The sequence below is a fragment of the Parambassis ranga genome, chromosome 12 (assembly GCF_900634625.1).
Source record: "Parambassis ranga chromosome 12, fParRan2.1, whole genome shotgun sequence".
NCBI classification, from domain to species: Eukaryota; Metazoa; Chordata; class Actinopteri; family Ambassidae; genus Parambassis; species Parambassis ranga.
The window spans coordinates 10,817,835-10,960,895 of NC_041032.1; the positions used below are offsets into that span (position 1 = coordinate 10,817,835).

Below are 143,061 nucleotides of genomic sequence, written 5' to 3' on the forward strand. Positions count from 1 at the left end.
TGTTCTTATGTGGATGTTCTTATGTTCTTATGGTGCATTTTGGACGCTTTAAAAATGTATAAAAAAAAGACTTTCTTTGGGGCTATAGGGTTGAAATAAGAAAGCATCATCTACAGCTCCTCACTGATTTTATTTTCAAACAGCATTTGCAGTATCATGCACATCCCTGAGAAAATAATTTGCTACGTTTTAAACAAGGCAGGTTAAAGATCTCTCTCTTTTTGACTTGTTTATCCTGAAACATTTCATGAGGCCAATGTTCTCGTTTTCAGGAGGGCCACAGTTACACCTACAGGCTTTCTAGCAGAAACCAAAGTGTGTTCTGTCAGCCACTAAGAAGCTTCCCAGCCTTATTACAGCTTACATTTCTCCTGCTGGTGACCTTTAATTTAAAAGTACTCTAAGGGCTGCCCAGTGTTTTATACATTGGATGGGGTGCTGGGCTTTCTAACTTTTGCTGTATTTTCACTCAGTGTTTTGTTACCTTATTAAACCATAATAACAAGAATGTGTCCTCTTCAGTCCTTCCATTATGTAGTAAAACTGTTGGCTCATACAGCTAGAAAACTACTACTTAATACTGCATATCTTGTAATATGATTAGGCTCTAAAGTAATCTTTCTGTGACCTTAAATGGGTTTCAGTAATATTGAAAATCATAATTGTATGTGTTATTTTTTATAGAAAGCTACAGAGGTAAACTGGATAAATCATCTTAAGTACCAAATGTGATGTTTGAGATACAGTCTCCATCCATGGCTTGGTCTTTGTCCTGGATATCCGTTGTCAAATGTCTTACTTTCCATAAATAGACAAATGGATGTGTACATCTGTAGGCGCAGGATGGATGAAAGTAGAAACACTGTGCAAGACAAGTAACACAGAGACAAGCATTTAGGGAATTGCTTTTGAGATTCTAAAAATCAGAGAGAAATGACACAAATTGTGTCACTAGCAGAGGTTAAAGCCACTGGTTTCTGAATCAATCTAATTGAGGGAAAGCATCTTTTGCTTTGGAGCCCTGGAGCACTCTGAAACTGGCTGCAGTGCCAGCATTAAGAAGAGTGCTTCCTGTAGTCTTTTCTCAAACCAATCCACTTCATCCACTACCAAATCCCTAAGCTATGCAATGAACTGGATTCATAGGGGCTTCATAATGAAAGGTCACAATATTCTCAGAGTGGGGGGGGAGGCAAGGCTCAGTTGTGTCAAATTATGTTGTGGCCTGTGGCAGACCAAACAAAATTACATGGAAGATTGGACTCAGCTGAGGCCTTGGCTGTTGGTTGCCCCATCCTTTAAAAATCACGATAAATCTAAGTCAAAAGTTAAAGTGTATTCAGGAAATGAAAGAGAACAAAAAGAAATACATCTAACTGCAAAACATCATTAAGAACAATTATCCATGCAGTGGTGAATGCCATATCTTATCAGACACTCTGTGTTAAAGCACTATCTTTGTGCAAAATACATGCGGAGTACCTGAGCAAAGCAGCTATCATAAGATAAAAAAAAAAGAAATCTAAAAATCTTAAGTCTCTTTGAAGCAGCGTGGGCGATATCTGCAGTCAATTGCATTAACATCCTGTGGAAGGCCCGTACTGATTCCCAAGATTGATGTCAAAGTAAAAGATATCATCCTCAAAGGGCAACCTTCAAAGGGCAATCCTTAGATGTAATTGCTCACCCTCCTCAGAGTTGGACTGAGAAAGACCATTTGCAAGGTTGTTTTATCTGGTTTTGTATCAGTCTGAGATCGTAGAAACCTATTTCACTGTGTGTCTGGATTTTTAATCATTTGAGGTTAAATTATAGATAACATATGGCACAGGCTCATCCATGTTGAATTATACTTCTTACTCAGAGGTACAACAAATGTTGTTAGAAGTTGGTTTTCTTGTACGAGCGTCGGAGGTAAAATCAGCACAAGAAGCATATTTTAAAAATCAATCTCTGCACACTTTTCCCCTCTCCCACTCGCACATGTGCTGCTGCATTTTCCTGTATATTGCAAAAGGGAAAGGTAGATTAAAGCACATGGACATGCATGATTTAAACTAGTATGTGCGCTTCTGTGTAATAGGAGTTTTATAAAATAAAAAGAAATGTTGTAAATATTTCAATTTAAATACTCAATGGAACCAAAAAAAAAGCCCAGAGGAAATTATGATTTTTACAGTCCACTCAGACCTTGCCAAATGAATTCTGCTAACAGATCCAAACAAATCTCTGCATTTCGCAATGTGCCAGAGGTTTAAAAGCAGGTATCTGTGGCAACTGCAGAGAAAAGCAACCATAGCAACGGAGATGGAGTGGGCTTAAGTAAGTAAGAGTATAGTGGAGTAAAGACAACAGTTCAACACTAAGAACAAACGCAATGTAACACCACATATACTCTGGAATTTCTCAGTGGACGCAAACATATTTTCACAGTTTCAACACTGTAATCCATGATAACTGTTGTGACCTCCTAAAAATGCCCCTAAAAGAAAAGGTGTAACATACTGAGAGACCAGTTGGGGCAGCAAAATGAAAACAACAATTAACACACCTTAGTTAAAACTGTCTGAAACGCGGGAAGCCACTCAAACCAACCCACAAAGTGTCAGAGGACCATGCGCCTTTACCCTTTAACCATAACTGAATGCTAAAGAAGCTGCATAAAGCTGACAACACAGACTCCTGATACTTTGGCCAGAAGCTTGAGACAGATTGAACCAAAGCCTTTACTTACTGGATTCCAGTGATTTCAAACTTTTACCAGTTACTTCCAAGTTGTTATCACTCGCACATGAGCAAAAGGTTCAGTGCAGGTGGACAGAATATTCACCTGCTCTATTTTAGAACTGAAATTCAGGAAGCACAGCCTTCTTCATCTCCTGTCAGGTGACATTCATTAGCAGTTTTAAAGTCGTCACAAAAGCACAAAAAAAATACCTGCAGCCATAACATTTCACAACAACAAAAAGACAGAAAAGAAAGAAGCCCGATTGGCTCTGATATGAATAACACATAATGGCTTCATGACTACAATGTGCAGGACTCCTTCCACCGGAGGTGCAAAATGATATTTGGAACAGGCAGCATTCTTCCATCCTTTCTCTTTTCCTTCCTCTGCCTGGTGTCTCCCAGGAGAAAATACTACCCACTGAATGTGTTACATTTTCTGTGAAAGAGTGACTCTCTCTTGTAAGCCGAGTAATATGATTAGAACGCTCTCTGTGCACAAATATGGATATTTTTCTGGTGAAATTTAGAAAAGCAAAGAAAGAGTGTCTCCAGTAATTTATTCTTATTAACGCCACACATGCATCTTATAAAATGGAAAAACTGTACCTCATTCACTGACTCACACTTTTTTTTGCCTCCACTACAAAGTCAGTGTGTGCTTTGACAAGCTGTCAAGTTCCTAAAGCTGTTGGACCTTGCTATTGTTGCCATTATATTTAATTAAATAACTTAACATTAGACAGTAAGTACATATGCAAAGCGACAAGAGAAATAGGCCATGTTACGTGGAGTGAATTGCACAGAATCTGTGGTTTCAGAAGGATTTTCCTTTGACGCAAGCCATGACGCGTGTAGGTAAACCAGTGTTACGCTAGTTTCACCCATTCATTCATCATAACATTCAAATAACAAAATGTTTGAATATACAACAAAACATGAATCCCCTGCATTTTATTAAACTTTACAATCTTAAGAGGTGTTGACTTTCTTCATTTCCCTTCTGATAGCTGAGCAATATGCAGATTGCTTTGGACATGATATGTGCAGCATTATTCTTTTTAATTAGGGGGCTGATGTTTATAAGCCCCAAACAGTAACTCTAAATAATAGTGGATTCATGTCCAGTTAATCAAAATCCAGTTGGCAGATAATGGCTGCCAGGGGCTCCACCAGGTTTGCGAAAAATTTAATTAGCAAAGCCATGAATCTCTACTCTACAGTGCTTGCTCAAGGGTGAAAAAGGGCTGTACGCAACATTGAGTTTGTAGTTGATTGGTTTAAAAAGTTAAAAGGCCTTTTTTCAGAGGGACGGTGGGGGAGATGTAATGTCTTTATTTTTAAGTGCAACACCAGATGCAGAAAGGTATCCACTATGTGTAACTGTCATGAGTGCACTAGAGCTTAAGTTTGGTTTTCTGTCACCACTGGCTAATTAGCTTAGCTGCTGGACTCAGAGGCAGAACTATGATAGCTACAGCAGGTTAAAAATATGTTTTACAGGGTTGTGAGAAAGAGGTCAGCAAGAGCAGATGCTGGAAGGCTCTGTGGCTGCTTGTATACAATGTATAGTCAGACAAAAATGAGTAGATGATCACCTGGTTGTGGAGTACAGAGAACACAATGACACAGCACAGAAGATTTTAACGAATATCAATACTAACATACAGTGCTGGTGATTGACAGATAAAGACTTAGCAGAGAGACACATCAGATGGAAAGCTGAGCGATCATTAAAGTTACTAGAGTTCATCCTGAGGACAACATTAATAAAACATTTGTTAAATGCAAAAACCCAAAATGTATCAGAACGTATGGTTGTGTAAAATTCCTGCTGAGGAATATCCCCCATTACAGTTTATGTGACTTTGTATAGCTGTTAAAATAACATCTCTTAAAATATTTTAAAGGAGGGGTCACATGGAATAATGATCATAATAATTAGAAACCTTTCAGTGCTATGTACACTATCCGTCTTTTAACTTCCTTCTTCTTTGACGTTCATTAGATTAAAGCTGTGATTCTGAGAGTTTCGGACTTGACTGTGCTTGAACTTAAATGAGTTTTGGACTGGATCTATGCTTGCTCTCGGCTGCCATCCAGACAAACAAATGGAACTATGGTCCAACCAAAGCCTAATGCACCACAGAGAGGACATTAGAAACACATATCCTGTTTTATTAATGTGGTCAATACAGTCCATTAGGCCAGAGATTTAAAAGCCACAGAGCTCTTCCACCTCCATTAATATTTTCCTCTGACCCACAATAATCTTTTTTTTTTTCCTTCTGACGAGAGCATAGTTGCTTTCCTTATTCCCCATTCAGCAGTAGCATAAATTGTTATGTTGACTATTGCTGAACTTTGTATATAGCATGTGTACCTTTAATGTATTGGTCATGAAGGGTGAGCACAGTTGCTGAGATTAGTGCTGTGTGTTTTATAGCCATCTATTTGTGGTTTTCTCTTTGATTTCCTCAATAAACAAATGTCATGTATTATGCATACCTTTTTTGATAAATGATTTACTGTATTCCCATTCCTCAAAAACATTGTGTATCCTGGAAAAGAGAAGCTAGTTTTTAACAATTTCCTCAGCAAACACCGAGTCAAAAGCCTTCACAAAATTCATTACTATGATAACATGACAAGACAAGTGCTGTAACCCTAATGCAATCCCGTTTCCTAAGACAGGATAAGGAAAAAAAAACCCCAAAACATTAATTCCACCTGTCCGATGCTATAAGGTAGATGTGTACATAGTTTGCAACAATGTTGAGGAAGGTAGGTCAAAGCAACATCCACATGAATGCAGGACCCATGTTTTCCAAGCAGAACATTGCCCAGAGCATCAACCTGCCACTAGCAGTTCGCCTTCATCCCATAGTGCATCTGCATGCCTTGTCGTCCCCCAAGTCCACATCACAGACTCATACTCTTCTATGTGTCCAGCTATGATGCTCACATGACAGAGGCAGTCTGACCGCTCCTGACCATGCCACCACAGACTCTCCAAGCAGTGAGACACTGCGTCTGCGGACAGCGTTCCATCACTGAGGGTTTGTGGTACAGTCGCTCTTCTGTGCAATCGGATCACACAGACTAGCCTTCACTCCCCACGTGCATCAGTGAGCCCATGGGAGCCCATAACCCTGTTTCCAGGTTCACTGGTTGTCCTTCCTTGGACCACTTTTTGCAACCACTGCACATATTACCAACCACACCTGTGAATGTGCACTTGCCGTCTACTCTATATCATTCACTTGGGCGCCAGTAGTTTTAACATTAAGGCTTGTTTAATCATACTAACTGCATCAACTTTTCCTCTATCCTAAGTAACAAAAGCAAAATCTGCTTTAATACATCTTTAACCTGCTTTTATTAAAAAAGCAGTTTTACCATTTTTCCCCTCCATCTGCTATGGCTTCTGACACTGCACCCAGTATTTTCTAGCACCATTAGAGCATATCTGTGCCTGTACAGCCAAGGTTGTCAAGTCATTTCCCTCTGTAGTCCCATACATACCTCGTGTCAAACTGTTCCCTATGACAGTAATGGTTCTTTAAAAGCGTGGCAGAGGTGTATTCCCTTTTGCTGTCTGACAAAGCTGAGCAGCAATGGCCAGAACCTAGCTTGTCCCACACCTGCCCTCCACATCGTCCCCTCTCACAAGAGTGCTATTTCAGGTGTGTGGATATAGAGTCTATCCTGATTCACAGAGACATTATGCCACACAAAACGATTCATGGGTGCAGTGTCATGCCCTCATTCCAGGGATCTGTAGGAAGCAGTTGAGAATGTTCCCTTTTTTCTTTTCTTTTGTATTGTATCCTGATTCCCAGGGCAGGAGGACAAGGCAGATAGCATGAAGTGATAAGACACAAAACCCTTTATTCATCAGCAGGTTTGAAACAGGGAAATTAATTCAGTTCTATTATCTGACTCTTTTTGGAGCCAGAGGGCTGAAATTATGGGCTGAAATTTGAATGTGTTCTTCAGAGATTTTCCAAAATAGTGTTTTAAATCAGGTGATGTATATCATTCAATCCCCAGATAAAGAGCGACTTCAGTTAAAATGTACTCAACTTGAGGAGTTCGTAACTGTGACAAAAATTGATTTATTTGATGTATAACCTGCCATGATTTGGTTGATAAAAGTGGCACATGAAAAAAAGACAGTAAACAAATGACAACCTCTACAAAATGTCGACAATACGAATTGCAAATCTTACACTGTTATTCTACCAAAATGTTCCCCATGCTTTCCTCTGCACAGATTCTGAGACGAGTAAGGTTTGACCCCTAACAGCTTCCCACAAGGTTAGCATGCCCTCCCTACCATGTTCATCCAGTAGCCCCATACATCAGCAGTGACACTGGAAAATTAATGTCACTGAGATCTGGAGCTCAGCGATGCCACTGATGGCAACTTGTTCAGTGGCCAGACACGCTGGAGATCAGCTAAGTTCATGCTCAACATAGAAATATGAGTTATATTACAGGAAAGTAAATATAAAGCTTCCTTCTCTGTCTACTGCTGTCATAAATGCCATAAATTTCCCCCTAAGCTGCTTTAACATTAGATAAGACATATTTTCCACTATGTTCTACAGCATCACATATATTTTCACTGTCACTGCAAAAGCTCTGGGATCTTTACTACATTAAAAAATAACTTTGCAAAGAAGATACATGAATAATAATGGTGGTCATATATTAAGAATGAGCCCAGTATTTTGCATATGAAAAACATTCTGCATGAGGTTAGAATAACTGAAGCAATAAGATGAGCAAATCTCAGAGGCCCCCTATTTTAATTATGGTATCATTAATAACACATTACAGATCAGGCTGAGGGAGAAACAATTTATCATGTTAGTTGAAGGGTCGCAAACATGATGAAGCGATTAAAAGCTAATGTTTTGTTAATGATCATTGCAATACTAGAAATCAACTGAATCCAACAGCTCCCTGGTACCTCGAACCAGCTTGTCCACTAAAAGAAAAAAAGAAGACTCATACGCCATGAGTCCATCTGCCTTGATTTTAAATTCTTGAATGTTTTAAAAGCATTACAGTTGGTGTCATAATTACTGTGGCAAATACTGATGCAGTGGCTCTGTGCCATGAACTGCTAAAGGTGCAGAATAAGAAGGAAGCTGCAGCCAAGGTGCACAGTGTTAATTAGGCTGCAAGCACACCGTTGTACACATCGTCTTTGCATTCCTCTACACCTGTACACAAACAATTAAACTATTTTACCATACGTGAGCTGACTTTAAAAAACTACAGGCAGTCAAGAAGGGAACAACAGGTACATTCACCTCTGGAGCGCTTTCTTTAAGGAGTTCCAAAGGGCATCATTTAAAGGTGCTCATCTCTGTCTAACTATTTTGTTAAATTAGTAATAAATCATATTAATAACACGATGCAGTAATTGGTTGGTCTGAAAACAGTGTGCAACAACAGGATCAGAAGGATAAGGTCTGTGGACAGGATGCAGTCAGGGATCATTTCCAAATTATTAGGAGGGCATGTACACAGTCAGAGTATCAGAGTGTCACAGAGTCAGTGTTACAAAAAAAATTAAGGTCACTTTTAATTATGTTCCCAGATTTCTTCAAAAGCACAGAGCCAGTGGTTTCGATCTTCAGTGAAGAAAATGCACCTGGCTCAGACATGGTGAGGTCATGACATGTTATCTGTGTGCACTGTGCTGCTCTGCAGTAGCTTTATAGTCCTGTTTATCTGTTTAAATTACCCTGTAGCTTTTATATCTAACTTAATGTTGGACAGGAACCCAATCAATAAGATTCTATAACTGCTAAACAATTACAATATGTTGTCTTTCAATGGAGTGACTACTTTCTTTAAATAAACAGCCAATATGTGCTACAAGTTACAAACATGAGAAATACAGAGACAGAGAGGAGGAGTAGGCAACTTTCCAGCCTGCAGTAACCTTGATGACACCCTTCATTACTATGTGCGGGCTGACATCCTGACAGAGGCATGCGGCACCAGATGGAGGGGAGGGACGCCAGCACCATTCCCACCCTCTGCCCGTCCTTTCTAGATTGGCATCTAGAAGGAAGCTGCGGTAGGAAAGAAAAGGAATGGGTAGCAGTTTGCGTTGCACAGCTTGACTGACACCGCACTGGCTCAGCTCTGCAAAGCTGCCCTTGTCCTTGTGCTTGGACAGCAGGTGGTGTAAACTCTGGCCCGACCTTGCCACATCAAAAACCTTAACCTACTACTCTGCATGGGGTAGGAAGACCCTGACTCCAACCCCTGTATAGTGCCTGAGCATCCCCCACAGAGACGTCAAGGCTTGAATGCTTCATTACAAATTTTAAATATCACAGTGGGGTAAAAAATGTCTCACGCAGGCAATTTTACTTATTGATAATTGTCAGAAAGAAAGGAATTATTAACATAAGATGTGTTGACAACCAGTCTGCGTGCTACTTTAGTATGCGTTCGGTGATAATACACAGAAAACTGTCCAACAGTCCCATTGCTATAGGAAATACAGTCATGGTGGACTGATCAAAGGTGGCATTGCCAGCAAGTCCCCTTTAAGGACATTGGCAGTTAGCACAGGGCAGCCTAGCCTCTTTGTCTTCCTGGCAGTCCTTTGATGAGAGCCCCCTGGGTGATTCACTCTTACTTACAGAAGTGCACACGGCTGTTAAGAATTGGATCAAAACAGATTGAGAGGGGGTTGAATGCACATAGAGGAGGAGTAGAGCAAGGGATTAAAAAACAGGAGATAGATGGGGAGGATAGCGAGACAGTGTGTGAAAACTAAGAGATGGAGCGCAGGGCAGTCAGAGGGTGACTCACAAAGGGGGGATGAAAATTTTACAATATCCAGTGCTACTCAACAGTTTATTGTTGTGACAGTGAAAGACAAAAGGTCACTATATTTAATGGCCTTCCTGTCCCAATGTGGGCAACACGGGCCGTGCAATCAACTCATCAATTTGAAGAGAGAATCAGTCACGCTCATCTCTGCATGGTTACAAATCTGATGTAAATTTAGATGAATCCCTGCCCTACTTAACTCATCTGTCCTGACAGTTTTCCATGCACTTCGCCAGTCTCCATTACTGTGAGTAGGATGAATCCAAAAGGTTTGCCTTTGTGTCCTTCAAATGGCAATCCATGTAAATGAAGACATGTGAACAAAGTAGGCAGGACGCCTGTTAATGGTGGGGAAAATCTGACCATTTAACCACATGTATTACAGACGTGATGAAAATATGGAAATAATGGAATCATAAAAACACAGCAATTAGCATCCGGACCTATTTCTTTACCACTTTTCAATCTTGCCTCTTTCTTACATTATCCTGAAGCTTCCAAGTCATCTCACAAAGCCAAAATAGTGTTGAGGGTCTATAACCCCTTAATAGAAAAGAATGTGGACAATTCTGGCCAAACCACCACATTTCCAAGGGCTATTAGAGAGTAGTAGTTCAGTGAGCAGATGGAACTTGGCAAAATTATGACTAGATTATAATGATTTTTCCCTACATGTAGGTAAGTAGGCAGAAGTAGGTAACCAGGTATGATATCCATTAAGGAGACGTCTTTAAATATGGGACACTCAAACACAAATATTCTGCACTGCAAGCTTTGCTTAGGGTAAGGGCATTGTATACAGTTTTTTTGTGGGTGGTAAAAGATTGAGCCGTGTGTCATTAAAGATAATGGTGTTTACAAGTAACTGCTGAAATTCATATGCACACTGTGTAGGTTTCATATTTCATTATATTAGTTATTTAAACGAATGCAGCAGTATAGACATTTGTTCATGGATGTAAGTGACCCAGTCACATGAGAACACAGATGAAGGAGAGCTACAGAACATACAGTAAAATCATTATAGAAATCTATATGCATCCATGCAAGAGAAAACACACTGCAACCGTTACATACACACATACAAACAAAGCTAGTCTCTGTGTTTTGTTGTGTTTGTCAGCAGTGTAATATTTCATGCTATCATTGATTGGCAGCAGCTTTGGTTTCTGGCTGTTAGTGCAGCGGCAAGAGACACATATTAGACCTGCTAAATTTTGGTGGCAGATGGCAAAACTGTGTGCTCTCCCATGGGGCGTCAGCCAGCTGGCCTCTCTTTGCCACTGTGACTAGGGTGAGCAGTAAAGTTGGTACTTTATGTTCCTATACTGAAATGAATAAAGGCAAACATTTCTGCTGCTTCCTACTGAGCAAGTAAAATGTATTTCAGTGTGTCATGAATTTATTTTGCCAGATAGGGAGTGAGTCATTTATTGTATAGTTCAATATGTAGCAGAGCTCAGTAATATTTGGTCTAAAAAAATGAAACATTCATAAAATGGCAGCCTATAGCTCACTCGTTTATAAAACATTGATATATGCACCCTAGCAGGCCTCACACTTCTATGATGTCAGTTTCCAAATGAAACCAAGACCTCATAAATAATTCAAACAACCTAAAGACATAACACCAAAACAAATGTGCATGGCAGAGGTTGCGAAGCGAAAGGCTCATTAACTATGGTGTACAGTCAGAAGGTAACAGAATAATCCCATATTCCTTCATCCGCACAGCTTTAATAGCTGCAAAAGTCTGGAAGAGCTGATGAAAATATTGCAAAGCAGTCAAAGTTTGTTTACTGAAATGTGAGTACACTCTTGACAGAATATGACTGCATAATAATAATAATAACAACAATAATATAATAAGGAGCATCAGAGCAACAGCTTGTGTGTACAGTACCAATATATGACCAGTGCTGCAGTGTGAACTAGAAGTGTTTACTTCTATGGCCAAATCCAAATTCACACTTCAGACTTATGCATATTGCACCATTCATCAGCGGCTGCTGCCAACAAATCCTTTAATTACAATAAAGGAAGGAAAATCTATTTGAAGTGCAGACTAGATTAAATAATCATTGTGGAAAAAGTTGCTTGATAAAAAATTAAAATTCCAGAAGGGCTGAGGAGGAATGGGGACCTGTTAGCATTGCAAAAGTCCAGGCAGTGTCAGGCCTTAACACCCTGCTTAACATCTGCACTTTAATTAAGGTTTGCAGCTCATTTTCTCACAGTACTGTCACTATATATTCACATCTCAAAAAAAAGACTCCCGCTGTGCTAGGTTTATATTAACAGTTGATGAAAACATAATATCAACATTTTCTGAACAAAAATTCTTCTGTACATATTCCTAACATAGACAACAGCAAAAATTGCTATGTCAACCTGATACATTTCATGCTGTGGTATCAGAATAATTACTTGTCCTACAAATCATAATTTGTTTTGCCTAAGAGTCCTCTCAATGGCATGCAGAATAAGGCCAAAGGTAATCCCATTGATTAGTGTCACATGAACCCAGCACCTTTCTACAATGAGGTGAGCATGCCGTCCCATTAAATTAATTAATTACGTTTTGCCGTTTGGGAACCATTTAAATTTGTAAAAATGTGCCTGGGCCAGGCAAGGTTAATTGGGCATTTAGCTCTCAGAGCTCCCCTCAACACCCAGGAGGAGCTTGTCCCTAAAACAGAAGCAGGTCCTTAATGAATGTAGCACAGTGACCCTTCCAATAGACAACACATGGTTTCATGTCTTTGACCTCAAACATCCTGATAACGACAAATGCATATGAATCCGTCTTCATAATGTTACTCTACTACAATCCCTGGAAAGAAGGAGGAAATGAAGGCTAGAAAGGTGTTTATGGCTTGTGTTTTGAAACGGTGATCATGGTGAGTGTGTAAGTGTGTGTGTGTCTCCCCCCTGACAGAGACAGATGGAGTGGGAGCCACTAGATTTACCAGAGGAAGCAGTTTATAGAATATTGTCAGGGGAGAGTAGGCAGTTTCAGAAATACAGCTTTCAAGTAACAGCCATCAATCTCACCACTGCCTGTCTAGATCAAGCAGGCTGGAGAGCTAGTTTGTTAGTGTTTCACAAAGATGAGTGCGTTATGCTACGCTACTCTGAGGCCTCACAGACAAAACAGCCAGCAGCAGCTTCATGCAGAGATCTACGTGGTAAAGGTGAAGCTGTCGGTCATTGGTATGTAAATACATTGCCCCATTCTGTCAATCACATTCTGAAACTAGGACAGTAAAACTGGAGGTCCTGTGTTAATGAACAGCCTTTTAGGGCTATTTGCAGGCACAAATACATTTGGGAATAGCAACATGTTAAACAAATCTGACTAACCATTTATGACCCTTTTTTGATCTGAACACCCTTCTAACATAAAAATCATAAAATAATAAAAAGCTATAATAATGAAAAGTTATTTTCTTTGAAAGCTGTAGCACAGCCTTACTTTTATTTTGCCAAGAGGGGGCTGTAAATTTGATTTTGTGTCTGTGCTTTCACTCTGTATAGAGTAAATACACACTGATATTTGACATGACTTTAAACTGGACTGATACATAATCTATGGTAAAAACCTGTGGGCCGGTATAAAGGTCCAAACCAAAGTAAAAGCATCATAAATGAATAAAGTATAAACTATTCGACATTTAGAAAGACATCATTAAGTGTTACACAACATTCTGACAAACGGATCTATCAATCAAAGGCTCAATTATCACTAAATCAGTTCTCCTACACTTACATTAACACCTACACAATCAAAAACATCAAGTTTATCATTTGCAGATCAAGTGTGAAACTTCATGTATAGTCTTCATTATCAAAGCACAGGTGTTAAAAAAGATTGACGGCATGGAAAACAAGAACTGTAAATGATAATGTTGTGTTCAGTCAGCTCAGAATCGTTCAAAATAAGCAGAATAGAGGCAGACTGCATCTTACACTATGCGGTTTTGCTTTGTAAAAAAACAATTTTCATAATTTTCTTGTGTGATTAATTGTTTGTAGCTGCGAGTCTTTGTAATATAGAACAAAAACTGCCTTTGATTCATGTTGTTGTCGTTCCATTTTGGGGTTTTGAAAGGTGGCTTTGATTCATTATCTTTAGTTCCTTTGGAAATGTGTGATTTCCTGCAGCACCTGAGGGCCACCATAAATAACACAAGTTGAACTAAAAACATCATAATACAGAAGAACCGAGCGGGTTTCACAATGCATGAAACTGCATTAAGATGTTTTAAGCTGTTCTCTTCAAGCTGTGAGCCATGTGACAGCGATTCTGCAGCTAAGATACTTTGCAGTTACTTTTTGTTATGGCCTGTCACAATTTTCAGTCTATAGAATGCCCTTAACATCAGCACTCACAAATTTCTGTCATCCACAGCTGTTAACAAGATTCCAGAATAACAACAGCCTTGAGGTGTTTATGGTGTAGTGTCTTCAATTATCAGGAGAGCTACCTGCCAGGTTGTGTCTAATTCCTTGCAAGGCGAGAGTGTACACTAACAAGTGTGTTTATTCCTGTCAGCTGTTTTTCCTGCCCAAAGGAAAGCAGAAACTTACGTACACCTGTTCCTTCTTATTAGGCTTTATTTACTTGACGTTTATTTAACATGGGATGGATTGTCATCTATTATATAAGGTACATATTTCCATCCTAATTTATTTTTTTGTTTATTATTAGACTGGTTTATACAGACTGAAGAGCCTGGGTGTGTGAACTTTAAGAAACACATTTTCATTTCTTTCATATCAAAGCAATCACTTCCTGTGAAGCAGCGTACAAAAACACAAAAATGGAAGCAAAAATTGGATTGTGTGCTTCCCACCTAAAATTTCTGTTGCATTATAATTTTCTTTCAAAACCTTGCGACTTACATTGTTGCCACCTTGTTCTCACTAAATGAGTCACCACAGCATTGATTCTCTGCCAGACTCCTGTTGGATGCAGTGTATTTGATGGAAGGCATCTGTCTCCTCTAGGCAACCTGCTCTTGTGCTACACACTGCCAGGTGTTAAGTATGAAGCTTCCGACAGTGCACCACAAAAACAGGTACAATTTGGAGTGATGATGTAATACAGTGAAGCAGCCTTTGGTCAAAAAAATTGCATTATAATTGCACTTGTTTTCACATGTTGTTAGAGCTTTTTACACTGAATTTGTTTCCTACAATGGCAGTCACTGACAGTCATGACCAACAACGCCCAGCAAGCAATATACAAATCAAACCTGAGTACTGTACACACTTTTAAACACTATGAAAGTAGCTTCTATAACCTGATTAATACAAATAAAGATTCAGTAGTGTATTGTCAGGTAATAGGCAACAGCTCCAGGCTAAATGATATAAATGCGAATGGCTAACTCTTTTGAAATCAACCACGCTTGATTCAGACCATTCTAAGGGGGAGAAGATCGGCTACAAGCCTCTCCACCTACAACAGTTCCAACACCGTGCAGCTAAACCAACACACAGCACAAACAAGTAGCCGCGCATGCGCTACAAAGACGCACAAGCAACAATGCTAATTCATGCTACAAACACAACTACGTCAACTTAAAGCCGAGCCTGAGAAATACAACGCTCCACAAGCCGCTGCCAAAACTCAGCGGACCAGCAGCAGGTCACGTCACTTCGTACAGCCATAAATATAAAATCTCTCTTACCTTTGCTGTCTTGAATAACGTATTCCAGACGCAAACGACGTAATCCACCGTCCGTTTGACCACTGTGTATCATTTAGGCGTCATCCAGGAGTTTTGCGCCACTTCCTGATTAGAAGGGCCCAATTTGCACCTGGACACGCTGCGTGGTTTGTGATTGGAGGAAGCTTTGAAGGATGTCCGTCCTTTAATTGGCTCCGAAGCATCTCCTTACTGTACTCGTAGCATAAATATTAATTGAGTTAATGTAATGTGATAAATAATATCATCATGAATACGTTTTCTAATAAAATTAGTTATAAATGTGTACAGTTCACTTTAGGAAACAGGTTGAGACAATGAAAAGTTTTCATCCTTCCTGTCTGTAGGCAGCATAGAATGTAAAGTAGCAGGCTGCAGTTCTGTTAATGCTGTTCAGGTCAATGTTTGAATTCCCTGGGGTTGCGCGTGTAAATTTTCAATGTAACATTTAGTTACTGCAATGCTTTAGTTAGGTAGGTTGTTAGCTTAGCAGCATGAACTAATGGCTTGTGAGCAGGCCTTTCACTTGGAAAATGCAGCAATACAGGTGCAAGTGCATAACATGAATTTTACACTGTCTGTAAATTAGTGCACATATTGTGAATATATAGTAGAGCGATCACTGAGGACATTTTAAAAAATTATGTCAACAAGAAAGTAATGATTATCTGTATGAGGAAGGATGAATTCTGATGTTTGGCAGGGGAGCCATCTTATGCTCTCATTCAATAGTCAAGCAATTATCCTGGGTTAATTTATTGAGACTGCGATGCTGCTCAATAGAAAGCTTTAGGCACAAGTACAAGAACGGATGAGTGCTGTGTCAAACTAGCTAGAGTGTTGGTACAGCAGTTTAAAATAGAATCCATGTCAAAGGTAAAAGACTTATTAGAAATGGTTATACTGAATGCACTGAAACCCTGAGTAAGGAATTACCTTCTGTGACACTGAAACACAATGTGAACTATGCACAACCTCTCATGGATATTTTCTGTGTTTTCACTATGATTTCAAATTATTTGTTTTTGCTTATTAAATGTAATATATCAAGGCTCATGTTTTCCCACTGTGTCTTTTCTCTAAAAAAGTTTCTCCCAAGTTGTGAGGATTCATGTTTCTCTCTCTCTATATATGTGTGTGTGTGTGATCAATTATGGGCAACTGAAAACTGACTTATTTTATCTCTGACATCATGGGAATATCCTGTTTCATATCACCAAAGAATGCATCACACTGTAAGGAAGGTTTAACCAATGTGTCTTCAGGGGATGTGACTTAACACGGCTGACAACATGAATAGCTCATTCAGTATGTTGGAGATTCAACTTTGAATAGACTTCCAGATTAAATGTTTTGTGGAATGTAGTAATAATGTATACAATGCAGTATATGATGCAAGACAGGCTCAGGCATATATATTTGATTATATATATTTTTTTTAATTCACACAATACTTTACCACCACGAGTGACACAAGTTTGCCTTCAGTGCAAATAATTTGTCAGACATGCATCTGGTCTGTACTTCTGGGTTCCCACACTTCACAGAGTCTCTTCTTGCTGCCACTTTCTTCAACCTAGAATGATGTAAACAGTTCAGAAATTATAATTACAAAACTCCCTCGCACACCAAGCATTCTGCTGGTGCAAGAGCTGCACATTATGAACACAGTCTTCATGGAATTTACCCAGGGCACACGTATGTTTTTCTGTGCTTGTTTGGTAATGTGGTGGCATCACACACTCCTGTCTATGCAGGAGTAGGATTAGAGGTGCAGTCAAGGCTGTGTTTATGCAAATTTATTGTGGAAATTTGGGGGCCCATTTTGGTGATATGGAAATGGTTTGCATGTGAACCTACTCAGACCTCTTTTTTGTAAAAGTAGCACATTGGTGTGGAAAATATCTGGTAACACAGCAGCCTATGCTGCTCTAGTAGTTTGTGTTGGTCCTGCAGGGTGCCTCTGTAAAAGTGTTAGCTGTTTTTTTGGGGAATAATTACAAGTTATAATAATAATAATACTGAAAAGCTGGTACACATTTATACTTATGTTTTCAGAATGGTATTTCATAATGTTTGATATTCCACATATTCTGATGGTCTATTACAATCCTCAGATTGTGCAATATTGCTGGACAACATCAACATTACTCTGAGTTCAGGGGAGAAAATTCAGCACTTAAGGCACAGCGAGGAGGAGCTGCACGTACCAAACTGAAAACAGATGGAGACCAGGGCACCTATGAGGAGAGATGTACCTGCAGAGTTTTCTTACCACCATCTTCTAACATCCATCCATCATCTGAAACCGCTTTGTCCTGCAGTGCAGGGTCACAGAGGGCTGGAGCCTATCCCAGCTATCTACAGGTGAGAGGCGGGGTACACCCTGGACAGGTCACCAGCCCCTCTTCTAACATAATTGAACTATCTGAGCAGCAGTTCTTAGTGAGGTGTGGGAAGCTGTGTTTACTACCTAGTCTAAGACTTCTTCATATGTCCTTGCTAGGGATGTAGTAGATGTGACCATGTCAGTTCTTCAGAACTCAAGTAGATCACTTTCCCCCTGATGATTCAAAGGGGTTGATTTGATGGGCTTCAAGCCTGCCCCAACTCCATCTGCATATAATGATTCTCTCTCACTAATATTGTAGTCAGCTTCAGGCCTGTCTACAATTTGCACCAGGAAATGGCAGGTTTAACTCCAATTCTGATGGTCAGGGAAATTGCAAAGGTTTATTGGTCATGCCCACCAGCAGTGTATGACTGTACTGTGAACACTTCAGGAAAATAGAGCCTATTTACGCCTGTTATAGAAGGCCAATGCCGTTTCAATGCAAGAGTGGAACAAGGGGTACCAGTCCTCATCATGAATCGTCCTCATAATGGCAGCAGAGTCCTTGGAATACATTCTGTTCTCCTCAATTTTGCAGCTTGTCTCTCATCCAATTCAGAGCCTGTGCTACTGAAATAACCAGTGTGTTGTATGCCAAAATGTCCAACATATTGCGGAGGACAAATTCCTGGACATCAAGAATGAGTCAGCTGTTAATCTGTGCATCTTATTGTGGGATGTAAATAAGAGATGTGGTAGGTGCCCTGTATAGAGAATAATGACACAGTGTCTAATCAATTAAGCAGTCTATGACCTTTTCACCAATAACAGAAGGTATCAGCTGCCCTTTCAGCTTTTATCACCTCCTACAAGACTACAACCCACACAAGGAGCAACCCCAGTGGATTCTACATTCTCTTTACATTTGACACTTGGAGTGGGAGTCTACCAATAATAACAATTAAAAAAAAGTCATGAACCTTGCTGGGCCATAACATGAGCAAGACATAGGACACACGCGTTCTGCTGCATGACCCCATGTAAGGGGAAAACATTGTGTAACACAGTGTGTGCGAAAAAAGCAGAGATTACTAACCAAACTAATTTTCAACAGAAATAAAACCAATGACAAAAGGTGACACTTTACAGACAGCAGCCACCAGCTGTCATTCCCTCCATTCTGCACAGTGACTGATTTTATCCTCCTCAGCCTCACACAAACATGGACACTACTACCATCTCTGGTTAGGGAGGAGTAAACAAAACTTAATAAAGTTAAAGTTTGGAAAAATTAATAATATTTTTTTTTTTACAGGAATGTGGATGCATGTATGCATTTTTAGTTTATTCCCCGATGCTCCAATCTGTCGCTGCCAAAAACATTAAACCCAGATCCCAATAATCCAACCAACTCTAAACCAAATAGATCTTAAAATGTTATTGTGTTAGGGTTAACACCTGGGTGCGACTGACTGAGAGGGAGAACTACAAAGACTTTTGTGATATACTGCTCAGATTTACAGCCATTTAGTTAGCTCAGGTAGAGTCTTTTGATTAACAGAGGACAAAGGCAAAACAGACGTCATGTCTGGGTTGCTTATGTATCTTAAATTAAAATCTCAACAGTGTATGGTATGTGTATGTACCAGCCTAGAAAATGTAGCTATTCAAACAGCTTCTTCACTTATATTACATTTAAATCAAATCATCTTAAAAGCTTTCGCTCAGTCTCTTTGTGTTAAACCTATCCTTTTAGTTTGAAGCCACTGACTGAGATGACTGAATACCTCCTTCACAAAAAAGAATAAATAGAATGAACTCTGGAGAGCTAAACAATGATTCATGCCCATAAAGGAAAATGTTTTTCCCTTTTGTTAATTCCTTTGCTTCCACACACACATGCACACATGTACACACACACATTCAGCTACCAAACCTTTGAGTGTCCAGGTGGCACGTCTCTGCAGAAACCTGGGATCAGTTCCTGGCTTTGGCTCACTTGGCTTGACCGGCCATTCCAACCAACCAACACAGCTGGCAGTTTTGACTGGTAAAAAGCCAGTGAGGGATATTGTCCAGAATATTGCATTACTAGCTCAGGGTTGAAATCAAAACATTTTTTTTCCTGTAAAAGTCCATGAATGTTGGTTAAATGGCGTGCAGAGGTTAAAGCGGCCATACACGTCCAATGCTCTCTCAAGCACGTTGTTATCACTATTACTGAAGAAAACAGTGTATAATTAGTAATCATAGACCGATTTCGAACCTTTTGTTCATCAGCAAAGTATTGGAAAAGTTGTATAGAAGCAATTATCTTTCATTCAGCAGTTTTTGTGGTGTGCAAAAAGGATCAAAAGTTATTATAGCAATGAATCAACCCTTCTCACCCTAATCAATGACTTTAAACAAGTTGATGGACAATATTGATGGATGGGTGTCCAAGAGCAGACAAATAATAATGTGATGGAAATACTAGTAGCAAGAGGCAGACATGCAATTACATTAAAAATCACTTCTTTTAGACTAGAGTTTTCCAAGACAAGAATCCAAAAAGTTAGGATTCAGATTTAAATCTGAAAAATGACCACTCTCTCTAGCAGATTGGACATCCATAATGCTCCTGTTGTCGGATTATCTGAAAAGATAATCTCAAGGTTGTGGCTCATACTAAATGAAGGAGTCAAAATCCTCGGTCTAACATGCAAACACAATCACATTACACTCAAAGCTCCTTATTGGGTTTCAATACAGCAAAGAATCCATTTGCAGATACAAAGAAAACTTACTGGCTTTACCAATCATACCTTAGTATATGTGGCTGTAAAACTGTTTTTAGCTAACATAATTTTTGTTTAATTAAATCAATTCATAGGACTTTGCTGTCAGTTTTGTACAAAAACACTGCCATTATCATCCCTGAAACCCTCTTCTTCTCCATTTTGAGTTTTGTTTTCCAATACACTATATGTCAAGTTGATATAACAAAATAAAAATAGGCTGTCAGTTGAGACCAGCTATATTCTTTCACTATCTATAAATCCTCTGGAGACAATTCATATCACCTCTGCAGCTGTCGGGCGGTTGCTTACATATCTGTGACACATTATCATGAGCTCATATATGAATGCATACAAGTTAGAAATCAACTGTTCTGCTCCGATGCACTGCTTTTTAGCCACTGAAGTGCTGCACAAACACAACAACAGGAAATGATTAAGTGGATGAGTAGACAGACAGACCAGTTGGGTCGGCATGATAAGGAAACAAATGCAGAATCATGGTGGTGATGAATGCCGCTGAATTACCGGGTATGAATCCATAAGCACAAACATTCCTTCCTTCTTTCATTTCATTCAGGACACAAAAATGTATATAAAAACCCAACAAGGAATATATTGTCCGGGGGAGGAAATCTCTCTTATCAGCTAACTTCAGAGACAGGATATAATGCTCATGGCGAGAGGCTTTTATAGAACTGCCAGGATAGTAAAATTAGGTGGCTCTTTGGATTTGGTAAATACTGCTTTGTTGTGGGCTGAATGCTTACAAAGGAAAATTGTACAAACAAGCCTTGCTCTTGTTATTAAATATAGCATTTTAATGAGAAATAGATTATTATATGAAACATTCATTTAAAATAAGCTGATATAATGATCCCATCAGAATATAGCAAAAGAAAGTACATAGGCAAGGTATTAGGTGTAAAAATCTTCAGACATATCCATGGATACATGTACAGTAAGCAACACTGTGGTAGCATAATGCCATACGAGTAAATGTGCTTGTTTTATGGACCTTGCAAGTGTCTCAAAGCAAAAATTGTAATATAAAGTTTTGACATTATAAAAACAGTCATAAATGGTCATGAATCTAATTAGATACATAAGACATGGGTGCCCTGTATTTTTGTGCTAATGTACTCAAATGAAGGGCTGTGTTTTTTTTTTTGAAGTAGTCTTTGTATTCCCTTTCAATACTGTTATATTTTATAATAATATTGTTACTGTAGCAGAGCGTTGTTAATATTTACAGACAATATTGTACAACAGGGGACCAAAAATAAAAAAATCCACCATTACTTGGAGTCATCTTGTTGTCTATTTCTGGTGGTCAGTTTCCCCACATGCACAAGCCTCCTTGAAGGTGTCATTAATAATAATAATAATTTTAAAAAGAATATATTTGATCAACATTGACGGTCTTAAATTATGAAGCTAATTTAGTGTCACTCTTTTATGTAACATCTAAGTTTTTTCCAGCTTTTAACATGTTAAAGGGATAGATAACAGGCACTTAATAATAATAATAATAATAATAATAATAATAATAATAATAATAATAACAATAATTTGGTAACAATTCATTTGGATGGTCCAATATTGAACAATCAAATCAATATGCAAGTGTCAATTTTGTATTTACTGCATCTAATTTTTACTGTACTATACCAGGATCAGGTTAAGCTTATGTTTGTCAGACTCAGCCCTGACTTTATTGGCTCCATCATCCACTGTGTTTTTTGATCGTGTTGGTCTGTAGAGTGCATTCACACTGAAGCATGACAACATGCTGAGCACAAGAAGTACCCAAATGATGTAATAGCCAACAAGTGTGAAACAATTAATACTTCTCACCCTCAATGGCTGCCATCTGGACAATGTAGCAGAGGGTGATGGGCCACGCAACAGTTCTGAAACATGGCAGCCAAGGAAGATGTGACTATAAAGTGGCTGAAATCATAAACAGTGCACCATACGAATGTTAAGTTACACATGTCTGCATGTGTTTAAACTAAACTACTCTCTGGTAGAGCAATCTACATGCTTTTTTTGGGTTAGTGTAGCTGGTGTCAAGATTGATTTTAGTATAGTAACTATCTAAACTAGAGATTTAACTAACATCTTTTAATTGACAACAATTATAGTATTGTGAAACTTTGACGACACAGAGCAGAGCCTGACAAACTGAGCCTCTAGTTTGTAATGCTGGATGTAGAATTTAAAGCTGTTTTAGTACCAGTTTCATTCTGTTTAGTTCCAGTTTGTTGTTCCCACACACATTTAAGTCATAATGGTTGTTTCTAGATATTACACACAAACAAGTCATCAACACAATGTAAAAGAATAACAATTATATCAAATTAAACTGAAACACCAACACAACTTATATATATCTACATCAAACGGACTAAAACCCCTTTCAGACATCCCATCCTTCCCATCAATCTGAAGGCATCCTTTACCTTTTTTAGCAAAATGCTGCAAACAGCGATCACACTAACGGACTCAGAAACATTTATGTATCACTTTCAACATGGTACAAGTCTACACAGCATGCAGTCATATCGACAAGATTACAACAGAGAAAGAATTTCAGGCATCTGCAGACTCCCATGTGCCTGTGCAGTCTTTCAGCCAGACTTTCATGAAATAGAGACATTCCACATCCAGGAGCAGAGGGAGTATGACAGGGTTCACTGAGAGGCAGGAAGGGGCGATGCAAATGACTGCGTGAGGAGATAGAGGAGGCTCAGGAAAAAACGGCAAATATCAGCTGCATACTGTAGCTCTGTTGTCATTGTTTAAAGATGTCGGAATAAAATCAAAATTTTTAAAATGTCTAAATGACAAACTGCACTTTAACAGATTGACGAAGCCAAGAATGTTACATATGTCATGTCTGAAAGGGGCATAACAGACCAAGAAAATATGTAAATAAATTGAAATAAAAAAAAAAAAATAACACAGTTACAACCATGAAAATGTGTGGGTGTTAGATCTTGTTATAAAAGCTTGCAATTGAGCTTTAATGTTTTACACTAGGAGGAAGCTTAATCCAGAGCTTGAGTGACAGCAGCAAACATGATGTCTTCTAATTGTTAAGATTTGGGCTCTAAAAACTGGCCAGTAAAACTAGAGTGTGTGTGTGTGTGTACAATGACTGGACCTACAAAAAGTCATCAGTAATAGAAATGTTTCAGCATTGGATTACCCAAAAAAAAGTGTGACCATCAATACATATAGGTAGTGTTTTGTATTTCAGTCTGATGATTGAGTGTTTAACAGCGTCGCAGCTCTTGTTGATACTTCCAGCAACATGCAAAAAATTTCATATCGCAAAGAAAAAACAGACAATTTTACACGTGGTCGTAAAAAGCTTACAGATTAAACACTGCCAAAAAGTTATTTTAAGCTTTAATATAACCATTTCTTTTTTTCTTTTTTCTTTTTTTTTGTTTTCCTGTGGCACAACATAGAAATTCAATGGCTTTACAACACGATCTTATTCAACATAGTTAAGCCTTCTCTCGCAATTTTCCTTTTTTGCTGTGCTCTTATCTGAAATCATCTGAGAGAATAAATCAAAAACATACAAATGGAACATTTTTCTTTTCCAGTGTTATGAAGTAGGTAAAACGTAGATGAACTTTATGCCTTACTTTATGTCTACCTCAGGGAAAGTGTATGGCTTTAAGTTGTCTTGCAAATGTGCCTGAAAGATGGATGTTTACATTTTGCTCTTGGTGCCGAAAAGCTCCACAAATCAGCAGTCACAACATGTACATTTTGCAAAGCTGTACAAAATAGCATTGATTGTTAAATCTTCAGACCACAATATTGCACTCACGCACCAGGAGGTACTGCCTTGTAAAAAAAAAAAAAAAAAATAATAAAACAAACTCACACGCACACACACACCCACACACAGCTTGAATTTCAAACACGGGAAGAAGCGCTCCAAATGCAAGATTCAGCAAAGACTGGAGTCAATCTCAAATGACACATTCAATTAACGAACAGCAATAAGCACTGAGCTGAAAAAAAGGTACACACATTCACACACACATTCATCCACATATATATGTATATATAAACAGCTGGCTTTTGTTATTTGACATGACTATCCATTACTGCCCTGCTGTGTGCCTTATGTGTCAGAACAATGACAGAGTGCCTCAAAGAGCAATGCAGATTCACTGTGGGTCTGAAATGTAATAAAGAGTCTATAAGTAATGTGTTGTCTACTTATTCACTAGGGCTATTTAATCCTTACAATGTATAAACATTTTTTTTATATTAAACTGTCCATTATGTCTGAAATAATTTGCACATTAGCTGGAATAAAATGGTATCTGGTCTGCCCTTGTGTTATATTGTTGTTCCTTTAAAAATGTTTTTTTTTTTTCCTCAATAAAGAATGGCAGTTTCAGATATAACCTTTGATCCCTCAGAGTAAAATCAAGGCCTCTTTTTCACCAGTACATAGATTTAATATATTTTTTTCTCTCTGTGTCTTTTTAAGTTCTTTTGGGGAGTTACAGACATGCTGGGACAAATATGATACAGTCCTTAAAGTGGTTCCATTAATCTTCTTTATCTGCCAGAAAAGCTTTTCGTCACTGCCTGGTCCTTTTTCTCTTTAAGAATTATGCTTACAAAGTTAATATTACATCAAAAGGCAGAAAAGGTCAAAAAATGAAAAAGAAAAAAACTAAAAAGATTAATATCCCCCCATAGTTCATTTGTTGGGTATTTCTGTTTAGTTTACTGTCCTTTATGTTAATGTTTCGTTCAACAGAGTTTAGCAGTCAGGTGATCTGATTGTTTTAGTATCTCTGTGCTGTACATGTCCAAGGCATGATTCACACGAATCATCTCACTGTTGTTGAGCTTGAGCCTATGCTTCAGCATACAAGAGAACAGGTCCAGCTGGGGTTTGCCAGGTGCAGATGGAGGCGCTAGGCGATTAATCCGATCCCTAATGTCCAGCAACAGGAGCATTACGGATGAGGATGAGTAGAACTGAGTTCCTTGTGTGTATGACTGGTTTACCTGCTGCACGGCACTACGAAGCAGGTCGGCATTGAAGCGCAGGCTGTACCCGAACACTTGGATGTCTGAGATTTTTATGTAGATCTGGCGCTTGTTGGGGTCTGCGAGATCCACTGGGCCTGTGTCATTACGAAGGCCAGTTGGGATTTTGGCACGGCTGCGCAGGTAAATGTGCACCGTCTCAAAGAAGGTCTTCCACCGGTTGCCCAGTAGGAGAGTCCAGTTGAAGCACTGTGAGTTCTGCAGTCGTACTTTTTCCCAACGTGGGTAGCCATGTTCACCAAAGGGCATGCTCCAGCCTTCCGAGTGACTGCCACTGAATGGGTTGACATAAACAAAGAACATGGGGTCAATGCTGCTGTTTCGCATCTGGCAGATCTTCATGGATAAACCGATAATCATATGGAGGTAGTCCATCCGGTTTTTGTTACTTTTCAGAGTCAGGGACATGCGCTTACGCCATCGCGGGTCAAAGAATGTCTCCAGTCGAATCTCGTTACTAATGAAAGTAGTATGAATATACAATCGTGAATCCATTTTCTGCAACAGGTACTTGAGTTCCAGGTCCTGAAAGTCCAGATCAGTTTCAAAGCTGATGAACTGCTCACTACGTTCTGAGTCCACATTCTGCGGCTCACAGCGACCACGGTACAACTTGTAGCCCTTGTTGCAGGAGCCACATTGTGAAATGTTGGCCAAGCTGCACATGGCACAGCTGTTGTTGCCACCAATGACACATGGGATGGGCCGCTGGCACAGTGTGGCACCTGTATGGCACACGCATGTCCTTTGGCTCTCCAGGAAGGTACCCCAAAACCCATTCTCATTGCAGTACAAGAAGGACTGAACCCTGTTGAGCCACTGCATCACAGATCTACAAAGACAGAAGATAGAAAAGTGGAACATTAGTAGCGATCATTTAGCCACAGATTGGAAAGTATAAAACAAATTGACTGCTTTTTAAAAAAATTAAATTTAACCATGAATAAATATAAAACATGCAGTGAGGGAATATTATAATTCAATCTTTTCGAAGGGGAGGAGTTCTGGTATTTCCCTCAGGTAGAAAGCATTACTTGCTATTCATATCTTGTCTTATCTTTTCCCCTTAGGCATCTTTCCCTTGTCATCTTGACAGTAGTGGAACTTCTTTTCTAAGGGATAGGTGTTGAATTCTGAATCCTGATTTTTCAGAGGCGAAGGCTGGTCAAGGTTAGTTTGACATGTAAATGAACTTAAGCATTAAGTATGATGGATGGCTGTGTATAGCAGGCTTGAAATCCCCCAAGCTATATCGAAATGAGACCAGAAAAGATCACCTTAAGAGGACAATGGAAAGTCGCTCTTTGATTCTACTATGTTTGCATTTAAATTGAGAACAGAATAAAGTGAATACAAGAATACATCATTCGCCCATTGCCTAGTTAGATTTACATTGTGCAACAAAATCAAGCAGACTCTAACCCCCACCTCTCAACACATTCAACTACAGTATGATCACAGACAAAATGTCAAAAATAATTCTATAATACTTCTCTCTGAAGTGTTTTGTTTGAAGTAATTTGAATGTAATTGTAGTAGCTTGAGGAACATGTATCCACATGTATCCATGTTAAAAAGTATATAATGAATACAACAATAGCTCATCAGCATATAGTAAGACTTTTTCTTTCTGCATGTAGGAAAACAAAGATCACAAATGGTTCAGAGGAAAAGACTGATTGGTGCCATTGTAATATATTGAAGTAGGCATGAAATAATATCAATGAAAGAATACATGCAGAAGCAAGGTAGAAAACAAGCGTCAACTTTTATGTTTCCAGCCTTTCCTCACTATGAAAATGACAGCGTGGGTCAAAATTTAACATGTGGTATTTCAGTAGACATGTGCCTTCCTGCAAGCATGAATAAAGGCCAAGAAATTGAAAATCAGCTTGTTGCAGATGGGAGAAGTTTGCAGAATTCTGAATAGAGGCATAATTAGCAAGCATCCTTTGAGTGTCAGCTTGTTTTTGTGTTTGATTGTCTTTTATGTGAAAGGTATTACACAGCTCCGGTAGCCAGATCATACATCATACAGGTAGCTACCTCCGATGTTGCTATGAGGGGAGAAAGAAGGGAGTCCAAACGTATCAGGGAAAACAACATAACCAACAAACAGAGCATGTGAGCATGTGAGGTGGGGAGCAATGTTCTTATAAGTACATAAAAAATGGGAGGAATGTTTTATTGTGAACATAAGACATGTTTAGAAATGATGACTATATTTATTATGATTATTGGATGTGGAGGCTACCTCCATATTGGTAAGTATGCTTGACATTGAACATGAATAATTAAAGACAGTACATAGACTGGATGCAAATGACTTGGCCAGGAGTGATGCTACTTCATATCTGTCACTATTAATCATTTATGCTAAAGATAAACTGTGGTGTTCGTTCTACTTGAAGCAAGCTGCCATACTCATTACAGGAAATGCAAACGCAAACCCATTTAAGTTTCCACGATAAGTGTTCACAACAGGAATTTACGATGATTGTAATGAACAGATGCCCTTTAGTAAAGTAACCCTTGAGCAATTATAAGGTGGTTGCAAGCAGTTTTAATTAAGAACAGCCAACAATACATTTGGGGCCTGTTTTTCATTATAAATATGAAAATGTTTATTGGTTGACCTTGTTTAATATGCAATGGTAAAATAGAAACATGATTTAAAACTAAAATCTTTTTTTTTATTAGTTTGATGACTTTACATTATAATCACTGTACTCAGTAATAAGTAGCTTTCCTTTGTCCTATGTTGCGTCTTCAATGTAATTACAGTAAAAGCCGTTCAGAACCAACCTAATATGGATGTCTTGTTCAGGTTGAAGAATTATGAGAATTAAGGAATGGAATGAAACTCTTTGGACTGCATTGTCACCATTATAACACTGATATGAATATATTGCACATCTTCACATATTCGCTATTGAATCTGCACTGTATTACTGTACTTTACAAAGCTTTTATTTTATCCTTTCTCTTCACATCGCAAAAAGGCGCCTGCAGGCACAGCTTTCTAAGAAAGCAGCAAGATCTAATATCTCCTTTGTATTGTATGAAGGTATTTCCAGTCCAGATACTGATATTACAGATTTCTTGTTAGAGTTAATAAATCTGTGGAGGTGACTTTTTTTTTACCACCATCAGCTGTTTTATCTTGGTTACACTGAGCTATTGTGTGTTGTCTGACTTTTGTATTCACCTTTTTCTTCCCTCATCCACACATTACACTACCACCCCCCAAAGGGACCACTGTGTTCCAACTTGTTGATCTGACACAGAGTTTGGAAGACACAAGTTTTTTTAGTGGGATAATCTGCAACCACTTGGGCTTCCATATGTACATAGCTTGAAGAAATTCTTCCAGCAGAGGAGCTCGGATGGTCTTAAAGGGACTGGAGAAGTCAATGAACATGATTCTCACAGCGTCTCTCCAAGAAGCAGGTGGGTGACGATGTCACAGTCCCCATTGTAGGCTTGATGTATGAACTGGAGAGGATCCAAATGGCTTCTCACAATGGATCTGTCTGGCTGTCATTTAGAACACTGGAGTGCTGATTCTTCACCACTGGGCCAGGCAAGATGGGGTTTTTCACATCTTCATCAGCAGTCTCTCTGGCAGGTTGAAGATGTGCTGGAAGGCCTCCCTGAGGTGGTTGGCACACACCTTGAAAACACTTGGGCTGATGCTCAGCTTTGCCTCGATTCCCCCATCCACTCATCAGCTGTTATAAGCTTCCCAAAGAAGAGTACCCCCTATCTCTGTTGGTGATGGGCTACTAGAATCAGGGACATGGGCAGAGGCAGACATGTCTTAATGGTTTTACAGTGCAGGTTGTAAGTATTGGGAAAACTTACAGTTTTTAGTAGATAGTAAAGTAAAAGTGGCTTTTAACACAGTACTTCTTATAATATGGTTAAATGTTGTGCTAAAAGTTTTCAGTAGAAATAAACAGACGAGTTTGAAACTCTGGAAATATTTTTTTTCTGTAAAACAACAACTCATATGCACAGATGTGATAAAAACAAATAAGTCCTCCATCTGATGCAAAGCTGTCTCACACAAGCAAACAAATAAACATGGTGCTCTTATTTCCAGCGCCATCAGGCACTCTTGATGCATCCTCCATGGAAGAGGAAGCGCATACTGCAGGTCTTTGATAACACTTCAGAACAAGCTTTTGCCAAGTCTCGCACACAAATGTGGGTGTGCTCCTTTTCTGTCAGAGACAGTTGACAACGGCTCATTTTCAGACCACTTAAATGAATATTTTACGGATTCTGTTTCCATTTATATGGTGACATCCCATACACGGAACAGTTTCATCGGTGTTTCAAGTGGCAGCTGGAAAGTTTGCATATTTTGCATAGTGTTTTCTGATATTTGTCAGAGTGGATGGGGGAAATTCCTGGCATTTCATGCCGTGCTGACACCATGGCACATCCACAGCAAGGCTCTTAAGCTTCAACTGCAGTAGGTGGTGACAGATGTGTGCAATGACCTATCAAGAAAACTCCCACAGCTACATTTTCTTTTTCAGACTGCAAAGTGAAATACAAGAGTGAGCTAGAGTGTTTTGGGCATGTGCAAACCTCAGCACTAAGTTGACTTGATAGACAGAAACAACAGCACCATAAGTTAAAATATATAATGGATGCCATCCTTACTGTGCATGCTTCAGGGAGCAACAATGAAAATAAAACCCATACATCATCCCAGGGAGATATCTCCTTGAAAGCTATCACTCCTCCCTGGGATACATTTTTCACATTTCCAGCTCTTGGGAAACCAAATATCCAAATATAACTTTGGTTTACATTGTGGAGTAAATGCACATCGAACGTCCGACACAACATGGAAGTCATATTTCTACAAACCTCTCCCTAGGCATCTGGTGGTTGGGATTGTGGTGACAACGGATGCTGAGGCCAAAGAGCTTGCGGGCAGTGCGCTGGATCTTGAGCCGTTGGATCTCCAGGGAACTCTGAAGGAGCCTGTAGCGGGCCTGCAGGTCCCAGTCGCTGCCCCACAAAAGATGTACACTGCTGATGGGGAGGAAGTGAGTGGAGGGCAGCCTCTTCAAAAACGACTTGAACTCATCTTAAGGACAGAGAGGGGGGAGAGGGGGAGACAGAGTTGGGACATACATAAAAACATTATGGGACTTTCTTTGTATTGCTATGGAGCATTTTCATATGAGCTACAGAAGATACAACCAGAGGAGACCTTCAAGAAACTGTGCTGCTGAGGCCAAACAGTGATGAAGTGCTGTCTAAATGTTGACTAAACTTTTTTGTGAGCACTGACAATTAAGATTCTCATTGTAGGAAATACCCTCTTACTCTCTGCTCCCAGAGACCCTCTCCTCTTACAAAGTAGTAATGATTGTCCTCATGTCTCTCTTGCTGTAGCTGCAATAGTAGCGCACATTTTTCTAGCAACAATGGGCCTGAAGCTGCTAATAAAACCTCGGCTGCAAACACACAATGACAGGAAATCTCCTATTTGGTGCACTAATTAAGAAAATATTGAGCCAAATGACTCAGTGTAGCCCATTCAAAAAAATGTTCAAGCACATCATTATAAATAATGGAAAAGCTGTATAGAGAGTCTGAAGAATACAAGCATAATGTCTTTATACTGCCATAGTTCAGGTGACACAAAGCTATAAACTTTAAACATAACAGCCACCTGCGCTCAAAATCATGTGCTGTGGCGGAGTGCACAAAATAAATATTCCAAGGAACAATACAAAGCACTCAACACTTGAAAGAACATATTCAAGAGATGCACCTGTGCAGCATGGTAGTACCCTCCTCCAGCCCTCCCAGAGACAGTTTAACAGCATTAACCACAGAGTTGAGAGCTCTTTTCCAGCCACAGCCGTGAAATGTCAGAATTTCCTCCACCCTCCTCCCAGGCATGTCAGAGAGCTCCCTTCCCCTTTTTCTTCAAAGAAGCCAGACTTTTTCTCCTCCCCTGTTTTGAACTTGCCATATTCCTCCACCCAGCTTTCAGAGATGTCACATACCTCCCTCACCCTTTTCCTAAAAAAAAAAAAACTGTGTTCTGCATCCAATGTTCAGAATTATCTGATTTGCTCTAAAACACCACCATTATCAAGTCACTTCCCAATGCCAGGTCAAAAGAAGTCCTTTTATTTGAGCTTCAAAACCATGCAGTATCCCTTCCTTGATATAGCTTCCAAAGAGTCCACCATGTCCCTTGAGTGGCTCTTATCTCCAGTCACCCAGCACACCTTATCTAGAGATTACAGCTCTTACACTGTAACCACACTTTACCCTGTATGCCATTACATCTCACTTTGTTGTCCCCTACCAATATTTCACCCTACCTAATTCCTAACTTACCAAGATAACCTCACCATTGACATTTCTGAGTGTGGTTAAACAAAACAAGTTACAATGAACAAGCTACACCACCTGTCCAACGTTCAATATCTACAGAATCAAAAGAAAAAAACTAACCAAACTAAGAGTAAACATCCCAGATGCCCACTTTAAAGCACACTAGGAGAGCATACAGTGCATGTGAAACATGTCATTCAGAAAAGCTTTAGCCCACCCTGGAATTATTAAGATTATTGAAATTGCTGGTGTTTATGGTATGCTGGAAAAAAAACAGCACCAATTTATGATTAATCAAATCATCTTTCTTCTTTACACTTTAAAGCAAAGTGCTACACATGCTATAAGAAAAAAATGTGTCTTTACAGGTTATATCTGATGTTTTATTCTTTGATATAATATACTTTGACAGTGGTGGATGTTTGCCCAGTATGAACTCGCTGTTTTTCCCAAGCTACAAAAAGTGGTCCATCCCCTTTCAGTGCTTTATCTAAATTTTGCACTCCTTGCAATATCTGGTGAATTACATCGCATTAAAGTCTGTTCTATAACTTTTGCATTCCCTAAGATCCAATCCAATATGATAGAGTAGACGGTCTCTGCTGGTTGTGGCTAAAGCACTGGTGGGTGTATCCTCAGCTGCTCTGCAGCAATCATTGCATCTAGATAGATAACTAGATTAGCTAGTTTGCCCGAGAGTGCTCTCACCAACTGCTGCCAAGGCTGACTGAGACAGTGTGTAGCTGTGATCACTGCTAAAGCCATAATATGACCTGTCACAGTGATGGTTGCTATGGCTGTGTGTTATGATTAGAGTGGGGATACCAGCTACTTTTGTACAAGCCATGACTTTGATCCAAGTCACTGTAAGTCTGTGATGCATTGTTAACATAAAGCAGTAGTAGTCTCTCTCTGCAGTGTTACTGTACATTTCTGAGTCACGATAACCGCATCAACAGCTTCAGCCGGCCCAACAGAGAAGCTACAGCTGTGCACACAGCCAGAGACATCACACTGCAGTAGCTCTGCCTTTTGTAAGGAATACTGAGCAATAAATGCATCATGTAAAGTGTCACTCATCATTTCTAGTTTGTGTGTGGAATATGTCCATTAACTGGCAATTTTACACATTTAACACATTTAACACCTTTATATGGACCAAAGGGAATGCAAAAAAATGTGAGGGGATGCAAACTATTTAAGAAAAATGGAATGGATTTACACTGCATGGCATTAACTTTGTGTCTTCTTTCTGCCTTGCTTGTTCTATCCATCCTCTCTCTCTTCCTGTAATTTTTTAATGCTTGTCTTTTCTATCTTTACTCTCACCAAACCAGATGAAGGAGCCACCCACCAGGAGTGTGACTGTCTGAGGGTTCCTCTGCACTGCAGTGTCATCATGGGCTGCTCAAGAGGGAATTGTTGGTTTTCTCTGTATTAAATTGTCTTGAGCAAACCTTGTTAAGTGAGATGACTTACGATGGCCACTACATTAATGAAACTGAATAAAGTGTGACATGACATTGCGATACAGAAATCCTTCTACAGCACATTTGATTCGATTTTGGTATTTTTGTATGTTGTCCAGTTGTTCTGTAGAAAAGTTTAGAGTTTTGTTTTCAGACTTTTTTTTTATTTGGCCACTTTAAGCACCTTTTTAAAGCTGTACTGCACTCAGTGACCTTCACGCCTAACATTAACTTTCTACATAAATATATTTATCTGTAGCTGGCAGGTTTTATTGGGACACTTTTATATGATATCAATAATGGATAAGACACAGTGCCTTGCCATGCAACAACGAAGCTCTAGCTGTTCTTTTCCCTCCACTGTTTTTATAAATGATATAGAGTCCTCTTTGTGTGTGCATTTGCATTCACTGAAGAATGAAGAATATGATTTTTCATGATAATCAATACATTGACTTAACTGTTTTGTTAAGGTTGTGGCCATTATTCAATATTAGGAACAACTTTTCATACCATCTGAGAAGTGCATTCTAAAGAGGGAGATATGATTGTTTCCTGCTTCCTTTTAACACTTTGACTAGATAAGGTCAGCGTCTAATGCACTTTAAACGTTTATATTTTTGCATGTACAAAAGCAATACTTTTTGTATTGTGTGTATTGAACAAGCCATATACTCTCCTCCCATTCATGTCAGAACTCCTTCCTCATTTTTTAAGGATTAATGCTGCAAAAACATTGTTTGTGAGTTTTATGAAAATATACAAGCTGCTGGACTTCAAATTTTTACCATTTTACCTTTAAATGTAAAATGAAACTTACCAGAGTTTTCAAAGTCTTTATAAGAGGATGCCCATGTCTCAGACATCCCCAATAGGGTGTTCTCCATTATCTGGATGTCCGTGATGGGACAGTTGCATTGGGGATACTCCTCGGCACATTGACAGATGCACTGGTTGTTATGGCACACATACTCCCCTTCTCCGTTGCACATTATGTAGCTCAGAGCTGACTGGACAAACTTTTCCTGTAGGTAATCTGGGAAAATGACCTGAAGACCTGAAACACAGAGACACGGTGCATACATTTATGATGGTTTGTATTAAAATAGCATTTTATAACATGAAAACATGTCTCCTCTGCCATTTTCTTAGTTAGCGTAGTGATGGATTCCACATTAACCAGGAGATTTTACATAAAAATGTGTTTACAACTGCTGTTTTCCTGACTGGAATTTAGAGTTTAGAACTAAGCTGTCAAAGCATGGTACACATGCATCTTCTCATAGATAAAGTAAATGCATATGGTGGGGGTGGGAGTGAAGGGGACACTGCAAAATGCGAAAAAGAAGCAATGACATGGCTGACTGCTCTACCAAGATTACTTTGTGTGTAAGCACTCATTTATTTTTCTAAAGCTGCCTGTCTGCTGACTTCACTTGTGATGTCACTCTGTATAACAGAGCATGACGGCTCTGTGTGGATTTATTTGTATGAATTTTACAGTGTGTACTGATTATGTGAGGTGTGTATACCCAGCAGAATTACAGGATTCTGCTAATCATCCAGTAATGGCAAAAAGCTGAATCTGTAATCTAGAACCCAATTTAGAGCTGTAGCTAAAAGTACCTCCTCACTCTTCACTATCACTGACAAGGTATTTATAATTTTTAGACTCCGAGCCAATCCATATCTCACCCCGGGATCTCACAGAATTGAAGCTTGGACAGCTAACAGTAGAGGCTTTCTCTTCAGTCCAGGCCTGGGGAAAATAAATCCCTAGCTCTACAAGCCACTGGATTGGAAAAAGAACTAAATAGATTTTTCCTTCTTGTATGAAACTGCATCATGGTGAGGCCATATTTTCTTAATAGGTTTTACTTGAGCACAAACAGTGTTTCAGCAGGAAAATATGCAACCAGGAACCAGAACAACATGTTAGTGAATGATGGATGATTGCATTATGTTTTTCCTCTCACAAATTATTTTCACCTTTGGGTAAAAACTGTAATCAATTTATGCAAAGTCAACATAATGTAGCAAAAATTAAAGGGAAAGTAAGCATATAATTTTATACTGTTCACATGAATCATTTTCAGGGTGTTGTCACAGAGTCAAACGGTATCTCTTATTATGCACATGCACGCAGCAATTAATGATCCTTATTTCCATCCACAAATACGCTGAACTCATAACTTTGGGTAATTTAGAAGCAGATGAAGGCCTTAGTGATTTGGATCTGAAAACATAATTCAGCTTCTATCACCATGGCGACTGCTCTCAGGAAAATAAAAACACATACTGTGCAATTTACGCCCCGATGTTGTAGTTTTATTATAAAGGCTAATAGGTAAGGTTATGTGAGATGTGGAAAATTTTAATGGAAACATGTCTCTCCAGATCAAATAGACAAAATCATAGCCTGTTAACACGCAACTCTTCTTTTTTTTTTTAATAACAGTAAGCTCCTCCACACCCCATCAGAACTACTGCCCATCAGCGATGAAGGGAACAGAAGGGAGAAGGGATGGAGGGAGTAAAGGGGATGGATAGATCATGTCTGACCACAAAAGAGCTGGGTTGCACAGGGCTTTTTCTCCATCAGGCCTGTCTGGATCCAATATTCATTTAGCTTGATGTATTCCTGGGCTTGAAACTTTAATGTGATTTGTGGGAAAATCCAGATGGCAAGTTCACGGATCAACGCTGCTCACTGACAGTGCTGGTGCCAGCGGCCGGGTGCACAATAACACCAAGTGCCTCAGCCCTCCCTCTTTCCTTCTTCTCTCTCATACCCCCCCCCAACCCACACATCAACACGTACACATATTTTCGTTTTACTGATATCAGCGCGCTAGTGCTGTAAGATTGCAGAAGGAACCATTTGGGATGCTGACATTCAGCTCAGCACTATCAGACCTGCAATCTCTTGTTTTCCACTCTCTTCTTCTCTCTGTTCCTTTCACATGCTTTCTCTCTCTCCCTCTCTCTCTACCTCTTACTCTGTACACATCTCTACTGTCTTACTTCATTACACTCACTCCCACTCCAGCCACACACATACCCATGCCCCTTGACTCTTTCCCCGTCATCCTTTGGCTCTCGTTCACTCCATCAATCACTCTACTCATTCCTGTTTCTTCACCTCTTCCCCGTCTCCTCTACATTCTCCCGCTGAGCATGCACTCAAGTATTGGAAATTTGATGTCTTGTCCTCCCACTCCAGTGTAGAAATGATGTCATGCAATAAAAGTAAATCCATCAACATTTGTTAGTGCAGTGGGGAATGAGTATGAGAATTGAAGCCCAAGGGCCAAAAATGAAATGAGAGACTAATCAGAGTGAAAACATTTATCTTGGTGACTAGGCCAACCTTGCTGCGTTAGTTGGCTAACACATGAAAACATTGGAAATGATAGGGCTATAAAGGAAGTGCTTAAATGGCTCAGAGGCAGGTATTTGTTGAGAAAAACACCAGATATTGGAATTGGGAGTTATACTTACTATCATTAAAGAGGACATGATGAAATGAAAGGTACATATTGGAATTCCTGTGCAGCTATTTGATAACCCCCGACTTCATGCTCTGTCAGTGCACATAATTCCCTGCAACCCCTATGCCTGGCTTGCTCTAAATAAATAGCACCTCAAAATGGCAGTTAATCTCATTGCATATATCAGAGGCTGATATATATTTCATTCACGTACTTTGGTGGATATAGGCCCACACACATTCCATGAATGCTAAAAATGGAGACTTTGCAACTGTGACTTTCGCTTTTTCATTACATCTCTCCTTTTTCTAGAGTGGTCTACTTTTACGTGGTGATAGATAGGGAGTGTAGGCCACAACTGAGGCTTGTAACTTCTTTGGCAAGCAGTTGACTGCCTATTGGAATGCCACGCTCCGCCTCATAAGTTACAGTTTCATTAAAGATTAATTGACCATTGTGTGGCCGCAATTTCACAAAATAATCATTACTTAATCCACTGGTGCAATAAAGTGCATTATTTCAATGGGGGCATTAAATTACCATTGGAGGTTATCGTTGCAGCCATGATGCAAAACCAAAGACCTCTGAACTAGAAGATTGTCTCCTTCTCCTGAGCCTAGGCCTCTCTGCTGATCCTATATACTTAATACAGAAGGAGCATTGAGTTTTAAGATTTGCTGCGTTTGCCAATTTCACACGAAGGCTCCCTGTCTGCAGCGATGAAGTAAAGGTGCAGCTAAAGTAGCTATTTATCCACTTTTCATTCCTTTGCATAAAGCGCTTTAGGTCTGTGACAATGAATGTGTGTTGGGCCTGACAGAAGATAACACATTCCAGTGGAGCTATTCTCAACTCTCAGAATATGTTAGCATTTTTTAAAGTTCTGAATGAGGTGTACTTAGCATTCAAATGGATAATGTGTTGGTGTGTCTGTGCTGAGTAGATTATCGTAGATTATCATAAGTGTTCTGAGCACAGCACAGAAGGCGGCAGCTTGTGTTGTCAAACATGATTCTGGAGTTGAAATTTTGTATCACGATGTTATTTACGCATTTGTGTGAGGGAACTATTGTTTTGGACAATTTAGTCAACATTTTCATTTCAAATACACTTTTATATTGAAAGTACAAAACAAAGAATGTTTGATTTTTTTTGTGCTCAATTGAGTTTTCTTTTCTTATCAGGGCTGTATGGTACATGCATTTGTAAGACAAAAACAAGACAGAAAATCCAATTTTATATAGAGTATATATAGAGAGAACATAGAGTATAAGTCCCTGCATGTGCATAATATGTTATATACACCCTAGCTTATCTGTATGGAACAAAAAGACTTCTGTACCACAAATGCTTCATGGCTTTTGAAAAACTGCATGTTCATATTTTTGACACATAAAAACAAGCAAGGATGCAGGTGTAGCAATCACTGTAAAAGCATAAATTACATATAAAAATGGTCTTGGCATTCAGGGTTTGCAATGACTGCCTCCTGGAAAAAAAGAGAATTGCAGAAATTGCATGTTGAAGGAATTGCTGGATTGAGGAGGGCAGCCAGGCAAGAACACCGGAGAGGTAGATGAGCTCTCCATGGTGCTGAATTATTGTGCTGCACACAAGACATGGACACACATGTTGAGTCAGAGTAAAAGAAACTTAGTGATTCTGTCCTTTCTCTTTGTGGATTATCACAGTAGGAGACAAATCTGCTTTGTATTTTTTTCTTTATATTATAATAATAATGTCCTGAAATCGTTAGCCCATACAGTCCATGTACAATGTAGCAATTTTGTTGTATTTGCAAATTACTTTCACACTGAAAATTGGTTGTTTTATAAAATATGGGTTAGGCGTGTAATTAGAGATGTGGTTGCTGTTGGCTGCCTGTGCACTTCAGTTGCTCTGTTCAAGCTGTTCCGTCATGTGCTGCCATGTGTCCCTGCACAGCAGTAGCAATAGGCCTCGTCTGGTGAGATATTGTACTTGTGTGCACGCACTCACACATGCACACATGCGCTCATGTACGCGCCTACATGCACAGCCCTCTCTGGCTCTTGCAGAAATCACATGTTTTACAAGAACCCTAGAGAGGGGGGAGGAGAGACATATGACAAGCTCTGACATTTCCATTTCAGCTATAAAGGATACAACTGCCCTCAAAGTGTCACGATGTGCTGTGTACACATCTGAGATCAAAAGCCTAGATTTATCACAGAAATGACAGCAAACATCCAGAAAACACTGATATAATGTTAATCTTTTTATAAATAGATTACACATTAGTTGTTTTATATTACACATTGCTAACAATGCACTATTGTAAAGGAACTTTCAAGTTTAACTTAAGCTAGTGTTTACTGTATTAATACAAACATTGCACCATGTATAGTTTCTGACTCTTCTGTCATTTTACCAGATGAAATGACAGAAGGGAGTTTTAATTTTAAAGAAAGATTTAGCATATAATAAGCACCCTTCTGTGGTCATGTGGAAAAGGTGCACGTGAAATATCCTACACAGGAGGGCTTTGTCGCCAGTGTACAGAAAAAAAGTAAATTTTGTTGAACAAGTGTGTTTTTAACATTGTAAAAAGGGGTTTTGTCCCAGATGATAAGCTTTCCCTAAACCTGACCAAACCTGACTCAAAAGGACCACTAAACTAATGAATTCCAGCCCACAGTATACAGATTAGATCCACTACAGGGAAGACTCGGTGTGTTCTACAATCATGTGCATATATCAGTATTAGCAACAGTCAACAATGAGTTGGATGTTTGGGTAATATTAGCAAAAATCCATGCATTCCCATTTTTCATGCCTCACCAAGAAACCTTTGTGGTTTGAAAGATGTAAACATGTATCAAAGTGTTCTTAGAACTACTTCTATAACTGAGGTTTGAATGCTGCAAAGCCCTTCCACACACAAAAGAAACATAAACCAAAAGGAGCTCCCAATCAATTGATGAGACACAGTCTGTCCAACAGTGAAAAACATAAGTTACTGGAAAGCCATCTTGCAGAAATGGCAGCCTGTAGCTAGCAGAAGGGAAAAAAAGATTTATGGTCATGCTGACCCAAATGGAAACTCACTCTTGATTGACCACTACCAATTCAGTGCCGACCTTCAGGTCAACATGGAAAGATTTCATCAGGTATTGGGGTTTCAGCATGTTAGAGAGAAGTGAAAAAATGTCTGCCGCCATCCATCTTTGAAATTATCCAGTGTTGTCAGTTCTCTCCAGGCAAAAAAGATGCATGTTTTCATAAAGGAAAGAGTTGCCTCAGACCAGTGCATGGGTGCATCTGAGGGGTATTTAAATACAATATTTCTGATAAAGAGGATTATGCCTAAGTTATCCTGTGATTTTAAGTGTCATCAAATGATATTGTTAGTGTGGTTGTGAGTCCAGGTTTCAGAAATGCATGTGAGAATATGTTTTGTGTGTGCAAAAAAAGGGGCAGAGCAAAAAAGAGAGAGAGAGCAACCGAGTTGGAGAGGAGATGATGAAAATGCCTCTGTGGGTTTACTGTTGTGCTCAACCAACATTTGCTCTCCATGTTTTGCATCAAATATTTTTCTTCAGTAAATTATCCTCTGGTAACCAAGGACACTGTGTTTACTGATATACTTTAGTCACCAAATCAATTTCTCAACAAGTCCGTCATAAAAAAAAAACTTAATTGATTTGTATGTTTGTTTGTCTTTCCCATAATGTTTGCAGCATTTTAACTTGAAAGGAGGGACAAGCATCGAGCAACAGAGCAATGAGTATCTAATTCATCACTCTCTGCACGACTCGCCTACAGGGCCAGTTTAATTTATTTTCACTTCACCACTTTGAAAACTGTTGGCTCAGGCTATTCTAACATATTCATAAATCTTCCAAGATAGGCTCATGGCTCTTCCAAGATAGGCTCTTGAGGAAACTGGAGAAAGGGAAAAGAGAAAAGCATGCAGTGGGGATTGAAAGAAGCAAATTAGTTTGCCTTTGTTTTGGTGCTAATTTATGACAGCCATATTGGAGGTGATTGGGTCCTTGCAAGGTAATGGCTTGTGGAGGTTTCAGGGCCCTTTATCTCTGTTTGGCACAGTTAATATATGTAACCAATTTGCAATTTTCCAACCCTGCTACATGTTTTGTGTGTTTGTGTTGGATATCAAATTACAAAAACAATATTCTGCCTAATACACTCAAAGCTCCTGCTGTTTTGCTGTTTTAAAACTCCACCAATTCAAAAGTAATCAATAATAAGTATTACCAGAAGGCAGGAAGGGTGATAAAACAAAAGGAAAAAGGACTACTTTCTACCTGAAACATACTTCGTATAAGAACTCAAGCAATCCATGAAAATCATGACCAATTAACTACAATGTGCTAATTCGCTCTTTCATTTAATTCTCATTCCTCAATAATCTATTTTTACTTCTACGTCGCAGAGGAGGCAGAAAGTGAGAATCCAGCCAAAACCAATATCATCGGGTTTTCTAAGCTTTAGCCTGGAGAGAGGACAAACAAATAAAGAACAAATTAATGTGGGAGAATAAAAGTGTATTCAAATCCCCACTGTAGTAAAACTAAACAGTGCGGGACTTTATTCAGATTGAATTTAAGAGAATAAACAAACCAGAGCTCAAAAAAAATGTTCCAATTAATCTCAAGATCCATTAAAATCCACATTAAGAACATTTATGGCTTTTGCAACAAATACGTGGTTTGTCTTTATACAACTTTGTAATTAGTAACGTAAAACGGGACGATTATAAGATGTCATTAGTGTATTGGGTCTAAAGGATCAATAAATTCATTTTGCATGTCCACAAGTAGTCATGGCACGTCTCGCACATAAAAGGCTTAGCAGAATGAGAAGCCAATGATTTCCAAAATGACATTTATTGTCATTTGTGTGTCTTTTTTAACCACCAAGGCCAAAGAGTCCAAGCTGAGGAGGCAGGAGGGATGGGAAACCAGCAAGATTATTCAGCCTCAGCACAGGAATGGATCATGATTTGGATTAAAAATGACGTTAACATGTCATAAGGCAAATTTCTCTCATCTGTAGCAAGCTTCAATGGCATGTTCTTAGCTAACATGGTGACCAAGAGATTTTACAAGCACTTATTGACATTGTTACTGTTTAGTTACTACCTTTATAGCCTTTGCTGTTTTCTGTTTTTTCTGTTTATGACGCTGTAACTGACTGCCAAGAACATATCACATATATAATGTTCTATAGGACCTTATATATTACATAAGACACTATAGGACCTCCATAGTTATAGGAACAGTTTCATATTTACCACATAAAAGCTATGTGAGGTCATGCATGAATTTTAAATTCAGATTTAGATTTCAGAAAGAAAGAGAGGGAAAAAATGCAAAGGCGCCAGGTTTATTTGCAACACTATTTTACAAAGCAAACCTATGGGAGAGAAGAGAGGAAACCGAGTTTAGGCTTTGATAGGTATAACTCCCTTAATGTCAGATTCAACTGCAACATTCTAATCTAAATCTAAAGTGAAAGCAAAGGGAATATCCAGGGAGTGTCATATTCGCAATGTGTTATCTGTGGCTCACAGCCCCACCAGCTCACAGAGAGCAGACCACAGGGGTGAGGAGGAGGAGGAGGAGGAGGAGGAGGAGGAGGAGGAGGAAAGGATGAAAACATCGCCTTTTGAAAAATCAGTTCTTCGGAAAAAGACAGTCTGAAGTGTCTTCTGGAAAATTTTTGACCACAGCTAAATTCACTAGCTTGCTTATTTCTTGCTTGTTAATTTGAAATGGAAAGCTGTCTCAGAGTGTTCTGAACCTAATCCCACCAAAGCAATCAGCAGAGCAGTAAAAAAAAATGTTTGATCACAGGTTTGTAATCGGTTTCTTCAAAAAAAAAAAAATTTTCTGACAAACTTTTGCTGTTGCATGTACGCCTCAAGGTAGATAAAAAGTGCTGAGGTCTGGAGTGAAAAAATAAAAATAAAACCAGGAAAAAGGGGGCTGAAAAAAGAATGATTAAAAGTTTAATTAGAGGAACGAAATAGAGTGGGTTTTCTATTACTGCATCCTTGTTATAACTCATGTGGTTCTGCATACTAATACGATACCTTTATTTAATTCATAAGCAATTAAAATAACTGCTCTAGATTATGTTGTTTTTCTCTTTTTTTCATTCTAGTCTATTCAATTTCATAAGCTGGAGAGGAGGCGACATCAGTTTTACACATTTTTGTGGGTCTGATGGGTCCAAAATAATCAAAATTGGCGTATTAGTATTCAAAATGTGCAAAACATAAACATTGGTTACACTGTCCACAAAAACAATGGTTAAAGAAAAAAAGAAGAAATGGAGCATTTAAGACAAATAAGCTGACTAAAAGATGAAGCAACGCAGTAAAAATGTTCTAAAGAGAAAGCTAAGATGAGAAACCTAATAGTAAAAGCACTAACAAAATTGCTCCTATAGTGTGGGAGGCTATACACATCTGAAAAACAGAAATAGGATTCTGTTATAATAAAGTCACATAAAAAAACCTGAATCATGTCAAATCAGGCTTTCCAAATCAGTGGGCCCTGCAAACCTTACTCTGCCTTATTAGTAGTAGAGAGCCCGGCAAATCTTACACGCTTCTGTCTGCTCCTGTGAACCTTTTAGTGTGCATTAGGTTGATAGAGCATCCACAGACCTCCTTTGGTTTGGGTGCACATTCAGGCTTGAAGCTAAAATATATTTTGCTGTTTTCAAGTGGAATCTGAAACCTTCGCACAAATTATTTCACACTGATTTGTTTGACCATTCCAGAGCAAGAGGGTCAGAGGCACTTCTACAGCTTAGAGGCAAAGTTTGTGAATCAATATTTTTTTTACTGCCTGGAATCAAAAGCACAAATCATCTGATTGGCATATTGCTACAAACCACGAGCCTATAAACTAAACGGTACCTCTAAGAATACTAATATGCAGGACAATTGAAATGAAAAAAACATTTTTAACAAAATGTTACAGTTACCATTATACTGTGTGGGACTGCATTTGGTCTCACACTTTCTGACCTGTATGTCAGAAGTGTGGAAATGGATTGGTCGGGGCATTGTTGCTGTGCCTTTAAACTGGCAGCAGAGGTAGTCACGCCACCGAATTGACTGCTGTGTGAATGGGAGAGGTGTCACAGCAGCACATCTGACACATTTTGACAGAGCATGGGCAAGCCCTCTGAAAAGGTACCCTGGAAAAACAAGCAGTTGGCTTTGTTTGTTCAGAATGAGCAATAGCAAACAAAAGGTGGTATGAAGTGCAAAGAAGAAGCACAGTCACCCAGACTGGCATACTAAATGTAATAAAGCAATTTTCAGGTTTGAATAAGGTAATTTGGACATATGGATGTTAAAGCCTTAATAACATTCACAATGACTCCTGCGCTTGCATGCTAATGTCCTTGTCAGCTTAACAATCTGAAACACCTGTTTTACAATTACATACAAAGAATATGTCAGGTTATTTTTATCATGTAAAATGAGACTGCATCAAATTTAACATGTGCAGCTCTGCTCTCGTCCATTTGATTCTTCATTTATTGGACTTAAATTCAGTATGAGGCCGTTTATAGGCACCACATTATCAAAATCCCATCCTTTGTCTATAAAGTAAATATTGTGTTCACTGATGACAGTAAAATCTGTTTTCCATGCATGATGTGCATATTTTGCTATTAGACTGTGCTGGCAGTGGTCTGTGATCTTCCAACATTGGCCGGGTATGACTCCTCCCCACAGTTTAAATGCCAAAAGTTAGGATTTTAGCTAATTGTCTGTTAAAAGGTCAATGGGCATTTTTAAATGAGACACATGGTGGGAGTTCATTAGATGTGCTGAGAGCTGCTAGTGCTTATGAGCGTAGCACTGGGACCAGCCAATGTCATCCTCCTCAAGGGGTGGTCTGTGAAGTCCATTTACGGCGTATTGTCCAAAGAGAACAGCGCTGTGAAAGCTGTTATTTTTTTGGCCACAGTGTGAAAAGGCCAGTCAAAGCATACAGTACAGTCTGTTAGAGGATCTAGCTGTGTTATGTGTAACTAAAAGGCTACCAAGCTGCTTTTGGTGCCACTATTGAGGTTTACAGTTGGCTCACCTTTTAATTTGCACATTTCTACATATTTAATTTTTCTAAGTACTTATAAAACATTAAAATAAATACATGCTGGTGAGAAGACACTTTGTGTAATAAAATCTTATGAAGCATTTGTTTACTAAATATTTCATCACTTTAAGTGGTGGCACATCATAATGGCAATTGCACCCTCTTGGTTCCAGGAATTCTATGTGCAGTGGGCAGCCACACAACTATGGCATCCTTATTAGTGGTGAAGGGTTAAAAGAATCTATCACCACACATACATTATCATTGAGTTTATGAGGGGCTGGTTGGGGGGTTGGCATCAGTCATGGCCAGTCATGGTCACAGCACTTCTCATTTCTGTAAAAGCTCTCCACCATGAGGTAGGTGCTGACAGAATAGACTTAGTCTTCACTGGTAGAGGAGGCCAAGGCCAGTATTGGGTGCTTATACAGTCCTTGAGGTCATGTAAATACATGTCGGCTGACTATAGTAAAATAAAAAAAAAGTAAACAGCGATCAGTGTAACACTTCTTTGTATCCATTATCTTCCTAGCTAATGTAGCCCACATATTTTATAGCACTTGCTTATTATTTGTAGGATGCATTAACCGAAAAAGGGTACATAATAATGCATAACTCGACAACAGCATTAACAATACATTACTCGGTGTCCATGTTGAGAGCTGAAGGCTATTGCTGCTGAGTGTGTTCCGCTTGTTTATTTTTCATGTGCCCTCCACAATGGTGAGTGTTATCCATAAGGACTGACCAACAAGTCCTCCAAAACAAACAACTAAATGTATTGTTTGTCTATGAACAACACACACAACACACATCTGGTCCCATGCTCCCGTCAGCGACAACAGTTAAATCACCACTATTTCTCCATAGCAGAGGCAGCTATATGAAACACAATGGCTGTGTTTTGAATTGCCTTCTTGTGCACTTGTACTTCACACTGACAAGGAAACATGCAGTGCACTGGAAGTACCTGGGTGGTACTGTTCAACCTCAGTAATGGCCATCCTGGCTGTTTACTGGAAAGGGAGGAACTAACAGTCAACTAAACTAGTGACAATGGGCAGTGAGAAAGCTACAGCTGTTGTGGTTAGACACCCTATAGGCTACTGTTGTCTGTAATAATTCAGCACTACAAAAGAGCAGCAGCTGTGTTTAGGTGGCCATCCACACTGTTAAAATTCTCCTTACCCCACACAGAACTGTTTTCATAGACTGCAAGAAAGCATCTGTCTAAAGTCTAACAAAGATTGATGCTAATACTTTCTACTTGTACAAAAACCACAATGACTTTTCCAGTTTTACAACTTTTCACAATAGAAATCTAATAATAATAATAATTCTGAGCAGGCTGAATTGTACAATTTATTGCTGTGTTTTGTAGCTACGAAAATGGGTTTATCAAAGCAGTGTGTTATCCATAAGAAATAATCCAGTCACACAACATACACCCTCAGAAATCTTTAAACTGTGGAGTGTTTTCACATAGCTAGATGCAGAGATTGCTGATAAATACATTAAGACCACCTCTGTGTTATTTTTCGTGTGTTTGAGAAGAAAAAAAAAATCGCCCGCAGACAGCCTTATGCATTTATAAGTAAACCCCTTTATTGATCAAAAATAATACACAGCAGCCTTATAATAAACACTTGAGTTGGACAAATCACATTATTCAAGGCTGTGTGAATGAAAATGTTAACCTCTGAGTACACTAGAGCACACATCTGTTTGATGTGAGGGTGACTGTGTGTGTGTGTGTGTGTTGCACTGACGGATGAAAACAGACTGTTGCGTTCATGACAGAATGAAAACTGTAGGATGAATTAAATGATTGGATCTCGTTAGAAATATATTGGAGGCACAGAGACCTTAAAAGCTCTCTAGTGACTACATGCCTCTTCACAAGCTGTGTGAAGGGCCATCACTTTGAAGAGCACTGTGATTATTGAAGAAGTTACACCATCAGCTGTCTTTCTAATTCAAGGCAGAAACAATAATTGCTCTTAAAAGAATACATTTTTCAAGCAAATTCTCCACACACACCCACCCTCCCTTCCTCCCTCCTCACCGTTCGACCACACGCAAATCACAAACACACGTCATTATAATTTGGCTTAACACAAAAGCCTAAGCTAGAAACCAGTCAGCAAAGCTTTCCTTTTCTATTATCAAGCCAAAAGAAAGAATCTTTTCCAGGCCTGTCATCTATCAATTGGGTGACAAAACAGTCTTCAAAGCACGAGGCTAATACATTTGATGCCTGACAATAAAGCTTTTTTTTTCCAAAACCTATAGAGTGCTTTGAGTAAGTGGCAGAGGAGGACTTAAAAGTGTTTCTTTGACAAACCACTTAGTTCTCTCATTTTAGAGGACGAGTAATGATCTCTTCAGAGGAGAAATGGGGTGAGGCGGTGTGCGGATTGAAAATAAGCTTCTGTGATTCTCAAAGAAGTTTTAATAACCTGCATAAACTTAAATAAATCAAAGAAGCAATCACTCATCTTAAACACTTGGCCACAGATAATAGTCTGTCATCATTTGTTTTCCCCAGGGTGACTGTCACTGCTCCTGATTTCCTTTCTTGGGCTAATTATTACTTGTGCCAACATATAAGATAACTATTTGTATCCACTGAGGAGAAGTCAGCGCTTAACTTCTGTCTTCCCACATCATGGAATTGAAGGATAGGTGAGAAAGATATAAATAACAATTAATCTATAGCTATAGTATAGTATATTTATTCATATGTTGCATTAAAAATGTCACTCAGTGTCGAGATATTAGAAAGCTCTGTCTGGTTTTGTCATTGATAACAATGACAGTGCCTCTGCACTCTGTTTTAATTGCCTTATTATACACTGCACCTGCACGCAGAGGACTTGTTTCTGCTCCTTGCACTGAGTAGTTTGCATAGTTGAAGCAACTGTTTTGAATTTAGGCCCGTCTTTGATCAAGGCTTTAAGAGAGACTTAAGAACACAATCACATTAGAACATGAGCAGACATCTATAACCAGAAAATTGTACTGCAATCCCCGGAGGAGGCTGAGGAGCAAATCTATCCCAATTCCAGCCCCAATTAAAAAACGCATTGACATTCAATTCTTCAGAGGCCACAAAACCCTTCCCCTAGTCCACCTTGTGGAGTGTTTCATGTGTGACTAGAGAGTTTGACCCTGCTGCCCTGTGATACCCAGACATCCTGGGGAAAGCATGCGGATATAGTTGATTTGTTTACCTTGCAGATGAAGCTTGCTCTCGGGGCTCTGCAGGAGGATTGAGCTAACAGAGTCCAGATTGTCATAGCTGCTGCATCCCAGCGGTCCCGTCCGTGTCTCTGTCACCTGAAAGAAAATTAGGAGTCAAATGAAACCTGCATATGTGTGTGTGTGTGTGTGTGTTAAACGTCTCTTGCATGTAGTTAACACTCGCTCTGCAGGTGGCCTGCGTTTCACTCAGAACTCTGGTTTGATGTATTTCCTTTACAATAATCTGTAAAAGGAGAAATCACAAGACCGACCAGCCAGTAACAACGGTAGCTGTGCTAACTGCACTGCAGTGTATTTACACCCTGTCATCCACTGGTACAGACGGACAGAAGGAATAACCATCCAACTATTTTCCTACCCCAGCAGCAATGTTAGAACTAACTGATGCAATGCTTAAAAAGAGCAGCAACTGCATTAAAAAACACCTCTATACACAGCATTCTGAATGTAGCAGCCACAGACACACTGAACTTATTTCTTTTAGAGTTTAACATTTCATAGTAAGGGTAAAATATTACTGGCTATTTTTTTTTGGTCCTACATGATGCTTTGTCTCAAACAAAACACTGACACTTTAGCAGTGGTTCTACCTGCCCACCACAAACCACCATCAAACGAAATAATGATGCTATTCAGATGTGAAGAGCCTGCTTTAAAATATATAGTCTACACATGAGACCTCAAAGAGGTTTTACTTGAAAAGAGCGTGAAGACAGAAAAGCCTCCTAGAGGCTCCCAGTCGTCTTCTAGGAGGTTCTAATTGTACGTTTGGGTGCAAGAGAAAAAGAGAATGAGAAAGTACTCAATGTAGGAGAATAAGGGGGAGAAAACCTGGATCTCACCAAGACCCCCAGGTGTTTTTTTTCCTTTACTGAACACTGATACTTACAGACAGCAATTAAATATATGACCAATGTATGTGTGATGCCGGTGATGGATTATTGGGATCCATATTGGGAAGCAGCTGGATTACCTGACAACAATCTACTGTGAGGACAGTACGTCAACAATGGCTGTGAGATAACCTGATGAAGTGTGTGCCTTGTAAACTATGTCTAAATCCAAAATAGTGAGTCTCTCTTATGCTTAAATTCAGTCATGACTCCACCTATCAACTCAAAGTACAGTAATACTTCTGAAATGTGTTGGAGGTGTTAGTAGGGTGGTGGGGGACTTTACTCATATATTCTGGGACTGCCCAAAGATCATAGATTTTTGGAAGAATATTTAATATTTAAGTAAATAAAACATATTTTGGGTATTGACATCACTTTGGAGCTACTATTGTACATACTGGGTATAATCCCAGATAGTGTCACAGGTGGGAACTTGACTTCCTTACTGAGAAATCTGCTCTAAATACCAAAGAAACCAATTACAGCTTCTTGGTTGAAGCCACAGCAACCTTTTTTTACACTTGGTGGTAGCACGATTGGCAGAAAATGTATGTACCCATTGATATATGCTGTTTATGCTATCTCCTTTTAAAAGGAGGAAGAAATATTTGAAGATAGGATGTGAGGACATGATCATGTGTTAGAACTGGAACTGTAAAAGCGTCTCCCGGTCTGTTCCTAATGTGTTATGTATATGTTTGATATTTTATGTTAAATAAAAAAGTAATTTAAAGTTATTTATGCTATTCTATATCCCTTTTGCACGGTATTTTTGGACTACTGATGATATAGTAAAGAGCTTTTAGTAAAGATGAAAGCAAGATGATAATCCTTCAACATAATGTCAGCTAATCTTTGAAGGAGGCTGTAAATATTCACACATTTATATTAACCCCTTTCCTTACATTAACAAACAAACAAATAAACAAACTAATTTCTACCATATGCCCCCAGTAACTTTAATTCTAGACAGAGTGTGTGCACATGTGTGTGTGATTGACAGTGTGATACCATTTTTCCTATCTTTAATGTTGATACTGTACCAGATGGTGGGCTGACAAGCAAGAAATTAGACAGATGTATATCTTACCCTTGGCATCGGGCTGCTGGGAGGGGCAGGCAGGGACAGACTGTCTCAGAGCACTATAAAATGTTAGCATTCAATCAATAAGCTCTAGAATAAATCTAAATCTCAGAACACATGACGGAGCTATAATAGATGTGTGTTTCTTAATCACTTTCACAGTTGGGGAACGGTTTAACACATCGATGGCCTGCAAGCTAGAAATGATTATTAGGAGCATCAGTGTTTTATCTGTTTGTGTGTATTAAATTAAACCCATTAATTGCAGAAAAAATGTAAATTATTGTATATGTTTACATTTCCACACTACCACCATCTGCTTTCTCTGTCCATTATGCAATGAGGCGGTCCCATCTGGGGATAATGGGAGACATGACACCCGAAGTGTGTTTCTTATGTCCAGTCCACTCCGTAATTTTGTTTTGGCCGTCATTAATTGCTTCAGTCGTTCTTGTTCACGTTTTCTTCCATGGCTTGTCTTTTAATGCAGGGTGCTCGGTCTCGCAGTTTTGAAGGCTTCGTTTCATTTGCGAGTCTGTCGCCACATATCACTCAGAGCGGACTTGGTGTGTGAGAATCACCTGTTGCAATAAATCCGTATTTTAAATAGGACTCCTGATATAGTCTTTTAAATGCAGGTTTCTTTTTCTTTGAAGGGGCAGGCTCCTCTTCTTCTGTCTCCTCGGCCTTTTTCCCTTTCCGAAGAAGCTCTCCAAAGACGTTTGTTTTTTATTCATTTTTGCTGCTTGTGGGCTTAATTTTGGGGCCGTATCCCGTGACCGAGACAAGCGTCTGGGCAGGTGCTTAAAGGCACAGGCGGATGGATCTGATCGATTTATAAATGAAACAGCTTTCAGACTCAGATAATGAATAATATATTTTTTGCTCAGTCTTTCTGTGCGGCCCGGTACCAAATGACCCACGGACCGGTACCGGTCCCCGGCCCGGTGGTTGGGGACCACTGACCTATATCACTACAAATTTACCAGTATGGAAAGACCAAATGTGCCAGTCAGAAATAAATAAAGGCTAAATAAATATATTATTCTTCTTTTTTTTTTGCTTACTAACTTATTTAATAATTAGCTTACTTATTTAATTTAATTTTAGATTTTGACAGCTTTGGTAGTCCTTACAAGCACTTCATGGGAAACGTGAGTAAGCAGATTGATCACAGAACTAGACTTGCTAATCACACTCTGCCATCTTGATGGCTGCTGACAGTGCTGTTTTTCCTCCCTTTTTTTGTTGTGCTTATCACTAAATGAATTACCACCTTGAAAAAAGGTTGTGCATGATCCATGGTGACTGAGCAAAGTGAATATCTGTCCTCTGTCACCCACAGACATTTTTTCCCAGGTGGCACAGGGGGTGATTGCACAAGCAGGCTCAGGCACATTTCTATTAGTGGCACCATACAAATCATGTGAATAAACAGCTTGCCGCAGCCAGTTTGCCCGAGCAGTCATTTTTCCTCCACGAATTATTTTCCAAAATTAAGACCAGACATACCCAGCTTTATGGATTAGAGACTGACCCTTGTAATCTGAATGACCTTAGGAGAGCTGTGTGCAGTACTTGTTAGGCTCTGTCTTTTCCTTCTCTCCGGCACATGCCGTAAAGAGAGCTGTGCGCCAGATTATGAAAATGGAGTATAACGTAATAAAAATACAAGGAGCAATCAAAGGACTGAAGTGGGCCGAGGGGGACTTAGAGGATTTGGATTATTAAGCAGAACACAACAGTGGAATCCCGCTGGGCCTAGACTGTATCACAGCACACAGTCAGAAACCACGGATCTGGAACATCCTCTCTAATTGTCATCTGTCATCAAGAAAATCATCTAACCAAGTAAATAAGAGATGATGCACATGAGATCCCAAGTTTCCCCTGTTTCTGTGTTTTCTGTTGGCAACTAAAAGTATACATGCACTACTCCCCAAGCCCCAAATGTTGAGAAGTTTCTCCCATCTAAGCAAACTTCTTTGTTTTTCAAAAAAAATATCTCAGTGACATACATACAGTACAGTGCAGCCGGAGTACATCAGATGTGTGTGTAGGAGTCTACTGACTGTGTGTGCCTGCATGTGTGTGTGTTAGGATTCAATTATACTGCTGCTGTCTTTTCATATTAAAATGAAGCCTATAAGAGACCGTCTTTACTGTTAGCCAAGTACTTCCACCAATTTTTTTAACTTAAGCATCAAATCTGTTTACGTGTTTTCAAGACAATATGAGTCCAGAAATGTTTCTTACTTTTATAACCCACTTTAATTAGCAGCAAACAACACACGGCATGTTTTATTTACAATTGATGATATGGCTTATGTGTTATTAGGTTGGATACGGCCCACACTTCGGCCTACACATCTATATGGCTGACCTTTCTAATGCACATTTATTTTATAAAACACCAATTAAAAGTCTCATTAGGACCGATAATTTCATGAATACACAGACGTTCAGCAGTTATTATGGGAATCAAAGGTCAGCTCATACAAGAGGACAAAGCAATGAAAATATTCTCATAGAGAAGTAATTACACAATAATATTCTGGATCACGGTGTATTATCAGCAAATCATAATGTTAAAATAATGAAGAAATTCCTTTCACATTTGAATGCAATTTAGGAATCTCTTATCAGTGCTCAGTAAATATTATACTGTTACATATGTTATATGCATATATTATATTTCCACTCACAAACCAAATAAGCCTCCATCTCTAGCCTTAATCAGCATAAGCTTTCGCGCTGCAGCCCTTTGAGAATGGAGAAATCAAATGCATCAGATATCATGGATGTGTATTGACTGTTTCAGTCTGCAATAAAACTACTTTTCACCAACTTCATTAAAATTATCACAGCATATGGAGCTCTCATTAACTCCATGATTTCTGTAACCTGTCATGGGAGTTCTCACTTCTATTTTTCAAACTGCACTGAGAGACACACATATTCTCTGAAACCCAACCTCGCATTATGCTAAATGTCTGTTTGAAAGACAACGAAGAATTAAAATAAAGGTTGTTTGAAGCTATGTGAGATAAGGAAAACAAGGGATGAAGGCAATGAGATGGGTGAGCGGGACAGGGAAGAATACTGTAAGCTTCAACTGTCTTCATTACACATCTCCTCTACTGAGTCTTCCTAATCTGCCCATCACCTGCCTTTTTTCTTAATGACTTGCTATTTATGGCTGCATAGAAATAAAGAGACTTGCTCTTCAGAAAATCTCCAAGCCTGCTATTGGAAGCTCTCAGAGGACTTTTTTTTTCCCCTGCCTAGTTCATATCGTATTACATGTGGCCACAGTGTTCCTGTAAGTCACTTTGGAGGGATTATGGAACCAAAAGTAATTCATTTCTCTCCAATATGTGTATCTATAATATCCAGGTCCTTGATTAAAATCTGTATAAATCAAAAAATATTGAAAGTATAAACAAAATAAAGAAATAAAGTTAGCATGCTATCCCTCTAGCTTCAAAATGTGTCAAGTGTACAAGTCATTGTTAATGTAACTCATTAGTTTTAAGTGATACAAAGAAAATTATCAAGTTCTTTGGGGTATTTCTAATTATAACTCTAGCCCCCTCAAGTGTTGTAACTCAAGCAACACTGCATATAAATCTGTCATGCTTGCTTGTGGCAAATGCAAATTAGCTGTAAACTGCTCCAAACTTGCATTCGACGGAAATCTGGGTCATATTGTACACACGTTAAGATTTCTTTTACCTCACACAAGGCTCATTTGACTGGACTGTGAAATGAGAAATAGGATCGTACGAACTGTGGCTGGCTACAACACCACCACCAACACACAGCACAGCACTGCAGCATCATCAGGAAATATGCATATTGATTGCTGGTGTAAATCTGCCCAGAGTAACTGTATGGATAGGTGACCTTGCAAGAGATGCAGTAAGCACACTCCCCTGTAGGAATGCACACTTGTACACTTCATGCATGAATGAATACGGAATACACACGCCACAGTCAGTCGCTCCGTCACATGCACACTCATATACCGTCATGATAGCATGCAGGACACACGTACACACACAGCCAATTCTTCCTCCTGCATAATCACACAGTTCTGTAGGAAGACACTCACTCGTAAAATTGACATTTTCTTTCCATTAAAACACTCCATTGGGTATCTTATTTTCATTCCTAAATGACCCTCCCTTCCCTGCTGGAGTCCTAGCTTGCAGCAATCAGGTTCAGCCGCACAAAGACAAACAACCATATGTCATTTATTTCTATCAGCAAGGTATGATAGTGTTCGCAGCGGGAAAAGACCTCTCTTTAGCTTGACATAAACTACATATATATGGGTGTGTGTGTGTCTGTGTGGGGGATGTGTATTGTATAACAAAGAAAGAGAACAGCATACTGATTTATGAATCCTTAAAAAAAGGGATAATAACCCTATGCTGAACGGCCTATGTGATTTCTTTCCCCCTTCACTCCCTCCGTACTGTAAGATCTCATTACATCATAACCCCAGGCCAGCTTGTTCACTACTGAAAGGCTGCTTGTTTGTTTGTTTGTATGTCTGAGTATGTGCATGCATGCTCACACGTCGCCATATCATGAGTGTGCATATTCCACACGAGGGAATGGAAAACAGACAATGACTAATGGTGTCGGGAAAACCTCACCAACCCGACCTCCAAAGGAAAGAATAATAATAACACTTGGTGAGTGCTGCTGTCTAGCCCAACTTCTATCTGTGTTTGCATAGATATGTTATTATTATCAACTTATGTATTTGTAATGATGGGTTTTACACAGTTTATACAGTTTAACTGACATGTTCTGTCAACAGTTTGCAGTCATCACGCAGCTGTGGTTTGTGTACATGGGCTATGATTCCACTGACGACACAAAAGTGTGATGGCGGCACAGTGGGGATACGTCTGGGTTTTGAATTACTTCACATGACGCTTAAGCAGTGCAAAGACTCGGGGAGATAGAAAGGGGCATCAAGGATGAAAGGTCTAATAAATTCTGTTAGACACTATGCATATAGTCTGTCCACACATTAAAGTAGAGGACACACACACACACACAAGGCCATCCCTCTCTGTCTGAGGCATAACTCAAATTTAACACGTTGGCTGTTACTGATTTTGATTACTGCTTAATTTTATTCAACAATAAAATATGTGCTCCTTAGGGACCAATTTTAACTGCGACCTTAATGGTGCTCTAATGTGTTTTTGAATATTCCAACCACTGCAGCTCGCACAGCATGCACAACCTGTAGGAGTCCAATAACAATCAAACAATTGTTTGTATTTCTCATTGATGGAAAAAAAAGTGAGTGCGTTTATAATGAGGAAGCTTTGCATTAGTGCCTGCACAGATGTCATCAAAGACTGATTGTTTCAAACCCTGCTGGCAGCCCTGATGTTCATGTACTGTTCTGCCGCCTCATTAGTAGTCTGATAATGACACAGTTAATCAATTAATGCTCGAACAAACAAAATAGCCAAAGCATACATATTGTTTTGAAATACTGCAAATACACATTTGTTTTAGATCATATGCAGGTTTGAGTGTATCATTGCTGATAGCTTTTTTTGGTTTTTCAATTTACAAAATGAATTTTTACCGTCTTACATCTAAAATTATAATTTAGTTCATATTTTCATTCAAGGATAAATGCTATCTCTCACAGGGAGACATTTGGAGACAATCGGCAAAGGGCCAAGCAAAATTTGGCTGCAAACCATTCAGGACATTTTGTGGAAGAGAGGGGGCAGCTTCCAGCTTCTCACAGACATCTGCACATGATTCAGCCATCTACAAATTAGAGCCTGTTCTTTCTTGAAAATCAAATGCAGTTGGTTTGTTATAAAAGCTTCTTTTGCATCTGGTTGCAGACACTACCACAGTACAAAGCACACAGTGGAAGATTTTATGATTCCGTTTTTGATGTTCAGTGTTTTTGTTAGTCGTCCAATGCTCGTGAGTTGAGTGGACATGCAAGCATTACTGGAATTTCCAATTAAAATTTTGCATTTAACGAAATAAAAGTACTGACCTTGGACTTGGACAGACTTAAATTGTGATGTGACACCAGCAGATTTCTTTTATGGCGAATTTTTTTCTCTTTCTATCTCGTCCCTGTTATCATATTAACTAGCATAATAACACAAAACACGATCCTCATCTTTAGACTATTTTGCATCTTCACACCAGTGTTTCTAGGTCCCACTATTATTTCTATGGTCTACCAAACTTCCATGCATCTTGGCACGATGTGATAAAAAGCCATGAATGTGGAAAGTTATTTATTTACTGTGTCCGTGCCACATAAAAATAATCAACAAGCTCCACAATATAACCTGTAGAACAGCTTCAAATGGGTCAAAAATAACACAGAGTAATTGTACAAAGAGGTAAGATGTTTTTGTGTACTGGTGTTTTATCATGTAAGGTTAAAAGACAGTAAAGAGGAAAAAATGTATAAAAATATGCAAAATAAAGTAAATATGATCCAGCCTCCAGATAACTGCAGATATGAGAAGAAGTAAAACCATAAATATTTTAATAGATGTTGTATATATATATATATATAAAAAAATGCCAGATGTTCATCAGATTTATTAATTACACTGTGGGTTTGCATTAGGCCATGTGCATATTTGCTTCTTAATTTTTGGCCATGCAGTGTCACACTAAATAAAACACCTCTCTCTTTAAACCTTGAGGGGGACCAAGTAAATAATGGGGAATCTTATTTCTTTGATATTATGATATTTATTATGGTTCTAAAAATAACAGTCACACAGAAAATGAATGTGTTAATTATGCTGAATAATGTAGGTATTGTATGCATAATGCTACAAAGAAAGCAGGTAGAAGTGTAAGACAGCTGGTGACTGAGCTAATTGTGAATAAATGAATGAAATGATGAATCCCGGTGAGGTCTGCGTTTCTGTTGCTTCACAAAATATTTCAGTGTACCCGACTTTCATCCTGCTTACTTGGAGACAGGAAATGTCTGAAACATTTCTGCTGTATTGACACGTGTTTTTCATCCTGATTGTAAGTTTGCACTCCAAAGCAGGTCTCGCAGCCATACTGAATCAATATTGAAGGAGCAAAGCCCTTGTTCTCTGTGTTTATAGATCCATGCCTTCTGATGGACTTTGCTTCCTCTGCACATTCTGATCACTGTCTGTCTGCTGACGTGACTGGAGGACTGCAGTTCATGCCGCCCTTATTTTTAGGTAAGATATATGAGAGTGCACTGCAGTCAAAGGTTATTTTTGTTCCTGTGCATTATTCAAGAGGATTAAATAAATGATAATAAAATTAAATGAAATGTTGAATGCATTTTATTTGCACATGATCTGCTGCTATTTCTTTTTTTATACACATCAATTTCTCGAGCATGTTATTAAATTATTATGATGCTCAAAATGGTGCTGGTGCTACCAAAGACCTCATGGTGCATTCAACCCATTACAAATATGCAGTTTAGAGTGCCTGGGTGAAGCGTACAGGAAGCAGGGTATGATGCAGTGTTTGCAGTGGATCTCACAGTGGATGTCACATTTCAAAGACTCTCTTCTTTGACATTTTTGGTGACCTGCTCCACTTATACATGGGTCTCTTTGTTTTAGGGAGCTGTTTAATGCCTATTTTAGCTGATTCAGACACTTGTGTTCTCACATACAGCTCTTCTGGGTGATATCTAATAATATTTATGTAAGGTCAGAGCTTCAGTGCTTGTGTGAATATAGCTCATGTCCACATAAGGTTTTAAATTTCCTTGTCACAAAAAGTTGCAAAATGGACTATGATTGTTGTAAGGTCATGCTAGGACTATGTAATAATGTATGACTCATCTAAAGGTACCTAACATTGATTTTGTTAAAGAAATTACACAAATTGAACTCTGAGCTTTTGAAACCTCCGGGGTATCGTTGACCACAATTCCTGGTTGGTAATTAAACCTAACACTGCAGCACTGCAGACACACACACACCGACACACACACACAGAAAAACCATAATATGTCCAAGAAATTAAACTCAATGTGTGTGATAATGAGGTATTATAATGGTCATATTACTTACTTTAGGTCCTATGTTTGTTTCACTTGATAGAGCAAACCTATTACACTGCTATTTTATCCTGTTAAAAGAGCATGAGACATCCATTGTGTGTTTCAAACAAGTCATCATTAACCCTCAGTGGATGCATTAAGCTACCTGAAATTCCACTAATTAATTCACTAACTCACCCAATCACCAAACTATCCACTGCCCCTTACTAAGCTCAGACAAAGGCTCACCTCAAGACGTATGCTGCTGGTCCATCAGTTTTCATCAGCAGGCATACAGTCCACTCAGCTTTCCAAAGACTTGTGTATATGTGTGTTTATGTGTGTGTGTGTGTGTGTGTTGGTTTTTGTGTATTAAACGGACAATTGGTATGAATACACCCCGACACTAGGCAGACATTTTGAATTAGTCAGACAGGGCCAGTGTCCGCCTAATTCTAACAGCGTAGATGTGTTTCTATTGGCTTAGAAAGCCCATATACTAATTTTCAGCAAAAGTCCTTCTATTACACATTTTCATGATTTTGTGTATAATCTGTGTATCAACATAGCGCCCCTGCCGGTGGGTCCGGGTAGTACACCACCTAATTAATTATTCACACAAGTGTATATTTCGCAGGTTTTGATTGGCTGATGGATACACAGTCCCCCTAATTCATACAGTCACCCTAATTCAAGGAATACCAGAGGGTCAATAGGCAATAGGCAAGGCAAGGTTTATTTATATAGCACCATTCATACAAAAGGCAATTCAGAGTGCTTTACAGAAGACATTAAGATCACAGAATAAAAAATAACATTTTAAAACAAACAACTTAGAAATTAAAATCATAAAGATTAAGTGGGAAAGATTAAATGAGAAAAGTTCAGTTAGGAACCATGAATACAATGAAATTGAAGAGAATGCTGCAGTAAACAGGCCTGATTTAAATAAAGTGACTGTTTGAGCAGACCTCAGGTATTCAGGAAGATTGTTCCACAGGTGAGGGGCAGAATAACTGAACCCTGCTTCACTTAGTTTGGTCCTGACCCTGGGTACACATAGTAGAATAGAATAGAATAGAATAGAATAGAATAGAATAGAATAGAATAGATTGTCTCCTCAGGGAAATTTGGTTACCAGCAGCAATACAACACCGACAGAGCAAGAGTTAAGTAGAATAGAATAGAACATAGTACAGTAAAAAATAAAAGATAAGAGGAATTCTGTACCAACATTGCACAGCAGCATAGATGGTACAGATGGATTATTGCACATGTAAATTATTGCAGGTGTGTTGTATCAGCGGGCTGTGCTCCTCCCTCCTTCTCCCCCTCCTGCCAAAAGCAGAGTTGTAGAGTTGATGGATCAGGGGACAAAGGAGTCTCTGAGTCTGTTGGTCCTGCTCTTGGGGAGGAGCAGCCTGTGACTGTTCAGGCTCCTCTGAGCGCTGATGACAGTGTGCAGAGGATCACTGGCATCGTCCACAATAGCCAGGAGTTTTCTTAGTGTTCTCCTCTCTGCCACTGTCACCAGGGAGTCCAGCTTCATGCTGACCACAGAGCCAGCCCGCCTGATAAGTCTGTCCAGCCTGTTAGCACACCTTTTGTTCATGTTACCCCCCCAACAGACAACAGCATAAAAAAGTGTACTGGCCACCACAGACTGGTAGCACATCCAAAGGAGTTTCCTGCAGATGTTGAAGGCTCCCAGTCTTCAGGAAGTACAGACGGCTCTGGCCCTTCTTGTACAGGTGATCTGTACAGCATGTCCAGTCCAGCTTGTTGTCCAGCCACAACCCGAGGTACTTGTAGCTGCCTACAATCTCCACCTCGTCGTCCCTGATGGTCACTGGACGTGGCTGTGGGCTGGACTTCCTGAAGTCGATGACCAGCTCCTTAGTCTTTGAGGTGTTAAGCTGGAGATGGTTCACCTGACTCCAGGTGACAAAGTCACTGACTACACTTCTGTACTCATCCTCTCCATCATCCCTGATACAGCCCACGATGGCTGTGTCTTCTGCAAACTTCTGGATGTGACACAGTTCTGAGTTGTAGCAGAAGTCTGAGGTGTAAAGGGTGAAGAGGAGGGGGGCCAGCACCGTCCCCTGGGGAGCTCCAGTGCTGCTGATGACAGTGTCTGATGTGGTGTCCTTTAGCCTGACGTACTGCGGTCTCTCCGTGAGGTAGTCAGCAATCCAGGACACCAAGTAGTGGTCCACAGACATCTCCCTCAGTTTGTCCAGTAGCAGCAGGGGCTGGATGGTGTTGAAGGCACTTGAGAAGTCCAAGAAAAGAATCCTCACTGTGCCCCTCCCTTTGTCCAGATGTGCTTGAACACGGTGTAGGAGGTAGAGAATGGCGTCCTCCACACCCACACCTGCCCAGTAGGCAAACTGTAGCGGGTCCTGAGCCTGATGCACTTGGGGCTTGAGGAGGTCGAGGATGAGCCGCTCCATTGTCTTCATCAGCTGTGATGTGAGTGCCACCGGTCTGTAGTCGTTCAGCTCCTGAGGGCAGTTTCTCTTTGGGACTGGAACAACACAGGATGTTTTCCACAGGGTAGGCACTCTCCCCAGCTGCAGACTGAGGTTGAAGACAGTAGGCCTGTCCCTGATGATCTCAGGGGTCTGGATGCTTCATAGGGAACCAACAAATCCACAATGTATTTTGGTCCAAGACCATTTAGTGCTTTGTAAGCCAAGAGTAAATTTTAAAATGTATCCTTTGACTCACAGGAAGCCAGTGCAGTGATCTGAGTACAGGTGTGATGTGGTCCAGTTTCCTGGTGTTAGTCAGAACTCGGGCAGCAGCGTTTTGGACCAGCTGTAGCTGCCTGATTGATTTTTTGTTAAGACCTGTGGAATGCCATTATAATAATCCTACTGAAAATGAATGCGTGAATATGTTTTTCTGTGTCTTGTTTGGACAGAAAGCCTTTGATCCTAACAATGTTTTTCAGGTGGTAATAGGCCAACATAGTAATAGCTTTTATATGGTTGTTAAAATTCAGGTCTGATCTAAGAGCTTTCATTTTTGGGGCCAAAAACAAGCACTTCTGTCTAATCTGCATTGAGCTGGAGAAAGTTCTGGCTCATCCACTCATTGATTTGTTGAGTACACTTACTTAATAACAATAAAAAGGGTTATATCTGTCCGGGCGCGGGTGGCCGGCTTTAGGACCCGGGGGAAACCTTTGCGACACACACACACATGGAGGCAGCAGCCCCCCCCCTCCCTTCTCTGAGGAACGTCTCTGCCCTCTCGTCACGTGGACTCGTTTCACCTGGCATGGCGAGGATCACGCAGGTAAGGCTTTTAACTCCAGACACACAGCTACACTAGTTCAACAAGCTAGTCTTGCCAGGTTTGTTTTTTGCATCGCTAGCTAGTTAAACCTAACGTGCTTATTGGACCAGGTTCAGCTAAATGGAAACTTTAACCATAACTTTAAGTCAGTTAATAACACGCGGCCACCGAAACACTTTTTTCACCGGAACAACTCGGCTGAAACGGGATGTTGTTGTGCCGACGCTCCAGCATGTCTGCCGTGTCTTTTCTTGCTCCATGTGAGCAGCTAAGTAAAGAGATCCGCTCCTGATGCATCTACAGCTGATGTTATTCTTTTAAACGCAGCATTAAAGCGTCTTCTAAGCAAAGAGACGGGCCGCGGAGTGAAAGCGATGAAAAGTACACTCGTAGTGCATCAGCACGAGTTTCACTACTCGGCTTCTTTGCACTTCATTATTGATCCGCGTTATAAACATCTTACATGTGGGAATAAAGCAGCGCGCATGAGAAATGATCCAGGCCGCGTGGATGCATGAAATAATTTGACTGAATTGTTGTAGTGACTAGTCATTTTATTTGAAGGCTGAAAAAATCTGGACAAGGCGTAATGTCTGTCATTCTCTCAGTATACAATTGTTTTGTTATTGCACATCAAAAAGTATCTTTGAATGTTCAACTTTGATTGTTTAGTGATTAACTTTGTCCATTTCTGTCCCCAGAACAGTCCACAGGAGACTGATTCTGTCCCACCTGCCTCTCCTACCAGCAGCATTCATGAGGTGAATAATTGATAATTTATTAAAGTCCTGTTTTAAAATCTTCTATATTTCTCTGTAACACTGTATGCTGCTGTCATACTGTGTATTGTGGGGGATGGGCAGTGTTCTGACCTCCACCATGAGGCTAGACCAGTTTGAGCATCATGTCCTCCTAGTTACTGCTGCTGTCATACTGTGTATTGTGGGGGATGGGCGGTGTTCTGACCTCCACCATAAGGCTAGACCAGTTTGAGCATCATGTCCTCCTAGTTACTGCTGCTGTCATACTGTGTATTGTGGGGGATGGGCGGTGTTCTGACCTCCACCATGAGGCTAGACCAGTTTGAGCATCGTGTCCTCCTAGTTACTGCTGCTGTCATACTGTGTATTGTGGGGGATGGGCGGTGTTCTGACCTCCACCATAAGGCTAGAAAGGCTAGACCAGTTTGTGTATCGTGTCCTCCTAGTTACTGCTGCTGTCATACTGTGTATTGTGTGGGGTGGGCAGTATTGTGCAGCTTAATAACAAAATCAGCTCAATCAACTCTATGTTTTTAATGGTCAGTGTTTATGCTGAAATGAATTCTCACTCTTGAGGAAAATATAACGTGTATTGACATTTTGTCAGTATATAATTGTTTATTGCACAACACAAATAACTACAGTTTGAATGTTCAACTTCAGATGTTTAGTGCTTATTGCTTGTCCATTTCTGTCCCCAGAACAGTCCACAGGAGACTGATCCTGTCCCGCCTGCCTCTCCTGCCAGCAGCATTCATGAGGTGAATAATTGATAATTTATTAAAGTCCTGTTTAAAAATCTTTGATATTTCTTTAACATTATATGCATGTATCCTAATCACATGTCTGTTTACAATCTTAAAATATCATGTATGTTGTCATTCTCTCAGTATACAATTGTTTTGTTATTGCACATCATGAGCTTCTACACTTTGAATGTTCAACTTTGATTGTTTAGTGATTAACTTTGTCCATTTCTGTCCCTAGAACAGTCCACAGGAGACTGATCCTGTCCCACCTGCCTCTCCTACCAGCAGCATTCATGAGGTGAATAATTGATAATTTATTAAAGTCCTGTTTTAAAAGTCTTCTATATTTCTCTGTAACACTGTATGCTGCTGTCATACTGTGTATTGTGGGGGATGGGCAGTGTTCTGACCTCCACCATGAGGCTAGACCAGTTTGAGCATCGTGTCCTCCTAGTTACTGCTGCTGTCATACTGTGTATTGTGGGGGATGGGCAGTGTTCTGACCTCCACCATAAGGCTAGAAAGGCTAGACCAGTTTGTGTACCGTGTCCTCCTAGTTACTGCTGCTGTCATACTGTGTATTGTGTGGGGTGGGCAGTATTGTGCAGCTTAATAACAAAATCAGCTCAATCAACTCTATGTTTTTAATGGTCAGTGTTTATGCTGAAATGAATTCTCACTCTTGAGGAAAATATAACGTATTGACATTTTGTCAGTATATAATTGTTTATTGCACAACACAAATAACTACAGTTTGAATGTTCAACTTTGATTGTTTAGTGCTTATTGCTTGTCCATTTCTGTCCCCAGAACAGTCCACAGGAGACTGATCCTGTCCCGCCTGCCTCTCCTGCCAGCAGCATTCATGAGGTAAATAATTTAAAAATTCAATATTTCTCTGTAACATTTTGTATACACATCCTAAACACATCCATCCATCCATTCAAAATTAGCATCTCAGACTTAAAATCCTTGGGTAATCTGCTTTATGTGAACTATATGTGTATGCTTACATTTGATAGATATTGGCGAACGTAACCCAATTATGATTCAGAAAACATGTTTCGAAGGCTTTTAAAGTCAAACTGTCAGTTAGAGCAGTCTTTATCTTTAGGGAATGTACCCTGAATGTGTACATAAGTTATAGCACAACGCATTAATGATATATTTAGTGGCTTAAGTCGTGACTATATAAAAAATACTTGATTGCTTGAAATATTTGAGTACCTAAAATTTCTACTTAACCTTTGAACCTTCTGTTCAGAATTTCTTTGGGTGAGGATGGAAAAGTTCACATGTTTTGTTTGTTCGTTTACAAATAATAGCAAAATATATACATTTTCTTTTATATTTCCACAATTTACATTCTGTTAATGTTCTCCATCACACAAAAAGCAGTGTTTTTTGAATTGCAAGTGTTTTCATCAAATCAGATGAAGTGTAATTTTGATATTCATCATGATATTCTCATAACTATGTTTTTTCCAACAGATCTGTGAACATGATTTGGTCTCCTCAGTTGTACCAAGCTTCGACAAATGTGCCAGGTGTGGTGGACCTTATGCTGCGATCAAGTGGACTGGTATTAGATGTAAACGTGAGTAGTTTTGTTGAATAAATGATGCATTCATGCATGATGTACCAATATTAATTCATAATTATTACAGTATTTTTTTATTCAGTCTGCATAATATATCACATTTAGTGTTTGTTGACAAAGGTTTTCGGTTCACCAATTTCCACTAATTCAGTTACATAGACATAAAAGTACATTGAACATTTTCCATTCAAAGCAGTTTTCTACAAATCATATATTTACACACTCAGCTAAAGCAGCTATGTGTAAGACTAGGGTACCAAAGGTAGCATCTGAAGACTTAGGAAAGACACCATCACCCCAAGTCTATGGAGAACTTTGTAAAGCAGCCCTTGCAAAAATCATACTCTTCAACCGAAGACGTGGAGGAGAAGTTGCAAAAATGAGACTCAAAGGCTTCCTCGAAAGGGACACAACTGCCTTGCATAAGGATGTTGCCAGCGGCCTTACAAAATTCGAACAAAAACTTTGTAACCACTTCAGTTGCGTGGAAATTAGGGGTAAAAGAGGGCGCAAAGTTGCTGTGCTGCTGTCACCAGACATGGTTGATGCCTTAACACATCTTATCAGCAAAAGAACAGAGTGTGGAGTCCCAGAAGAGAATGAATTCCTGTTTGCAAGACCCCATTGTTTGTCTTCTTATAGAGGACAGGACTGTTTGAGGATTTATGCAAATGAGTGTGGCGCTCAGAACCCTGAACTCCTCAGGTCAACTCACTTGTGCAAGCATGTTGCAACTTTGTCACAAATCCTGAACCTCAAAAATCATGAGTTGGATCAAGTTGCAGACTTCTTAGGACATGACGTTCGTGTCCACAGAGAATATTACAGGCTTCCAGAGGCTACAACGCAGCTGGCCAAAATATCAAAATTACTTCTTGCCTTGGAGAAAGGGTCCCTGACAAATCTTCAAGGCAAATCACTTGAAGAGATTGACATTGAAGGTATTGCTATTAAAAGTTGTTTTCAGCTGTGTAGATCTGTGTAGATCATAAAGTTTGGTTTACAAGAATTGCTAACAGATATTTTTACTGTAGCAAAAATATGACCTAACCTCTAGAATGTTATGCTTTCCACACAGCCTGCCTGCCATTTGTCCCTCACACAACCCCACTTAAAAAACATCTGTCCCTTTTACCTCAACAAGCTAATCTTCATTGTAATATTATTCATAATGTTTTATCGCTGTAACTCAATGTTTGCTGTTTAATTCTCTCATGTTTTATTATTTATTTTCTTCATTTTTTGTCAGATGACATGAACCTGAGTGATTCTGAGCAAAGCGAAGACAGTGAGTTTGATGAACAGCAGCCCCTCATACATTCACATACAAGTGTTGGTAAGTGTGCCTAGAAATATTTTTAACTAGAAATATTAATAACTGAATTGGCACAAACCTGCTTATATTACATGAACTTTATTGAGTCGTACTATTAATTCTACAGGAATGAAAAGATCCAGCCAATATGAGCAGGAATGTCCAGGAACCTCAGGTGATATGACTAAGCATCCTCGTTGATGTTTGATTCATTACATGTAGTAATGTTAGATGGATGTTTGTTAGATGGATACAGCAGTGCAGGAGTCATCACAGGGCATGCCATAGGAGCTACAGCTGCTCTTGTCTGTATGTCTCCATTTCCAGTACTTCAGTTCAGTCTTTAGTCATTTTATCATGACATAGCAGGGAGACTTGAATATAAATTATTTTTAATGGATGCATTCCTTTTAGCTATGCAAGTTCAAGTGGTCTGCTATTGTACATGCTAACTGGCATGGCATGGCTTATTGGGATATACCTGAATCATAATCAATCATAGTCATTATTGTTGTCCTGTACCTGTAATGACAGGTCAAATCATCACATGAACATTCAACTACTTTATTCTGTAGGGATGAAGAGAGACAGGCAGCCTGTTGAGGAACCTCCAGGCACCTCAGATGGTATGACCACTACTTCAATCCACCAGCCTCCTTGATGTTTGATTCATTACACGTAGACAAGGCAATGCTGCTCGCTATTTTAATGTTAGTCAGGCAGGGTTTGTTAGATGGATACAGCAGTGCAGGAGTCATCACAGGGCATGCCATAGGAGCTACAGCTGCTCTTGTCTGTATGTCTGTTTGTCTCCATTTCCAGTACTTCAGTTCAGTTATTAGTCATTTTGTCATGACATAGCAAGGAGAGTTGAATTTAAACTACTTTTGTTAATAGATGCATTCCTTTTAGCCATGCAAGTTCAAGTGGTCTGCCATTGTACATGCTAACTCACTGGTATGGCTTATTGGGATATACCTGTAACATAACAAGCACTATTGTGGCGCACAGTTGCACGGCCAGGAAGCTATATTCCAAACGTAATCTCGCCCGCACTTTTTGTGCAAGTGACAATATAGTTCCATTCCTGTACCTGTAGTGACAGGTTGAAGTGTCTGTTGTGAAATACACAAATCATCACATGAACATTCAACTACTCTATTCTGTAGGGATGAAGAGAGACAGGCAGCCTGCTGAGGAACCTCCAAGCACCTCAGATGGTATGACCACTACCTCAGTCCACCAGCATCCTTGATGTTTGATTCATTACATGTAGGCTAAGCAATATTACTGTTTGCTATTATATCCATATACCTAATCTTTTTTTTCACTATACAGATATTGACTCTGCCATTGAAAGCACATCTACTGGTAAGACAACATGTTTTTTCTGAAGCAAAACACTTTAAATGGGTTTTAATACTAGTCTACAAACTGTGAAGATAAAATCAGTGATGTTTGTCATTGCACAGCATATCGTCACCCTATTAAATGAATGGCCTAGGTAATGTTTTGACCAAAATGAATATTTGGCCTAAATATCATATGCTCTGCTTTTGGTGAAGTTATGTGTTGTCTGAAAAACTTGGAAAAAAGGACTCAGGCCATTATTCTAATAGTGTGAGGATATGCAAGCCCTGGTAGGTGAGGCTCAGCTTCCTGCTTCTCCATGTCCTCTGTTCACAAAATACATTCTGAGTAGTGTTGTGGAGTGTTGAGGTGCTGTTCAAGTGTGCAGTGGAACGCAGTGACTTCCTCTGTGGTGTCCTGTCATGGACACGATGCTCATGAAGACTCATGAAGTGATATGTTAACCAGTTCCAGGGGTTGTTTTTGTTGGGATTGTTGTGTGAATACCATTTGACAATCTGTTTTTCCTCTCTTGTAGTGAGTCTGGATGCCAAGGGAAATAATGCAAGGAGATCTGTTTTAAGTACACTTTCCTGTTGGGATGAAGAGGCCCAGGTAGCCTGTTGGCACGTCAGATGGTATGACCCCTAACTCAATCCACCAGCTTCCTCGAGGTTGGAGCAGTGAATGGTGTGAAAGACATTTGGTTCTATAATGTTGCAGCACTTTTTTAGTTTTTTGTTAAATGTTTTAAAATGTACAAGCCAAGATGTTTTATGATTGTTTTTGCTGCAATAAATGTGGCTTGCAGTGCATTGACTGGTGTTTGTCTCGTAGCATCACAAAAACATTCTCTGTAATCATGAAAGAGGTATTAACTATATAAAATATGTAATATATATATGTGAGCTATATTGCCAGTTAAAATGTGTCCTCACAAATCAGGTATGTCTTCACAATGCATAGTCTGGCGTATTGTGTGTTGTGTAAAACAAATTGTCCACATATAGTAGGTGTGTCCTTTCAATGGACAATGCCTTCACGTTTGTGTTTGTGTTTAGCCATGTTCCATTAATGGTATTTGACCCTTTAATACACCTCAGTGACATTTTTGTGTGTGTGTATAGCTACTGTCTGCACAAATTGAGTTAGTCCTCCTAATTTCTCTTTGTGTCATGGGCGGGGCTAATTACCTCATTATCTCCTGTCCGCCTAACTAACCATGTTGTCAGGTTGTTATATCTTGGGTTGTGTGCTGTGTATTTAAGATTTAAAGTGACATTTGTGTTCTATGGCTCAAAACAGATTTTTTGACATACCCCATATCATCGTAAAGCAAGTGGAAAGGGGTGTCCGCCTAATGTAGCAAAAAACGCGTTTGGCCAGCAGTGTCCGTCTAGTTCACATAGACCCGTATGTGTGTGTGTGTGTGTGTGTGTGTGTGTGTGTGTGTGTGTGTGAGTGTGTGTGTGCTGAATGGATGCTCTCTTCTCTCAACACCTCCTGCATTCCTTTTCCTGAGAAACTGACTCAGCAGCCACTGTCAGGTCTGCTTAATTTTGTCATGCTTGACTTCCTGCTACCTGGAGTCTCATCTGCCAAAACCCTTTAATCCACTTGTCACTCACAACAACAAAAAGCTGGGAAGGTGCTCCTTGAATGAAGACAGGGAGGTGGAGCGTTAGTGGGTGTATGGGAGTGCTGAAGAGATTTTTTTGGTGCAGGTGCGCATGCACAGGTGTACGACAACAGCTGCAGATATTTTGGAATTACAGGAAATTTCAACACAACTTCTAGTCATCTAGGCATCCAAGTTATCTCCAGTGTAGCCTATTTTCATAACTGCAATCTATTGTTGTTTAAGAATTGTGTGATTGCACCAGAGAAGCCTAAATAATTATGATCAGCAGGGCTTGAAATTAACGGCAGCTAACTACTCCGAGTAGGTAACATTTGACTGTGGCTGATAACAGTTCTACCAGCAGCCTTGTTGGCTTATAGTTTCTTGCTCTGTTTTTTCCATTTAAACGGCAACACGGCCTAAGTTACATGATCTAATCTAATCTAAATAGAACAAAATAAACACATGTTTTTACCTACTATAGTGGTTTGTTTGTAGCAGAGGGGCAAGTTGATTTTGTCTCTACAGATGTTTTGTGCATGGGTGATACAATATATTTGGCTTATCGACAGTGCATTCAACAGCATGCAATCAATGCTTAGTCTCTGCCTTGCTTGTCTAGAGTCAATGCAGCTATACAGGAAGCATACTGGGTGCAGTAAGTCCCAATGCTGAGCTGCAGACTTGTGATTTAATTGTACATCCTCACACAGCCTAACATTGCAGAAACAGTGCTGCACAATTCTGTTCACTCCTTTTCTGTCACAGTACACAAATTGAATTGTAAACTAGTTGCATATGAGCAAGGTCATGGTAAACAAGGGATGTTGTCCTGGGTCCCCCTGAGCAGTATTGTTTGTTTGTTATTTGGGTATACTCGTGGAATCCTAATGTGTGTGACTGTTTGGTAGTTAGGTATGGGACTGACTCACAATTAGATGTGATGTGAGATGATGTGGGCAAGCTTGTTTTTGTTCTGTTTTCCTTTTGTTTTGTATTCATATATATCCATGTTCTCTGAAGCAATATCATGTTAAATCATTGTTTCAATGTTGAGCAAGTTGGAACACGTAATCGATTACTCTTCATCACTGTGGGGATTTGCACTGTGCTGAGGTGATATAAATTGATTGTTATTTCACATCTGTAGAACACACATGCCCTGAACAACCCCAGATCCACCACACCTTACATCTTTTGTTTTTAAGGTCAACAATCATTAGGTGTCAGTTTTTCTTCCCCTCAAACCCCCCAGGCTAATGTGTGCTGGACCATGCTGTCAACTAAATGCAGTGAAATTTAATGAATGCCAAGAAAATCTAAAAAACAGACACAAGCAGAGAATCGGCTGTAGGTCACTATTTAACCAATTAAGCCACTTCAGTAGGGCTACATCTAGTTATATGCACAGTGGCATGAATCTTGATTAGCACAGTTATAGACATTTATTTTCATGTGGATAAGTTGAATCACTCATGCACATTTAAATCAAATTACCAACACTAACACTGTATTATGACACTAACACTGCAGAGGGATGCACTCTATTATTATTTATTTTTTTGTCTTTCCTATTGCACCTGATTCAACTCATATAATTGCTTTAAAACCAAACAGATTGATTAGTATAAGTACAGTACATCCATTGAAACAGAAAGAATATTCTTTTGTATATTTTTGTGCTACCTCAGTCCCTCCTACTGTAAATGAAGCAAGAAAACTGGAGCTGATTACTGAAGCAGGGTCACAAGGGAGGGATTTTCCTAAACTCTGACCTATTTGGTTTTGCTTGATGTTACTTGTATTTAACAATTGCTGTTCTGAACTCCCTCTCCTCTGCGTCCCTGGAAAAATCAACTGGTGAATGGCCACAGTGGGGCTGGCAACAGCAGGCACATGCTGCTCACAAACAGTGCTTTCTCTGTGATGTCATGTGATGGAAAACTGTTTAGCATAAATACATTTAATTATGTGTCTTTTTAATTTGTTAATGTTCAGCTCCTTTTCTGCATCTTAAAGATTTTTTTTCCTCCTGTTTTCATCGGATACAGACATCTGATGAATATGCAGGAAGTCATTTAAAATCATAGCATTTGCTATTCAGTCCTATGCATGAGAAAGTATGTTTTATCCTTTTGCTAATGCTTGAAATATTCAGCCATGGTATGAGTTTCATCTATATGAGTACTTACAGTGAAGTATGTTAATTTAGTGAGTCTGTATTAAAACTAGATTAATATCTATCCAATCCAGTGCTATAATGAATGCTAATATACATTCGGGGGATTAGGTTTTTTTTCATTTATTTATTTGTATTTAACGATCTGTCTTTGGAGGAAGTGAGAGTTAGGTCTGTTAAGAACACAGAGGGGTTTATGTGGAGGACAGTTGATCATATTCTTCTCCTAAAGGGAAATTGTTAAATGTTGCTTCCCCTCATTAGGGAATGTTGGGTATACAAAAGAGTCTGATACCAAAGACCATTATTAATGAGAAAGGATGTGGAATACATCTGCTTCCTCTTACTTTACCAGCAGTTACCTGGAACCTTATTTTGCATATAACATTTGGTTAGATGTATGAAACAAACCGGTAAATAGCTTATCATAGGTGTGATAACAGAATGTGGGTTTGTATCTGCCTGTTGACACGTAAAGTGCACTGACCTTGATGGCGTTGGTGGATATCTGGATCTCGTGCAGCTTCCTCATTGTGCCGTCGCGGTCGATGAAGTAGGACGAGGCCAGCTGATGAAGGGCTTCCACATTCTGAGTCGCGTTGGCAAGCTTCCTGTCTAGCTTGTTTTTGGCCAGGTACATAGTCAGTGCCTCCTCTCCTACAGGTAACAGAAGGAATGGAAACATTTAAAAACATTACTAAAATATATGTAGTTAAGATGCACAAATTAATGTGAGAGAATTGCAGCTTTTTTGTGAAAGATGTCCAATTTAGGCTCATGTCAGCTGCCAATGGATCTCTTTTAAACATAATAGATAAGTCAGAGGTCTGATTACCAAGGCTAACCATCTCAATATAAGAAACCAGATGCCCCAGTTTTCCAGGAACAGTCTTCACATTTGCTGCTTTATCCCCAGCTGGCACCATCCCCAGAAATGTCCCTGGATTTACCCCTATTGGGATGACATTATTTCCATGAGAGGTCTAGTGATATAGAATTGTACCTCAATACCACAGGAATTTTATCCCATGGAGAACAAATATATCACATCTGGGTATGTTTTTTTTTTCCCATCTACCCCAGGCAGGGAGAGGATAAACACAACACAAACACACAAACAGTAGGGAGAATTACATATTGTAGATATTTAATTAGTGCAGAGAATATTAGAAAAATAGAGGTGAGGACAGGATCTGCTGCAGCTGCTGCTACAAGCGTGTGAAGCCATTTGCAGCCACTTCAGGCTGAAACGCATGTGATTATTTTGCACCGTGGCATGATGCCACATTTTTCTTTATGTGGATGACGAAAATCACTCATGTGCACGGTTAAATCAAGTTACTGACCCTATGCTATGATACACTGCCTGGGGTGCAAAGTGATGTTTTTTTCTCATGTATATTTCTCTACTTAGATACTTAGACTACTAGATGATTGTTACTTTCAACAGGGCTTTCAAAAATTAATACATTTTTTGACAAAAATAAAATAGAATTATCAACACAATGTAAAGAACTAGCAAAACATGTGTATGAAGGGAGATATGGGGTTTGTTTTTAGCATAGCATGGCTAGCTTGCCACTGGCAAGCAGAGATTATGCAGCTTGTCCAGCAGATTATCACACAGGCTGGTTTGTTGGATGATGTCTGCAGAACGTACACCAAAGCACACAAAATATCTTCAATTAAAAACCTTCTGCTTAATTAACTGTTTTGCAAACAAAATAATCTGACAGTTTCTAATCTGATTTTTGAGAACCTGGTTGTTGCCTCGCTGCTGTCTAACAGCTTTAAACCAAGCAGTCATGATGAGCATGTGTTGCTTGTGGTTAGTGGTGGGATAGCTACAAGGGTTGGACTGAAATCCTGCCATATTTGCCGAGGTGAAGAAAGTCTCCCTACTCCTAATGTAATCTGAATTTTAAATCACTGCCACTAGAATGAGGTCACATAACTGCTGTGAATATAAAACTGATTATGCATACACACACACACACAATCTCCATGCCTCTAATCTCCCTCTACATGAATAAAGACCTATGCCTACAATTAAAAATTGAGAGGTCAGACATAAAATATCCAAACATCCTCACCTTCGCCATATTTATTTATGTACACAGTACATTAGTGTCCACAGGAGAAAGGGGGGGAGGTCTAAATTTAAACTGAGCTGCTGACCTTTCAGTAAGTGTCTGCAATGGGGAGAAAGTGAACACTTAGATCAGCAAAAGAGTCAAATATTTACAGAGCAGCAGACATCCGTTCCGATTTGCATGTCTTCTGCTTGTTTGTTGACACTCAATAAAGAGCCGAGCTGCTCATTCAGTACAGTACACATCATATTTCCCCATCTTTCAATCCTACAAGCAGAAACAGATGCATTAAAAGCAAACAAGCAAACACCAATTCACTTCCACAAGCTCACACAACTCTGCCTTTCGAAGATTACTGTTGAAATAGCAAACCATATGCCATGGAACACGTTCAAGAGTATGTCACATATGTTCAGGTTTTTTCCTATGCTGCGAATGGTTATCTGGCCCCAAGCGATGCATTGGAATTGGTCACTTAACTTGTGGTGACCGTGACCAGGGGAGGGTAGCAGTCAGGGCCAATGTCTCATGCCTGGTTAGAGTACAAGCATTGAGGGGACGAGGGCCCATTCTCTGATGCTGCCACGCTCTTACTCCCTCAGGGGTTAGCAAAGTTACTTACACACACTTGACTTACACGACTGCACAAGAAAAATGGTCCCACATTAAGCCCTTGATCTGCCATTTTTTATCTCTATTGCAACTTAGTGTGGCATAAAGGAGGTCTTCTGTACATAAATATTTTGTGGTTATTGCTCCTGGTCAGGCAAAATCATTACCTCCCCGGCTTTAAAAATTCATTTGTGTGCACCTTTCTGTAAGTAATACATTGTGTTACATTATTACAGGGCATCTCACTGGTACGCTGCCAGAATTAATCAGCTCATGCAGAGTTTATGAGTTTACAGCTGAGAGGTATTTAAAACAATGCTCTGTTTCACCTCAAATCAACGGGTGTGCATGCGTGCAAAAACAAAATGCAGTGTGGTTTTTTCTTTGTGTGTGTGTGCACTTTGAGGTCGATGAGGGCTACAAGGGCAAGCACTGTTTTACAGTAATGGAACGGCAAAGAGTGCTCCATTTTGTGTAAATGGCATATACGTGGGTCACTTTATAGAGAACATTAAGCTATACATGCTGTAATGCAGGGAGGGAAGCTAATGGATTTTTTCCCACAGAATACATACAAAGAGCTAAATTCATTAGGTCCTCTTTTGCATTTTTTATTAATCCATTAATGCTGCAGGCTTTTGGGAAACTTTTGTCCATTCATAATAAATATTCTGCATTTAAAATACAGCATTGTAGCCATCTTTACAACAGCTTGTTCTCAAACCCTGTATATTTCAGCAGAAAAACAGAAACCACAAAAAGATACAGTGACAATGTGGGCAAAATTCACTGGACAGACTCACACTACAACCAGAGGCACTGCCATAGTTCTGCATATGAAGTCTAGCCTCGGGCTCCGGTAACCACAAGTCTTTTCAATGAAGTACTTCTCTTTTAGTGCCGAATGCATGAGACTGTTGCACTGAAACTGTTGCTCTGATCCAGTCATATGTGTATTCACCACAGAGTGTGCTGTAGTGGAGCGAATGAGTCTTCCGAGAGTCTTCCCTTTGTATGCACATGAAATCTTTATTCTGCAGCTCATCAGCTTTGTTCAACAGCTCCAACCACTATGAACAAGGAGGGTTTTAACAGCTGTTACACATGTATTAGCAAGGGTTCTACCTCTAAGGTCGATGTTATCAACTCATTATGCTTGGTCAAGATCAGTAGCTCACTCTGAAGATGCTGGCTGATGATGTATCAATGTGGCAACAGCACTTCTTAGACATCTACAGATAATTAAGACCACAGGATGTAGAGTACCAGAGAAGTACCATTACCACTGCTTCCATTTTACAGTTGAGATGTGCACCATGCTATATACTCAAAAGTAGAGTTGTTTACTAAATTTAATTGGATGTTTAAACTTTCATCAGCATTTGTGTCTGTTCTCTCAGCTCAAATGATCCAGACCTCTTGGTACACACAGCAGTGGAATTCACAGCAAAAACGCAGCTCTCTCACTTAAAGTGGAAAACGGATCTCAAACATATGAGAGGAGAGAAAATGACAGATGTGCTAAAATATATTCCTTACAGCTTTAGCAAAATGCAAATCTGTCCTTCACACTTTTTTTTTTCTAAAAGCAATACCCTCCTCTCTAGCGTTTATATAAACGGCCTTGGTTGTGCGGTGACTCAATCATTTGAAATTCTTGGACACACAGAAATGTTTGGATTCTACTGTCAATAAACACAGCACACTTACAGTGCATATTGTTCTCAGTGGCTGCAGGCAAATCAGAGGTGTTAAGCATCTCGTGTCAAACTGTTTGGATGTGTTTGTTTTTTTCAGTTTCAGCTTCAGAGTTCGACTCGCTGGAATCTTTTGTTGCGCAGTCTGAGATGTGTGTTGTTCTCAGCAGCAGCTTTAAGTCCTCCCACGCGCATCATGCTTCCAGGTTGCAGTCAGGTCATATATTACACTTCAAAATATACAACCCCTGATGCACCTCCTTTAAATACATTCTCCTACACCAGAAACTCTGTGTTGAAATGGTGGGTAGTAGTTAAAATGTTCAGACAGCATAATAGCTGCAGGTTATTGATAATTTACTTTGGCAAATGTATTCGGCAGACGCTTGGTAAGTGACAAACTTTCTCTTTAAAATGCTTGTTAGAAAAGAGCTTATGCCAATTTCTGCAATACCGTTTTTGTGCAATTATTCTAATCAATTAATTCTAATCATTCTAATAAAGTTTTAAATTGACATGGTCCAATTTTCAAAGACAATATAAGTTCAAATTTAATTTTATTTGTTGATGTAGGACCAATAAAATAGAACTTTATTTAGTACCAACCATGGCAATCACAATTAGAGTCATTATGACAAACATATATCTATGTTAATAACAAATAATTTTATTTAATTAGATTTTTTTTAGTGACTGTCTCCATAAATTCAGAGATAAAATAGCACTTTTTTGAATTCTCTGAGTTCTTAGAGGACCACAAAAACATGCTGAAGGACGATAAAACAAAAACGATGCATTAATAAACAGTCACTCTTTTTATTTATGTGGACCAGAAGTAATCATTTACTAAAGTAAGGGCTGTGGTGTGTTTGTTATGCATTTATAATAACCAGGGGCTGGTTATTATGTTATGCAGAAATTATATATCAGAACAAATGTTTTAGACAAAAATCTATTCTTACCCAACGCACTGGGATTTTTAGCTGCGCGTAATACTCAATGAGTTTACTGGAGGAAAAACAAACAGCTCTGCTGTAGAGATTTGTGGGAGTTGAGGAGTTGCAGAAAACTGTGTGTAACACTGCAATCCCAACAGCTTTGTTAAAAAAAAGAAAATATTTTTACATAAACTGTGCAGTTTCAGTCGAATCAACATTTGAATCTGCAGTGTCTACTGCTGCTGGTGGTCAACATTTAAGGGCACATTTAACACTTCGTATTTTAATACAAATATGTATGCGGCTTGAACAAAAGCTCATAAAACAGCCTGCTTTGGTGCAAATATTTATATAAAGATGACTATATATACTATACTGTAATCAGCTTTGTTAGGAAGCTGTGTGATTGCATTTTATCGTGCACAGCTTGCAGACTCCAAAGAAAGAAAGGCAGCCAGATGTGAGGTGACATAACAACCGTTATACATGGTAGCCATTTTTATTCAGTTCAGAGGATGGGACCTCTAATGGGGCTCTTCACACTTGACCACTCACCTTTAAGTTGCCTAGGAGAAGGAGAATTTCTTTCCTCTCAAGTGTATAATGAGTCATGAGACCACAAAGTGTAGGTGGCTAAAGAGAGAATTAGCCTCTTCTTCTTACTTTATCACTAGTCTTGCATGCACATTTACTGGTCATATAACTGTGTCCTTTAATGGCCAATTCCCAGATTGAGATAAGAGTGTGCTGACCCATAAACTTGGAACAAAAGGCCCCAAGGTTACAGATAACATGGCGATAACTCAGAGGCAGAGAAGATGAGCCAGAGGTTAAATGCAAAGAGAGGGAGAGAGGAAACACATTAGGTGATGCAACACAACCAGATTAAGAAGGATGCTGTGGTTGTAATTGATACTGTGATTATTTCTGTGACTTGCTTTTTTTTTTTTTTCAAGCACCGTACTATTTTAGCCGGCGGCTGCTGCTGCTGCTGCTGAGGTGTTGCCATTCTCCCTAAACACATTTTACCTTCATATAATATTTCAGCCTGATATTATATTTCCTATTTATAAAATGTGACTTGCCGCATTAATCAACTAATAGAGGATTTATACATTATTATATTTGAAATGATTAACATCTGATATTCCTGGTAAGATTTGATTGTGTTGGAGGATATACACTGAATTTGAGAAACCTTACTAAGTTACAGAATCTAAAATTCTGGTGCCATTTTCTCAAAATTGTCCTTGCCAGGATGGCTCCCAGTTGCAATCAAAAACAGCAAAAGAACTGGCTCAGTTTTACTCTTCAAAGTACAAAGAATCTCCCACAGACATTGTTTAAACCTTGTCTGGGTGCAACAAGGGAGGACTCATGCTCAGAGAACAAAAAGGGAGCTGAAACTGGAGTCTGGGTTTTAAATATTTTTCCCTTAAATACATTATAGACTCTACAGAGAGAGTGAATGACTGCGGTGCAAAAGTTTCGGTCCATTGATTTCCTTTAGTACAAAAACAAAAGGACAGCTCTTTAATTTATCCATAATTTTTAGTCTTTGAATAATAGGTTAAATATACTTCAAATTATCCAGCTTCACCAACTGTGGAAGAAGTCGGCCTGTCGCAAGAAAAACTGAATTTTTCTTAAAGGCATTTGATTGTGAGATTACAAAGCTACAAACACCATTTAACACAACTGGAGCAACTCTTTGGCAATGTTTCATGCATACAATTATATAATATGGGGTTTGAGTAACAGAGCGGATTATCTTACTAATTATATCTTTAAAATGCAATTGGCAACGTAATCACAGCTAGCTGCCTTCATGCATCCCTCGGAGCTTGAGATAAGATAAGAGATACCAGGAGGAAGTCATTTATATTAGGCTTGGACAGCTGGGGTGCTTAACTTTTATTTTGGAGAACACAAACGAAACACTGAGAGCATCCATCAGAGGCTTTTATTCTGCTTTGCACAGCAGGTTTTTGTACTCATACTCACATACTAGTGTTAAAAGACTTCAGTACGTGATAATTTCAGCTACCTGGAATGTCTTTTAAATAACCTACAGTTATATGTAAAAGGTCCATGACTACTAACCACCACAGAGTTGTGAATAAAAACTAAAACTGTGATGAATTTTCTTCCAAGTTTCCTGGAATTTTGTTGGTAATTGGTCTGTTTTCTCACCAAAAAGGCCATTGAACTGACATACAAAGCTAACCAGATGAGGTTCTCTGCATTTAAAGGTGAAGTTGCTCAAAGCAGTAAATAAAACAAATGTGTGAAATGTTCTGTCCTGAGGTCGTCACACATTGTGGCAACTGAAGCCTGATTCTGGGCTGCAAACTTGTCATATTGCTTGAGGGAGTGTGTTCCTTTTTGTTTTCGCTGTCACCTCAAGCACGGTCAGGAGCTGTCAATATAATTATCATTACGCAATGTCTGGCCAGTAGTTCGACTAGCACGCAACAAAATGTCAATCTGGGATAAGGTGTGACGACTGTCTTGATGAAAACCGGCTTAAAGCACAGCTAAAGTTACTGGTGCTTTCCATTCGGTCAACAGAGTGTCATCAACTTGTGTCACATTTATAATATATAATTCCTCTGGCCTTTATATGACGGTCTCTGACTCTTCTTGTCTGTCATTGTTGTGACTTAAAGATGACGGTATTCTTGATTTGGTTTGTCTTTAGTCTGCCCTCTTGTGATGTCTCTGCAGTTTAGTTTTCCAACACACAAAAGAACAAGTTGGCCCCAAACTGCTTCACTGAGCTCATCTGACATTGCTGCAAGCAGGCAGTTAAATAATCCAAGACAGCATGGGGTTGCATTTTCACAGTATAATTGTACAGAGACAGAGAATATTTAAACTCTAAAGGATGTCTAGTGTTTCTAATTGAAATTATATTAAAGTATTTAATGAATAAAACTCATATCTATTTTTTGTGGTGTAAAATTGCTATCCAGATATGTCATTTGTAGCCACAAAAATCTTGTTCCTAGCCATAAAGTATTACACTGATGTGATGCAAAACCACAAACCATTTGTAAAAGGCATTTAAACCAGTGTGGGAAAACCGTTAATCAAGCATGGAAGTGAGTAAATGGAAGGAGAGAACCTCTCTTACCTCCCAGGGTGGCTGAGATGAGAATGTGGGTTCCATATTTCTTAATGATAGTGTCAATGAACTGCTGAGTGGTGGGTCTGCGGCCCAGCAAGCGTACGCTGCGCTGGAACTCAGGCATGAGTGGCACGGGGTTCCGAATGAGGTCCCTTCTCTCGATCGCAGTGTTCCTCACCTTCCAACGTGCAAATTCCCTAAAAAACAATAACACAATACAGGATTTGTTGCAGTGTGAAAACACAATAATTCTCTAATAAAACAGAAAACGAGAATTGACATAAAAAAACAGGTTTAAAAACATTCAGACAAAGCTCATATATTCTTTTATTTTGAATAAATGGTTTTGTGTCTGCGTAAAGACCTGTCATCATTTAATCAGTTGACATTATAACACAATTACTTGCTTAGTAATTTGACCAGAACTTTGTGATGTTTGTCTGTCACACGGCATGTTTTCATGAGAAGATAATTTCCTTGTCATTCTATGGGTTGAAGACAATGCAAAAAAACCAATGGGGCACCGTAATAACAGAAAGCATTAGAGGCTAAACTGCACCTCATTTCCCATGTTGTTTCCAACTGCAGTTAAAGAAGCATTTCACCACATAAGTAATGATCTTGTGGAATATTCATGTGGACGTTCATTGTATTTGCTTGTGCATCCGCTGAGACGCACTTCATGAAAGCATTCCCACAGGCAAAAGCATTACAGACATCACTATTACTGTGAGGAGTTAGAGGGAAAAAATAAATCCTGAGGATAAAAAACAGGCTTTATTCAGCTGTCAGAAATGCAAAAGGACACACTCTATAATTGAGTCAGGGCCTCATGTCTTGTATATTCAGGATATGAAAATCAATGATTAGGTAAGTAGGTGTCCAGGTGTGAGGAATGTAAGTGCAAAGAATCGACTCTAGCTGAAGCCTTTCTGTGTGGATTTTGGACGTTCTCACCGTGCCTGCGTGGGGTTTGTTCTGGTACTCCAGCTTCCAATCACACACCACAGTCACGCATGTTAGGCTAATTGGGGACTCTAAATTGGCCGTTGGTGTGAGGGTGAATGGTTGCTTGTCTTTCTATGTTAGCCCTGCTGACCTGGCCACGTTGTAGCCCACCTTTTGCCCATTGACAGCCGGAACAGGCTCCAACACCCTCCAATGACCCTGTACAGGACAAAGAGTCTCACACAAATGGATGAATGGAAAGGTGACTTTCTCTGGGGAATGCTAATTTAATCAGAAACTGTTATTTGCATGTTCTTCTTAAGTGAATGAAATGATATTAACTGCCATTATCAAACATACATGACGCTTTCACCTAACAGCCGATGTATATGTGCACGTTCAAGTAGATAAATATTACTACTGTTTTTTGGTTTTAGGCTATAGATGGGATAAAGTGTAATTTTCTAATTGCTGACTGATCGCTGCAAAAGCACTTCCTCTGAATTAGATTTATGTTGACTTTTGATATGTTTAATGACTCAGATGTTAGTATATGAACAACAAGCCCAATTATATTAAGTGTGTGACCTAAAGTGCATTAAAAGCTCCATTGGATTAGCTTAAATCAAGGGCTCAATAACTTAACAAATGCATACATACATTTAAAGAAATTGACCCACAATCATCTAATTAAACAGGAGATGAAATCAGACATGCATTACAATCCAAAGAGACTGTTTTTTTAAAACACTGGATGCATTTGGACACTGCATTTTAATCTCACTAAAATGTATTTAAAGGCATCCACTCTATAGAGAGAAAAAGCAATTCTGCCGAAGTTCTGACAGATCTGCTCATTAAAAAAAATGTATGTTTTGGACCAGCATAATTAAAATCAAAATTAATAACGTGAACTGAGAATACATAATTCTAGTTTTTTATTTGAGCTACCATTTTACCAAGGTAATAACTCATGAAGAAATGAACAAAAGTATTGGTTGTTTCGGCCGCACAACATCAAGCCTGTGTGTAAACTAACACCGACACATTGTAAATGTTAAGAACATTTAACACAAGAACTAAAAGCTCTATTTGCGCCCTATAAAAATGCATTCATCGATTTAAAAAGCATCAGCAGAGCGCTTTACAACAGCTTCATCTCAAACTCTTCTCCTGAATAGGCGGGTCCCCTCAAATTGATCAGTCACTTGCTTTGAATTTTTTGGACACGCAGTCAGCAATGTGTCGGTCTGCCTAAGCACGGCTTGACGGCAGCAATTTTTAATGCCCTATTCAGCACTCTACATTTAAAGTTCCATTCCTTTCCTGCCAGTCGACTGTTACGTAACCGCACAACTTCATAATGCGGCCGACATTTCAAAGGTAATATCTTGACAACTCAACTCAAAAGAGGGAGAGGTCATTTTACAGGCAAGCACCAAAGAAGGAGTGAGTGAATGACAGCTGGTATAATAGTAGTATAGACTTTCACAACATGGGAGAAAATGTGCATCACCTTTTCTTCACTTTTTTTTGTAGGCACATATGATATCACGCCCTCCTAGAAGAAATTCAATAACTACTTGCTGGCAGATTTGCAGAAATCTTTGCAATTCCTCAATGCTGCAGACACAAGTGCCCATCTGGCAGGACAGGGCTCACCACTCATACTGCTACATGCTGATTCAGCTCCCTCTCTCCCGTTCCACGACTTAGCTTTATAAGAGGGTACATGTCGCTGTTATTTCTGAAATCTGGAGCAAACGTTGGAGCTCTGAGAACGGCTGCGCTTCCCTCCCCCCTGCCATACCTCTCTTAGATATTAATTCATTGTCACATGATGCGTCTCATGGCTCGGTCACTGCCAATTATTATATAAAACTTTATATGGCAGCCATATGTACTCAGGCCCTTCTGCCCTAGATTAGAGGTGTCTGCAGATGAAAGCTATGACATGATTCAGTGCTTTACTTACGTACAGCTTCAAGACCAGTTTAATGACCTATCCAAGAAAGTTAAGAGGAGATAAATGGGAATGCAGCAGGAAGATAGGAACATAGGTGATTATTGCTTTATGGTGTTTAAGTAACTCATGTGGAAGGTTGAGAACATTATATTTGCCTCTGTGACCTTCAGAAAATACAGACTACATAATATAGATACAGAGAACCATAAATAAATGCTTGATTGGCACAGACGGTCTCATAATTTTGCTGCAGATTTTCATGATGGAGCTGTTACTGTACATATCAGGAAGCTCCTTGTGCAGGGGTAATTTGATATGTATTTATATAAGGAACATTTTGGTATTTTGAACAAAGAGTTTGCCTTTTTTTGTACTTTGAAGACTCAGCTAAAGTCGGTTAATCCCCCAGTGCCCTCATTGAGACCACCATTTTATCGGATTTTCTTCCGTTTGCCTCAGCACAGTTTAGTCAAGGAAACATGGAACAGTGGTTGCTAGGAAATGCATTATTGTAATCAAACAGCCAACTCCCTCATCTCACATAGAGAGATGAGAGATGAGAATGTTTTTACACTGGAGATCATCTGCTCTAATGAATGTACTGGTGGCTCCAGCATGTCTGTGTCTATTTTAGACCTCAATCAAGAAAAAGCCTGAAGAAAAATAATGTTTGAAGCACATCAATTGTGATGAAAAGTGCTGTTTTTTTTGTTTTTTTTTAAACACTGAACTTTCAGTGCTCACTCGTTATAGAACAAACGCATGAAGGCAAGGCTTTCAAAGTCAACACCTGTACAGTAAGGGCAATAACAGTAGCTTTGATTTAGATTCCTAGCCAGTGACATAAATTCAAACTGTGTACAGTGTCTTGCGTCTGTCAAATACTGTAGTCTGTCCTTGTTACAGCCAAGTAACAAGTACAGAGACTCAGAGTGCTCATAAAGATTAAAGTCATCTTTTGAGGATCAATTGGATGCAAGATGCAATATATAACGGATTTGGCAGAATGAAAACAAATTAAAAATTTAACAGAATTCATTAACACATATCTGCCACGATTCCAAGTTGATTATTTTGGATTAATTGGTGTTTACAAGATGAGTTAACGATTGCAGCAAGGCCTCAACTGTACATTCAATTGCATCAGCCTGCTAAAAGAAGTAGGTTGACTGAGTTCAACTTGAAATACTTTGAACCAACTAATTTGTAATTTTTCACATATGCTACAGTGGAACAAGCAACTAACTAAACTGTTTGAACACAGTCAAAGCAATAACACTGACATTTAGATTAGTATTGTAATAGTATTTTTTTACATGAGTCATGCAAATAAAACAGCTGAGTTTAGATGCAATCATTAAGCTTTTGAGCAACAATAATATGCATATAGTCTGTTCATGCAACCACTGAAAGCATAGTTTCACTTATGTATATTAATATTGGTGATTTATTTTGAAAGTTCAAGCACTACATCGTTCAATAACCTTCTTTTTTATTTCCATTCTGTCTTTCTGTCTCCTTCCCTCATTTTCACCTGTCGCTGCATTTAAAGGGGGGTGAGAGGAGCACTGGGGAATGGTCATTACTGTATCTCACCCCAGCTCCACCTGCTGATTCTGTATTCCTCCTACTAATAATGTATTCAGCATCTCTTTCACGTCGTGCCCAGCGGCGCCTGGTTTGTGTCACTCAGGCCCTATTGTGTTTGCACCTGGTGATTTTGCTTGCGCTTGCACCTGTGCCCTGTTTCAAGTAGATCGAGCCGCCCTCAAGTTACAAAAACAACGGTTTCTTAGTGACGCCTCGTCTTATAAAATTGTCAAATATGTCAATTGTTTTCTTAATGCTTTTACGTTTTTGCAAGTTAAAATGTGCTATGAATATGAATGCGTGCCCTGTAACCATAATGGATAGAAAGTGTGAATATAGCATGTCATAACACCTCCCAGGCAGCATGTTGTCTGCTTCAATTAGAGCTGGGCCATATTGACTTCCAGGGAGCGCTCCCTAAAGCTCTGACAGGGGCAGGAAATGACCATCAGACAGTGTGTCACCGCAGGCACTCAGTTGATCCTGATGTCACAGATTAAAAAAAAATGACATTCAAAGTAGAAGTGTAGCAGCACAGAGGAAAGAGAAGCGCAGCTTTGTTGAGGGAAAATCTCTTAATTGAATGGGAAACGGGCTTGGCAGGACCCAGAGACGACATATTCTTGGGCGCCTCATAAATGACATTAGAAAACAATAATAATAAAAAAAACTGAGTAAATTACATAGCTTGTCATATTTAGCTTTTCTTGTTTCCCCTTGCCCTCCTATCAGGATGTATCAAAGTCTTTACAGTCGAATACATATTCAGATTCAGTTCAGTTACATTTTGACCTGTATGTCAGTGTGTGGAAAAAAAAACAAGGTGTGCTGTAGTACTACTGTCAGAAAAAAACTATTTTCTCTTCACTTGAAGCAAACAACACCCATTTATGATAAAATAATCAAATAGAAATGTGATATATTGCTACAAAGCTATTATCAAAACACCCTGAGTGTATTTGAAGTGGAGACGAGGTGTTGTCATAAAGGGCAATACACACACTCAGCATTTTATGAGGATGATTTAAAGCATGCACCTGCTGGAGAAAAAAAAGAATGCGACAACAAAAATAAGCCAAAATAAATCTTGCACGACATGCCCCTCCTTTTTGTTGAGTGACTTCAAATGCTTATGTGTGTAGTTTTTGTTTAATCAGGGAGCATGCTATTTTCTGCATATTTTTTTTAAATATTAAAAGAACTGAACTGTCAGTCAATTGCAATCTGCAACGTCACCATTAGGTGGCACTAAATCCTACACACTAGTCCTTTAATTGGAGTGTATCTGTTACCTTTAAAAGAATACAGCAGCTTCCCAGTGCTACAAGGCTGTGAGGAAGGCAAGGAGGATCGGTTGCTTGCACACGTGTACAGCTCAAAGTGAATGAGAGGTGATGATTCAACTCTGCTGTAATTTTTGTAGCTACAGTTTAATATTGTACTGTATTACATCATCACTTATGAGTTGCAATATTTGTAGTAAGCCTGTCTATCACAGATATATGTCGTTTAGTAAAATCAAAACAAACGTCAGTTTTGCTTCACTAATGTAACATTTAGACTGCTCTGGTGTAACTCAACTCAATCTGTATGTCTGTATCTCTTTGTTTTATATACTAATTGATTATTAAAAATCATATATCATCACATGATGTATCATCATATATAACAGTAAAAAGTTTAAAATAAAACACTGTTGGGTTTTAATTAATTATAGATCAGTGTCATACATAAAAATGATGATGCATCTACAATCTTTGTAGTGCAAAAATATTCTAATAAATGTTCCTTATTTTCAGCCTCTAGGCTTTCATTTATAGCTACAGATTAAATGTTTAATTCGGAGTTACATTATTTTGTAAAAGCCGTTGTTTCTTTGCTTCTGCAGCAGCTTTTGAAGGCAGCTGAACGTACATGCAAATTCTATGGCACATGGCATTAACTACGTAAGGGGCCACATGATTTTTTTATTTATTTATTTATTTATTTTTTGTTACCAGTGGAGCTCCGAGCTATTCACTGTGGTTCACAAAAAATTTGTGTTAAAATGCACCTCAAAACACCACAACAAGTGTCTCTGCCATTCTCTAGCTGCTAACATTTTTTAAACTAAAGACTGACAAATTATTGTTTGGGAACCAAAAAAAAAGCAAACAGACAGCTAATAATTATCATCATTTTTTTGTGTGCCAGTGAAATGCAGCACTTTGTGGAGTGAGCACTGTTTGTGTGTCTGCTCCTCCTGAACAGGCTTGTTTTCATGCTTTGATAAAGGATGAACCTTTCATTTTCAGCTATTTGTTCCACTACTTGACAATTGCTGGTTAAAACGGATGCAACACAACAGCATCATTTTTAATTATTAAGTCAAGTTTTTGTGAGATAACAAAATTACCCCAGGGGGTAATCGTCTGTTTCCAACATCCAAAGCAGAGACATTAACTGCTGTCCGTCAAATCTCTGACCTTAAATCAATTCAACCTGAGCAGTTCTGCAAAAGAAAAGGTGCTCCTGGAGGGCACGGGCATACCACATTTGTATTAGTGAAACTATTTTAAAGTAAGAAGTTGGAAGTGTTTATGTTAATGAATTAGCGCTCTGATTAGCTTAAGAGACATCAGGAAGAGCAGTGATATGAGGTGAGCTAATTTTTCCATCAACTTACTGTTTACAAATGACATGGGTTTGGTAATGTGGTAAAAGCCGAATGGCAGAGGATGTAAGAAGCCTCTCTGTCTTATTAAAATTAATTAGCTAATTGTCCTACAAACAGGGATTTTGCACTATAGCATCCTACATTATTTATGAAAGCCCATTAAACATCCCTGAGACATCAGTGACTGAATCTTTGCCACAATGTTCTTTATAGAGCCATGCCCAGCTGACTGATAGTGGTGCACCGTGAGGGCCTCAACAGAAAATGCTGGCGAGCTGCAAGAACTGGGAGAGACTTTGATCCAATAATGGTAAACCCCCCATGAATGACTTTGTGAAACGATTTTGTCTTCCCACACAGTATCGACTGATTCCCTTTCATTCCCAACATGGTATTCCCACACAGAAACTGTGCTGCATGATCTCATCTGTTTGGATAAATGTCTTGTTTTTTCAGTATAATACAACCAGCCAATACTCCACGCAGGGGCGCCTCGTAGGATTTGCTGATGTTTTTAGCGTTTTATAGCTTCCACAGATGATTAATATTCTTCGTTTTAATGCGAAACTGCCGAACTAATTGATTGCTATCGGATTGTAAAGATGAGTTACACTAATTTAACAAAAAGTGCATCAGAATGAAATCTCCTACCCTACCTTTAAGACTTGGAGGCTGACCTCCATCAAGTTGTACACTTAGGTCTATTCCACCCATACACTGTGTGAAAGAAGTGGACTGTGACTGCCATGTTGCTTTTTGAAGATGACTATAATGCAACTAGTGGGTGGAGCTGGACAGGTGCAAGTGGTGACCTGGCCTACCTACAAAACAAACGTCCACCAATCAGCTTGTAGTCACTGTGTGTCATTGTAGCCCTTTACCACACACAACAACCTGAGTTTCTGATTTAAATAACATGTAAGTGGCAGACGGTTTATGTCTCTGTGAGTTGGCTGAACCTAGTAAGTAAGGAACAAGAATACTATCAAGTCTGGCAGTGCATCTCAGATCTACATGTCCATGTTCCCTGGAGGGCAATAATAACATTTATTTCCCTGGAGGGTAAACCCTGTTGTTGCTGTGCCACCACAGTATTGTTTTATTATGTAGCTGCTTGGCAGTGTGAAAGAAAGAAGGGGAGGAGAAAAAGAATACAGGCCTTTCCTGGTAATCAGGAGGCAAATCCTAGTAATAAATCAAATAGACAGAGATACAATTGAAATCCTGCATGAATTTCAACCACTGTGAATTATTCTAAATATTATGGAATGAATCGTAATCCAATGCTCCAGTGCACAGTGAAGACTGCAAAGGAAGAGGTAAGATATTAGCAGAGCTGTTCGCTTGTGGTTTTTTTTCTTCCTTTTAATTTCATTCGAGCAGATTTCTAAACACAGCAGAGTAAACAGTGGTGTAGGAAACTGGAGGAGCTGCTTTGAGATTCTGCTTTACCATAAACACAGAGGCCATGTAAAAATATCCAACAGACCCTTCCAAGCTGACGGGTTTAGATAAAATTAGATACGTGTTAGCAGTAAAACACTGTCAATGTTCCTGCACGTCTGTCAACACAGCAACAAAACTGCACTCACTGTCCAACTGAGATTTATTTCATCATCAGATTTGCAGGCAACATTTAAAATGCCACCTGCAGAACTACCATCCAATCACTGTCTTACACTCTCGTGGTTTAAGGCATATAAAGCAGCTGTTTGGTTGTATTACTAATCCTGTCTAATGATGGGAACTAAACACAGGATATGTCAACATTAATAAATAAATAAGTCATTTCTTCACGTTATTCGACCAATGGCAACAGCCTCTTTCCAACATCATCCGACATCATTTCAGATGCCTGCAGAGTCCTTCTGTGTGAAATGGTGGCATTAGGCCGGTAATGGCCCTATTGTTGTCTGTGTGAGAGAGAATCAGTTGTGCAGAAAGGATTATGTCAAGGTTACTGTGATGAACAAGATCACCATTCAGAGAAAGAAAGGCTCCTGCAAAGACTTTCAAAGAACTTCTGATTTCCTCTGCTGACTATATATATATATATATATATATATATATATATATATATATATATATATATATAAATCACATTCAGTTTTTCTTGTGAAAAGTTGTATTGTTTTATATTTACAGTAAGCCCAGTGCTAAGATGCACACAGAGGAGGAGAAACGTGAATAGAATAAAGTAGAGATGTTGTTCTGAATTCGTAAATGGCTGTGTGACTGATTTTTTTTTTCTTTGCAGTCAAGGCGCTGCTGTTGGGATAAAGCTTTTCTAAAAGTCATTTTCACTGGGTCATCATTTTATTTAATTCTGTCTGCAGAAAATGAACTGACCCCAGAAGAAATCCTCACTAGGCTTGAGTTCAGGCAAAGGGGAAATAAACACCATAAATCTAATTTACTCACGGCCATTGTGACACAGTTAATACAATAAAGCGTGCTCGGTGGCAAAATGGCACACACTTTTAACTGAGCTGTTCTCTGGATTCGCCACGTGTTGGAAATTCACAGTAAAAACTATTATAATTTATCATCAGCTTCACAGCCTTGCGAACTACAATACCTAAAAAGAAGCATGTTAGTTATTAACTATTAATTTGAGCATATCAGCAAATGAAATGTGATTACCTAAATGGAATATTACTGCTGGCATAATAGCTTTGTTAGTGTAGATTGTAATTGTGATGAGGCAATGAAATGAAAATGGATCTAATCAAAAACAATCTCCTAATTCGCTCTAATCTCAAGAATTTGATGGGACATGGTGCTAGAAGTGAATGCATTGGTGAGTGACATGAACATGTGTTTGAATCTAATTAACGGTGTAATGTGAGAAGTTTGGCTGATGAATTTGTCTGACTGTGTGGGCAGGGAAATAGAAATTATTGTTCAAAAACTGGGATGAAAGACACTGACTCGCAGTCAAATGAAAGCCATAAATAATCTCAGAATATCTCTCGACAGGCTTTCCATATAAATTGAAAACATATGGCTGAATGATCACCCTTAAAATATAGTTTAAATTGCTTTCAGACAAGCCATTGCAGTTCAGAAGATTGTCCCGCCTATGTATATGCTTCCATCTAGCACGTCAGGCCTTCCTGTATACAGCTGATGAAACACTTCATCACCTTCTGTGTCCTGTAATACAATCACAAACAATACTCTCCCACTCTACATATAATAAAAAAACCTGCCAAGGTCAAGGCAGTCATTCTGTTAAAAAAGAAACAACAGCTATTGTTGGTGCCCTAGAATATTGTATCCCATCCATTTGCGGCTGAACTCAATTTGCCCTACAATAACTGTCAGTCATAGCACCTATAAAACCGCATTATGCTGATGATTTCTGTGCAATACATCTGCTGTAAGACTAATGGGTGAAACATTAATAAAAAAAACTTCAAATTTCAATTCATTCGATTAAATTTTCTCCTGAAACAAATCTGTTAAATTTACTTACTTACTTACTTACTTCACTTAAATAAAAACAACACCCAAAAATTGTATCTCACAGGGAGGTGAATGTATGTTGTGTCAACTTGTTGAGGAATTGTTGTGTCAACTTGTTGAGCTGCAACATAAACTGTGAAGAACGCCAAGGCAAATAAGTCACTTGAGTGTAGATTTTAGCACTAAGGACATCACATGCAGGATGTATGAAGGACCAAAACTGCCAGAATCACAAATAAAGTGAAAGAGGGAATGGTAAATACACTGATATGCCATGAAATGCAGCAAGAACGGTAAAAAAATACTGAGAAATGTGACCACTTCCCATTCAAAAAAAAATCTAATTATTTTCCCAAGAAACCAGCTTTTCACAACAGATAATAGTGTCTTCTCTGTGGCCTTTTCTAGGTGCTTGACCCTTCATGGATAAGCACGCTTTCAGACTTTCCTCCTGAGTTTTGAAATCATACCTTAGCTGTAGGTATCATGTCACAAGCAGTGCACAAGTCAGAGGTAATCTGTATATCACTGCTGCTGCAAGCCGGAAAATGAGGACCGTGTCATTACTTGTTAAACCCACTTATCAAAGCCGGTGCTGTGTGCTGTGTGAGGCCCCAGAGATCTAAACATCCTTCCTGAGGATATCAGTCTGGCTACCTCTGCGCCCTGTTCCTAAAAAGAAAAAAAAAATCCCTTTATGACGCCTTTTGTTAAATCAACCAAGATGAATGGAGAATCAATGAAAAACAGGTGAAACGATGTGCTGGATCTGAGCACACATGCATCAGATTTATGAATTTAATCTGATTTTCTTAGGATTCTAAAATGATACATGGCAGGATAGAAGAATTTTAATCTTCCACTCTATTACTCTTATATTGAGAGAAAAAGAATCTGCAGGGTCTGTGGTGATCGTGCCTCAATATGTACAGTTACTGCAGTTCTCTCATAGCAAAGAGGCAACACAAAGTATATACAAGATCTTTAAATACCTCCAAGTAAATAATTCTAAAATAAGCTACTTAGCAAATAAACACAACACTTGCATCAAGTGGTCACAAATCCCCTGGAACTGCCAAAATATTGTGGTAAGTAGAACATAAAAGTCCATTTAAAATGAACATGTAGCCTTTCTGAATTCTCACAGCAGGAGAACCTGCTGTACATTTCTAACACAGCAACACTAACATGGCACAACATTTCCAGAGTGTTTTTGCTGGGAGTGAACTGACTCAGATGTTATATGCAGGAGACCGGGAATAAACCTTTTTTTGTCTTTGTGCATAGGTCAAAAAAACACAAAAGCTGCAGGACAGAGGGGTAGGAGTGGAAAGACACCTCTGCTGAGGTGTTTAAAAGAGACGCTGTGTACTTGAGCATATTTTGAGGTTATGTATTTTTAGATATTTGAAAGAGTTTGCTGTAAATTATCCCTTGATTTTTGTTCTTTGTGTGAGTCATTTGTATGATAGCGTAGTAATGGCATTGTTAGGACAACACAAATTAAGACTTATGAAGTGGGTCAAGAGGGCAACCAAATATCATTATCATTAAAGTATCATTATAATTTTGACAAAATTGCCGTTACTGCTGCTTTTCTGTTTCAGTATCTGCACAGCTACACCCATGTAAGTGCTAGCAGTCAGTTGGACTGATTTGTGCTTTTCCCCAGTTGATTGTAGACTGCATGTTTATTTGTGACCATCCTTTGATAGCTGGAGTGTTGCTGTTAGCACAAACACAGCTATCAGCTTTGAAACTGTGATTGCACATATAGAGTTCGGGGAACCTCAGCCTAACTCAGCTACAGTATAAATCCTACATGTTCAGGTGGACTGCATCCTTCAAATGTACACAATTTAAAAAATACTTTCAACTTTGATGCACCTCTCTGATATTATTTTAGAAAATGCAGGCTCCAAATGAAGCAGCTTGGATCACTGGATCACAGAGTGGGTAATGTGAGGCATGGCTACTGCATTATCTCCTCTTCAGAGCTTGTTGCTCTGGTGGTGATGTGGTATTGCCAGTCTCGAGGGAGAGTGGCGCAGGCATCCCACGCAGTGAATTAGTCAGTACTTAACCCTGACAGTTTCTTCTAGCCTCCTGTTTCTCCTCTAATTACCATCCCTTCCTTGCCAGTAATTAAGTCATCCCACAGCGGGGGCTTTTTACCACTAGGTTGGAAAAAGGAAGTGGCATAGAGTCCCTCCCCAGTTCAGCTCCTGCTGTTTCTCCCAAACCTTATAAAGCTGAAAAAAAATGTGGATCAACACCTAGAATCAACAGCCCTCTGGTGATTTTCCAAGATTATACTTTGTGTGTTTGTGTTTTCCAAGAAAAAAAAATTATAATAAAACACTGGGGTAAGTTAGTTTTTCCAAAGTTTTTAAAAGAAAATAATTGCTCATTTGAGAGTGACAACAGCAACTCAGGAGAATTTCAGCAGTGCTGGAATTTCAGCTTGCCTGATTGGCTTAGACAAGTGCTTGAAATCCAAGTGTTGGAAGTTGTTACTGCCTCAGTCAGCAAATGGGAATTCGTGTACTCTGCCAGAGCACAAGGCGACAGCCAAGAGCCTTTCTGGTGACAGCATGTTTGTGAGCTAATTTTCCTTAATCACCAAGTAACAGCATCGCCACAAAATAGTACAAAATTTAAAGTAAGAATAATGCAGAAGTTCACTCAGTTAAGTCATTACTTTCTGCAAACTAAATTTTGCATTCATTTTAGCAATCTTGTTGATCTTATCATTTCTTCTGAAACATTTGGATGTGCTCTTTGTGCAAGAGAGAGCTGACAGCAAATAAGGAATGACATAAACCCGCTCCGTGATAATACATAGAACATCAGCCTGTAGCCAGAAAACCATAAGAAACCGCCTCATTTCATTTAAAACATTTCTGAGACGTGACACGATAACAGCTCGCATTAGTTTATATCTGGGGACGCTAGCTTAGCTGGTTTCTTTTTTTAATCATACATTTACACAATGCCACCATCAACACACACTCAATGTCTGTTTGTAGGAATGAATGGACTTCTGGTTGACTTTACAAATGTACACAGCTACGGAAACAAGACCTTTTATCTGATTTCACCACAACTTCTGTCCTCATTAGACTGTTGTTGTCAACCTCTCATGGCCAGAAAATAAGCAGTAAAATAAATGAAACAATGTTGTATTATTAGCACTGGTAAGTACAGGGGCATATACAAACAATCATTGTCTTTATTACATTTTCTGGTGCCTAGAATCTGCGCCAAACATATGCAAACAATTTGGCAGATGAAAAACATGATACAAAAAAAGCTCTATCAGAAGAACATGGCTTTTGTTGTTTTTTTTTGTTTTTGAGAGAAAGCACTGTACGTGGGTATTTGTGAGTCATCTTAGCCACTTCGGGCCTCTGTGTTCTCCTTCACCTTGTGTACGACCTCCCAGCCAAGCTACCTGTCTACTCCCCCATTTCTTGTTTTGATACTGAACTCACTGGACCCCTTTTCCATGTCTCTAGCACTTACGTACATTTTCTTTATCACACACTTTTAGCACCTTCCTGTCTCTCTGCCTAATGGCATCCTGGACCCCTCCATGTCTCTGTCCTCTTTCTTCAGTCTGTTTCATCCTTCCTGACTTCCCGACTTGCCTCTCTCCTGCTCTTCCTTTGGCTACAGCCTGCTGAATTAAACATCGCTGCAGCCTCCCTCAGCAAATCTGCCGACTACATCGAATCATCCTTCCTCGCTCTATCCAATTACAGATGGCTCATCCAAACTAATTCAAGACCTGAGTCGGACAAATGTTACACCTTGTTACATGTTTCTTTTTAAAAACAAATGAGGAACTCTGACTCGCATACAGATGACGCAGAAGGAATCTCAATGTTTTTTGTTGTGTTAATATTGTTTACAGATGTTACATTTTATAAAACTTGAACAGGAATCACTCATGCACATGGCAGTTTAAAAGGTAAAATTAGAAGATAAATGAAGTCCGAAGATAAGGCTCATCTGTTTGAGGAGTACTTTAAATTAGAGACTGGGAAAAATAAGTTTGCACATGCAAATTAAAGCTGCAGATTATTCATTCAAGTTTTAGTGCTGATCAAGTGGTTGTCTGTGGACTGATTATAGTTTAGAATAATTAATATCAGGGAATGTTCGGGTTAGAGATATGCATAATGTGCCTGCATTAAATATAACCATGCTGTGCCTGTCAAACCTTAAATCAAACCCTCCTTGCTATAAGAGAACAAAGGTAAACTTTGATTATCCATATTATGAAAACCAAGCAATGACAGTGATCTAATTTTTAGTGAAAATTTCTAACTTCATAGTAATTGAGTTGAGTTTGAACTCCCTATGCATATCATTAGAAACATATTAGACCCATTTATTTTTTAAACAGTGCTTCATTGTAACTTAAGCACTTTGAATAGCAGTATGCATGATAAAAAATAGACAGAAAGGCAAAAAGTTTGCCTTCAAACCATTGTTTCACAGTTACTATGCCTACGCCTCAGTGATAAGTGCCTGCGTGGGTTATAGTCACAGCAACATGATGATGCTGCAGCAAGGCCAATCAATGCACAGCATATGATACTGTGTGTTCTGGTAACAGACAAAATATGTCTAATTAGTGGGCATAAGAGAAGTCAGGCCTGATGAAGGGATTCATTAAGCAGCTTTGAGCACCACAGTACTCCAGGCTATCTTGAACAAAATATCTTTAAGTCATGAGGCTGATTATTGTTGAATGATCTTATTGAGTGTTAGTGGGCATCCATGTGTAAAAGTGGGTGTAACAGGGGTTTCAAATGTGGTCAGTGGATATAACATTAGTCATATGATGATAAAAAGCAGGTTTTTCTGTTGTATCATCCAAACATGGCATAGAGAGAGATAGAAGTAGATGCTGCCAGAGATAGAGTATGATACTGCTGAGGCTAATGTAACATTCTCAGTGTTTGTTAATACAAAGGAGCAGCAGATGAGCAGATGTAAGCGATAAAAAGAATATTTAAAATGGCATGCTGTTAACAGTTTTTTTCCTTTTAGAAGAGTTATTGTGATGATACTGGATTACAGTATGTAAAATTACTTTTATTGAGTTAGTAGCATAACAACTGACACTAATTCCAAGGTTTAACTATACAGTACAATGAAAAGCTACTCAGTTTTCCTTTTAAATGAATCCCAATTAGTTTATACAATACATTCATGTACTCATGTTAACCTTTTTTTCACTAATTAGGTCCAAAAAAACAGACTTGCTTGGTAATTACAATTTAGAACATTTTAAGATCATTTTAATTCAGTATTATATATTCACAGGTCAATGCAGGGTTTTGTTTGGAGGCTTGTTGAACCCAGGTTCAATGACAAGAGCAGCTCTATCACACCTCTCTATTCACTCACTTCTGCATGGCTTTTCAAAGTGTGATCAATCAGAGCAATGCATTTTCATAAATGTTTTTTATTCTAAATAACAGCCCTCATCTTGCTTCTTTGATTACAATGCAATGCTGATTTGAAGCCTTTAAAATGCATTAATGGCTACCAGATTTGCATTTATATTGGATTTTTTTTTTGCTCAGGCACACAAAAACCTGAGATAGAGCTCTGCCAACAAAGACCAAACGGAGAACACGCATCATCTGAAACACATTCGACCCCCTATAATAGAGTACTAGCATGAGAACGACAGATGCTAGTGTGAGCAAAACAGGCTGTTGGATTTCACCGCTAACTAAAGCACACATTGATACACCTTGTTCAGTTTAGGACTGATACATAAAAAAGCAGCGTGCAGCCTGCATTGAAAGTTCCTTTTTTTGTGACTAATGAATACTGTACAGGAAATGTACACTCAAGCATATGATGAGAGGGGAGGAAAAAAATGGATGCAGCTGGAAGATTGCAATCAGCACTGACAGAGCAGTGACAATTACTTATACAAAGCACACTCCAAATAAATTCTTTAAGAGACATAAGTCTAGAGGGAGAGGATAATTGGTGCCTCGTGGTGTGCCTTTCCCCTTCAAGCGACGGTGACCTTTTCAGAGCACTAGACAAGAGGCTGGACCTCCTAATTCTGTGTTTATCCTTCAAATTAGGCACAGTGCCTATGTTATTAAAAGATGGGGCAGATTTGTTTGTTGCTGATCAGGTTGGCATTGTCCACGCAACGTGCCTCGGGGGTAATCTCTCTTGATAAGTGAACCCGAAAGCAATGGATGCTTCGTCTCTCTGCAAATCTGATTCAACCACTTTCCACCACTAAATCGTCGAGGCAGGGAAAGTCTCTGGGGAAATTTACAAAGCGATTCAGTCCTCATTGGTTGTTAGACTAGAGCACGGCTGGGCAATCATGTGCCAAGGAGGACCGAGGGTATGTATGATTTCATTCCAACCAAACACTACACCAGCTGATGTCACTGATTTCCTTCTACTCCCTGGTTGAAGACGTACTAATCACTGAAATTAACTGCTCGTCCAGGTTAGAATGAAAATCCTTGAAAAAGTTTTTTTGGACCTTTGGCAAATGTTTCACACCTCCGCCTCCTCATTATCATCCTTAAATCCATTCAAAATCCTGGGCTTAGATGCATGGTTTACTAATACAGCCATACAGTGCACAGCACTGAGAGAAACCAGGGATCTATCAAACTTTACTTTCTGTCTGGGCTGCAGAGGCCTAACAGATGTGCGTCGTGTTGATTGTCATTTAATTTTTAATGAGAAATACATCAAAATTTTCACACTCTTAACGCAAGGTTTAATTGTCTTGTCACGAGGAGAGGGATATCTAGCACTGATGGCTGAATTTCATGCCACTAATGGCTTGTTAAAAGTGAGAAAGAACTGGAGCCACCTGGGCCCAGCAATAATTCCCAGCAGCAGCCAACATGCAAACACAGAGTCTCTGTTTTAATAAATCACTGCAGCATCACAGGCAGCACTCGACGGCTGCACAGTGTCTGCGGAAAGTGACTTCTGAAGTTTTGCCTCTGAGATTCGTGTCTCTGTGCAACATCTTGCTCTGTCAAGTTTCACATTATGCAAATGTATTGTTTACTGTTCATGTGACAATATCAAGGCACAAAAAGCCAGTGGGGACCAGTGAGGCTGTGGCAAGTTACCAAGAGAGAGATGGTGGAAAGAGAAAGAGAGAGAGAGCGAGAACAAACTCTGTGAAAGAACTGCCAAACGACTCTCTTACTCTGTTTGAGTCTTTCTGTTATACAGAGTTAGCAGACTGCAGAGGGATGTAAGGGAATCAAAGCACATCATTCTGAGAAAGAGTTTCTAGCCATCCAATTTCTGTACCTCTGTCTCTGTATGTGAGGTATGAGAAGACAGAAAAACAGAATGTACTCTGGTGTGAATCATTTTGCTCTTACTGAACAGGATTGTTTGGGCACACACAAAACTGAATCTTGATAGAAATCATTAGGACACTCATATGTGTAATGATCCTAATTTACAATGAACGTATGTATTTGTATAAAAGAGAAAAATGATAAACCTGTGAATGAAATTAGTCATTCAGAATTGTTTGTCTGTCTTGGGGCCCTAAATCCTTATACCTCGCAGTTAACACTCTTTTAATACAAAGCTTATAGGACTTGGGGTGTGTTTTTGTGTGATTATCTACAGTTTTTGAATAGAATGTATTGGATAAAAGTCAAATACCTCGGTTTCTATACGCCTGAGTTTTAATTGTTATTCTTGAAATGTCATTTATGTATAGCCATCAAACAGCAGTGGAAAGTAAGAATTAAGTTAAGAATTGTGTGAATTATAGCTCTGCTACAGTGTGCAATGGTTTGCTGGCTACTCCACTCTATTCTCCTCACAGCTTTAGTTTATGCTATGGGTGAAATGTTTGTAGAACCACTGGCTCTGGCTTCTCAGATGTCTATGAGCTGTTAACACTTCGATCTAATAGTGATTTTTTTTCCTCTAAACTTCTCACAAAATATAGATTAAGTTTAACATTTACTGAGCTTCTTTAGTGGTTTGTACACAGACCTCCCAGCTAATCAAAAGTGTTGCCATAGCAATGGCCAGTTATACATAGCAACAATCATTTGTTAGATTTTTACATTGATGTGTTTGTACTGCTACTTCAGCAAAGTGTGTTAAATAGTGTTTCTACAACTGTCTATTGAGACAAAAAAAGTAGTTAAAGTGCAAATTCCAGAGTAGCGGCAAAGTTAAGCTTGCATCATACTTCATCAATATGATAATAAAAAGAAATCATAGTTCTCAGACTGACTGTGTCTATATATAAGACGGAGCACTTATTAGGTTAAAAATGTACACCCTTCAGCTTTTTGCAACTAAAAGCTCAAAATAGCAAAACTGGTAAAAGAAACATTCCCCCTAAAAAGCACAAGTGGCATGAGTACACAGGCTGAAAGTGAACTCACCTATAAATTTTATATCTGGTCGTAAACCCTTGCCGGAATCGATCCACAAAGGACAGATAACTCCGAGAGTGGTGGAAAGGTCCACGGTCAGAGATGAGCCAGTCATATTGCTTGGTGACATGTTGTTCAGTGGCCAACGGGTCCTGGCGGGAAGACTGAACTGTTATATGGTCCCATATAAACAGGAAGCAGATGACCTCAATAAACCTCCAGTTCATGCTTTTTTTTAAGCCGCTCTCTGTTCATTCTCGCTCCATTATGTGGAGACCTGATGGGAGAGAGAAGAAAAGAGAAAGAGGGTGGGGGGGAGAAGAGGAGAGATACAGAAAAGAGAGCTGTTACATGACAAAGTCTATTTTAGCAGTACAAGAAGATGTCATAGAGTTAGGTTAATTGTCTTGTACTGAACAAATAAGATAGTGCCCTTGTCATTGTCACTTTACATTGACATGGTGTGTATTTATTTTCTGCTCTTTCTAAGGCTGTTCACCCTTCATGCATCCCCAGAGTTTTTCTTTTTTTTAAGAGAGCTGCACACATTGTGGCTCTTCTATTACTCGTCTTGCAGATGAGCAGGAAGTACCTCCTCAGCTATATGGCTGTCTTTTTTAGTGTAATTGGTGTCATGATAAGTTCTGACAAGGTTAAAAGACACCCAGCCACTGTGATATGTTTTGACATCCAGCCACTAATGTGGAAGAACACCATCTCCCTTTTACCCACTGGTGTCAATTACAGCTGGGAGAAACTTTCAACCATTGACTTCATGAATTGTTAAAAATAATGTGGTGCAAAACATAGTTTTTTTTCATTAAATACAAAATAAGACCTTGCTTTGGTCCTGCTTAATCTGCATGAAAAAATGGCTAATAAAATTTTATAACAGTGCTTATGAATAGACAATGTTTCGGACACATATATAAGCTCAGCGAGAAGCCAACAAATAACATTGTGTATGTCACACAAATTATTTCAATATCCAGCTCAATGAATATGCAGATGCATACATGAATACATCTTAAATTAAAATGTTTTCAGCAGAACTTTAAATTATGTATTTCTCCATTGTGCCTGACCGAAATATCTATTTGACACCAAAACTGTGCCCCATAGTTAACGATAAGGAAAAGATATTCATCAGTAATTGCATTTAAACCCTTTGGCCTCTGGCCGTGGAGCAACAGCATGCTATCAAGTGCCACCGTATGCAAAATTCTTTCCCCTTTTCATGGTTTATTAGACAATAACAGATCATAAAAGAGCAAGGAAAATTTAATGGGCTCAATCTTTTCCAGTTAAATACATGATAAACTGCATGATTGCCAAAGTTAAAGTAATCACAGTAGGATGCTGATAGGGAGACTTTTTTGTTTCTTAATTATTATGTTATTTTTATATTTTTGTCACATCATAGTTTAAATGAGTTTCACTTTCTTATGACATCTTTAATTAATTGTGCTTTTTTCCCCCTGATTTAAACACTGCATCACCTACTTGCAAAGGACGAGGACTAATCTGGGATAATTTGAATATCAATAATAATTATACTGTCATGTTTGAAGTATAATCTGTTTTCAAAGCTGATTGTAATAAAATTTTAACTATTGACTGAGGATACAGCAATTCAGTTATAACAACAGGCCTGTTTTAGGTTAATTGCTTTTCACTAATGTGTGAGTGGCTGCCAGACTGAACACAATGAGGCAATGCTGAGCAGGAGGTCAACAATAGTATAGAAAAGAGAACAATATGCCATACGTGGTGGACAACACTTCAACCATATGATTAATAAACTTTATAAAATAGCTGTTGTTATGGGAACTGCCGGTGAAAGTGCCAAGTAAGCTGTTGTATATTGCCATAATTATGTGTGTACATATACTGTATAGAAATAGCATCATTATCCATTTAACAAGTTAATTCAGACCCTTTTAAAAGTACAGTAATGACTAAGCATGGATAATTACCAATGAATGATTACAACAAATGACTCCTCTCAATGGCCGTAGAGCCCATTATAAAATCTTATTGGAGTCTTTTGTTGGCATGTAACAAGGAGAGCTTCCACAGTTGAATAGACCTTTTTCATAGCATGACATTTTGACTTGTCACAATAGGTAGAGCACAGGAGTATTAAATCTCTGCTTCCAATTCTGTTCACTGCCATGGCTTACTGGGACAGATACTGAGCCATCAGTAATATATCTGTGTTTGTCCCGACTGTGACTTGCCCAAATGTCTGCTGCAAAGCTATACTACTACATTCATTCCCATTCATTCATGGTCCCTATGAGACCTTTGTGCCTGTTCCTATAAACCATGGTTTGTGTATTAACATACATGTGGTTTGTTGATATTCATGTAATGCCAGATTATTTTATTTGATCGCTTTGTTAGTTATTTTCCTAAAAATTATCACACGTAAAAAAATATTGTTAGACAAATATGTGCAATGATTCAAATGTCATGAATATATTTTCACTCAGTATTAAAAATAAATGTGAGAAGTGTTAGGCTGACAGATTGATCCAAATGAAAACACTGCATGTACTCCAAACCAAATTTTCAAATCTGAGGGCTCCGCCTCTTTGAATCAAAGCCCGCAGCTGAAAAGCGCTGTCCACACAGGGTTGGGTGATGGACTTGTGGTATTTTTGGGGGGTTGGATCCGTGCTGTGCAATAAACCACAGCTGCACAGCTAGAAAGGGACAGGGATTAGGAATCAGATACACTCTTATTCTCCCCCTCTGAATGATGCAGACTGCACACATGACCGCCGTTTAAAAATGGAAGCTAATGGAAGTAAAATGTTCAAGATGTGCTGATTCACTACAGGAGCAACAATACATTACAGTAAATAAGCCACTGAGGGCAGATGATGCTAAATTAGCTCTGGAGGAGATAACACGTTTGGTTAATAACTATTACCCAAGTCCTGCGAGAACTGCTCAATGCCATCACAAGGACAGCCAAATGATTTGGCAGAGAACCACGAGGGTGGGATAACGACTGAACTGGGGCTGTTAGCCACCCAGTTTCTCACTGGAACTGAGGATAGGACTTCATTTGCAAACCCTAGTCAAACCTATAAAAACATTTAAATAGCAACTTCCACACCCTTCAAGATATACTGTACTCACAGCTCCCTGAAATCTTTTAAGCTTTAAAAGTTTTGCAGAGCATACAATGGAACCATAATTTGTGCCTCTGCTGCATTGAATAAATAGTTCCTTTCTGAAGTAGGATTCGATACCTTTAAATATAAAGGATTAAAGGTAAATATAATTAAGAGCAGGACCATTTTGAGTGACAGGTGGTGGGTGTTGTCATGTGTCACAAGCTGATTGCACTGGCTATTTTTGGATTAGCTGTGAATGCTAACAGCCGACATACTTCAGCATCACTCCTCAGGAAAGCTATAGGAGACATCACAGGGGCTTCATCCATCTATATAACACAGTCTAGGTTTGGATCTAGTAACATTTGCATCTCACCAAACAAAGCTGGATGGCATTTAATCACATTAATGGAACACAAAAATCACAACTACAGAACTACCAGGAAAGAGGTCCAGGTCTCAAAAGAATTCACGGACCTGCACAGATTTGTGGTTAATATGGGAGGTTCGAAGGAAGACTGAAGCCGAGGAAATATGAGGATGAGCAAATACTTTTTACTGTATGTCAAATAGAGATTTTTCATAAAATACTGTGTATTGTCAAAGCCTTATTGCTTGGCAACTGTATTTCTAGTGTTGCAGTTTGCAGGGTCGTTTCAGTCAAACAAGTTTAATCCATGAATGCATGAATTCTCTTCAAGAGTGCTTATTAATCAAATGTTATCTCCTATCCGCTAACAGCTGTCCAAATGTGGAGCATTACAACCAACACCAATCCTAAACTTAAAGCACATTTTATATCTTTATAATTTCCTGATAATGTTGGTAACTGTTATTTTCAAAGTGGATTAGTGAAACAGAGAAGGAGGCAGAGACAGAGAGTGGATCACGTTTACCCTTGAATAAGCAGGAGAGAAAAAAAGGGGAGGATGTCTGCTTCAGGAAATCACAAGACAGGACAAGGGAGGCTTGTTGTCTCCATCCTCTTTTTAAACAGCCTTATTCATGCTGCAACTCCTCCTCCATTCTGGTTCTTTCAAGGGGATTCAATCTCCATTCTGGTCCCGTCACGAGCTTTGCCAATCAATTCCTCTCTCCCCAGTGTGGGGCCCTAAGTGTCCCTCTTTATTCTATAAAGTTCATAAGAATGGGGAGGCTTGTTCTCCTTATTTGTATTCTAAATCCCAGGGAGGCGAGAGATCAGGGTAGAATGAAGCCTTTTGCCGAGAGACAGGTAGACACAAGGGAATTATAACAGGTACTATATTTCAACCAGATCTGTCAATTGTTCATACATGGCACCTGGTCACCTACATGTAATATTAATTTGCTTTATAATATTTGTCAAAAGAGGTGTATGGATATAAGCAGACTGAGCTCTCTCTCTCTCTCTCTCTGAACTGTTATCAGCACTGCCTTCTCAGAGTGAATTTATTCCCAGTGATACAGGTATAATGCGCGTCATGAAGCAAAACCTTTGACGCAAGGTTATGGATGGCTGGCAGCCCAAAAATGAATTTGTTATACTCCTCTGGGTTATTTTAACAAAGTTCATATTAATATGACCTCACTGGGACTGAAGGGTTATATGGGATTCATGCAGGATTCGTGCAGGGAAATGACAGAATGAGGGGACATCTAGCATCTAAATATGTGATGTGAATTCTGAGAATTATTATTGCATCGCTCACAGTCATGTCTGGAAAGGCGTGGTAATGGTCCTGCCACTTGCAATTGCATGGAAGCAACAGAGCAATGGGGAGGGCCGGGCATAGCTAACTTCATTTGTACTGGATTCCCCTGTTCACCCACGCACCCAATCTCTCGCCTTGGTCCTGTCGGTTCTATAAAAACAGACTGCAGTGGCACCCTGACCTTCAGAAAACATGGCTGAGCAAGCAACACTGTTTGATAATTAAATTCTCTGGTTGGTCAGCAACCAATCAGCTCAGCTTGGGGGATCAATGGCTGATTTTAAAGAGCAAACTAATTCACTAATGGTCAGAGTTATTCCAATTTACCTGGCTGCTGAATTATTGTGTCCAAATCTATTCTGGGAGGGGAGGGGAAGGATCAATGCGAGCCAGGAAGAGGGAGGAGGAGTGATAGAAGGGAGTCGGTTGCATCTGTCATGTCAAGTGGTGCAAGGAGTGTGCTCTGAGGTTTATTTGAAGGCTGCCCAGTTTAACAACAGCAATACGGGGGCGGTTTATGAGATGACTCTAAACAGGGATTGTGTTTGTCATAAAGCAAACTAATTAATAGTTCAGGGTAAAGCACAGATGGTGCCAGGTAAAGATTTTTAATCATGTGATTGAGATAAATTATCCACTGTGGCTAACCAAAGGGCAACTTAAATTCAGCATGAAACAAAAAGAATTAATCTGCTATAAGGATTTTGATAAGACCTTTTTTTACTGGATGATTTTTTTCTAATTTTTTCAATGTTATTTTAATACAGAGACCTCCGTGTATTAGCATGAGAGTGGGAATGCTCAACAGATTAACTATATAACTGTTAAGCATGTGCCTCTTCAACAGATTAAGTAAAAATGATTCCATGTTCAGACGAAGGTGTTTCGAGCGATAGGAGAAACAGAGGTGTCCTCAGCCTGAGTCACAGCCTTTCACCAAAGAGAATGAGATGCAAGGTAGCACCGATGAGCCATTTGTCACCACATCCACCACCGCTGCCGCTACTGCTGCTGCTGCTGGCTACTGTGGCCACGTTACAGATGAAGATTGATCATTTGTCAACTTGCAAATTGGCTTTCAAGTGCTTTCTCTAATTACTCTGTGGTTTTATTGATGAGAAACCACTGACTGCTTTCCTTCGATTTACCTCGCTGAGCACACTCTTTGTTTTGAATGTGTTGTCTCTCACCTTACTTTCCAAAGACATTAAAGGAGCAAATAAAATGGGGCACCATGCTTCTACCCTTAACACATTTCACATGCTACCGTTTGTTCTAACGTTCTACTGAAACAATGCATGATTAAAAAGGTTAAAAAAAACAAAAAAAAAAAACACTGCCACAATGAATTTCATTTCCTAAGCACATCACACTCAAAATGCACCCAGAGGAGCCCCTGACATGAATCAGAGCCTGAATAGGAGTTGCTTGGAGGATGTAAATGACACTGTTCGCACTGCAGCTCTTTCTTGCTCATGCATGTAAATGTCAAGTGATGTTATCCACTGTATGGGTTGCTCTGAGTAGACCCAGAAGGTCTAAACTAAAGAAAGGGATCAACAGAGAGGTAGAGAGTCTCTCAGAGGGGATTTAAAATCCGTTTATCCTAGTGAGTGCAGGTAAATCTATGATGATGTTCTACCATATTTTTCTCTACATTTTCTTCACACGTATCAGTAAGATAACACTAACACATATTTAATGAGCTGGCAATGAATCTCACCTCAGGCCCTGTTAATATATTGTTTGACTGTAATTACCAGCAGAATTAAACAGCAGATCCTCCTTCCTTGTTTCTCCCTTCTGTGACTGATCTGTCATAATTGCCTGTGTCTGTAACATTTTATTCAAATCACACTATCAGTGGCACAGCGTAGGGTGCGAAGAAGTGTTGTTGCGAGGCAACTGTGAGACTGCAATTGGATCGCAGAACTGCATTTTATTTTAGAAAGACATATGTGAGGAGTATCATCATATCAATGTGAGGGCAAGATTTCCTCATCCTATTTTAGTGTGTGAGGAAATAGGAAAAAAAATACGTACGTCTTTTTTTTTCATCCTGGATTTTATCAGTGTTTGCACAAGAGGGACAGAGCAATGTGTGTCACTGAAACTTGTCCCTCCCTCTTTGCACACATGTGAAAGATGTGAATATATCGTGTGTGCAAAATAAAAATATTTCGCCTGCAAATTTAGAACCTCAGAACAACCTTCCACGGTTGCACATTTTTTTTTAAAGGGGGAGGCTTTTACTGACAAAAATACATAACAGCTGCTGTCCTCTCAAGAGACCAGACCACTGGCATTATGTAGGGAGAGGTTTTGTCCAGCTGCAGTGGGTTATTTTTGTTAGCTTTTGCTATTCCTGCACTCGGATGCAACAGCATCTCTGAATTTACTGACCTCATTTTCTCCCTGAATGTGTGTTCACTTTCGAACTCACCCTTTGACAAATTGCTAATCACAAAAGTTTGGCAAGAATTCCCTCTCTGACCAACCGCCTCACTTTTCAGCAACAGAACAAAAAAAATGGCAGTGTTAACAGCAGTGGTCACCTGTCCTATTGTTCCTAATTCAAAGCCATATATTTGTGAAATGAAAGGAAAGCAGAGGAGCAAGCACAGACTCAAGTGAGTTCCATAAATCAGCAAAATCTGCAGAGACACGGAGCAGATGGTGGAAAAAAAAAAGTGTTCTCTCATCTCAATTCATTGCAGATTAAGCATTGCAAAGCTGGACCGCTCGGTATTACGTATGCCTTGTGTCAGTACCATGCATAATTATTCAAATTCAGCACAATCACTCTTAGAGTTAAAATAAGCTTACCAAGGGTCAACTTCACATATAATGGGAGATTCATAAAAATAGATAAGATTTAAACAGGGGCTGTTCTATTAGCTTGCAGACTCCAGATTAACTGCATCATTTAGCCCAGGGAGTACTTTTAATAAATACCCTGCAGAAGTGACAATGGCAATTATAAGTCACAAAACAGATTGGTAGTATACAGAATCTGTCCCTGTCTAATTCCAGATGTAAACACAAGATACATCTATGACCATTTATGACATGCTTAATAGTGTTTTTTAATTTTTAACCTGTTTTAGTAGTCAGTCATTTTGCGTAAAGTTTTCTTCACTGTATCATAGATAGACACGGTTAAAAGGCCACAGCTTTGGAGAGATGCTGTCATATATATATATATACGAGTGAGCTGAGCTCACATGCCTGCACACACTATATAGATCCACATGCGCAAAGGCATCCTGAGCAGACATTTTCAGGCCTGATATGACTAAAAGGATTGTGAATTTTTGCTGAGAAAAGCTGTTTCTTTTCCGCAACACTTTCCGTCTCCTCTTCTTGGGAGGTTATCGTTTGCAAAAACCTGCCCTTGATATGGGTTATTGCAGCCAACGTGTACCTATTCCCCATGTTAAGTTTGAAAATAGAGTGCTCTTGACCTATTGCCTTTGAAATTCTTCCACTGTCGCTGTATTCCACCCCTAAGCTGTCCTCTTTCTATTCCATGGCTCAGAGGCTTCTGCCACAAGGCTACCATTTGCAGTTCCCTTCCTCCAGCATTTTTTTTTTTGTGGCCCCTTCTTCCTTCCTGAGCCATAAGTCATAAGCCATGTAAAATGCATGCCTTTAAACAAACATTCAAGTCAGCTGTTGTTAAAGGCACCAAATAAGACATACAAGCTTGATTGCCAATAACAACTTTCTTTTAGCTGCTGAATAATTCACAGACCAATTTTTCCAAACTCGCACTAGAAGCCACAGAAGAACAGTGGTGATTTTTCAAAGGTCTTCTTCAAATTTTTACATTCCAAAAGAAGCTAGCAAATTCCTCTATATTATTTATATTTTAATGAAGTGGTTTATGTATAGGTAATCCTTCATTTCCGCATTTAGTGCGATTTGAACGTTGATTAATGTTTTTCTCCCACCAGTGAGGTAAAATATGACCTCTTACATATCAAATCCACAATAATCAGTACAATACTACAAATGTCTCCTGCCACTGTAATCAAATATAAATGCTGTGAACCTTTAACAGTTCAACAACAACAGGTAGAAGAAAGTCAGCTTAAGTCCAGCCTGACCAGAGCCTGACCAAAAAAAAGTGTACACACCTCTTATTCACATGACCACAGACCACAGGGAGCACGACATAAACATCAGCTTTTTCAGTCACTTACAAATTAGACCACTGCTGCTGTTCTTTAGATGATGAGGGACTTGCATGTGTATGTCTGCATTCTCTCGAGTAGGTGCAGAGTGGTTATCATAGATCAAGGACTGATTGAAAAACTGACAGCTCCTAACTGTACGTTCTGCAGTTTGGAGAAATGACCTAAGGGAGGCCCTCACTTCAGGACAACAATCTTTGTTTAGTCCACAAATAAGCCTCCTGTTTCCTCCTTCGTGACTAAGCCCTGGCTTGGTGGATGTGGGGTGTGTGTGTGTGTGTGTGTGTGTGTGTGTGTGGTGTCTGGTACACCTTCTGACAGGCGGGCAGCATGATAACTTTTGGTAAAGAGACCAAAGCAGGCACTGGAAAGCAGCGACCTCACAGTTGACTGGGTTAATCCAGAGAGCACTGATTAGTGATAAGCTCCTATGTGGGTAAAAAGAGAAGGAGTGAATTTTAGGCTTACTTGATTGCATGATGAACTGAGATGAGGTTCCCTCTTGAATTTTATACTGACAGGATAATAGAGGGTGTGGCAATGGCAATGAAAGGATGGCAGCCATGAGGCGTGGCTTAGCAGGAGTAATGAATGAAAGAGTAGCCTAGAGGTGAAGGAATTATAAATGAAGAAGTCTCCTTTATTAAACATACGCAAAGCTCAATTACAGTGATAAAAGACTTCTCTGATTAAGCATTCGAACAAAAGAACATTGGAACGGGGCATCAAAGTAAAAGCACATTTCGTGGAATCTCCCCTAAGCTCACTGATAGAACATAATCTGAGGTCACTATCCATTTCCTTTTTAAATATGAGCCATTTTCTCCTTGCGTTACCAGGGTCTAATCCAGCCAAGGGCTACTACCATTGCACTTTTCTGCTCACTGCTGTGACTCCATTGTGCCACGTTGTCTCCGCTGTCCTACATTGGTGTCTTGTTGGTGTGCTGAGTGCACAAAAGCACAAGAGAGGATACTGCTTGGGCTAGCTTCACCTGGACTGGCCTCTCCATCATTAAAACTAACAACACCAGCTCCATCAGCAAAGCAAGACTAAGGTCTTTGGGGATAGAATGTGTTTGAGTGTGTGTGTGTGTGCATATATACAGTAAATGCATTTGTCCCCTAAGATTCAATCAATGCTTTTCTATTTGCCAAACATGACACACACTGTATATGCATTTCTGCAGTTGAGTGCGCATCGATGCAGCATAAATAAACAGGATCAATGAAACACACATTGGTAATGTGCCCTATATTTACATTAGACTAAATATATGCTAATAACTACACAGATCACCTCTGGCATGACTAATAGTGTGGATATTATGTATGTATGCATGTAAAATCCTCAGTATATCTAACCAACAGCCACTGACAGCACTTGACACTAAAGGTAAAGTCCAAAGAATTCCAAATTTATGTCTGCTGTCTACCAAAGTCTACAAAAAAACGACATGCAAACAGAGAATGTGTGGACCAGGGCCACTATTTGAAAGTACCAACCTCTTTGCTAATCAGCTTAACATCCATGCAGCAAAATGTTGCTGCATGGAGCATAAAAAGCTTTATATTGAACAATGAACAAAGTTTTACCACTGTGCTAAGGCAGAATCCTCCCATTATTTTACAGAGTGGCATCACATCCATAATTCATTTGTCAGGGAATCAACATAGTGGAACATATTTACAATAAATCACTATTTACAGTGGCTGATTAAATCATGTATGAGAAGCCTCTGTGTTTACAGTGCACACCATGCATCTTCTCCCAGTCAGCACACTGTCAGCAGTTTGATGCAAAGACAAATCTGACTGAAACACAAATCATTTCCCTGTCTGGCTCCGGCAAGCATTTTGTGTGTGTGGTGGGAGTGTGGGTGGGAGGGTGCTTAAATTGCATTTCATTGTAACAAATAAGCCCACTGTGTGCTGATCTGTGATTCTGTGGTTATTCATAGTTCACACACTTGATTTTATTGTTGTGTCTCAGTCTGTCCTCTCCGTCTAAAGCAAAATGGGTGACCGATCAAAATAATCTCAGCACTTGGTGATTTCATGTAACTCCAAATTTAGGAGAGATCTGTTCATGGAGTGAGGAGCCAGATTGGCACAGTGGTGGCAGCACGTTACTCAATTGAGAAAACTAATTATTCATGTTAAGAGACTTAATCAATGAGCATTTTCCAATGCCTCTGCATTCTGATAGGAGGCAACATCCACTGAAGTGTTTCAAAAATAATCTACTAGGAAATATTTTCATGAATTGTTTGTTGAATATGGACTGACTGTGAGTGGGTATATGCAGTTATCCAATTAAAAGCATGACAAAAATGAACTAGTTTATTGGGTCTGTGTGAAAACAGAGCGAGCAGTGAGACGTTCAGTTTGTTTTTGCTGCCAGATGCTGAAATCAAAAAAGGTACAGAGTAACATTTGGTGGTGGTTGCATTTCCATCACCTGATTTATGTTATCTGATAACACAGTCATCCCAAGGCAAAGTATAATTACCTCCGACATTGTCTTCATTGTGTTTGACTCTGTGTAAAGCAAGCCCAGAGGGAGCAGCATGAAGATATGTGCTGCTTTTACAAGTGGATTTCACATTATTACACTTGTTTTAGTTCATCTCATGAATCAAATTATTCACATTCACACTAAGCAATATATATATATATATATGATTCTCCAATTCCCCCCCCTTAAACCCACTTCTGTGCAAACACCTCAAGAGTTTTGAAAACTAGTGCTGCAATCGCCCTCACCACCTTAACCTCAATCTTCTGCTAACCCCGTTCTCCCTTTCTCCTCATTCATGCAACCCCCCCCCCCCCCCCCCCCCCCCCACCCCACTGTTTCCTTTACCCCAAGTCACCCTAAAAGAGGATCAGGAGAGAGACCCCTCCAATTCCTCTCCAGCTCTAATAGGCACTTCCTTGTGTTACATGATCACTAGGTGTCAAGATTAAAGAATGGCTACTGCTTCCCAGGGCAGACATAGATGGGAGACACAGAAAATAGCACTCCATAATTACTGATAAATCGAGCACACTGCTTCTCCTCCTTCCACTTCCTCCCTGTCCACCTGGCCCTGATGTCAATGTGAGGGGCTGAGCAAGTTAAACCGAGAAAAAAGTTGACCACGCCAGCCACTTTTTTTTGCACTGCTGATATTGCAGTTAAGTTCGGGCAATTCAGGGCCAATTGACTGACTTGGAGCTTTTATTCACCCCTGATCGTCTCTTTCTGTGAAGTAGGACTCACAGTACTAGACTCACATAAGGCAGCTGCAGCCAAAGCACAGTGGCACTAGCTCACAGAGCAAGAAAAACTAAACCCTATACAACACAAGCTACCAAACAAAGGTAAACAGCCATACAGCACAAAACAACCTCTCTTCTCTGACAAGGTTATAACCTACAGAGGATGATAAATTCACAATAGCGCAAAAGCCCATCTCAACCGTATACAACATACGTGCAATATAAGGCATATCAGCTAAAACTATAGTGGTTAAAAAAATGGCCAGCTGGTCTGGTCTCCTCCCTCTGCCAGCCAATCACCATAGGTTTGCCAAGTGACAACCCACTGCCATTGTTTATTAGTAATCCCAACAGCCTTAGCGGAAACCAAAGTAGATGTGAATTGAGTCCAACAGAGCATGAATGCCTTGTCTGCAAAGAGACTGTTTTGTTCTATCCACTCGTATAAATATTTAGTTGAGTCGGCAAGGAACCAGGTGGTGATGAGACTCTTTGCATTTCCATCACACACAGCCTTCCTATGAAAAATAAGGTTTTGCACGCAATGTATGTTGTAGAAAGCTGCAATGTGGATTAGACTAAATTATGCCCATATTATATATGACTGTATCATCTTACCTCACCTTTATTCAGTCTAATATCACACCGGATTAATTTTGTTTTGCCCTGACCAATCACTGACCAGTACTGATGTGTTAATCAAACACTTGCCACACCCCAAAGACAGCTGCTGGTTTGTTTTGAATAATCAATGATAGAAAATATGAAGCTTTAAAATAAACTCATTCAAGGTAAGGTAATAAATCATATTTGTGTACACACACATACACACACAGAGATAGATAGATAGAGGAAGAGAGGGAGAGAGTGTGAATGAGAATGTGACTAGTCTATGGCTATAATTTATTTGTTAGCCCACCCAATCAATGTCACCACCAGCCGCCTCTGGAAATGACCCAGCCATATCATTGCTAATTGCCCGTTAATCCAGGCTGTTGGAAAAATATTCATAGTTTGAGAGAAGCCAGTAGGAGTTAGTGGAGGAGAACACCTGCGTGGGTTACCTTGTGCCAAAGTTTGTGCTGTGAAGTCCGTGTGGTTTAATGGTGGTGGAACCACAGGGAAACCTGCACTGTCATGACGCCGGGGTGGAGTGTGCACTCCCTGAAGGGATTTCATCTGTTTTTTAGTGGAGCAGCTGTCTCCTCTTGCTGACTGACAGGGAAGTAACAACATGACCTCCTCTCTATCATACCGCAAACGATCAGTCTCGCGTGAATTGAGACTGCAATTAGAGGCTGTATTTGCATTCCCACGTTTGGTGTTTGATTGGATTTGGAATACACGGTAAAACCCGGACTGGCGTTTTACTGGACTCAGACTGTGCTCTTTAGTGTGCTGGAGCGATATGTGTGGACTACACTGAACTGAAGCGCTCACATATAACACTCACAATCAAATACTAAACAACTTAACTGGATAGCGGTTTGTTTGTTGTATTCTCTGCTGAGTTAACGACACGTTGTGTACTCTGATTAGTAATCATACTGTCAGACATAACTCTGACTGGCACTGCTGCACCCTTAAAGGTACATTGGCATTTTAAAGGACGCCTCCCTTTCTTGCACTGACCCTCTTCATTGCTATTGATTTTATGCCACATGAAAAACTGTGCAATGGATCTGGGGAATATATGACAGTGAAAACAGCAGCAGCCTTTGCACAGTATAAACATTTGACCTTTCATTGACAAATATATATACATATATATATACATATATATATATATATATATATATATATATATATATATATATATATATATATATATATATATATATATATATATATACATATATATATACATATATATATATATATATATATATATATATATATATACATATACATATATATATACATATACATATATATATATATATATATATATATATATATATATATATATATGCAGGGGGATTAAAATTATTCACCACTACAAAAAGTGCGAGAGAAACAGTACTGGCCTACAGAGTTTCTAATTAATTTGACTCAATGTAAGTCTATTTTTACTTGTTCTCTATTCACAGTTCTCTTTCTACTTTTAAATAGGCAAATGCTTGATCCTGCTTTTTAGAAACCATGCTGACAGTTGACCTAACCCGCTTTCCTGCAAGCTAGTTTTGTAGGCTAATCTTTTGCATTCAGGATTTAGGTGGTATTATTTACAAGTTAAAAAGCTCTCTAAACTGAGCAGTCTTCCTTAATAGAGATATGAAAGTAAATCGATGTATAGCATATGCGTATGGTCATCAGTCCTATATCATGAATGGGGCCATATTTGTGTCAATGTCTTGGGAAACTGAGTTGGTTTATAAGATACAGCTCTATTTCTCAGTCAATATCTGCTTTCTTCCCTCATCTTCAGCAGGCACTGCATGTGGGAATTGGCAGGGTTCAGTTTTAGTTCTGTTTTTTTTTTTTTATCCCAATTCTCTCCATTGCAACTGAGAGATTTTTTCAGTCTTTATTGGATGGTAAGCAATAAAGAGCCGGACAGTAAACACGATGAGAGAGACGGGGGGTATGACACGTAACACTGCTCTTTGGCTGAAATCAAAACTGGGACATTTTGTGACAAATAGACCTACAAAGGTTTAAACATTTTGAGTCACACAGAGCACCGCCGACCAGACGGATGCCCTCCAGCATGTCCCTATTATAAAATATGCCTAGCAGACTTTAGTTGTTGCTTTTTTAAATAAATGTACAAGTTCAGTTTGGATACGTGTTTACTGATGAAAACAGAAAGTTTTACTTCATAATCAAAACACAGAATTCAAAACATCTACCAAGACATTAAGACTATTTAGCAATAACATCAACATGTAGAAGCCCTGGGAATGTTATATTTTATTTATTAGCTTTTAATCATATTTTTCATCCTGAGGCAAATCTAGTTTATATTCAATATTGTCCAGAACAATATTACAGCCTTAAGGAGTGCGTTTGCTGTTAAAACTCAAGCTACTGCATTAAATAGACAGGTCACTAGATGTGTCAGTTATTTATTTTTTTTAATTTTCATTTATTCATTAAGTAATTTCCCACATTTGCTTGACTGATAAGGCAACATTTAGTCAGCCAAATACAAACGCATTGAAGATGTGAGGTTACAGGGGCAAGCAAGAACCCTGAAGGCATTGCAGAATGATCACAAATATGCATAAATCTCTCCTCAGTCAATCTCCTTAAAGCTCCACATGTCAGGATGTGGTACTTAGGCAGGCAAGCTCACACACTAAGAATGCAAATGTACTAATGGTTCACCCATTGGGACATATAAGATTGACATAAGTGAACATGAAGGCTCTATGTTTAGAATTCTAATTAATATACATGTCTGCTGTTGTGGCAGATTTTCAGCCTCAGCCGTACAAAAGATGCTCAAAGTGCAAGAGACGCACACACTCATGCACTCGCACATGAATACCAGCACAGGCAAGGTCAGGCACATAAAAAAATCTATAGGATGGTACTTCTGTGAAAGTGCTGTGTCAGGTCATTTTATGTGCTACTTCTGGAGTCAGTAGCACAACGCCTTTACAGCACTAAAGTTGTTGAAGAGAAACAATGCTGTGCTAATCAGCAGTAGCTCCAAAACTTTACATTTGACAGAAAACACCTTCATACACATTAGAACAATAATGATTGTATTGCACTGTAAGGGTCTCCTAAACATGCACTGCTAATGTTTCAGACTGCTCTTACAATATTCATACAAACTGTTAATGAGTCAGAATGATCCTGGATTTTTCCGTTCCACGAAACAGTTGGAGTGGTTGCCATAGTAACATATCTGATGCCAAAACTACTTGGGAGCCAGATTCATTCACTGACTGACCGACTGACTGGCATTACTCTTACCAAGGTGCTGCTTTTATTAAAAAAAAGTGCCTGATGGTATTTGATCTCTTACTGAGGAGCCCAGGACAGTCTCCCTCAATAGCTGATATTCCATAGAATCACTAACAGGGGCACGTTAGAAAGGGGCTGATCAAATCATACTATTGTGATTAGTCTGGTTTGTAATCAGTGTGTCAGCATACATACTCATTTCACTATTAAATCACAGCAGAGGCTACAAATTGCTGCTCATAAAACAAAACTAAATCTGATGGAATCATATTTTGTTCCTCTCTCATTTGAATATTCAAATCTGATCAGGCATTTGCTGCATTGTAAGTTACTGCTGCCCTGAGCTGCAATATAGGTCACTGATGCTGAGAGCCACTGGCATGTGCCAAGACTGCACTGAATCACCAGCATCACATCAGTCATGGGTCAGTCTATGACTCCTCTCTCTCTCTCTCTCCCTCTCTCTCTTCAAAATACCCAAAATTTCATTTTTCAGAATTGGGACATAATGTGCAGTATGCACTGAAAATAGCAGCTTCACATCTCCATCCAAGCTTCAAATGATAAATCCTTCACTGTTTGAAATGCTTTAGCAAATGTTTCTTTCTTCTTAAGGAATAATTAGGGGTACCTAAAATGTTTCAGTAGCGAGTGCTTCACACTTGTTAGTCAGCACAAGGAAGGCTGGAAAAGATTAAAACCATTTCTTTGAAATACCTAATTGAAAATGTTTAGAAAGATTATCTTCCTGTGATGGTGCACATTTTCAAATATGGCTTCTGCCACTGGCAGACAGTTAACTGACTCATGTAATATTTTATGTTTATTTACAATAACAAGAAGCCTGAAAGAGCATGCTGACTTTTTTTTAGTCAGTTGCTTTTAAGATGTCAGGTTCTTTGAGTGATTTTTATCATCTCCTTTTATTGTGGTAATGAGGGGCTTAACTGCACATGAAAATTACTCTTTTTTGCCATTTTATTGTCATTCAAATTCCACCTGCCCAAAAAAGTGAAAGTGTTCTCTGACTGCTTTTAAAGATTCAGTAGGTTTCATACTCCACTCTCTGTTATTAACCTAAACCAGTTAAAACGCACAACACATGGAATGTTGTTGTTATTTTGGTCCAAAGTATGTCTGAGATAAGTAATGTATTCCGAAATAGGCGGACTATTTTCATCCCTTCACTTGACTATGATTACCTGTTAGTTGCACCACTTGCATGTCTGTAGAAGTACTAGTCCTGTGCTATACTAACAGAGAACTATGACAGAAACAGCACCACAAATTGACACGCACGTCTTTGTTGTGGACCAAATATTTGTTTGGATAAATTTGCTTTCACCTCGGATTCTCCTCCAACATTACTAAGAGGCTATATGTCACTTCTCTTCAATTAAACATCATAAATCACCTTAAGATCTTGGATAAACAGTCAGATTTAAAGAGACGGATTGAACAGCTGTCTGACACTATTTCAAAAAGAGTCTGATGACATCAGACAGAGGACACCCTTTGTTACAACCTCTAAATGAACAAGCAGGTGGTGATGACATGTTATCAGATGATCAGACTGCAGAATCACACACTTTTTGCTATGGTTGTCAGTAAAATCAGTGCAGCAAGAACTTAAATAATATGCCCTAACTTCAACTGCGAGTTTCTATTAGGACATGCTTTCAATTGTCCTTTACAGGTTAGTTAATTCATTAATAATAATTGAAGGAGAAAGGCCATTAAATTAAGCAAAATAAAATGACAGGGGCAGGACCATTATCATACAGACCATCAACAATAGCTGCTATGCCAAAATTTCCCAACCCTTACAGCTACTACAGATTTTGTTCCTGACAGTGACCACTATGAACAATATGTTTCATACGTATGATGAATCAATATCACCTACAGCATCATATTTCTTTAAAAACACACTTACAGTACATGGCTGCCCATTACTGGTAATACCCATAAATCCAGCAAAGAGATTCAATTTAGAAAGAAAACCTCTTCAACAGAATTGCCAATTACTGGTCATTGCTGCACCTTATGGCCATACAAACAGGGGCCCAATGGTATTTTATCGAGAGGATTGTATACCTCAGACACAACTTCCAGACCACTGCAGCTCAAATTACATTGCAGGGGGGGGGGAACACGAGAGGCAACAGCGAAGCAAATTAAGTTAAGGTTTCTATGTATAATCATCAGCCATGCAGTGCAGACCTCTGCGAATCAAAATATCTTTCTATAATATGGGGCAAAAGAATTCAAACAGATGTGAGACCAGTGCTGTCACCAAGCCAGCAAAGACCAAGACAGTGTCAGGCATGATAAATTTCAGTGGTTATTACTGTGTTGTCAGAGTTATCGAATTTTAAGGAGTAACCGAACTTCCTGGCAGTGCTTAATGATACATGGGTCACGGTTGTTGAGGCTTCACATTTCTGTCCTGCTCCTCCTACCTGGCCAGTGTTGGGTCAAGATGCAACATATAGTCTTGAAATTATGCTTGCGACCTCTGCAGGTGCATCTTATGCAGACTATTGTCTTTAATGCTGAAATCTGTGATGTTTTGTGACAACATAGAAAACAAGAAATTTTAAAATTCAAACGAAAATATATCTCCTGTAAATAATGTTAATATTTTATCATATTCACATCCAGCTTCATCATCAGTAGTCACAAAGCAAGCTGCAACACTTCCAAGACCTCAACACACATATGTTAGTTTAGTAAATAGACATTTCTGCTTGCTTATAAGCTTTTGATGTGCAATTCTTTTTTTTTTTTTGACTGTACCAGTGCATGTGTTCACTTGCAAATATTGACTCCGTAGCCCCCTGCTGTGAGTGAAGAAAAGGGGAAATAGAGACCGGAGATGGGCCACAGTGCTTGAAGAACTGTGAATTGAATGTGTAAATACTTATTAAGAATACAATGGCATTGTTGTGATGATCCCTGAGCCTGCTTTTAGCTATGACTGCCGTCACAGACAATAAGATATATTGTATTGAAATATACACAGCGGGTTGAGCAGGTGAATTATAAAGCTGGGGCTTGTTTTTTTAAACATGATAGTGTACATGCATGTTCAGTCCCTTGTGGTCTCGCAGTGCTGATAGCAACAACACAGAGGTCAAACAGCCCCTAGTGGAGGTCAACTGAATCAGCTGCCTCTTCAAAATCCTGTCAACTTGCCAGTATTTCTGTGAGGCTTTGTCACATGTCATTATGTGACCCTGTTGTTTGTTTTTGATAAAAAACAGATTTTTTTTCCCCCCCAAACCTCTTGGGATGCAGCCTTCTGGCCACTACAGCTGCAGCCAGCACCCACATAAAAACAATCTTGTGCCAATACAAGAATACAAAGAGCGAGATAGAGAGGAAGAGAGCTGCTGAGTTCTGCCAATACAAGAACTGTTCTCTATCCAACACAATTACAGTTTGCAAATAACATCTTTATCTATACAACGGCCAAAGAGAAGCACTTGTGTGCGCGGGGCAAATGCACAAATTCTGTCCTTATGTTGCTGGTTGTTTCTTTTTCTTCGTGTTTTAAGAATCATTGCTTTGCTGACAATTACTCAGTAAGTTGAACTGCCAAGGACTGCAAAAGAACCTTTGGTGCTGAATGTTCTCTATTCAGTCCTTGAAAGCATCATCAACATCAGGTCATCTAAAGCCATGACACAAATATAGCTTTAAGCCACTTCTGGCATTTTCATTTTGGCAATGTGATTTAGAATGCGTTCCCTCTGAAAATGATTACATGTTGCCAACGTTTTGCCATTGAAAAGGCCACCAGATTGAGCGAAGCATTCTGAATAAGGCAGCTTTTCTTCTGCCATTTCCGCTGCCAGTGCAATTTTCTGCACCGCACATGTGGAGAAGGAGGAACAATATCACAGACTGAATTGCCTTGGTGTTAATATAATGTTAATTTTAAACATTAAAGCTCATTTCATGTCTCTCTTCAGCTGTCTATCAAAAAAGGGCCAAGAAAAATAATATTTAATCTAATTTAAAGTTCAAATTCTCCATGTTGGATTATTTACAGATGGACTTAAGGAAAAAAATACACTGTGTTTTTTTTTCAGATAGATTTCTTCTTGCCTTGATTATGAGTCATTTATGACGTATTATTTCAAATGAAGCAGATGCTTTATGCTGTTTTTTTGCATGTAAGTGGTTTAATTTGTGTGGATCTAATTCTTAAGGCTAGAAGGTCTTCTTATAAGAACACATAGCAAACAAAAGAAAGATTGCAGTGGCAGTCATGGAACTGCAGATAAATGCTTCCGGAGCAATTTCAAACAGAAGCTGCCCCTCTAATTTCATAGAGTTGGTATCAGTATCACACACAGTTATCTCGCCTTTAGCCACATCATGACACCTAGTGTAAAAGAGCATGAGCTCCCCTCGCAGTTAGCCAGTGGAACAGCAATCAAAGCAACTTGAGGGAACACGGAACGGTAACTTTGCCCCACTGGTGACACACGCGCGCGCACATACAACCACATACATACCAAAAAAAAATACGCACATGTGCGCGCTTAGTTCCATGCGCGCACTCTCATGCGCTCAGCGCCACATACAGGACCTGACAGTGCGCACACGTAAACACAGAAGCAGCTCATTACTGACAGTAATTCACCTGTAATGTGGAATCTACATAATAAATATAACAGGAAACATCATCGCCTCTGAGTCCATATTCTATCCTGGGGTGACACTCACTTTTAGTTTATGGGTGATGCAGTTTCTGGAGTGAACCGGTTAACATGGATGGAAAAAGCCACTTAGCTTGAATACAAACAGTGATGCCGACAACCCAGAGATCTGCAGGCCTGCTAATAGCTACACCTTCAGTCTGAATGTTGCCCCTGTAATGCCATTCATTGAAGCCGCGGCAGGTCTGCGTTATATGCCAACCCCAAAATTGTGAGATCATTGTTTCTCTCAAATGTTTTGTGCTCCTTCGCGTCCGCACTTCTGCACCATCACCCCGGGAAGATTGCTGCCTCACAACGTGCACAGAGATCAGAGCAGTCGAGTGCACATAATTGTGAGAATTTGCATAATGTTTGGAGATGATTGGTTTTATAAGACTGTAAGACTCATTATATAAATTTTAACAGCTCCGGAACGCTCCGTCGACATTCAGCCCGGGAGGAGCGTGATGCGACCTGTGCGGTGATTATTTAAAGGTAGCTTCAACGTGAGAAAGAAAAATATTGCCTCCATTCTGAAAAGGACACCACCGGCCACCTCGGTAACATGCTGACCACGCAACATCGCCATAATTGTGCCACAATATAGCCCTGCCTCCCGGACCACTACCTCGTGGTCAGTGATGGACAGAAAAAACATACATAGCCCACTAAACCTTTATATTATCTTAGAGTTCCGAGCCGGGATAACCGTACTTACCTAAAACTGACTCTCCCCTCTTTGCTGTATTTGTGGTCCAAGATTTGTTAGTTCTCTAGCCAACAACTTCTGCTGGAGCATATGTATCCAGTGCTCATGCTGGTGGCTCAGTCGGTGATGTTGGATTGCGGATGATTTGGCAATCCTTTTCATGCTCAAGGGAAAAAAATCCTTCGTTTCTGCGTGGTCTCGGGCATTGGCGCGCAGAGGAATAAAGTAATGAAGTCCGTCAGGAGGGAAAGGAGAACAGGGGAGCTCTAGAAGTGAGATTTATGTCGACGTGTTTGAAACTGTTCTGTTCTCTCTGGTTTTTTTTTCTCACCGGAGGAGCCGTTTGCGGGCGGAGAGGTGTGGGATGGATATCTAGGAAGGGAGGCTGGGATGCACAGACTGAGGGCGAGAAAGGGGAGGTACAAAGAATACAGTCTCGTATTGTAGAGGACGGTCATGGCAGACAGTAAGGGGTGGGTCTGGACTGTATCAAACGGAAGGCGAGGGAACTGAGGGTGGATGAGGATAAGAAGCCGTGTCGTGACTTTTCTTTGCTGACAGGTAAATATTTACCCTAAGGCTATTGAATGACCGGCATAAATGTCATGGTCATTTACTAATTGGGGTAACACAAATGTGTATTTAAGGTTTTAGTTCAGAAGCAGGTGGACTGTTTGAATTAAAAGAGATTTAGAGAAAATTGAAAGCGCATCAAAGTGAGAAGGCGTTGAGTTGCGCAGAGGGTGCCACGTGTAGGCTGTGTACTTTACATAAAACACAACGTGACTGTATGTGTCTTTTCATTTGAACTTAAAATGACTTGCAGTAAAACGAACACTTCTTGAAAACCAGCATAACTCAACCAGTTTCTCTGGAGTCTACGTAGAAGTCAGAAATCCTGCCCGCAGTTCTGCAGCTGGAGCTGTCCGTGGTGCTGAAACAACACAAGCGGAGGGGAGGGGTTCTGGGTGCTGTCCATGGTGCTAAATTACTTTACATGAACTAAAAATGTTATACTTGTGTGACAGGGGGCATTCCTGATGCAGCATCACCCCTTGGGTACACAGAATATAATAAATGTTGTTGTTAATCTAAGTGTTAGAAGGCCCATGGCTCCTGTAAACTATACATTCATCAAATAATTGGTCAGATGTTAAATTAAACTTATAAAAAATAAAAGTAAATAGTTAATACTTTTCAGCCAGATAAATCATTTGTTAGGTTGGCATCAAACTGGGTGAAACCAAGCTTTGATATTTCTAAAAATCATAGTCACCGGCCCCAGGGACTTGTGCAGACACTTCCACAATGGCACTAAGAATTTAGGAACTTGTGGACCTAAATGTCAGTCTACCGTGCCATATTAGACATTGAATCACAAGTGTATCTACTTACACCACATCTGATCAGCACTAATCCCACATTGCTCAATACAATACAGAGCAGAGAATATCAGGAATCCAATAATACTGTAATAATGTAAGTGAGTTCATTAGCCACTGAACTACTCCTCTATATTTTATATTAAATGCGTTGCCATAGCAATTTTACACCCCTAAACCTGTTGTGTGAATTCCAACTCGCAGGTTAAATAAATCATTATGATTAATAATTAAACTGTAAGCATTAAGTATTGGAGTCAAATCCCAACTAAAGAAAATGCATCCGAGCATCTTTATATTTGAGCTGAACAACTCAAATGGTCCACCTGTGTGTAAAAGCTCAGCAAAAAAATGACATGTTGTGATAAATCCCCCTCAGGTGATTATACATCCTTCCAAGTTAGTGTTTACACTTAATCTTAGGACAGCCTGCTACTTTACTATAAGAAATCCAAACTGAATTCCACAGCTTTTGCTCTAGAGCTGCAGCCATAGTAGCTGGCACATTGCCTGAAACCATATTTGGTCATGTCAAGGTGCCTTCTGGGCATTTTTTTAACTGTTGGAGAGATCAGCTATGAATAGTTGTAGATATACAGGTAGTAGAATGGAGGTGGAATGCTGGTTGGATTTAATTAAATTCACCAATATACATTATTTATCATTCCTCTAAAATCAAACATGTTCCATATCACAGAAGTTCATTTATTGTCTAACTTGTGGAGCCTATTTGACCACAGGTTACATATTAAAAGGTTAAATGTTCATTATAGGTCCTTACTGGTGCTCAGACACCCAGCATGAAGAAATGATAACATTTGAATTGATATTGACATCTGTATATCCATTGCAGTAACAGACAGTTTTGCAGCACACTGTAGCTCTCCAATGGTCCACTTGCAGTCAAGTGCATGAAGCATCCACCAACGGGCAAAGAACCTGGTGGGACCAGCATTGCATAGAACTCAATGAGGCTAAATGGATAAATGGTGCCATTACAAAGTCATTAGCCTGGAAGTGGCGGTGACACGTGACAGCTTGCCTTTGCAGTAGTAGATATAAAATGCCCAGGGGATCATTAAAGTCGTTACATTTCATGATTCTTAGTGCTTCTAGTTTTTAATTTGAAACTCCCTTCTGTTTCAGAGATTTAGTGTCACAGTGGGAGAATATTTCTTATAGTACATTCAGTTTGTCTCTCGGATTTGATAACTGTTGGATGGATCCATGTTAGCTTCAGCTGTGCTAAACAACAACAGAACAATACACACCTATTGTCGTTTATTAGATTCCCTTTTGAACAAAGTCACTGTAACCTAATCTGTGATGCGAAGCCTCTGGATTTTCACTGAGCCTTTCTGTATTTCTGTCAAAACAACAAATCAACAACAAAGTACTTGATTTGTTATTCCATGGGTCACCGTGGGTAGTGTAGAAGTATTGGAGGAAACTTTGCCTGTTATGTGAATGCTGGTCAGAAATGCCACAGTGAATCATCAGTGCCACTGTTGCACGGGGTATACCTGTGATGAAATGTGTTCTACTACTCTGTGTATTTGTGCATTTGGGTGATGACAAGTGGGTTGGAGGGAGGCCCTATTTTAAATGTCGCCATCTCCGGAGGGGAAAGGCTGGTAAGGAATACTTGGCAAACATAAAAGAAAAGAAAGGGGAAGAGGAAGAAAGAATCATTAGTGGTGTGACAAAGAACTTTCTGGACATTTGTTGGCATAGTTTGCATTCAAGTAAAGCACTCTGACCAGACAAATTACAAATTAGTGTCTTGAATTTCTTGAATCACAGTACCATAATGGAGTGTCTCAAGGCTATATTCTTCAACTGTTGTTATTTTAATGTTTATTAATGATCTTCTAAATGCCTCTGAAACAATATGCAACATCTACAGCTAAGATAACATAACAAATAGGACCTAGGAATTTGGAGTTATTGCATTGCTAAAACCATCTCATGTACTTTAAATTTAAACTACTGGAGAAAAGTTTAATCATCACATTACTAGCCCACATAGCCATAGTGTGAAACCCAGTATGAACCCAATTTATGCTCCTCGTTTTCCTTAATGACATCTTAGAGAGCAGAATGTCACCATTTCTACCTTTCAGGATTTAATGATTGGTTAGCATGTGCTCCTCGATGTCCAATTTTAACAAAGTTTGTAACTAACGGTGTTCTGTGTGGTAGAGTATCACTGTCAGATAAAAATATACAGTGGAGATTTGACTCCATTATCCACATAACTACAGTAATTGGGCCATATTCAACACCAGCCCAGACACAATACCCTTAGAGGTGCTAAATTTATCTGGACTGTAATGATTTCACATCTACCTCCTTGGTGGAAACCATGGGTGGAATCTTCCTCCTAGCTGCCCAGAAGACTGTTACAGCTTGCTAGATTGACAACTTACTAATGGCTGATCTCTAAGGCTTATAGGCCACAGAGACGTTTCTACCTGGTGTTAGTACATGCTGTTGCGGAAGCCTGTCACACTGTACCCAGACCTCTCCCTGCCAGAAGTATGAAGGAGAAGACAGATGTCCAAATAGCCTGCAGGTCCATCAGTCATGAGGATTTTTTCCTCTCACAGGGCACAGGAGAGAGGAGGGGTCAAGTGGGAGAAACACAGATGAATGAAGATGACACCATTCTAGCCTCTCTGCTACTCTAATGAAAAACAAACTCATTTTCAGGAAGTTTTCTGGGTAATAAGACAGTCAGCAAGCCAGACCCAGATATTGCTGCAACAACTTTTTAAAGTTTGAGCTTACTATTGAGGCCACAGGGATGCACCAATTGCAGTTTGTACATTGAAAGTTCATACCAAAACTCTTTATTTACTCCACAATCTCCACTCGCAAAACAAAGAGGTCCAGGTTACTGCAGAGAGGACTAAAAATAAATAGAGGTATTGCAAATGTGTTCTTCCACACACCGTAAAGAATAACACAGTAACTTTGACCAGCACTGTTTTAAATACAGTGCATGTTTTTACTGTATCCCATAACCAGTTCCAACAAGACACAACTGCATTCACTCAATTGCTCTAAAAGAAAAAAGACATGCAAGTGGTTGCCTTACATTTAAAGGTATACTCCGTGCAAATATCCACACAAGACACACAACAGGAGCTGTAGCGCATGTACTATAATTGGGACAAGCACAATTTACACCTGTTGCTACTTTAGAGGGGGTGCGGCCCTGGAACAGTCTCACTGACATGCTAAATAACTGTTATGTTCTAATAATATTCATGACTGGTAACACATTTCTCAGTTAAAGAAAGGATGCAGGAGGATAAAAAAAAGAATCAAATTATTACTAATTCCATTTTCCTACTTAATGTGTCCATGTCAAACAATACATTAAAGGGGAATATGCTTTTAATTAAAGTACAGTCACTTACTGGAATGGCTGTACTTTCTGAGGAGGCTAAAGAAGTTTGGCATGTTGCCAAAGATCCTTAGCAGCTTCTACAGCTGTGATGTTGAGTCCATCCTGACCAGCTGCATCACTACTGTCGTACAGCAGCTACCACCATGGACCGCAAACGGCTGCAGAGAGTCCTGAAGACTGCGCCTAAGATCACTAGGACTACTCTGCCCTCTCTGCAGAGCATCTACTAGTGCACCCACCCCCAACAAGGTCTGTTCACTCTCCTCCCCTCAGGCCGGAGGTACAGGAGTGTGAAGTGCAGGACCACCAGACTCAGGAACTCTTTCTTTCCCTCCGCCATCAGACTCCTTCAGTGTGGACAGCAAAGTAAGAACTTCATTGTTTCCTCACTGTGCACTCTTTGAATCTTAATCTGTTTAAAACCTACTGTGACAATTCACTGAAAGTTTCTGCTTTGCAACAAGGACCTTGAAGGAGGCATTTAATGCAGTGAGAGTGGTGTTACAGGTAATCTCACCACATGTGGCAATGTTACAACCAGTATGTGGGTGGCTGCTCAGCATGCACGTACCATTTTTCTAATTGCCCATCTGGCACAAAAGCAAAGGACAGAACAGACTGAGGTTGCACATCATCACAGAGTGAAGCAGAGCATTAAAAAAGTTTGTGGCCTTCTTTAAAAATATTTTCAAGTACTGGGTGAGACTCAACAATCTGTCAGTGTTTTTGAATGACTTTGCCAAATTCTTAACAGACAAAAACACTTAATTCCTTTTGCTTCCCGTTTAAAGTACTTGGCTGTAACCTGTTTAGTAACCACTGAATAAAAGTGTCATGCATAAAAATTTTAGAATAAAAGAATAATACAAACCTTTTAGTCTGTATGTTTCCCATGAACTCACAGTTCCAACATGCTTATTATGTTTTGCTAAACACTCATTTCTACCAGTGTCACTGGTATTTAAGGTTCATTGCTGACAAGCAAATGAAGACAGTTAACATTATAGGGGCTAAATAAGCATGTTAGCTTTGTCAAAGTAGCACGCAGATGTTATCATCTGTTTAGAGCAGAAGGAAGGGATTTTAGTGCTTTTGAAGGATGAAACTAGACTGAATTGTTGCTGATGTGACACCACAGCGGGATCGCTGCTCACCGCTGAGTGACTTTGGGGTTTTAACACATTCATTTGGATCTGAAGTCACACAATAACACAAACAAACTAAATAAACGAGACAGCAGTAGGCAACAACACCAGTGTTACATGAGGTAAAATCACTCTTCTTCTTCACTTGTTTTCTAGATTGACAAAACCTCTCCAACAGTAAAATAACTGTCATATCTGTCTTTTGCTAAAGACAGATATGAAGACAGATATGACTGTAGCAAAGGAAATAAACTTCACACACAGCCCTAACCTCTGTGGCAAATATATGCAGTTCACTAACTGCACACATATTTTAAGTGTTAGACAAGACACTTTAAATTCAAGAACATTCATTAAATTTTGTCTTTGGGTCATAGGCTCAGTCACTATTCTGTGACCTCATTGGGAGACAGCGGCAGGATAGACAATTATTTTATTTCAGTTCATTTTCATGTGAGAATCATCTTGAGATGGTATTCCAATGCATCTCTAAATATCTAATGTTTCATATAATGAGATCTGGAATCTCTCATGGAAATGTGGGCCAAATTAGGAATCTAACTGCTGACTATGGGGACTTCTCAATGCTCTTATTGCACTTGGCAATCCATGCAATTTAAACAAAAAAAACAGCCTTTGTTTGTTTCTCACTCCAGACAGAAGGAGAGAATAAACATATGCAATGGGATTACAATGGAAAAGAAAACAAAGCAGCCTCGAGAGCAGTTGTTCAGTCTAAATAATTAAGCAGTGATTAGGATGTGGCCAAAGGCTGTCTGATGGGCTCCATGGCACGCTGTGGACTGGTCTGAAGCTAGTCATTCGCAAAACAAGCACTATTTTAGAAATTTCATGCCTCCCACTATTCCATCTTCCACCAGACAGCAGCTTTTACTGTCTCTTTTTTGTCCTCTGTCTCTCTCTAATTCTATATCTGAAATATATGTCTACATCTTCATTCCTTTTTCAGATTAGATTGTGCTCCTCTGCCTTTTCCATGTGTGTACCCACTCATCATTTATGTATTGTACATTGCACAGCGAAGACTTGCTTCTCTCAGCTGTGGATTCATTTTGAAGCATATTGCACTTATGCCATTTTCTTTTTGCATTCATTTAATCATTTAGACATTTCATTTCATGCCCTGCTCTTTTATTTGTTAAAGGTTTGTGTGTTTTATTTTTTTGTATATTTGCAGAGAGTCCTGGCTGCTTCATTGTGAAATAACCAGTTTTGCTAATGAAGTGCTAATTTAAGCTGCGATGATATTTTAATCACCCAGAGCAAAAAGAGGAGGCTTGTAAATGTCTGAGCCTTGCAGAGTTTAGCACATTACTGAAGCTCTGGTCTCAGGTTCATAACAGTTTTAGTAGATGTGTGAGAATAAGAACACACATCAGTGGTTTTTTTTCTCCCCAGATTTACAAAGCGCTGTGTACACCTGAGTCTCATTATGAATCACAACATGAAGGCAATCAGCAGAACTGCATTTTTGAGAAGAACATTTGAGAGCAAGCATGGACAGTAAAGAACTGCGACATTACAGAAAGACTGAAATATCAGTGAAAGTGAAAAAGAAGAAAAACAATACTGGATTGAAATCTTGGATAAAATAAACAGAAAATAACAGAAGGTCAGTTAGACGCTATGTTCAAAGGTGTGTTGTGTTAACAAGGTAAAGAAAAGCTGTGAAAAAACATCCCATCACACAGTCAGCCTTGAAGCAAGTGGGGACTCTTTCTATTTGAACAATGTGTCACCCTTAGTCTTGGTCAAATGGATGCACGGCAGCTACAAACTAATTTTACATTGTAATTAAGCTTTTTGGCACATTGAAATGGGCTTGGAAGATTGAATTCACCCCATACATTAATAAAGAAGACAGAAAACCAGTTATAATACACATATATGCTTCTGTCTCATTCAGACAATCACATTTGGACCTCTGCTTTATACAAAAAGAGGCTGTTTGATCTTCTGTTGAGCCAAAAAAAAAATGTGAGCAGAGAAAGTGGAGCAGCACTTGTCTTGAGTAAGGCTCCCAATCCTCCTTGCTTCAGGGAGAGACAGATCTGCGTTCTATTGGGCAGCTTTTGGTCCGAACATATTATAAAAGCTAATGTGAATTCCGGAAAAATTTATCATTGAGCTGAGCTAACTTTTCCAGTATTTTGAAAATTGGAAAATTACCCATAAGTCACTATAAAAACCTTTTAGAGTGATCCTTTCAAATGTTGTCAACTAATTGAATTGCCATTATCATTTGTTGTAATCCTTCCAATAAATAGCAGGCATCCTCCTCTAGAGCCACTGAACAGTTGGTGCAGGGCTGTGAGAAACAATAACACCTACGTTAACTTCCTCCTCATGTCCTTACCTGATTCATTATGATGCCACTCTGCTACTGTTTTGATGATAAATTACAGACATCGCATGTACTGGGGGAAAACAAAACTATCAAGGTATTTTAAGAATCGTGGCATTTCCTGTGTCCAACAGCGCTATCAGGCCTACAATGGAATGAGATGCAATTTTAGAAGTGTAATGTGAATGGAGATTATTCCTGAAATAACTAAATTGAAAACATATTAGTATGGATGTAGCCCTAGTTCTTATTCACAATGCTTGATAATGCAGTGAGAATGTGCAAATATCTGAAGCAGATGTCTGAAGGAGAAAGAGTTCACACCAGATAGCAAACAACGTGTCATAAATATTGACATCTCTCTGTGACAGCTGCAAACTACTAAGTTCCTGTCTGTACCCACTCTGCAAATACAGAGAAACACACAGAGAAAAAAAAATACACACTCACACAAACACCCTTTTGTGTCAACAGAAGATTCGGAGTTGTGTTGAAAGCTTGTACAGTAGTAAGAACGACACTTCTAGGGGAAATACTGCCACAAAGCGATGCTGGATTTGCTTTCTGGGACCTGTTTGAGCTGCCTGGTACTCCTGGAGCTCACTGTGCCAAGCATCTGGAGCACAAAAATGCTGCAGAAAATAAACAGAATGGGTGTTGCATGAAATGAGAATGAGGTGAAGGTATTAAAAATAGCAGAAAAGTCACATTGTTGTTACACAGTGTGTAATGGCAAAAAGAACTTCCCTAGCTTGTGTGTTGAGTGTGTAATAATTGGATTTGACTTGTATTCGTAGACATTTCTATATTGTTACCTGACAGTTTTCACCCAATTTAAATTAACATCTGACACATTGGCTGCTCTCCCCGCTGCACCGTTTGCGTTGGGGAAAAAAAAAAGGTCTGTAACATGGAGACAAGGCAACATCTTAAACGTGAGTGATGTTTGGATGAAAGCTCAATCTCATAAACAGCTGGGATGGGCTTGAAGTTATTGAACACAGTCAGTAGGGCCAAATCACTTCATCACATATGCCAATCTTTCTCTAGCTCCTAATGTAATTAGTGTGGCTCTCCTCCTCTGCCTACTCTGGCCTTTTGTTGTTTGATAAATGTAATTAGATAAGACGAGAATCAGTAAGCTAAGGCCTCACTAGTGACAAGAAAGTCATTGTCATTAACAAAGTGGTTGGAGGTTAGAATTTCATCACACATACGCACACATCTGAACGGCTGCACATGGAGTCTGAATGTGCATGTGGGTATTAAGTCTGTTTAGCTCCAAACCAGGTCATTTCTGGTTTAACAAGGGACACACATGTGTACTGGCCATAACATTTAATTTTAATCACCTTTCAACTTACATTTATTAAACATGCAGTAAGAGATTTTTGGCCACATGGGCCCTTTAAGAGCAAAATTAGCATGAAGCTGCAATTAAAAAAGTTCCCATGGGAGTGAGCTGTTTAGCAGGTGATCCACTAACAATGCCTACATTATGAACACAGTCTGTTCATTTCTATGACCAACCAAGACAACCTGATAAAGGTCAAGTGAACAACATATGCATGACTTGTAATTTGTTTCTGTTGCAACACAAACAAAGGAGCAGAACTGGAACTAGTCCTACCAGCATTTTCTGTTCCTACCTGTTTTGACTGTGTGCATGATTCTTTGTCATTCATGTGTGTGTACATGTGTCGTCCATTTTTAGGGGTTACTGACCACTGTAGGCTACTCGCTGTACTGCCCTTTTGCCACCTTCAGAAATAATTTATGAGCCAGCAGCAGTCAAAAAATGTCCTCTTAAAGGCCTATACTGCTAACTTAACAGAGCATGTTTAGTACATCCCAAAATAAATGCAGCCTCTGTCCTTTAACTTAATATGGTGAACTCACTAATTATGTATGGTGGAAAGAACTTTACACACTGGGACTGAAAGATGTAAGAATGGTACTTGAGGCTGTCTTGCCTATTTGATGTTAGCTTATCTTGGAGAAATGACAGACGTTTGTTGTCAGGTGTTAATGGTGGGGAGAACTGAGGCTGTTTAAGTTGTTATGGGGCGTTTACTTCCACGTGAAGCATGAAGATGTAGGATTGACTCCGGGGTAACTCAAGTGAAATCACAGTTAGTGATGTTTATGAATCTGGCCACATATGGAAAGTCAGCTTTAAGCTCTGTTAACAGTAAGTAAAAAACACATAGACACTTTGTGAAATGAATGGAAAACCATATGGGTAGCTAATATATCTTTTGCCTGTAAGTTACTGCCAACAGGGGTCTGTTATTTCCCCCTGAATGACACTTTTATTATGTGCATGTGCCAAATCCAGCAGTGATATGGTACGTTCAAAGCTGTTGCCGAGGATTAATTTGACTGGGTGGATAAACCTGACTGTGCAGTTGCACAGATAGCCAGCAGTGATGTTGGAGGGTAAACAGTGTGTGGGGGATGAACTCAAAATGATCCCCAAGTAAGATAGTAAAATTATATCCCATCAAAAATAATGATATGCAGGATTAACCTGGTAAAAAAGGTTTTATTTTTCAGTTGAACGCAAACAGCACGGCACAATTACCATCTGCGTGATCTCCGTAGTAATTTATTTTCTTTTATAAATTCCTCATATATTATAAATATTTACTGTGTTCATTTATCTGTGTTCACGCTGTGACTGGCAAAGTAGCAGAAAAAAATATGTAATTGTAGGTCTGTAGCTTTAAAGGGAAAAGTAATACACACCTATTAGCGTTGTTTGATTGACTGGAAGCTGTGAGCACTGCATTATTTTAAGCCTAATGAAGGTAGCTTGTCATTGTAACCTGCATCAAATTATCATGCAATGAAATCAAAGTTGTGACCATGTTCTCTTAGCTTGAAATTCTTTAGTCTGCATTTTTTTCCATCAAAGCCAATTTGTATCCTTACTTGAAGTAAACACCTTTTTTTTGCAGTGTTCCTTGGGGCACTGCACACAATTTATACCACTAACAAGCATAAATTACACCAGGGACTTGCAGCCATTTGGCTCTCCATGAATTCATGCTGTTGCAGTTTTGAAAAGAGAGAACTGCAGAAGCATCTCCTTAGTTATTTTGCATTTTGAAAGGTACAACACTCATGATTGCCAACACCGTCAAAATTAAAAGACCAACACTTGAAATGTTGAATAATCTCTTATGAGACACATCATTTCAATTCTTCACAAATAATGCGCACAACAGGACTGACGGAAAGTTACCCATCTCCTCATTGCATGATGTTCAGAACTAGCATTTAACTAATCCAGTGGCAAAAAAAAAATCTGGAGGCAGTAAGACAGAGTAATAAGTAGTAGTAGTAGTTAAGGTTAGTTGAAAATAGAATTTGAAACTTCTTTATTTTTCCTACTGACAGTGACAATGATACCTGAGCTAAAAATAAGAGTAAATTCTATTTCTTACTTGACACGTCTGTGACTGTGCGCCACATTGTTATATATTTTAAAATGTATATATATATTATTGACAGCAGGACTAATTTGCATGTCTTCTCTCTTTAATCCAATGTTGAGATCACACCAGTGTTTCATCTTTTTTCCTCAGTCTCCCTGCGGTACATCTAAATCCCTCAAAGCCTTTGTGCTACCTGTCTGGTAGGGAAGGCAAACATCCCGTTCTTTCCTTACTGTTTCACAAACTTTGCAAGAACTGCCTTCTTCTTCTTCTTCTTCTGACTTTACGTGTGCAGAATTGGAACTAAAGGATAAAGTTAAAGACATGATAATGTTCAAATCCAAACTTTGCAAACATTTTCCAAATCATCGGTCACTTTCAGTGTACAAGCATCCATTTTGTATGACCTAATAAACTGTTTACTCACTGTATTGAAAAGACATTGTGCCATGCATGAAAGAAAAAGAACTCTTCCTTGAGCTTTGACTCAGGTTCTCTATGGCTCTCTATTGACAGCTTTGAAATAATTGTGGCTGCAATGCTCATTCCGTACGTCAACATAACATGTCTGAGCCGCAGCACCATGCTCCACAGATCATTACTTTCCTCTCTGTTGCATACATCTCACCTATTCTTGAACCCATGTACTGTATTTTTAGAATTAAGAGACCCACAGCTCCGCTGAGTGTAATGCTGACCTTTTCTGCAACATAGTTCCTCTTCAAATTATCTGCAGCTGTCTACCAGAACCCTCTAGAACAGTTGCCCCCTCCACCTCCCCTGACTTTTGTGGCGGTAGCAGATGATTTATAAGATCCATCCTGTTCTCATGCCTTACTGCAGGACCAGTCTTCATCACCCAGAGCTGCACTGTTCCGGGTTCATGCATGACAAATGAAACCCGGGTGTGGACCTCTGCTGAAATTGCTGCAGCACAGCACCATAACCGACGCCTCTATTTGAAGTGAGAAAATTACAAAAGGTGATTTATGAGACAACAGAATTGCTGTTGCATTAGTTGCATTATATCTTGCATCACTGAGATGGATCTTTGTTTGAATAATTGTATATTTAACTACAAAATTGTCAGAGGTTTTATCTTGTTTTACTGCAGCAGTGTTGCTGGTGTCTCACTGCAGGTGCTGTATGCTTCTACGCTCCGTGTTAAATGGCTTTATGCTCTGCCATTTTTCAGCTCCCAGGAGGGTCTTGCGTTGATTATTCAGCAGTTTTGATGTTGCAATGTGTAGCATCATATGTGATCATTAATTTTAATTGTGTTGATTATAATTTGAAACTATATAAAGCAGACAAGAATGTAATATGATGGTAATCATGCCTCTATTTCCTCTGTAAGCACTCCTTTCTAGTGATTTCTGGTGCATTATGAGTGAGTGACTCTGTATTTGAGTGTTTGGAGTTATTATTGATTTGTCTGTTTACCTTCTGGAGGATAATTTCCTTTTGGAACTCAACTAGAGCGCCCACAAGCTGCTCCAAATGTAGAACAGGAGTCGCACCGTTGCATCTGGCATAAAAACAGTGGGCCATGTGCTCTGTGCTAAAGCCATCTCCACAGCAGAGGATAGGCTGCCGAACATTATGGACGACCAGCATGAATCCCTGGCATCACTCTATGATTTTGAAAAGACCACACATACACAGTCCTGCTCAGGAAGGACAGGAGAGTGTGATTGAGCTGTCCAAAGAGACTGTAGCTCAGCCACAGCACATCAAACGCAAGTATACAATATTATTGCTAAAGCTGCATGGAAATTATACAACATCACTGGCAAATAATTAGTTTTTAATGGGAATAGTTTACCTGTCTGAGTGGCAAATTGACAATTACCTACAACTATCATAAAGGTTCTTCCATTGCACGAAGTGCAGACTAGGAGCCTTTGAAGGAACTAAGGGCATTTCACCTAGTTTCAGTTAGTTAAGAATATTCCAAAGTTTAATTCAAAAAGGCTCGCTACACGATATTCAGTCCAAGGCGAACGTACAAAAGGACTAGGCTAAATCAGGAACAATGTCGGAAGCTAGGTCAGAAACAAGGAGGCGGGGCTGGTAATCAGCAGGGGGAGAGAACACACAAGGAGAGGATGACAAGACACCTAAAATGTGTGTATAAAATGCCTTTTTGGCTCTATCATTTTTCCTGACAGACAACACCATTATTAACAGCCATTATTTGTTTGTTCCCACTAGAGCTCTTTGCTGTATCTGAGGCTCTTGTCAACATAGCATAAAACACATAAACACTAGATGTTTTAAGGGTATGAAGAAAATATCCAGTGCTGTTGTATTTATGTTGAGGACACTTTTCCCTCAAAGGTGTTTTTGAGACTGATCTCTTTTTCTAACCGTCTTCTTATCAGGTTGCAGCACTGAGTCACTGAAATCAGAGCTAAGCTAACCTCAACCACTTGTTAACCACACTTTAATTACGGCCTTTGATTAATTCCTATGCTCACATACAGATCAATTAGCTGGGGTGAATAAAGTACTAACTGCGTGTTGTTGCCAATGAAGTCTTTCACCTCAGTATATTAGAACATTTGAAATACTTACAGACACATTATTAACCTGATCTGCAGTGTTTTCATGTTGCATAAGCCCATTTGGTTTCAAAACTATTTATCATATTTATTACATTTTCTACAAATCTACAATAACTAAAACTGTGTAATTTCACTGAACACGATGGGTCAATAACTGCAGTATTTGTTTAATGAAATTAAAATCCATGCTTTGTCCTTTTAGTATTTTAAATACACAAAGACAGGATTGTTTTTTTTAAAGAATAAATAAATGGGGAGACAAAATGCAAACAGCCTCTGTGTTGAAGCGTACAAAGCAAATCCATCCTGCAGACTTTGCTTCAGGGGCGTTTTGCAACAGAGGAAAAGACATATTTTGTGAATACAGTGGAGATGTTATGAGAATATTACTCTGATGTACGATATATTGTGTGCACATGTCTGTCTCTGATGCAAACATCTGGTTAAAGGTTAAGAATATAACTTGGTGCTGAAAGCTTTGGCTGTTGTGTTTACATATTCTCTGCAACACCCAGGAGAACTTGGATGGTCTGAAGTCCAGTGTGGTAATGCATTTTCAAGAGGAACATCTGTCATAAGCCATATATCTCACTGTGACTGCGGCCCATTGAGCAACATCTCTGCACCACAGCTTGATCCATGGTCATTCCTCTCCCCTTTATGCTCCCAGTCTTTTTCCCCCTTTTCTCCACTCATGCCCCCTTCTCCTCCCCCCTCCCCTCTCCTATTCCTTCAATGATCCTAGCTCATTGTGACTCCACCAAGGCCAGTATCAAATGAATTATTCCTAGGATCAGAGCCAAGGGAGTTTTGGTTGGGCAGATTCAAGTAGTGTGTCTTACAGCACAACGGCTTCTTAAACAGCAGGCCTCTTCATGGAAGAGGGCAGATTTTTAAAACTAAAAAGATAATGTAAGTGCTGGTTCCACTGTGACGTTTCATTATCCCTTTGAGAAAATATCACAGTAATGGAAACACCGTGTCCTGACAACATAACATGGCTTTTGTATTTTTTTTGTCTCATATTTAAACACATATATTTAACACCTGGATTCAAGGCCTCAGTCCTATTCTGCATATTTTCCGCATACCCTTTAGATAATACTAAATGACCTTTAGCAGACTGCCAAGCCTTACTCTCTGGGTAATCTAGCCCATCAACATTAAAATCATTTACCAGGTAGGGGGCTGATAAAGCTTACCTAGCTTTGATGATACCACCAAGGGCAGCAGCAATTTGCAGATACAAATCAGAAAATGATTTTGCATTAACCATCATCTCTGGATATGTGCAACTGCCCTGGGGAATGCAGAGGAAAAATATGATTATATGCCATATTCTGCACTTCAGTCACTTTTTAATTGAGGGAAAACTGGCATTTAATTAACAATTGACCAAAAGGAAATGAGTTTTATTGATTTGTTTGCTAAGGGACAACATTCATCTATACATGTACAGCTCAGTACTCCGGCCCTTAGAGGAGACAGACGGAGATTGAGTTGTTTATCAGCAAATATTGTAGCAGGCACTTTATGGTGAACACCCACTACGCAAGCATGTGCCTTTAGGGAAAGGAGAGAAGGTCTTAAGGATGGTGAAAATTACAACAAATTTGTATGTTTTTAAAATGTATGACATCTGTGAAGACAACCAAGTCTCGTAAATTTAAGTCTGGCTGTCACTATCAAATGAATACAAAGTTACTGCTTTAGAGGGAAAAAAGGATCTGTCATCTGTTTTTATTTATTTATTTTTATTTTCTGTGACGATTCTAATTCACAGTCTGGAGGAGATGCATGACCCTGACCCCGCTCACTCATAATTTAAAAACAACATTGGTTATTGTGTAGCATTGTATCATCAGGTGTCACAAACAACATGGTCAGCAATAGCTTTAGAGACTCAGGGTCACACAGGTCCTGGTAGGCTTTGACAAGGTATTCCATTTCTATGTTAACTGGAATATGATACACTAATGCATTATGCATTGTTTTCTTTTTACACGGAGAATAAACAGGTGTTACCAATGTTTGTTAGTAATTTTTTAAATATTGAGCTTTTATGCGTGTCAACTGACAGATGTTAAATATGTTGCTATGACAACCGATTCAACTGTGCAGAATGAGCAAAAGTGTCAACGCTAACTCTAACTCTGCCATCTTGACAATGCCTGAGTCTGCCTTACTGCCAGGTAATCCAATGGGCAAAATGATGGAGCACATTTTAGTTGGAGGCCACATAATAATGGCGTTGAAGCCAACTCTTTCACAATGGCTTCATTTCTCAGTCTCATTAAAACATGTAATTTAGAATATAATGTATACCGTATATGTTTTACATGTTGCATAAAGCTATGTAGGCAGTCTGGAGAAAATCCTGTTTCTTAATATTGCTTGAGAAAAAAAACAGTGAGCACAAAAGAATAAAAAATCTGATTTAACAATAACAGGAAGCCAAAGAGCAAATTGAAAAACAGAAACAGCTGCAATTCCAACTTTTGGGGTAAAAGGGTGTAACAGTGGAGGAAACCACTTTATTGCTTTATTGCTACGCTTTATGACTACACACACACACACACAGCACAACTACTTGTTAGAAGGTTGGTGGGTGGGTTGGTGGGAGGGATGGTTCATTGCAGATCTCTGACTAGCAGAACTGTGTGGGTGGAGGAGCTTGTCTGGAGTATAAAATCAGCGCCAAGGTTGCAGCTCATAACACTGGGTAAACACATGGCAGTGTCACACGACAGCTCATACATGCACAGACAGACAGGGGTAACACACTTTTGCTTGTGCACATGCCTCGTTCATGTGTGAGTGCCGTCTTTTAGAAAATGGACAACAGCATTTTCCCCACCACCACCAGCAGCAGCCCGCCCCAGGTCTGATCATTAGTGTCGAAATTAACTTACCATCCCGTGGCTCCAAACCTCCTGTTTATCCTCACTTTAATTTCTTTCACCCCCCTTTCTGTTTCGGCTGTGTGGAAAATGCTCTGAGCAACTCTGAAGTGAAGATGTGGACTAGAACAGGACTAAAGTAAAATTAAAACTCCAGTTTAATTTTCTTGCTAATATGTTGTCCAGTTGCTGGGGACTAAGTAAAAAAACAGCCAAGGAAGAATGGGAATAAACACAGCACATTAAAAGAAAGTAAAATGACAGATCTCTTTCTCAAGCTTGTGTTGACTGCTGATTAGACTGACAGAGCCATTCTGACTTGGACTCATTGAACTAGATTCAAAGCAGCCCGGTCTGTGTGTAGGGTGTTTGTGTGGGTGCTTGTCTTTTTATGTATGAGTGTTTGCATAAATGAGCAGTCCAGTCATTCATCATGGTTTCATTTTGCAGCTTCATGAATAATGTCGGTGTGTACGCATCTATTTGATGCCTTCCCGTATAGGACTGCAGTGCAGCTTAGGAGATCTCTGTTCATTATAAATCAAAATTAATCAATTAAACTGAATCGATTCACTGCACCGCATGCCAAGTTTGCTTTGTTAAACTGTGCCTCCAACTAATATGGAAATTATCAAGCATGTGTTTATGCACTTATCGATAAAGCAGAACCACAATTGCCACAATTTGAATTTATCTTTACATGTAATTGTAATCGAGAAGGGAAAGTAAAATGGCAAACAGTAGCAGCCAGATGGTCTCTGTGAATACCGTGAAACTTCAAATAATTGACTAAATCGTCATTGTACATTTCTTTAGCCTTGTTTATGTGACTCCATGACAACTTCACCCGTTGATATAAATTGTTGTTTTTTATGTTATATTTATAGTTATATATTTCCTCTTTACCTTATGAGAAAATCAGACCCGGCTTATAATTGAGGCTGGCCTTTATATGTCCAAATCTTTAATCGGACCGGGCCTGTAAACAGGACTGGCATCAGTTCGGGACTCGGCTATTATTTGAAGTTTTACGGTATGTCATTAAAGACGTCAACTGGTTATAGCACAGAGCATGTCCTGGGTTATGAGTATTATTTTGGTTTAACTGCACACTGCAAGAATAAAAAACAATGCTTTGTCTGGTCAGAAAAAGTCTAACTTGATTAGATGCTATCAAGGTTTACATTTATCTTTATTTCATCAAAGTAGGAACAAAAGATTCAAAAAAAGGAAAAGTGTCAATTGTGAAGGAAGTGCAATCCCAGTCACCAACCAAGTCCCCTTCATTTGGACATCCATCCTCTGAAGTGCACTTATAAAAGAGAGAATATAATAAAACAAAATGGTAGCTCATGTGTTAACAATTTCACACAAACTTCACACACACCTACAGTCAGTGCTCTGTGCTTCAAAAATGTGTCTTGTGAAGGGCGGCTTAATATGCTGGCATATTGAATGGCATGGCCTGGCATACAACAGAGAGATCCAATGAAAAATGCACTACATGAAACAAAAGACAGTAATCAATAGAAACTGGCCCAAACAAGTAGAGAAAATAAACAGTAAAAACAAAAGAAAATAACGAAATAAAACCAAACAAAACAGCAGATGCACTGTATTGTCTGATTCATGGATTGCACAATACATTGGCTTGTCACAGTGGGCTAAATATACCTGGCATACCAGGAATCAGAGTGCGAAGCAGAATACAATAGGGCCAATCACCACTACTCACACCGTATATGCTATGCAATCGGAAAGATATATTTATAGCTTGTGCTTTTACATTTAATAAACTGTTTAACTAATGGAACAGAAAAATGCTAAATAAATATTAAATGCTACCAATTATACCACTTTACTTCACCAGCCAATAGTTTCTAGTTGTGTCTTTAAAGACACAGCTAGTCAGATGGCAGTAGTACCTTTTTTCTCCTGTCTGTTATCACTAAGAGTCTAAACAGAAATTTGAAAGAGATAGTGATTCTATCCTAAAGCAGTGAATACAATCCCAACCCTAGCATGAACATCATTCACTCAAACGACTGAGAAAACAAGACAACCTCTCTTGTTGCAATATCAGCACAAAGGAACGACAGATGGGTGACAGCCCTCAGCTATCTTCAAATCCCAGTTTTCCTGCATCCCAAGGTTTGAATCCAAAGAAAAGGGACAAAAAAAAGATGGATGGAGTTCAAGGATGCCTGACAGATGGACGGTACGCAGGGATAGCCCCTAGCAGTCGTAATTAAGTTGCGTAATTGCACAGATAATGATTCAGTCTGCCTTCAAGTCAAAACACTCCATGACACACAGATGAAGAGACTTTGTCATCTTCCAGCTTTACTGAAAATGTCATTCTGCACAAAAATGTTTTTGTGTTGTCTGCTACCAATGAATCAAGACTGTACCAAAGTGGTGGCGGGGCTTTATTGTTAGGCTGGTGGATGACGCAGTCCTTATGGTTTCCATTGAGAGAAAGAAAGGTATTCACACTACACTGAAAGTTTAACTGTGCCTGTAACTCAAATTAGTGTTAGAAAACATGAGCCATTATTTAAAAAAAATAGCACACTAAATCTTACGGAGTGATTCCAAGGAGTGCAAAGATTGTTTAACAGACACTTGCCTCATAAGACAGGCAGACAGGTGCTAAACTTAAATAAATAATAGAAGGAATAAGAGTACGAATGTAAGCCACAAACCAGAAAAATGAACCCGTTCACTGCACACTTAACACATTCTCTTAAATCCATAACACAGGCAGGTGCAAGCTGTCAAGAAAAAAGATGCACATGCAGTTTATTAAACACAGACAGAATGGCACAACTGAAAAATCTCAGCTTATGACATTATTATCGATGATGTCCAAGAAGAGATCTGTGTGTGTGGCGGGGAGTAATGTGGTGAGGTCATTAGCACACCGGCTGCATCAAACCCACAGGCTGCAGAATAACTGGAGATCCATCAAAGTCACTCCCACTGCCAAGATAACCTGGCAATAAACTCCTCAAATCTGAATATGACTGTATTGAAAACCATGATGGAGATGGTGAGTTTCCCCAAAGATGGACGACTGGCAGTAGCCAGTGTATTCTACTGTGCACTTTAGGCTTAACCAACTACACTTACAACTTTCACCCATGTCTTTGTGATGAAAGTATCCACTGAAACATGCAAGAGCTCACCCTCAACTCTTAAAAGCATTCTGCTTGCAGCTCCGCATCACATGTTTCACACAACACAGGGCCCATCTCATTCAGCTTGCCTTCAAACACGCACTCAGACACAAGTTAAAAGATGAATAGACATTTTGATAAAAATTCAATGCCAATAGCAGCACAGCCTTCAGCTCTATTGCTGCACAGAACAGGTGTCCATAAGAAAGTTTGGGTTTCTTCTGTGGATGTTTTGTTGCCTTGTGCACTGCTGCCTATATCCCTGTGTGTACTTATAGGAGTAATTCATTTTTCTCTTTGTGTAGGCTGTTTGTTGTCACTGGCATCACACTTCTCTCATTTGCAAGTGCACCTGTTATGATGCCAAACTTTTGTCAATGTAGGCGTAAATTATATTGTTATTTGTAATGGCCTATCAGTCACCAGTCAAATTACAATCTATTTTTTTCTCAGCACACGACCTGTTGCTATCTATGCCAGATGTTTTCTGTTGTTTATTTCTTTATGACAAAGCTATGTCACTGCAAAAGTTTTTACTTGTTCATAAAGACACCACAATATGCAAACATGTGCTGAAATGCTAACCAAGAGGCTAAGACATTTGATTTTACTGTATAGTAATTAATTAAAATGAAATGAAACTTGGCAGAGATAATGTCCACAAGCTTAGCTATGACTTGATATTACTTGGGTGCTTCAACTGCATCATTTTAAAGGAGATATTCATTGTAATAATGTAAATTTTCAACAGACGAGAATTTTTTTTTTCATTTTTGCTTTGTGCCATCTTAGTTTTTAAAGAGCCAGAGGCATAAAAACTAACACTTACACATCTGAGCAAATCTCCCAGGTGTTCCCTTTATTATGACACCAAAAGTATTCAAATACACCTTGTGTATTCATTTAAAGCTGATGCCTTAAACAGGCTTGGGGTTGAAAGAGTTAAAGGATTGCTTACTGGCTAATTTTAGCAAGGTGTTAGCTGGGTAATGTAGATAACTAGAAAGCAATGGCAAAGTTGGCTTTCTACATGGCTTAGGTGTTGAAATGCTTGATCTATATTTGCATGTTTAGACCCCCATACGTACATTAAAAAACCCCCATGGGGTTGACAGCGACCTAAAAGAATACAACGATAAAAACAATACAAACTTGGGGATGTCTAGAGTGCCATTCTGTAACTTTGTCTCAAAATGTATGCAGTCGACCGTTGTTACTCATTCACAAATGTGTTCTAACAAGCATTGAATCTGACATCAGTGACAATGGCCATTCATTCTCCATCTCCATAAAGCCACACAAAGACACCAGAGACTCCCTAGAGGACACATTTGTTGCCTATGCTTCAGTCTGATCAGGATAAAAAATCATCTTGTCTTGCAAGGCATTCTGTATGTGTTCACCATACGCTGGAAGGTAGACAGACAACGTAATGCATCAACACTGTCTGCAACTTTCTCTTTGCTTGCCTGAACTTATTGCAATGAAGATGAAACAAAAATGTTTTTCTTAGATTATTTCTGGAGGTTCAGCCCTGTCAGCAACCTAAACACAGCTGCAAAATTTAAAAAAAAAACTGGTTTAATTGAGTGTCCTCATCATTAAAAATGATGCAACCCCCCGAGGATTTTACTGTTACAGATGAGTCATGAAGCTCAGAGAAGATATGACTGGGAGTAGACAGATAAGTATACAGAGCAAAAAAAAACAAGCCATCATATGAAGAAAATGAATGTAAAAGTGTGGAGCCTGCACAGAGACTTCATTTAGAACTATTTGTGAACAAAAACAGTGGGTGCTGGGCTACAGCATGAGTGAGTGCAGACATGGGTTATACTAATGATGCAGTGTCTGAGGCATACTGACAGGTCTGCTGCAAGGGGCCAGCCCTGAACTCCAGGTTGCTGATGCTTACTGCTGACAGATATTGACTTCTTCAGAAGCAAGGGCTTGTTGATGATTACCATGTATTGCTAGTTGACACGTGGAGTGGCATATTCAGACGTTTGAGGCGATGTCACTCTGGAGAAGGCTTATGGGCTAATTATACTTTTGGTTAAAAATGGGTTCCTTTTATCGATTCGAGTTTCACTTCCACATTAATGCAGTGCCTCGATTATGCTTTGAATATCCTCTACTAGAGTTCAATAAAGGTACATCTTGTGTTCTCATTTCCTTTAGTGCCAAGGGTGTGCAATACACATGTCTTACTCTGAAGCGAGCTGATGTAAAACAGATTTTCCATTTACCTGTGATCTTGATTTAAATGATGCAAATCAATTCTTCCCAATATTGATCTTGTGCAGCATGTGCATCTTTGCTAAATGTTGGGTGTGCAGTGATTTGGGCATATAAA

The 143,061-nt window shown here is 39.3% G+C and overlaps 2 protein-coding genes across 4 annotated transcripts; one reads left to right on the forward strand and one right to left on the reverse strand.

The window, feature by feature from the left end:
- Positions 1-24,327: 24,327 nt before the first annotated feature.
- Positions 24,328-120,616, reverse strand: brinp1 (bone morphogenetic protein/retinoic acid inducible neural-specific 1). The gene is made up of 8 exons (XM_028418438.1): positions 120,322-120,616; positions 98,702-98,969; positions 79,642-79,832; positions 71,653-71,822; positions 48,209-48,314; positions 34,179-34,415; positions 30,399-30,621; positions 24,328-26,346 (listed from the first exon to the last, which is right to left on the reverse strand). The coding sequence occupies exons 2-8, from the start codon at positions 98,917-98,919 to the stop codon at positions 25,212-25,214; spliced, it is 2,280 nt and encodes a 759-aa protein (XP_028274239.1). The 5' UTR covers positions 98,920-98,969; positions 120,322-120,616; the 3' UTR covers positions 24,328-25,211.
- LOC114444039 (uncharacterized) lies at positions 61,532-68,120 on the forward strand. 3 transcript variants are annotated; one of them, XM_028418441.1, is made up of 10 exons: positions 61,532-61,590; positions 62,292-62,351; positions 63,053-63,112; positions 64,592-64,697; positions 65,950-66,036; positions 66,143-66,190; positions 66,591-66,641; positions 67,185-67,235; positions 67,354-67,386; positions 67,904-68,111. In XM_028418441.1, exons 1-10 carry the CDS (start codon positions 61,573-61,575, stop codon positions 68,014-68,016), a joined length of 627 nt encoding a protein of 208 aa, XP_028274242.1. In that variant the 5' UTR covers positions 61,532-61,572; the 3' UTR covers positions 68,017-68,111. The 3 variants fall into 3 exon arrangements, with proteins under 3 accessions (XP_028274242.1, XP_028274240.1, XP_028274241.1); XM_028418439.1 differs by lacking the exons at positions 61,532-61,590; positions 62,292-62,351; positions 63,053-63,112; positions 64,592-64,697 and adding an exon at positions 64,716-65,641 and having other exon boundaries at positions 67,904-68,120; XM_028418440.1 differs by lacking the exons at positions 61,532-61,590; positions 62,292-62,351; positions 63,053-63,112; positions 64,592-64,697; positions 66,591-66,641 and adding an exon at positions 64,716-65,641 and having other exon boundaries at positions 67,904-68,120.
- Positions 120,617-143,061: the final 22,445 nt, after the last annotated feature.

What these genes read in the sequence shown, in the direction of transcription:
- LOC114444039 (XM_028418439.1), top strand. Translation starts at nt 64,939, where the DNA reads ATGTGTAAGACTAGGGTACCAAAGGTAGCATCTGAAGACTTAGGAAAG. An exon ending in ACATTCACATACAAGTGTTG is followed by an intron (nt 66,037 to 66,142) that starts GTAAGTGTGCCT and finishes TTAATTCTACAG; the next exon opens with GAATGAAAAGATCCAGCCAA. An exon ending in ACCTCCAAGCACCTCAGATG is followed by an intron (nt 67,236 to 67,353) that starts GTATGACCACTA and finishes TTCACTATACAG; the next exon opens with ATATTGACTCTGCCATTGAA.
- brinp1 (XM_028418438.1), bottom strand. Translation starts at nt 98,919, where the DNA reads ATGAACTGGAGGTTTATTGAGGTCATCTGCTTCCTGTTTATATGGGAC. An exon ending in TATCCACCAACGCCATCAAG is followed by an intron (nt 48,315 to 71,652) that starts GTCAGTGCACTT and finishes ATTTTCTTTCAG; the next exon opens with GTGACAGAGACACGGACGGG. An exon ending in TAAAGACTTTGAAAACTCTG is followed by an intron (nt 30,622 to 34,178) that starts GTAAGTTTCATT and finishes TCTGTCCTTAAG; the next exon opens with ATGAGTTCAAGTCGTTTTTG.